This window comes from Pristiophorus japonicus, chromosome 4 (genome assembly GCF_044704955.1).
Source record: "Pristiophorus japonicus isolate sPriJap1 chromosome 4, sPriJap1.hap1, whole genome shotgun sequence".
Classification (NCBI taxonomy): Eukaryota; Metazoa; Chordata; class Chondrichthyes; family Pristiophoridae; genus Pristiophorus; species Pristiophorus japonicus.
The window spans coordinates 236,290,479-236,434,657 of record NC_091980.1 but is presented as its reverse complement, the minus strand read 5'-3'; the positions used below and the strand labels follow the sequence as shown (position 1 = coordinate 236,434,657).

The 144,179-nt window shown below is 44.0% G+C and overlaps 2 protein-coding genes across 4 annotated transcripts in view; one reads left to right on the top strand and one right to left on the bottom strand.

Moving 5' to 3' along the window:
- The first annotated feature begins 43,906 nt into the window (after window positions 1–43,906).
- Window positions 43,907–107,318, top strand: fbxo34 (F-box protein 34). 3 transcript variants are annotated; one of them, XM_070879169.1, is made up of 5 exons: window positions 43,907–44,194; window positions 44,331–44,431; window positions 87,360–87,535; window positions 93,843–93,934; window positions 102,300–107,318. In XM_070879169.1, the coding sequence occupies exon 5, from the start codon at window positions 102,310–102,312 to the stop codon at window positions 104,542–104,544; it is 2,235 nt and encodes a 744-aa protein (XP_070735270.1). In that variant the 5' UTR covers window positions 43,907–44,194; window positions 44,331–44,431; window positions 87,360–87,535; window positions 93,843–93,934; window positions 102,300–102,309; the 3' UTR covers window positions 104,545–107,318. The 3 variants fall into 3 exon arrangements, with proteins under 3 accessions (XP_070735270.1, XP_070735269.1, XP_070735271.1); XM_070879168.1 differs by lacking the exon at window positions 44,331–44,431; XM_070879170.1 differs by lacking the exons at window positions 43,907–44,194; window positions 44,331–44,431 and adding an exon at window positions 86,712–86,773.
- A 30,152-nt stretch (window positions 107,319–137,470) lies between these two features.
- The window catches only part of atg14 (autophagy related 14), a 56,076-nt gene continuing 49,367 nt past the window's right edge, over window positions 137,471–144,179 (bottom strand). The window contains exon 10 of the mRNA XM_070879171.1: window positions 137,471–144,179. This exon is cut by the window's right edge and continues 842 nt beyond it. The gene's annotated coding sequence lies outside the window, so the exon portion shown is untranslated.

Sequence of the window (144,179 nt, the reverse complement as noted above, 5' to 3'; positions counted from 1 at the left end):
CAACGAATCTAAACTACTGACCACGATCACCACGCACAAGGGACTGTTCGTTTATAACAAGTGCCCGTTTGGCATTCGATCAGCGGCCGCGATTTTTCAACGAAACATGGAAAGCCTGCTTAAATCCATTCCTGGAACGATCGTATTCCAGGACGACATCCTCATCACAGGTCGAGACACCGAGGAACACCTCCACAACCTGGAGGAGGTGCTACGCTGACTGGACCGGGTAGGACTGCGACTCAAGAAGTCTAAATGTGTGTTCTCAGTTCCTGAGGTTGGGTTTCTGGGCAGGAGGGTTGCTGCAGATGGGATTCGGCCCACCAAATCCAAAACAGAGGCGATTTGACAAGCGCCCAGGCCCTGCAACACATCGGAGCTGCGTTCATTCCTGGGACTGTTGAACTATTTCAGGAACTTTCTGCTGAACTTGAGCACGTTGTTGGAGCCGCTACACGTGCTCCTGCGTAAGGGTTGCGATTGTTTTGGGGGGACTGTCAGGAACGGGCTTTTGATCGGGCGCGAAACCTACTTTGTTCAAACAAGATGTTGACCCTGTACGACCCCTGTAAAAAATTGGTTCTGACATGTGAAGCATCGTCCTATGGGGTTGGGTGCGTGTTGCAGCAGGGCAATGCTGAGGGTCAACTACAACCTGTGGTTTATGCCTCCAGGTCGCTCTCTCAAGCAGAACGGGGATATGCGATGGTCGAGAAGGAAGCGCTTGCATGTGTCAATGGTGTAAAAAAAATGCATCAGTGCCTCTTTGGTAGGAAGTTTGAATTAGAGACGGACCACAAGCCATTAACATCCCTGTTGTCAGACAGCAAGGCTGTCAATGCCAACGCATCAGCTCGCATACAGTGATGGGCTCTCACGCTGGCTACTTATGACTACTCCATCCGGCACCGGCCAGGCACTGAAAATTGCGCTGATGCGCTCAGCAGGCTTCCACTGGCCACCACTGAGGGGGCAGCGGAGCAAAACGCCGAGATGATCATGGCTGTCGATGCCTTTGACAGTGCAGGCTCCCCCATCACAGCCCGCCAGATCAAAATCTGGACAAACAGAGATCCCCTCCTATCCCTGATTAAGAAATGTATCCTGACTGGGGATTGGGCGCCCGCACACGGAGCAAGCCCTGAGGAGGTCAGACCGTTCCACAGACGGATGGATGAGCTCTCCATCCAAGCCGACTGCCTACTATGGGGCAGCCGGGTAGTTATGCCCCAGAAGGGCAGGGAGGCATTCATCAGGGAACTCCACAGCGAGCACCCAGGCATTGTGCTGATGAAGGCCATTGCCCGGTCACACGTTTGGTGGCCTGGAATTGATTCAGACCTGGAACACTGTGTTCACAGGTACACGACGTGTGGCCAGCTGGGTAATGCCCCCAGGGAGGTCCCACTCAGCCCGAGGCCCTGGCCCACCAGGCCATGGTCACGCATTCATGTTGACTGCGCGGGCCCGTTCATGGGTAAGATGTTCCTTATTGTGGTAGATATGTACTCGAAATGGATCAAGTGCATCATTCTGAATTCATGCATGTCATCCACTACCGTGGAAAGCCTACATGCGATCTTTGCAACCCATGGCTTGCCGGACATCCTGGTTAGTGATAATGGCCCATGTTTCACAAGCTACGAATTCCGAGAGTTTATGTCGGGGAATGGCATCAACCACGTCAGGACTGCGCCGTTCAAGCCGGCCTCCAATGGCCAGGCGGAACGTGTGGTCCAAATCATTAAGCAAATGATGCTCAGGATTCAAGGACCCTCCCTACAATGTCGCCTGTCGCGTCTCCTGCTAGCCTATAGATCCCGACCGCACTCGCTCACAGGGGTCCCGCCCGCAGAGCTACTAATGAAATGGACACTCAAAACTCGGTTGTCCCTCATTCACCTAGTCCTGACCGACATAGTTGAGGGCAAGCGCAAGTCACAAAACGAGTACCATGACCGTAATTCGAGGGGGAGATGTATAGAAATAAATGATCCTGTATTCGTCCTCAATCACGCCATGGGGCTCAAATGGCTTGAGGGCACTGTAATTGACAAAGAGGGGAATAGGGTCATCGTGGTAAAACTCAACAATGGTCAGATATGCCATAAGCACCTGGACCAAGTAAAAAGAAGATTCAGCATCGACACGGAGGAACCTGAAGAAGACCATGAGATGGAGCTCACAACACCGCCAGTGAACGAGCAACAAGAGCAATCAGAAGAATGCACAGTCCCTGCGGTCAGCCCGGACAGGCTGGAATCACCACAGGTGACAGACACTCACGTTAGTGTCCAACAACCAGAGCCCTAACTGCAGCGTTCCACAAGGGAGCGTAGACCACCTGAAAGACTAAACCTATGATCCCAATAAGACTTTGGGGGGGGGGGGGGGGTGTCATGTATGTAACCACAATGTAACACCACTTGTCCCCAGAATGTGCCTCGTGTGGTTTCATCCTGTAGAGTAAGGACTTTACATATGTAATAAAAATTCAAACTGAGTACTGTTTAACTAAGCAAGGCACAACCTTGGCTCTGCTTTATTTAGGCCCAAAGTGCCAGACTCTCAAAATGGCTGGCCTTTTATACCTGAGCAGCATCATGTGCTGCTCAGTGGACTCCAACAATGACGCCATCTGGTGGCTACAAACAGAATGTACATACATGACAATACCCCCCCTCTGAGATCTTATTACAGTCTTCCACAGGTTGAGACAGTCCGGTGCATTGTGCTCCCGGGTTGACCGTCTCAGTTCGATTCCGGCCTTGGGTGAGTGTGCAGGGTCTGTTGAGGCTGATGGCTGGATGACTGACTTGTTGGGGGTGGCAGTGGCCATGTCAGGAATTGTAAGTCCATTTTTATTGAACACGTCCGTGATGGAAATTCCGGGTTCGCTGATGACCCTTGAGTCCTCTGAAGACTGCTGGTAGGTTGGTTGGTCTTCGATGATTTCTTCGTCCGACTGTTCTGGCTCATCAGTGTGCCTCAGCTTTGTCTGATCCATGTGTTTCCTGCAAGTTTGCCCATTTTTGAGCTTAATAATGAATACTCTGTTGCCCTCCTTGGTCATGACCGTACCAGTGATCCATTTGGGACCCTGACCATAGTTTAACACATATACAGGATCATTAATAGAAATCTTGCATGACACAGTTGCGCGATCATGGTACCTTTGTTGACTTTGTCTTCTGTATTCAACATGATTATTTAAATCTGGATGTACCAGAGATAGCTTGGTCTTAAGATCTCTTTTCATCATGAGTTCAGCAGGTGAGACCCCATGAGTGTGTGTGATCTTGTCCTGTAACTCAGCAGTATGCAAGACAAGCGGGTCTGCAGTGACCCTTGGGTTACTCTCCTCATGCTTTGCTTGATAATTTGTACTGCACGTTCAGCTTGCCCATTGGATGCAGGCTTGAACGGTGCTGACCTTACATGTTTTATGCCATTAAGTTTCACAAGCTCCTGAAACTCCTGACTGGTGAAGCATGACCCATTGTCGCTCACCACGATGTTAGGCAGACCATGTGTCACAAACATGACATTGAGATTCTCTATGATTGCCGTGGACGTGCTGGATGACATGATTATGCATTCTATCCACTTCGAATAAGCGTCCACCACCACTAAAAACATCTTGTCCTGGAAAGGACCCGCAAAATCTACATGGATCCTGGACCAAGGTTTGGATGGCCAGCGACCACAGACTCAGCGGCGATTCCGCTGGTGCTTTGCTGAGCTGCATGCAAGTGTTGCACTGATGCACGCATGCTTCCAGCTCAGAATCAATTCCTGGTCACCGTACATGGAACCTGGCGATGGCCTTCATCATCACTATAGCAGGATGTGTGCTGTGTAACTCACGCATGAACTTCTCTCTCCCTTTCTTGAGCATTACAACGCGATTGCCCCACAATATGCAATCTGCTTGAATAGACAGTTCGTCCTTGCGACGAATGTACGGTTTGGCCTCCTCGCACATTTGCTTAGGTATAGCAGACCAATCCCCTTTGAGGATGCAACCTTATACCACCGATAAAATTGGGTCCTGGCTGGTCCAGATCTTAACTTGTTGAGCCGTGACAGGGGTTCCTTCACTCTCAAAAGCATCCATGATTAACATTAGATCCGTCGGTTGTGGCGTTTCCACCTCCAGTGTGGGGAACGGCAACCGGCTCAAAGCATCGGCACAATTTTCTGTGCCAGGTCTGTGGCGAATGACATAATCATAGGCAGATAATGTCAGTGCCCACCTTTGGATGCGGGATGAAGCGTTGGTATTGATACCTTTGCTCTCGGAAAACAATTAAATGAGCGGCTTGTGATCAGTCTCTAATTCGAACCTCAGACTAAACATGTATTGATGCATCTTTTTAACACCGTACACACATGCTAAAGCTTCTTTTTCTACCATGCTGTAGGCTCTATCTGTTTTAGACAAAATTTTGGATGCATACGCGACAGGTTGAAGTTTCCCCAACTCATTGGCTTGTTGGAATACGCAACCAATTCCATATGACGATGCGTCACAGGCCAAAACTAAACGTTTACATGGGTCATAATGTACCAGCAGCTTGTTCGAGCAAAGCAGATTGGTGGCTTTCTCGAAAGCTCTGTCTTGCGATGCGCCCCACACCCAGTTGTCATCTTTTCTCAATAGCATGTGCGGTGGTTCTAGTAAAGTGCTCAATTTAGGTAGGAAGTTACCAAAGTAGTTGAGTAGACCCAGGAACGAACGCAACTCCGTCACATTCTGTGGCTTGGGTGCATTCTTGATAGCCTTGGTTTTCACATCAGTAGGTTTGATGCCATCAGCGGTGATTTTCCTCCCAAGGAATTCAACCTCTGGTGCCAAGAAGACGCACTTCGAGCGTTTCAGTCTGAGTCCCACTCTATCCAAACGCAGTAGAACCTCTTCCAGGTTGTTCAGATGTTCCTTGGAGTCACGACCTTGGTGATCAGGATGTCATCTTGGAACACAATGGTTCTGAAAATGGACTTCAGTAGACTCTCCATATTCCTCTGGAATATTGCTGCAGCCGAGCAAATTCCAAAAGGACACCTGTGGTAATGCGTGTTAATGCATGCAAGTCTCTTTGACGTCTCGACCAACTCCTGTGTCATATTGGCCGACGTCATGTTCAGTTTTGTGAATGACTTCCCTCCGGCTAGGGTCGCAAACAAGTCATCAGCCTTCGGTAATGGGTATTGATCTTGTTTCGAAATCCTGTTGATCGTAGCCTTGTAGTCTCCACAGAATCTGACTGTGCCATCACTTTTCAGCAAAGGAACAATCATTAAATTCTACTGGTGATATGATCCCTTCACGCTGGAGTCTGTCCAGTTCAATTTTGACCTTCTCCCTCATCATATACGGCACTGCCTGAGCTTTATGATGGACGGGTCTTGCATCTGAGTCCACATAGAAACATAGAAACATAGAAAAAAGGTGCAGGAGTAGGCCATTTGGCCCTTCGAGCCTGTACTGCCATTCAATGAGTTCATGGCTGAACATGCAACTTCAGTACCCCATTCCTGCTTTCTCGCCATACCCCTTGATCCCCCTAGTAGTAAGGACTTCATCTAACTCCTTTTTGAATATATTTAGTGAATTGGCCTCAACAACTTTCTGTGATAGAGAATTCCACAGGTTCACCACTCTCTGGGTGAAGAAGTTCCTCCTCATCTCGGTCCTAAATGGCTTACCCCTTATCCTTAGACTGTGTCCCCTGGTTCTGGACTTCCCCAACATTGGGAACATTCTTCCTGCATCTAACCTGTCTAACCCCGTCAGAATTTTAAACGTTTCTATGAGGTCCCCTCTCATTCTTCTGAACTCCAGTGAATACAAGCCCAGTTGATCCAGTCTTTCTTCATAGGTCAGTCCCGCCATCCCGGGAATCAGTCTGGTGAACCTTCGCTGCACTCCCTCAATAGCAAGAATGTCCTTCCTCTGGTTAGGAGACCAAAACTGTACACAATACTCCAGGTGTGGCCTCACCAAGGTCCTGTACAACTGTAGCAACACCTCCCTGCCCCTGTACTCAAATCCCCTCGCTATGAAGACCAACATGCCATTTGCTTTCTTAACCGCCTGCTTAACCTGCATGCCAACCTTCAATGACTGATGTACCATGACACCCAGGTCTCTTTGCACCTTCCCTTTTCCTAATCTGTCATCATTCAGATAATAGTCTGTCTCTCTGTTTTTACCACCAAAGTGGATAACCTCACATTTATCCACATTACACTTCATCTGCCCTGCATTTGCCCATTCACTTAACCTATCCAAGTCGCTCTGCAGCCTCATAGCATCCTCCTCGCAGCTCACACTGCCACCCAACTTAGTGTCATCCGCAAATTTGGAGATACTACATTTAATCCCCTCATCTAAATCAATAATGTACAGTGTAAACAGCTGGGGCCCCAGCACAGAACCTTGCGGTACCCCACTAGTCACTGCTTGCCATTCTGAAAAGTCCCCATTTACTCCTACTCTTTGCTTCCTGTCTGACAACCAGTTCTCAATCCATGTCAGCACACTGCTCCCAATCCCATGTGCTTTAACTTTGCACATTAATCTCTTGTGTGGGACCTTGTCGAAAGTCTTCTGAAAGTCCAAATATACCACATCAACTGGTTCTCCCTTGTCCACTCTACTGGAAACATCCTCAAAAAATTCCTGAAGATTTGTCAAGCATGAATTCTCTTTCACAAATCCATGCTGACTTGGACTTATCATGTCACCTCTTTCCAAATGCACTGCTATGACATCCTTAATAATTGATTCCATCATTTTACACACTACCGATGTCAGGCTGACCGGTCTATAATTCCCTGTTTTCTCTCTCCCTCCCTTTTTAAAAAGTGGGGTTACATTGGCTACCCTCCACTCCATAGGAACTGATCCAGAGTCAATGGAATGTTGGAAAATGACTGTTAATGCATCCACTATTTCCAAGGCCACCTCCTTAAGTACTCTGGGATGCAGTCCATCAGGCCCTGGGGATTTATCGGCCTTCAATCCCATCAATTTCCCCAACACAATTTCCTGACTAATAAGGATTTCCCTCAGTTGCACCTCCTACTAGACACTCCGACCCCTTTTATATCCGGAAGGTTGTTTGTGTCCTCCTTAGTGAATACCGAACCAAAGTACTTGTTCAATTGGTCCGCCATTTCTTTGTTCCCCGTTATGACTTCCCCTGATTCTGACTGCAGGGGACCTACGTTTGTCTTTACTAACCTTTTTCTCTTTAGATATCTATAGAAACTTTTGCAATCCGTCGAGGAACCAACTAGGGGGGAGGCCATCTTAGACTGGGTGTTGTGTAATGAGAGAGGATTAATTAGCAATCCCGTTGTGCAAGGCCCCTTGGGGAAGAGTGACCATAATATGGTGGAATTCTACATTAGGATGGAGAATGAAACAGTTAATTCAAGACCATGGTCCAGAACTTAAAGAAGGGTAACTTTGAAGGTATGAGGCATGAATTGGCTAGGATAGATTGGCGAATGATACTTAAGGAGTTGACTGTGGATTTGCAATGGCAGATATTTAGAGACCGCATGGATGAACTACAACAATTGTACATTCCTGTCTGGCGTAAAAATAAAATGGGGAAGGTGGCTCAACCGTGGCTATCAAGGGAAATCAGGGATAGTATTAAAGCCAAGGAAGTGGCATACAAATTGGCCAGAAATAGCAGTGAACCCGGGCACTGGGAGAAATTTAGAACTCAGCAGAGGAGGACAAAGGGTTTGATTAGGGCAGGGAAAATGTAGTATGAGCAGAAGCTTGCAGGGAACATTAAGACGGATTGCAAAAGTTTCTATAGATATGTAAAGAGAAAAAGGTTAGTAAAGACAAACGTAGGTCCCCTGCAGTCAGAATCAGGGGAAGTCATAACGGGGAACAAAGAAATTGCGGACCAATTGAACAAGTACTTTGGTTCGGTATTCACTGAGGACACAAACAACCTTCCGGATATAAAAGGGGTCGGAGGGTCTAGTAAGGAGGGGGAACTGAGGGAAATTCTTATCAGTCGGGAAATTGTGTTGGGGAAATTGATGGGATTGAAGGCCGATAAATCCCCAGGGCCTGATGGACTGCATCCCAGAGTACTTAAGGAGGTGGCCTTGGAAATAGTGGATGCATTGACAGTCATTTTCCAACATTCCATTGACTCTGGATCAGTTCCTATGGAGTGGAGGGTAGCCAATGTAACCCCACTTTTTAAAAAAGGAGGGAGAGAGAAAACAGGGAATTATAGACCGGTCAGCCTGACATCGGTAGTGGGTAAAATGATGGAATCAATTATTAAGGATGTCATAGCAGTGCATTTGGAAAGAGGTAATATGATAGGTCCAAGTCAGCATGGATTTGTGAAAGAGAAATCATGCTTGACAAATCTTCTGGAATTTTTTGAGGATGTTTCCAGTAGAGTGGACAAGGGAGAACCAGTTGATGTGGTATATTTGGACTTTCAGAAGACTTTCGACAAGGTCCCACACAAGAGATTAATGTGCAAAGTTAAAGCACATGGGATTGGGGGTAGTGTGCTGACATGGATTGAGAACTGGTTGTCAGACAGGAAGCAAAGAGTAGGAGTAAATGGGGACTTTTCAGAATGGCAGGCAGTGACTAGTGGGGTACCGCAAGGTTCTGTGCTGGGGCCCCAGCTGTTTACACTGTACATTAATGATTTAGACGAGGGGATTAAATGTAGTATCTCCAAATTTGCGGATGACACTAAGTTGGGTGGCAGTGTGAGCTGCGAGGAGGATGCTATGAGGCTGCAGAGCGACTTGGATAGATTAGGTGAGTGGGCAAATGCATGGCAGATGAAGTATAATGTGGATAAATGTGAGGTTATCCACTTTGGTGGTAAAAACAGAGAGACAGACTATTATCTGAATGGTGACAGATTAGGAAAAGGGGAGGTGCAAAGAGACCTGGGTGTCATGGTATATCAGTCATTGAAGGTTGGCATGCAGGTACAGCAGGCGGTTAAGAAAGCAAATGGCATGTTGGCCTTCATAGCGAGGGGATTTGAGTACAGGGGCAGGGAGGTGTGGCTACAATTGTACAGGGCCTTGTTGAGGCCACACCTGGAGTATTGTGTACAGTTTTGGTCTCCTAACCTGAGGAAGGACATTCTTGCTATTGAGTGAGTGCAGCGAAGGTTCACCAGACTGATTCCCAGGATGGCGGGACTGACCTATCAAGAAAGACTGGATCAACTGGGCTTGTATTCACTGGAGTTCAGAAGAATGAGAGGGGACCTCATAGAAACGTTTAAAATTCTGACGGGGTTAGACAGGTTAGATGCAGGAAGAATGTTCCCAATGTTGGGGAAGTCCAGAACCAGGGGACACAGTTTAAGGATAAGGGGGAAGCCATTTAGGACTGAGATGAGGAGGAATTTCTTCACCCAGAGAGTGGTGAACCTGTGGAATTCTCTATCACAGAAAGTTGTTGAGGCCAATTCACTAAATATATTCAAAAAGGAGTTAGATGAAGTCCTTACTACTAGGGGAATCAAGGGGTATGGTGAGAAAGCAGGAATGGGGTACTGAAGTTGCATGTTCAGCCATGAACTCATTGAATGGCGGTGCAGGCTAGAAGGGCCTAATGGCCTACTCCTGCACCTATTTTCTATGTTTCTATGTTTCTATGACAACTGGCTGAACTCCCTCCCTTTTTAGAATGTCCTGCACCCGCTCCGAGACATCCTTGACACTTGCACCAGGGAGGCAACATACCATCCTGGAGTCTCGGTTGCAGCCGCAGAAACGCCTATCTATTCCCCTTACAATCGAATCCCCTATCACTATCGCTCTCCCACTCTTTTTCGTGCCCTCCTGTGCAACAGAGTCAGCCACGGTGCCATGAACTTGGCTGCTGCTGCCCTCCCCTGATGAGTCATCCCCCTCAACAGTACCCAAAGCGGTGTATCTGTTTTGCAGGGGGATGACCACAGGGGACCCCTGCACTACCTTCCTTGCACTGCTCTTCCTGTTGGTCTTCCATTCCCTATCTGGCTGTGGACCCTTTCCCTGCGGTACGACCAACTCGCTACACGTGCTACTCACGTCATTCTCAGCATCGTGGATGCTCCAGAGTGAATCCACCCTCAGCTCCAACTCCGCAACGCGGTCCGTCAGGAGCTGGAGGAGGATACACTTCCCGCACACGTTGTCGTCAGGAACACTGGTGTCGTCCCTGAGTTCCCACATTGTACAGGAGGAGCATAACACGTGACCGAGCTGTCCTGCCATGACTTAACCCTTAGATAGGCAACAACAATGCTAAAGTTTACTCACTGTTATAGAAGAGAAAAAAGAAAAACTACTCACCAATCACCAGCCAATCACTTACCCCCTTGGCTGTGACGTCACCTTTTGATTTCTTTCTACTTCTTTTTTGCCTTCTCTCCCCGCTGCAGCTGCACAAGTACGTCTCTCACTGCCGCTGGGCCTTTATAGGCCTCACCAACCACGCACTCCCGCCTCTCGGACTGCCGCCGCCTCTCACTGCCGCTGGGCCTTTTATAGGCCTCACCAACCACGCACTCCCACCTCTCGGATCTGCACCTTGGCTCCCGTGAAGTTGCCGATACCCGGTTCGAACAGCGAGGGGAACTTGCTCAATGCTTGGGCACATGTATCTTCCTCCGATGACAACGCCTTTATGTCGTTCCAATCACATCTGATTTTCTCCAACCAGCTCCTGCCGAGCAGCGTTGGGCCATTGCCTGGAACAATCCACAGCAGTAACTCGTGAACCGCACCGTTAAATCACACATTAATTTGTGCACTGCCAATCACCTTTATCAGTTCTTTGTTGTACGTGCGCAGCTTGGCGTTAACAGGGCTCAGCCTGGGCCTCACAGTCTTAGCATCCCACAGCTTATTAAATGTCCTCTCGTTCATGATCGATTGACTTGCCCCCGTATCTAGTTCCATCGATACCGGTATCCCGTTAAACTTCACATTAATCAAAATTGGTTTACTCTTGGTTATGAAGGAGTACAGTCCATACACTTCCTCCTCTGGCATCTCGGGTTGCGTATCTGGATCTGCGCTAGTCTGACTCTCATCCTCCACGTGGTGTGTCGCAACTCGCTTGCTCATCTGCGGACGCTTGCGCTGGAGATGCCCCACTCTCAGACAGCCTTTGCAAATATATTGCTTAAATCGCCACTGCTGGTGCCGATGATCTCCCCCACAACTCCAACACGGAGAAGTCGGATATATTCCTGCTGGCAGACTTTGAGCAGCCATAGGTTTCACGAACGCAGCCAGATAGGCAGGCCCTGCCATGTGCCGTTCTGCCGAATGCCGAATCAATCGCATTTACAGTACTTGCCGAGGTTCGGTTCTTCACCGCTATTTGCTTTAGACACCGTCATCATACATGATTGAGCGATCTGGATGGCCCTTTTTAAATCCAACTCCTCCACCGCCAGAAGTTTGCGCAGGATCACCTCGTGGTTGATACCGATAACAAAGAAGTCCCGCAGCATGTCTGCCAACACCGTCCCAAACTTGCACAGTCCAGCTAGACGTCTCAGGCCGGCAACAAATTCTGCTATGCTCTGTCCCTCCGATCGAACGTGTGTATAAAACTTGTATCTCGAGATGATGACGCCGTCGTCTGGCTTGAGGTGCTCCCCTACCAATGTACACAACTCCTCGTACGTTTTCTCTGTTGGATCACTAGGCATGAGTAGATTCTTTATCAGACCGTAGATCTTTGAACCGCACACAGTGAGGAACACGGCCCGGCGCCGATCTGCATCATCGACCCCCTTCATTTTGTTGGCCACGAAGTACTGGTTCAAACGGCTCACAAAGTCTGCCCAATCTTCTCCCTCCACGAATCGCTCTAAAAATCCAATCGTGCTCATTTTGCAAACAAAGGTTCTTGTATTCTCGTCGCCAAATGTTATGTATACAATAAAGGTACAAACTGAGTACTGTTTAACTAAGCAAGGTACAACCTTGGCTCTGCTTTATTTCGGCCCAAAGTGCCCGACTTTCAAAATGGCTGGCCTTTTATACCTGAGCAGCACCATGTGCATGCTGCTCAGTGGCCCCCAACAATGACGCCATCTGGTTGCTACAAACAGAATGTACATACATGGCATTCCGGATTCCCCGGGGCCAGTCGGAACTCTCTGCCTGAGCTGGCATGAAGCAGCAGCCAGTGACACGCTCCTTGGAAAAGGCTGGGAAATGATTCTGATTAAAATTAACATGGTTTAACCTCGTTTCGATTCCTGACCGCAGGCTAACAGTTATTATACATTTACAGCACCCCACATCAGCGTCTGTTGTTCGAATGGGCAGTCCGGGATGGCAAATTTAAATCGCTGATCTTTTGGGCTGCTGGGACAAGCACAATTAAAATCTCCCGGATTGCTTTCAATAGTCACCGGGAGATCTATGCCGATTCCAGTAGACTCCCGGTCAATCCGGGAGGGTTGGCAACTCTACTGAGCGGGATGCGCACCAATCACTTTAGTAATGCTCAGTGTGTGGGAAGGAGTGGTTGGCTCCAAACACTTAGGTAGTGCTCAGTTTGTGGGGCGGGAGGTAATTACAATATTTCAGCTCAGTGTGCAGGAGAGCTCAAATGCGAATCGGGAGCTTCCTTACACATATCACTACCACATAGAATAGTTGAGGCAAATAGCATCGATGCATTTAAGGGGAAGCTAGATAAGTACATGAGGGAGAAAGGAATAGCAGGATGGCTGTGTTTGTATGCACCACAACTGGGTCAGACCACATTTCTGATTGGTCCCCTTGTAGAACAAGACAAACCCAACAGCTTGTCTGGAATCTGAGATTTGATTTTACCTGCTGGAGAGTAATTCAAAGTTTCTGGAAAAGTTTCACAAACCTTCCCTGTGATCACAAACCTTCCCTTTTGTTCTTTCCTCCCCTCCCCCTTTCACTTCCCTTGAACTTCCTTAAGAATCTGTTACATCTCGAACTTTTCCAGTTCTGATGAAGGGTCACAGACCCGAAAAGTTAACTCTGTCTCTCCACAGATTCTGCCTGACCTTCTGAGATTTCCAGCATTTTCTGTTTTTATTTCAGATTCCAGCCTCCGCAGTATTTTGCTTTTGAATTCAACGTCTCTGCAATGTGTAATTTGATCCAGTCATTGTCACAGGCAGGTCCCCCGATCCAGTGCAACCATGACAGTGGGATCTACCTGTTAATATGGAGGGTCACCTAGAAAAGCAAGGTAACTCTCACACGGCCACATATGGCCTACCCTATCGACCTCCATCCAATTATCAGTTGAGTGATGTAACATAAAATGCTCGAAATGCTCAGCAAGTCAGGCAGCATCATGGAGAGAGAAGCTGAGATAACGTTTCAGATCTATGACCTTTCATCAGAACGTGAAACGTTAACTCTGTTTCTCTTTCCATAAATGCTGCCTGATTTACCGAGTGAAATCTACAGCAGTGATTTGAGCTGCAAGGTTTGTTTAGTGAGGCACATTTCATTCAAAGAGAACAGGTGAGAGTGACATCATTGCAAGTGACATCACTAGCAGAACTGTAGACTTTTGGCATGCGCTGAGAATAACATCATCAAGTAGCCTGGCTCATGTGCAGGATGACAACACGGGTCAACCGAAAACCAGTAGTACCCACACCGTCGCTGATCACTCCATCAAACTAAACACTCGGTGAGAGCTGCGGTGACTGATGGGGCATTGTGTGTGAGTCAGATTTTAAACATGTTTTTTTTTATTTGTTCACGGGATGTGGGCGTCGCTGTCAAGGCCAGCATTTATTGCCCATCCCTAATTGCCCTTGAGAAGGTGGTAGTGAGCCATCTTCTTGAACCGCTGCAGTCCTTGTGGTGAAGGTACTCCCACAGTGCTGTTAGGGAGGGAGTTCCAGGATTGTGACCCAGTGACGATGAAGAAACGGCAGTATATTTCTAAATCAGGATGGTGTGTGACTTGGAGAGGAACGTGGAGGTGGTGGTGTGCCCTTGTGCTTGCTGCCCTAGTCCTTCTAGGTGGTAGAGGTCGTGGGTTTGGGAGGTGCTGCCGAAGAAGCCTGGATGCGTTGCTGCAGTGCATCTTGTAGCTGGTACACACTGCAGCCACAGTGTGGGATTTGGCAATGGTAATACCATTGAATGTTAAGGGGCGATGGTTAGACCCTCGCTTGTTGGAGATAGTCATTGCCTGGCACTTATGTGGCGCGAATGTTACTTGCCACTTATCAGCCCAAACCTGAATGTTGTCTAGGTCTTGCTGTATGCGGTACATGGACTGCTCCATTATCTGAGGAGTTGCGAATGGAACTAAACACTGTGCAATCATCACCGAACATCCCCACTTCTGACCTTATGATGGAGGGAAGGTCATTGATGAAGCAACTGAAGATGGTTGGGCCTAGAACAATGCCCTGAGGAACTCCTGCAGCAATGTCCTGGGGCTGAGGTGATTGGCCTCCAACCACCACAACCATCTTCCTTTGTGCTAGGTATGACTCCAGCCAGTGACGAATTTTCCCCCTGATTCCCATTGACTTCAATTTTACTAGGGCTCCTTGGTGCCACACTCAGTCAAATACTGCCTTGATGTTAAGGGCAGTCACTCTCATCTCACCTCTGGAATTCAGCTCTTTTGTCCATGTTGGACCAAGGCTGTAATGAGGTCTGGAGCTGAGTGGTCCTGGCGGAACCCAAACTGGGCATTGGTGAGCAGGTTATTGGTAAGTGCCGCTTGATAGCACTGTCGACGACACCTTCCATCACTTTGCTGATGATTGAGAGTAGACTGGTGGGGCAGTAATTGGCTGGATTGGATTTGTCCTGCTTTTTGTGGACAGGACAAACCTGGGCAGTTTTCCACATTGTCGGGTGGATGCCAGTGTTGTAGCTGTACTGGAACAGCTTGGTTAGAGGCGCGGCTAGTTCTGGAGCATAAGTCTTCAGCACGACAGCCGGATGTTGTCGGAGCCCATAGCCTTTGCTGTTTATTGGGTACAATGTGAACAGTGACAGTGTCATGACTTCTGGATTTCGTCCAATCCAATGATATCACCTGCTGCACGTGCTTTCTGAGAAATCAACTCACTGCCATTCACGGTCGAGAGCGTGGGGGAGGAGAGTGAGAACGTGCTGTGGGTGTAAAGGGAGTGGGGGTGGGGTTAGAAGAACCTGATCCACATCTAACAGAGGGGGGAGAATGAGATCCGTTTTTCAATCGTGATCACGTTCTCGTTCTCATCCCCCCACCACAGTAGTCCTGGATCATGTTCTTCCTCCACCCTCACAGTTCTCTCCATGCTCACTCTCCACCACCTCCCCCCCCCCCACGAGCTCCTGACCTTCTACCCCTCTCCCCAAGTTCCTGATCTTTCCCTCGCCCCGAGTTCCTGATCTACCTCCCCGCCCAATTTCCTGCACTTCTCTCCCCCCATGTTCCTGACCTTCTCTCCCCCATGTTCCTGACCTTCTCTCCCCCCTGGGTTCCTGACCTTCTCTCCCCCATGTTCCTGACCTTCTCTCCCCCCTGGGTTTCTGACCTTCTCTCCCCCCCCCTGTTCCTGCACTTCTCTCCCCCATGTTCCTGACCTTCTCTCCCCCCTGGGTTTCTGACCTTCTCTCCCCCCCTGTTCCTGACCTTCTCTCCCCCCCATGTTCCTGACCTTCTCTCCCCCCCTGTTCCTGACCTTCTCTCCCCCCATGTTCCTGACCTTCTCTTCCCCCCTGTTCCTGACCTTCTCTCTCTCCATGTTCCTGACCTTCTCTCCCCCCATGTTCCTGACCTTCTCTCCCCCATGTTCCTGACCTTCTCTCCCCCATGTTCCTGACCTTCTCTCCCCGCATGTTCCTGACCTTCTCTCCCCGGGTTCCTGACCTTCTCTCCCCCCATGTTCCTGACCTTCTCTCCCTCCATGTTCCTGACCTTCTCTCCCCCCCTGTTCCTGACCTTCTCTCCCCCCATGTTCCTGACCTTCTCTCCCCGGGTTCCTGACCTTCTCGCCCCCCATGTTCCTGACCTTCTCTCCCCCCTGTTCCTGACCTTCTCTCCCCCCATGTTCCTGACCTTCTCGCCCCTCATGTTTCTGACCTCCTCTCCCCCCCGTTCCTGACCTTCTCTCCCCCCATGATCCTGACCTTCTCTCCCTCCATATTCCTGACCTTCTCTCCCCGGGTTCCTGACCTTCTCTCCCCCCATGTTCCTGACCTTCTCTCCCCCCTGGGTTCCTGACCTTCTCTCCCCCCTCCAATTCCCTGTCCTCTCCCCCTTCCCTCTCCCGTCCTCAGATCCCCTGTCCTCTCCCATCCACTCTCTCCCCCTCCTTTCTCTCTCCCCCCCCCTGATACCTCCTCCTCTCCCCTTCCGTTCTGTCCTCTCCCTCTCCTATCTCTCTCCACCCTCCGATCCACTTTTTTCTCCCATCTCCGAACCTCTCTCCTCTTCCCTCCTCTGATCCCTTCTCCTCTCCCTCCCTCCGATCCCATCCTCTGCACCCCCCCCCCCCGCCACCCCAATCCCCTCTCCGAAACCACCCCTGTCCTGCAACAGCATTCTAATTCCTCCCTTCCAGTATGAGGAGCAGTATTACCATTCCTAACCCTTCACGAATAGTGAGGGCCCCGTGAGGAAAGTTCAGCATGTTAGCGATAGAAATCCTGCCTGCCACTCATCATCTTCATCATAGGCAGCCCCTCGGAATCAAGGAAGTCTTGCTTCCACTCTTAGAATGAGTCCTTAGGTGGCTGAACAGTCCAATATGAGACCACAGACCCTGCCACAGGTGGGACAGACAGTAGCTGAGAGTAAGGGAGGGTGGGACAGGTTTGCCGCATGTTCTTTCCGCTGCCCACGCTTGTTTTCTGCAGGAACTCAGCGATGGAACTCGAGGTGCTCAGCGCCCTCCTGGATGCACTTCCTCCACTTAGGGCGGTCTTTGGCCAGGAACTCCCAAGTGTCAGTGGGGATGTTGCACTTTATCAGGGAGGCTTTGAGGGTATCCTTGTAACATTTCTTCTGTCCACCTTTGGCTCGTTTGCCATGAAGGAGTTCCGAGTAGAGCGCTTGCTTTGGAAGTCTCGTGTCTGGCATGTGGACAATGTGGCCTGCCCAGTGGAGTTGATCAAGTGTGGTCAGTGCTTCAATGCTGGGGATGTTGGCCTGGACACTAATGTTGGTGCATCTGTCCTCCCAGGGGATTTGTAGGATCTTACGGAGGCATTGTTGGTGGTATTTCTCCAGCAACTTGAGGTGTCTACTGTACATGGTCCATGTCTCTGAGCCATACAGGAGGGCGGGTATTACTACAGCCCTGTAGACCATGAGCTTGGTGGTAGATTTGAGGGCCTGGTCTTCGAACACTCTTTTCCTCAGGCAGCCGAAGGCGGTGTTGAATCTCCTCATCAATGTCTGCTTTTGTTGATAAAAGACTCCCGAGGTATGGGAAATGGTCCACGTTGTCCAGGGCCGCGCCGTGGATCTTGATGACTGGGGGGCAGTGCTGTGCGGCGAGGACAGGCTGGTGGAGGACCTTTGTCTTACGGATGTTTAGCGTAAGGCCCATGCTTTCGTACGCCTCAGTAAATACATCGACTATGTCCTGGAGTTCAACCTCTGAATGTGTGCAGACGCAGGCGTCGTCCGCGTACTGTAGCTCGACGACAGAGGTTGGGGTGGTCTTGGACCTGGCCTGGACATGGCAAAGGTTAAACAGCTTCCCACTAGTTCTGTAGTTTAGTACCACTCCAGCGGGGAGCTTGTTGACTGTGAGGTGGAGCATGGCAGCGAGGAAGATTGAGAAGAGGGTTGGGGCAATGACGCAGCCCTGTTTGACCCCGGTCCGGATGTGGATTGGGTCTTTAATGGATCCGTTGGTAAAGATCACGGCTTGCATGTCGTCGTGGAGCAGGCAGAGGATGCCTACCACTAAATTGCCAATGAGAGAAGAATTTAGCCTTATTTGTCAGAGTACAGTGCTGGCTGTGGGTTTGGGCTGTGTAGTAAAGTCTCTATTTTTGGTGCTGCTTTGGTTTTTTTTCATCTTTTCAGGTGAGGTTTTACCTTTATTTTCTGTTTTAACTTCACAGAGCTGACCTGTGGGCTTTTGTGTTTTCAATTTTTCCCCATTTTCTCACCTTTTTTTCTTTGGTGCGCCTCTCATTGCCTTAACTATTCACACATACTTTTGTTTCTTTAACACTCCTTTCTATTATCTAGCTGAAATGATCTCATATCATCTAACAATTTGCTTTTCTTTTAAGCAGACTACTCATTGTTGAACCAATACTGTGCTTGGAGAAAGCCTTGTTTGTTTTTTCCCCTCCCTTCTTTTCTGATTCCATTAAAATCCTTGCTCATCTATCACTTTTTGGTTCTGAAGAAGAACCGTGTCTGAACTGTTGACCAGTCTGTGTTCTTCATGATTGGTGACTGTCCTTCTTTGTGTGTGTAGCATTATCTGTTTTTGTTACAGATTTCCTATTTTTTTACTTTTTAATCTCAATTCTCTGTTGTATTTGGAATAATGTGTGTTCGACCTAACAATTAACCCTGAATGGTAAATTACTTACTGGAAAAAATGTAGGATGCCCATCGTGTTCTCCTAGCACCTCGCTTGGCAGAAAAGATCAAAATACCAGATTCCTTCAGCCAGGCTCATCGCTACTTTATAGTTTTATTTGTAAGTAAAATTATACACAGAAATAAAAGGGGCTGAGCAAGATATTATAAAGTATAGTAATTAAACTTACGTTGCGTACAAAACAGGTTGTTTTAGAACAATGTGTCTGTATTTCTTACAGATTCCCTTGGCAAGCTCTTAAACAGACACAACAGTTCCCATTGTGGAGCTTTTCCCATGGGAAGCATATATTCAGGATCTGTAAATGTGCTGCTGATGAGTTTCATACCCAAATTCCTAACAAACAAAACTTAAAATTACCCCGAGGCTTTGATGATATATAAAAAGATTATGAACTCAAGTTGTTGTTGTTATTACAGTCTCTAGTCATATATAAGGACTGGGTATGATTGTTCTTCTTACAAGGTTCTTTCCATCCCCAATTTGTGGTAGAGGTACAATGAATAGAAAACTTGAAAACACTAAAGGATATTTCTTACTTTAAAGTTCAAACTTTATATTTGCAACAATCAGGCAAACAAAGAGTTAACAGTTTTAACACCTTAGTAAAGATTGAAAGAATGGCCACTTTGTCTTGACACTAAATGACATTTTCTGTCAGGCGACATAAGTTAGCATTTAAACATGCTATTCTTCATCTATAAAAGGAAAGACTTGCATTTTCGTGCCGTTCACAACCTCAGGATGTCCCAAAGTGCTTTACAACCAATGAAGTACTTTGAAGTGTAGGCACTGCTTCTATATCCTTTATATAATATGGCCACCAGAACTGTATGCAGTAGTTCAAATGTGGTCTAACCAAGGTTTGATACAGGTTTAGCATAACTTCCCTACATTTCAATTCTATACCACCAGAAATAAACCCTAGTACTTGGTTTGCTTTTTTATGGCCTTGCCAACCTGTGTCGCAACTTTTAGTGATTTGTGTATTTGTATTCTGAGATCCCTTTGTTCCTCTACCACACCTAGACTAAGTAATATGTGACCTCCATATGCTTCCTACCAAAATGTAACACCTCACATTTATCTGTGTTGAACTTCATTTGCCAATTAAATGCCCGGCCTGCGAGCACCATCGGAGCAGGCCGGGAAGCGGAAGGAGCAGCGTGGCGGCCTGGCCCAGCAGTCTGCGCGGCCCTCGGCCTGCGAGCACCATCGGAGCAGGCCGGGGAGCGGAAGGAGCAGCGTGGCGACATACCACTCCAGAGAGCAGCACGTGCTGGAGCAGGGGAGCAACGGCAGTGAAAAGGGACATCATTAAGGTCCAGGTCGGTGATTGGAGCGTAGGCAGGTACAGCAGGAGCGGCGAGATCGAGGCGAAGGAACGGCAAGAGATTGTAGAGGGTTGTGATCGGGGCCAAGGAGAGGTGTGAGTTCAGGGCCCAGAAGAGGCAAGGGCCCAGGGGCAGCACGGGCCAGCCCACACTGCGATGTGTGTGCACACTAGGTCCGTGCAGCAGAGCTGATCTTCAATCATCTTGGTTAATCCTTGCTGCTGGACCAAGACCTAGCTCTGTCAAGCCCGTGTGGTGGCTGGTGTGCAACGGTCACCACACGTTAAAAAAAATCCAAGCACAGGCATCTTCCACCCTTCAAGATTTAGTTTGGACCTGAAATTTTAGGTCCTTCATTGAAACACCTGTGAACTTTTTGACGTGGAAGCAAGTCATCCTCGATTCGAGGGATGGCCTATGATGATGATTTGTACATGGTATGTGGGCATCGCTGGCAGGGCCAGCATTTATTGCCCATCGCTAATTGCCCTTGAGAAGCTGGTAGTGAGCCGCTGCCTTGAATTGTTGCAGTCCTCAGGGTGAAGGTACTCCCTGTGTTGTTCGGGAGAGAGTTCCAGGATTTTGACCCAGCGACAATGAATGAATGGAAATATATTTCCAAGTCAGGATGGTGTGTGACTTAGAGGAGAACTTGCAGGTGATGGTGTTCCCATGCGCCTGCTGCCCTTGTCCTTCTAGGTGGCAGAAGTCACGGATTTGGGAGGCGCTGTCGAAGAAGCCTTGGCGAGTTGCTGCAGTGCATCTTGCAGATGGTACACACTGCAGTCACAGTGGGCTGGTGGTGGAGGGAGTGAATGTTTAAGGTAGTGGATGGGGTGCCAATCAAGTGGGCTGCTTTGTCTTAGATGGTGTCTTGAGTGTTGTTGGTGTTGTGTATCTGTAAAGCATGCACTCCCATGTACCGCCACCAGGGAGCACATCCCCTGAAGTCCCAAGGGATCCCAGCATTCCTTGGGAGCACTGTATATAAGCCGGCCCCTAAGGCCTGTTACTCACTCTGGTGTGTCTTAATAAAGATTGAGGTCACTGTTACTTTAACCTCCCTGTGTGCAGTCTCATCTGTGTTAGGAACACAACAACTGGCGATGAGTACACAAATCCAACGCAAAGATGCAGCAAACTGTGGGCATCTTGGAGAAGTTCTCGGAGGGTGAGGACTGGGAAGCCTATGTCGAACGGTTAGACCAGTACTTTGTAGCCAACGAGCTGGACGGAGAAGGAAGCACTGCAAAAAGGAGAGCGGTCCTCCTCACGGTCTCATGAAGAATCTTCTGGCTCCGGTGAAACCCACAGATAAGTCATATGAGGAGCTGTGTACACTGGTTCTGGAGCATCTTAACCCGAGGGAGAGCGTGCTGATGGCGAGGTATCAGTTCTATACGTACCAGCGATCTGAAGGTCACGAAGTGGCGAGCTACGTCGCCGAGCTAAGGCGACTTGCAGGACAATGTGAGTTTGATGGCTACCTGGAGCAAATGCTCAGAGACTTTTTAGTACTGGGCATTGGCCACGAGACCATCCTACGAAAACTTTTGACTGTAGAGACACCGACCCTCAGTAAGGCCATTGCGATAGCACAGGCTTTTATGTCCACTAGTGATAACACCAAACAAATCTCTCAGCACACAAGTGCTAGCAATGTTCATAAATTAACTGGAACTGTGTTTGTGAGCAGAAATGTACAGGGCAGAAACCTCGAGTCTGCAACTGCTAGCAGGCCTCACGTGACCTAGATGACTCAGAGTCCACAACAAAGGATAAATGCAAGACCTTGTTGGCGTTGTGGAGGCTTCCATTCAGCCTATTCATGCTGCTTCAAAGGGTATATTTGCAAGAGCTGTGAAACAATGGGGCAGCTCCAACGAGCTTGCAAATGAGCTGCAAGCTCTGCAAAACCTGCTAACCACCACGTGACAGAGGAAGATCGGTCCATGGTGGATCAAAGCAATTTCGAGCGTCAGAGAGAGGAGGCAGATGCTGAAGTACATGGGGTGCACACATTTTCGATGAAATGTCCACCTATAATGCTAAACGTAAAATTGAATGGCTTACCCGTAGCCATGGAACTGGACATTGGTGCTAGCCAATCCATCATGAGTAAAAAGATGTTTTGAGAAACTGTGGTGCAACAAGCACTCAGACCAGCCCTGAGCCCCATCCACACGAAACTGAGAACGTACATCAAAGAGCTTATCACTGTCCTGGGCAGCGCCATGGTCAAGGTCATCTACGAGGGCACGGTGCACGAACTGCCATTCTGGATTGACCCGGGCAATGGCCCCACACTGCTTGGAAGGAGCTGGCTGGGCTAAATCCGCTGGAACTAGGATGACATCCGAGCGCTATCACATGTCAATGAGGCCTCATGTACCCAGGTTCTTAACAAATTTCCTTCCCTTTTTGAGCCAGGCATTGGAAACTTTTCCAGGGCGAAGGTGCGGATCCACTTGGTCCCAGAGGCACGACCCATTCACCACAAGGTGCGAACGGTACCTCACATGATGAGGGAGAGAGTGGAAATCGAGCTGGACAGGCTGCAACGTGAGGGCATCATCTCCCCAGTGGAATTCAGTGAGTGGGCCAGTCCTATTGTTCCAGTACACAAAAGTGATGGCACGGTCAGCATTTGCAGCGATTATAAAGTAACTATTAATCATTTCTCTCTACAGGACCAATACCCGTAACCTAAGGCAGACAACCTATTGCGACGCTGGCAGGAGGCAAGATGTTCACCAAGCTCAACCTGACTTCGGCCTACATGACGCAGGAGCTGGAGGAGTCTTCGAAGGGTCTCACCTGCATCAACACGCACAAGGGACTGTTCATCTACAACAGATGCCCGTTTGGAATTCGGTCGGCTGCAGCGATCTTCCAGAGAAACATGGAGAACCTAATCAAGTTGGTACCACGCACGGTGGTTTTTCAGGACGACATATTGGTCACGGGTCGGGACACCGTTGAGCACCTACAAAACCTGGAGGAGGTCCTCCAGCGACTGGATCACGTAGGGCTGCGGCTGAAGAGGTCGAAATGCGTCTTTATGGCAACGGAAGTGGAGTTTTTGGGGAGAAAGATCGCGGCGGACGGCATTCGGCCCACAGACGCCAAGACAGAGGCTATCAGGAACGCACCCAGGCCACAGAACGTCACGGAGCTGCGGTCGTTCCTGGGACTCCTCTACTATTTTGGTAACTTCCTACCGAGGTTAAGCACCCTCTTAGAGCCCCTAATATGTGTTATTGCGTAAAGGTGAGAACTGGGTATGGGGAAAAAAACAAGTAATTACTTTTGAGAAAGCCAGAAACATTTTATGCTCCAACAAGCTGCTTGTATTGTATAACCCGTGTGAAAGACTTGTGCTAGCATGTTACGCGTCGTCATTATGGAGTTGGGTGTGTATTAAAACAAGCTAACATTGCGGGGAAGTTGCAACCTGTCGCCTATGCCTCCAGGAGCTTGTCTAAGGCCGAGAGGGCCTACAGCATGATTGTGAAAGAGGCATTAGCGTGTGTGTTCGGGGTAAAGAAAATGCATCAGTACATGTTTGACCTCATATTTGAGCTGGAAACCGACCACAAGCCCCTCATATCCCTGTTCGCTGAAAACAAGGGGATAAATACTAATGCCTCAGCCCGCATACAAAGGTGGGCACTCGCGCTATCAGCGTATAATTATACCATCATCCGCCACAGGCCAGGCACCGAGAACTGTGCGGATGTTCTCAGTCGGCTACCATTTCCCACCATGGGGGTGAAAATGGCGCAGCCTGCAAACTTGTTGATGGTGGCGCAGCCCGCAGACTTGTTGATGGTCATGGAAGCATTTGAAAATGATAAATCACCTGTCACGGCCTGCCAGATTAGGACTTGGACCAGCCAAGATCCTCTGCTGTCCCTAGTAAAAAAACTGTGTAATGCATGGGAGCTGGGCCAGCATCCCCGTTGAAATGCAAGAGCTAATCAAGCCGTTCCAGCGGCGAAAGGACGAGCTGTCCATTCAGGCAGACTGTCTGTTGTGGGATAACCGCGTAGTGCTACCCAAAAAGGTCAGAGAGACGTTCATCTCGGATCTCCACAGCACACACCCGGGTATAGTAATGATGAAAGCGATAGACAGATTCCACATGTGGTGGCCCGGTATCGACTCTGACTTAGAGTCCTGTGTATGGCAATGCAGCGTGTGTGCTCAGTTGAGCAACGCGCCCAGAGAGGCACCAATAAGTTTGTGGTCCTGGCCCTCCAGACCATGTTCGAGGATCCATGTAGACTATGTGGGCCCGTTTCTCGGTAAAATGTTCCTGGTGGTGATGGATGCTTTTTCAAAATAGATTGAATGTGAAATAATGTCAGGAAGCACTGCCACTGCCACCATCGAAAACCTCAGGGCCATGTTTGCCACCCATGGACTGCCTGACAGTCTGGTCAGTGACAACGGGCCATGTTTCACCAGTGCCGAATTTAAAGAATTCATGACTCGCAATGGGATCAAACATGTCACCTCGGCCCTGTTTAAACCAGCCTCCAATAGGCAGGCAGAGCGGGCAGTAAAAACAATCAAACAGAGCCTCAAACGAGTCACAAAAGGCTCACTCCAAACCCGCCTGTCCTGAGTACTGCTCAGCTCCCGCACGAGACCCCACTCGCTCACAGGGATGTCCCCGGCTGAGCTACTCATGAAAAGGACACTTAAAACCAGACTCTCGCTGGTTCACCCCAACCTGCATGATCAGGTAGAGAGCAGGCGGCAGCAACAAAATGTAAACGATGGTCGCGCCACTGTATCATGGGAAATTGATCTGAATGACCCTGTGTACGTGCTAAACTATGGACATGGTCCCAAGTGGATCGCGGGCACGGTGATAGCTAAAGAAGGGAGTAGGGTGTTTGTAGTCAAACTAGACAATGGACAAATTTGCAGAAAGCACCTGGACCAAATGAGGCTGCGGTTCACAGACTGCCCTGAACAACCCACAGCAGACACCACCTTTTTCAAGCCCACAACACACACCCAAAGGATCATCGACACCACGCCGCACCAGGAAATCGAACCCATCACGGCAACAGCCCAGCAAGGCCAGGCTCACATAGCAGCCCTGCAGGGCCAACAACACGCCAGCCCAGTGAGGGCACAGCCAACACACCAGAGCAGACATTCGTACCGAGGCGGTCCACCAGGGAAAGAAAGGCTCCCGACCGCCTCACCTTGTAAGTAGTTTTCACTTTGACTTTGATAGGGGAATGATGTTGTGTATCTATAAAGCATGCACTCCCATGTACCGCCACCAGGGAGCACATCCCCTGAAGTCCCAAGGGATCCCAGCATCCCTTGGGAGCACTGTATATAAGCCGGCCCCTAAGACCTGTTACTCACTCTGGAGTGTCTTAATAAAGACTGAGGTCACTGTTACTTTAACCTCCCTGTGTGCAGTCTCATTTGTGTTAGGAACACAACAGTTGGATCTGCACTCATCCAGGCAATCATAGAAATTTACAGCATGGAAGGAGGCCATTTCGGCCGATCATGTCCGCGTCTGCCGACAAAGCGCTTTCCGGCCTAATCCCACTTTCCAGCTCTTGGTCCGTAACCTTGTAGGTTACGGCACTTCAAGTGCACATCCAAGTATTTTTTTAAAGTGATGAAGGTTTCTGCCTCTACCACTATTTCAGGCAGTGAGTTCCATACATACCCCCACCACGTTCTGGGTGAAATAATTTCCGATCAAATTACTTCTAAACCTCTTACCAATTACTTTAAATCTATGCCCCCTGGTTGTTGGCCCCTCTGTAAGGGAAATAGGTCCTTCCTATCCATTCTCCCTAGGCCCTACATAATTTTATACGCCTTAATAAGGTCTCCCCTCAGCCTCCTCTGTTGTAAAGAAATCAAACCTAACCAATCTTTCTTTAACCTCCCTGCTCTTGTATTCTATCCCTCAGCTAATAAAGCCAAGTATTCCGTATGCCTTCTTAACCAGCTTTTCAACCTGGCCTATTATCTTCAGGGATCTGTGGATATGCACTCCAAGGTCCCTTTGTTGCTCTACACTCTACAGTATCCTACCATTTAATGTGTATTCCCTTGCCTTGGTAACCCTTCCCAAATGCATTACCTCACACTTCTCTCGATTGAATTCAATTTGCCACTGTTCTATCCACCTGACCAGTTCATTGATATCTTCCTGCAGTCTACAGCTTTCTTCTTCATTGTCAACCACACAGCCAATTTTTGTATCATCTACAAACTTCTTAATCATACCCCTTACATTCAAGTCTAAATCATTGCTAGATACTACAAAAAGCAAGGGACCTAATACTGAGCCCTGTGGAACTCCACTGGAAAAATCCTTCCAGTCACAAAAACACCCATCAACCATTACCCTTTGCTTCCTGCCGCTGAGCCAATTTTGGATCCATCATGACACTTTGCCTTGGATCCCATGGGCTTTTATTTCCATGACCAGTCTGATATGTGGGAGCTAATCAAAAGCCTTGCTAAAATCCACATGCACTATGTCAAATGCACTACCCTCATCGACTCTACTTGTTACCTCCTCAGAAAATTCAATCAAGTTAGTCAGACAAATCCACGCTGACTGTCCTTGATTAATCCGTATCTTTCTAATTGAAGATTTATCCTGTCCCTCAGAATTTTCTCCAGTAATTTTCCCACCACCGAGGTTAGGCTGACTGGTCTGTATTTACTCAGTCTATCCCTTTCTCCCTTTTTAAACAAAGGTACAACATTATTAGTCCTCCAGTCCTCTGGTACCACACCTGTAGCCAGAGAGGATTGGAAAATGATGGTCAGAGCCTCTGCTATTTCCTCTTTTGCTTCTCTTAACAGCCTGGGCTACATTTCATCTGGGCCTGGGTATTTATCCACTTTCAAAGCTGCTAAACCCCTTAATACTTCCTCTCACTATGTTTATTTCATCTAATATTTCACACTCCTCCTCCCTGATTGCAATGTCTGCATCGCCCCTCTCTGTTAGAACATAAGAAATAGGAGCAGGAGTAGGCCACCATGTCCCTCGAGCCTGCTCCGCCAGTTAATAAGATCATGGTTGATCTGATCATGGACTCAGCTCCACTTCCCTGCCTGCACCCTGTTGTGTATGCATACCTGTTTACTATTATGCCACATTGAATGTACCCTTATACTGTACACACCTCACCGGTACACCAGAGGGTGCTGCTGCTGCTGGAGACCTAGGGGTTGCCTGCACATGGCAGATAACCCAGTATAAAAGGGAACTCACAGCTTGTTGTTGTCACTCAGGAGCTGCAAATAAAGGACTACAGGTCTACACAGTTTAAGTATCATACCCTGCCTCATGGAGTCATTACTAAAGGTGCCTACATACACCATAACTGGCGACGGGAATACGAGGCCACGAAATACACGCTCAACAAGTCTAACCTCAGCAACTTTCAGCAATTTACAGAGGGAGAAGATTGGGATGCTTTTGTGGAAAGATTGGAACACTTCTTTATAGCCAACGACCTGGATGGGAACACACCGGCCATACTACCGAACAAACGCAGGGCCATCTTGCTTAGCAGTTGTGGGTCCACCATCTACGGTCTCGTCAGGGACTTACTAGCCCCGGAGAAGACAATCACCAAGAGCTATGAGCAACTTGTAACAATCATACAGGAACAACTAAAACCGAAAGAAAGCATCCTCACAGCCAGGCACCGGTTCTACACTTACCAGCGACCTGAGGGCCAAGAAATTGCCAAGTATGCTGCACACTTAAGAAGACTAGCTGCACCGTGTGATTTTGGTGACCACCTTAATGAAGCACTAAGGGACATATTTGTCATAGGAATCGGCCACGAAGGCCTCTTACACAAATTGCTCTCGGCTGACATCACGGTTACCCTGCAGAAAGCAATTCAAGTGAGCCAGGTCTACATGGTTTCGGCCAATGACTCCAGGCGAATACTGACCCAGGACTCTAAACCGGCGAGCGCAGTGCACCGCATGGGTATTTCTAAAGGCAGAAATGCTGCCCCGAGTCCCGCAACCCTGAGTCCGCCACATGGCGCAAAGCAGATGGCCCCGTGCTGGCACTGTGGAGGAAACCACAGGGCCCACCAGTGCCGCTACAAAGACTATGCATGCAAAGGCTGCAAAGAGAAAGGGCACCTTCAGAGAATGTGCAGAAAAGGCTGTACTCACTGTGTCTCTGATGAGTTGGCTGATTACCGGGGCTCCGACACAGATGAAGATGAAGCTGTTCAAACCCTGGAAGAAGAGTATGGAATCTTTACCTGCTCCACCGGAAGTTCTCCGTGGATGATGGAAGTGGACACCGATGGGGTCCCAGTCTCCATGGAGATCGATACAGGGGCGAGCCAGTCTGTGATGAGCCAAATGACCTTTGAAAAAATTTGAATGAATCCTGCCACTCAACTAAAACTGTCTCCTGTCCAGGCAAAGCTGCTCACCTATATCAAAGGTAAAATCCAAATCGTTGGCAGTGTAGACGTCCAGGTCTCCCAAGGTGGCGTGTTGAACAAACTCCCCCTGTGGATTGTAGCCGGCGACGGTCCCACGCTGCTGGCCAGGAATTGGATGAACCGGGTCCACATCAGGCGAAGTGGCCCTGTGGAAGAAAAGACCACCACAGCCCTCCTGCAGGAAAACCAGGAAATGGCCGCCGCCATGCTACTAGTGAGCATGGAGGAGCATCACATGACACTAAGCGGCCAATCGGATTTAAAAGCTCCGTTAAAGGAGACCGGTAACCAAAGAAATTTAAAGAGGAAGTTTCAACTATTTGAGTACACGGACTTTAAAGCTAAAGATGCGATTAAAGGGTGCAAGTATGAAAATGTATGCAATGTAACAATGAATTGTGATGCTGGTTTAACTAATGTGACTACTGATATGAATGCAGGTGTCAGTAAGGTTAAGAACAAGTTTATTATGCTTAACAGTAATGATAGAGATTGTGAAATGCCTAACGTAACCATGTCTGTTGAAACCAGGACACCCAAAAGTGATGCAAATGCTAGAATGTATAATGCAGGCTCGACTATGTGTGATCAGAGCCAAGGTGTCATGTATACCGGTAGGACACTGCCAAAGGACATTGGGTCCTACAGGGACCATGCTGATGCCAATGGAATCCCCCTGTGGGAGACCCCCAGGTCTAGCAGGCTACCTGACCATGTAGCCTGGACCTTTGGAACGAATGTGATGCCCCTTGCAGGACACACACACAGGCAGTGGGAGCAGACCCACTACAGGGACAGTGGTCAATGGGCAGCCCAGCCACCACCAATGGCAACCTGCACCAGACCAGCCCTACAGCCCCTGGCCACCAGGGCCAACACCAGGAGCATGAGGCCAATACTCTCCAGCTTCCCTGGCAAACCCTGGGATGACTTGACCTTCATCCCAATTGGTGGACAAGGAGCCCACGCAGTCTTGGGGCCCTGCCCACCACCCCACAACTACCCACATCAGTGTATGCACACCACCCACTGCTGCCGTGGCTACCTCCCCGAGGGATCCCACAACAGTGACACCCACTTGGTTTGTGTGTGAGGGAGGGGAAACGTGCGAGGCCAGCCTCAAGCATAGAAACATAAAAAATAGGTGCAGGAGTAGGCCATTCGGCCCTTCGAGCCTGCACCGTCATTCAATGAGTTCATGGCTGAACATGCAACTTCAGTACCCCATTCCTGCTTTTTGGCAATCCCCCTGATCCCCCTAGTAGTAAGGACTACATCTAACTCCTTTTTGAATATATTTAGTGAATTGGCCTCAACAACTTTCTATGGTAGAGAATTCCACAGGTTCACCACTCTCTGGGTGAAGAAGTTTCTCCTCATCTCGGTCCTAAATGGCTTACCCCTGATCCTTAGACTGTGACCCCCTGGTTCTGGACTTCCCCAACACAAGGGTCACACCTGGCAACCACACAACCCTCACCACATCCTCCCATAGCCCACCACTGATCACCTCCCCTGGTCATGACAATGAGGATATGAAAAATGCTCAGGGGGGAGTATTGTTGTGTATGCATGCCTGTTTACTGTGTGATGTCTGTAACACTGTTATGCCACATTGAATGTACCCTTATAATGTACACACCTTGCCGGTACACCAGAGGGTGCTGCTGCTGGAGACCTAGGGGTTGCCTGTACACGGCAGGTAACCCAGTATAAAAGGGAACTCACAGCTTGTTGTCGTCACTCAGGAGCTGCAAATAAAGGACTACAGGTCTACACAGTTTATAAGTATCATGCCATCTCATGGAGTCATTACTAAAGGTGCCTACATACACCATACTCCCCATAACCCTTTATTCCCTTATCGCTTAAAAATCTGTCTAACTCCACCTTAAATATATACAATGACCCAGCCTCCACAACTCTCTGGGGCAGAGATTCCATAGATTTACAACCCTCTGAGAGAAGAAATTCCTCCTCATTTCAGTTTTAAATGGGCGGCCCCTTATTCTGAGACCATGTCCCCTAGTTTTAGTTTCCCCTATAACTGGAAATATCCTCTCTGCATCCACCTTGTCAAGCCCACTCATTATCTTATATGTTTCAATAAGATCACCTCTCATTCTTCTGAACTCCAATGAGTATAGGCCAACCTACTCAACCTATCTTCATAAGTCAACCCCCTCATCTCCGGAATTAACCTAGTGAACCTTCTTTTGTGAAAGCAGACGCAAAGTCTTCATAATGAACCATACACACTTCTTCCGCCTCCACCCAGAGATTACCTTTAAGGTCTCTAATAGGCCCTACTCTATCTTTAGTTATCCTCTTGCTCCTAATGTAGTTATAAAACATCTTTGCGTTTTCCTTGATTTTACTTGCCAAAATTCTTTCATGCTCTCTTTTTCATACACTCTATGCAAGTGAAGAGTATTCCATCACACTCCTGACTTGTGCCTTGTAGATGGTGGAAAGGCTTTGGAGAGTCTGGAGGTAAGTCACTCGCCTCAGAATACCCAGCCTCTGACCTGCTCTTGTAGCCACAGGATTTATGTGGCTGGTTCAGTTAATGTTCTGGTCAATGATGACCCCCAGGATGTTGTTAGTGAGGAATACGACAATGATAATGCCGGTGAATGTTAAGGGGTAGTGATTAGATGCTCTATTGTTGGAGATACCATTGCCTGGAGTGGATGAACTGGTAATGTGTAGTGTGATTGTTAAACCTTTGTTAATAAACCAACTAGTTCTTAATAACAATGTGTTACTATGAATTCTTAAGCAAAGAACCCATGAAGCAAATACATTACACCTGGCACTTGTGTGGCGTGAATGTTACTTGCCACTTATCAGCCCAGGCCTGAATGCCATCCAGGTCTTGCTGCATGTGGGCACAGACTGCTTCATTATCTGAGGAGTTGCAAATGGAACCAAACACTGTGCAATTATCACCGAATCTCACCACTTCTGACCTTATGATGGAGGGAAGGTCATTGATGAAGCAGCTGAAGATGGTCGGGCCTAGGACACAGCCTTGAGGACCTCCTGCAGTGATGTCCTGGAGCTGAGATGATTGGCCTCCAACAACCACAACCATCTGCCGGCGGTCCAGTTCTTTGTGCGGCATTTAATTTAAAGTGCGTAGGAGTGTAGGGACTTGCACATGGCCACGCAGCTTAGAGGGAACAGTTGTTGTGAGCAGTGAGCTTGACACCTCTGGTGAGGTCATTAAACTTATTTTGGCATTGTAGCCATGCCCTGGGAGCTAAGCTCCTGACATTGACCTCAGGAGCCACCTCTTTCCATTGTCAGTATGTGTTGCCTCGAGGGCTTTCTGCCTCCAGTGGGAAAAGGGTCTCCCTCCTCCTGTTGACTGCATGCACAAGGGACTCTAATGCTGTATCTGAGAATCAGGCACACATAGTGCATCACCCCTTTAATAGGTGCAGGTTACCTTCAAGTGGCACCAGTGGTGCCCGATTTCCCGCTCCCCTAAACAGACGTGCATACCCTAAACAGTGCAGGTTGTGTTTGCTTCATACCTGTCTCATGATAACAAACTGCCAGCACAAATTTCCCAAGTGTCAACTGTGGCTCAGTGGGTAGCACCCTCGCCTGAGTCAGAAGGTTTTGGGTTTGTAGACCTACTCCAGAGACTTGAGCACTAAAATCTTGGCTGACACTGCAGTGCAGTACTGAGTGAGTGCTGCTTTGTCAGAGTGCTGTCGTTCGGATGAGATGTTAAACCAAGGTCCCGACTGCTCTCTCAACTGGACGTAAAAGATCCCATGGCACAATTTTGAAGAAGAGCGGAGGACTTATCCCCTGTGTCCTGACCAATATTTATCTCTCAATGAACATAACAAAAACAGATTATCTGGTCATTGTCACATTGCCGTTTCCTACATTACAATAGTCACTACACTTCAAAAAGTACTTCATTGGTTGTAAAGCACTTTTAAACATCCAGAAGTGAAAGGCGCTATATAAATCCAAGTCTTTCTTTATGGTCCCTATGACTACGTGAATGGGCAAGTGCAATTCCCTGCTTACATTCTGTACCAGGTAAAATCTTTCTGGCTTCAGAAAGTTCTGTTGCCCTAAAGGCCCATTTTGTCAGGTTTATATAAACCTTTGCTCACCCAAGATTTTAAAGCATGACATAAAACTGCAGCCCTCTGGGAAAAACATATAAATATTTTTATTTTGAATGCCAGATGAGTTTTTTTATAGTCTCTTGAACACTTAATTCAACTTAACTCTATTTATTTGGGAGATCTCAGACAGCCATGTGGAGCTTAAGATGACATTCCTTCACAGACCCTCTCAATACAGCTCCCTATATGTCCTAGCTAGAGGGCGCTATACATTATATCAATACCTCCTAGCTAGAGGGCGCTATACATTATATCAATACCTCCTAGCTAGAGGGCGCTAAACATTATCTCGTTACACCTTTCCTTTCATAAGAAACAAAAAGAATTAAAGTTAGCTTCAATATAAACGAGTAGTTAACTTTTTATGAATACATGTATTAAACAATTACAAGTTTAACAAACAACAACAAAACTCTTGTCTTATTAATTCTTTATCCAAGTGTCCAGTGTCCATTTCTTATTTCTGTACATAGTGTTTCAGGTATTTTGGTATTGTGCAGATTCTGTTGCTTCGTCTCAAACTGGTTGTTTCAGTGGTGTACTGTGCACTGATCGCTTTAGTCCCAAATCAGTGTTCTGAGGGAAAATATCAGGCAACATATACCTGTTTTCATATGTTGTCGTTGAAGTGCTGTTTCGCATGTTAGTTGGCTGTGTAGTCAGCGGATCGTCTGTGGGTGTCACTGAGATCTCTGGAGTTTCGATGAATGTCTCAGCGCTCTTTCTCAGATTTTTCATATTTCTGCGATACTCATGGCTATCTTCTGTAATGACCTGATATGATCGAATGCCGACTTGTTTCTGAACCTGAGCTTTTTGCCACTCTTTGCTTTCTCGCGTTTGTTTGAGTCTCACTGTTTCTCCTTCCTGCAGTATAGGAAGTGCTGTTGAGCAGTGCATGAGCCAATCAATGATCACAAAGGGCACAAAGTACTTTTGCTTACTCTTTTTGTATTTTCAAGAGGCACATTACAAGTTCCTACCACTGGGATGGTTGCATGGTTGTCATATAATGACAGTGTTGTCTTAGATTCTTTTACCTTTAAGCCTTTAGGTAAGTATCTAAGAGGTAGCACATTGCATGTGGTCCCACAATCTATTTGCATTTTTACCATTTGACCTTTAATGGAGAAGTTAGCCATAATCTTGTTAGGATACTTTCTGTCAGCTTTGTCCTTTATTGTGTGATCAACTTTACCAAGTATCTTTACAGTCATGACTTCAAAATCTGAATCATAACTCTCTTCATATAGTGTATGAAATTTTGAATTACCCTTATATTTAGGGTTATGTGTAGACTTCTGCCTCGATCCACTCTGCAGTTTAGAGAAAAGTGATTTAGTTTGCCGCACTTTGTGTAGGTCTTCCCATATGCTGGGCATTTAGTTTTTGACAGCTCATGTCTTTTGCCACAATATCGGCAATTGTTCGTGAACTCTTTGTCGGTGAATTCTTTCTTTGTGAGTCGAGGTTTCTGACTGACTGCTTTGACATCTTCAGAGTCTGTTTTAGTGAGCTTCATGGATTTCATTTGTGCAACTGTGGCCTCTGTAGCTTTATAGAGCATCACACATTTATCGAGTGTTAGGCTTGATTCTTGCAACAGCCTCTTACGCAGAGTGTTATCAGATATTCCGCAGACTATGCGGTCTCTGATGAAATCATTCCTCAAGTTGTTGAAATTACACGACAATGCTAACTTTCTCACTTTCACAAGATATCTGTCAAACCGCTCGTCCGCTTGTACAGTTGTTAAACTAGTACCATTCATTGATGATGTTGGTTTTACCTTTACAGTGTTCTTCCCAGAGCTTCAAAATAATCTCAATCTCCTGCTTTTCTTCCACTGATTTGTAGGGAAGATTATTGTGGATATCGAGTGGCATTGCTACCAATGGCAGTGATAAACGTTGTGACCCTAACTCTATCTGGCTTTTCCACAATATTCATGATAATTTCATAGCTGTCCCACAGCTTTTTGAATTTTTTCCAGTTGGCTTTCAAATCGCCAGTCACCTGCAATGGAGGTGGGAGAGGAATGTGCACGGGAGTTGGCACCGCAGTGGTAATGATAGCTCGCTACAGTTTATCACATACATGTATACAATTCAAATACCCATAGGACTAGAACAAGTCTAATAGTAAAATATCTTGGCCAGGTATTTGTAGAAATACTTTTTCAATTGAGGCTCTACTCTGATCCTGTGTAACGAGACAGGAAAAATAAACGATCTCCTTGTAAAAGATCCTCTCGGAATGAGTGATCACAATATGGTTGAATTTGTAATACAGATTGAGGATGAGGAAGTTGTGTCAGAAACGAGAGTACTATGCTTAAACAAAGGGGACTACAGTGGGATGAGGGCAGAGTTGGCTAAAGTAGACTGGAAACAAGGACTAAACGGTGGCACAATTGAGGAACAGTGAAGGACTTTTAAGGAGCTCTTTCATAATGCGCAACAAAAATATATTCCAGTGAAAAAGAAGGGCAGCAGGAGAAGAGATAACCAGCCGTGGATAACCAAGGAAATAAAGGAAAGTGTCAAATCAAAGACCAATGCGTATAAGGTGGCCACGGTTAGTGGGAAACTAGAGGATTGGGAAGATTTTAAGCAACAGCAAAGAATGACTAAAAAAGCAATAAAGAAAGGGAAGATAGATTACGAAGGTAAACTTGCGCAAAACATAAAAACAGATAGTAAAAGCTTTTACAGATATATAAAACGGAAAAGAATGACTAAAGTAAATGTTGGTCCCTTAGAAGATGAAAAGGGGGATTTAATAATAATGGGAAATGTGGAAATGGCTGAGACCTTAAACAATTATTTTGCTTCCGTCTTCACAGTGGAAGACACAAAAACCATGCCAAAAATTGCTGGTCATAGGAATGTGGGAAGGGAGGACCTTGAGATGATCACTATCACTAGGGAGGTAGTGCTGGACAGACTAATGGGACTAAAGGTAGACAAGTCCCCAGGTCCTGATGAAATGCATCCCAGGATATTAAAAGAGATGGCGGAAGTTATAGCAGATGCATTTGTTATAATCTACCAAAATTCTCTGGACTTTGGGGAGGTACCAGCGGATTGGAGAGCAGCTAATGTAACGCCTGTTTAAAAAAGGGGGCAGGCAAAAGGCAGGTAACTATAGGCCAGTTAGTTTAACATCTGTAGTGGGGAAAATGCTTGAAACTATCATTAAGGAAGAAATAGCGGGACATCTGGATAGGAATAGTGCAATCAAGCAGACGCAGCATGGATTCATGAAAGGGAAATCATGTTTAACTAACTTACTGGAATTCTTTGAGGATATAACGAGCATGGTGGATAGAGGTGTACCGATGGATGTGGTGTATTTAGATTTCCAAAAGGCATTCGATAAGGTGCCACACAAAAGGTTACTGCAGAAGATAAAGGTACGCGGAGTCAGAGGAAATGTATTAGCATGGATAGAGAATTGACTGGCGAACAGAAAGCAGAGAGTCGGGATAAATGGGTTCTTTTCCGGTTGGAAGTCAGTGGTTAGTGGTGTGCCACAGGGATCAGTGCTGGGACCACAACTGTTTTCAATATACATAGATGACCTAGAGGAGGGGACAGAGTGTAGTGCAACAAAATTTGCAGATGACACTAAGATTCGTGGGAAAGCGGGTTGTGTAGAGGATTCAGAGAGGCTACAAGGAGATTTGGATAGGTTAAGCGAATGGGCTAGGGTTTGGCAGATGGAATACAATGTCGGAAAGTGTGAGGTCATCCACCTTGGGAAAAAAAACAGTAAAAGGGAATATTATTTGAATGGGGAGAAATTACAACATGCTGTGGTGCAGAGGGACCTGGGGGTCCTTGTGCATGAAACTCTTTTGAGTTATCAAGGAATCCTTGTGCATGAAACTCTTTTAGAGTCTACCTGCAAAACATAAACATTAAACTGTGCCACCCGACCTGGGTGACACACCAGACATTTACAAGGCCCTTTTTTCCTTTTTTTTGGTTTTTTTTTTTGTGTTTTTTTTTTGTTTGTTTTTTTTTTTGGGCACTAAAATCACAATTTCTCCGGTGCCCCCTATAAAAGGGAAGGGGACACTAAAAGCACCGGCAATTAAAACAAATTAAACTTTAAAATGTAAAATCAAATTAAAATTTGGTTGCCGGGCGTGATGATGCACTCCAGTCCCTCCGGTGCCCACCTCTCGCGGAAGGCCGCGAGCGTACCGGTGGACACCGCGTGCTCCATCTCCAAGGACACCCTGGACCAGATGTAAGAGCGGAAGAGAGGCAGGCAGTCAGGTTGAACGACCCCCTCGACCGCCCGCTGCCTGGACCGGCTGATGGCACCCTTGGCCGTGCCCAGGAGCAGTCCTACGAGGAGGCCTTCGGACCTACCCGCTCCCCTCCGCACAGGGTGCCCAAAGATCAGGAGAGTGGGACTGAAGTGCAGCCAGAATTTCAGGAGCAGCCCCTTCAAATAGTGGAACAGGGGCTGCAACCTCGTGCATTCAATAAAAACATGGAACACGGACTCCTCCAGACCGCAGAAATTGCAGGCGGCCTGGGAGTCCGTGAACCGGCTTAAAAATTTGTTGCACGGCACTGCTCCGTGCACCACCCTCCAGGCCAAGTCCCCGATGAATAGTGGGAGGACCCCTGCGTAGAGTGCCCTCCATCGGGGACCCCCGCCTCCTCCGGACGGCAAGATGGTACGCCATGGCGTGTCCGGACGGCCGGCGAGGATGGCAAAGTTGAGGGTGTGCAGGAGCAGCCCGTACAGGAAACCCCTCCGCGCGGAACTGAAAGGCACGGAGGGGATTTCCCGGAGGCGGCTCAAGTTGTGAGGCGCCGGCCCCCGAGGGAGGTTCCGGGGTTTGGCGCCGATGAGGAATTCCGTCCGGACGGGGGTCAGTTCGGACGGGATCTCCCCACGTGCTTGAGCCTCCTCGATGCACCTAACGGAGTCAGGGCCCAGAGCTGTTTTTAGCGACTCGATGGCATCGGCCGCGTGGCGGACGTTGGCAGAATTTAGGCGCCGCGCCAGCGTGTCTGGCGCCATCCAGCCCGCTCCTCCGCCATCGAGCAGGTCCCTGACCCTGGTCACCTCACCAGCCACAGCCCTCTCTTCCGACCGCCACATAAAGCCTCGGCCGTGGAGGTACGGATTCCCGAGCAGCGGCTCCTGCAGGACGGCCGCCACTCCAGCCGGCGGAGAGCTGCGCTTGGTGGAGACTTTGTTCCAGACCCTGATGAGTTCCCTGTAAAAGACAGGCAGCTCCCGGAGGGCGGTCCTGGCACCCCCCAAGTTCACAAACAGGAGCTGCATGTCATAATTGAGGTCGAGCTGCTGGCGGTCCTTGTGCATGAATCCCAAAAGGTTAGTTTCCAGGTGCAGCAGGTAATCAGGAAGGCAAATGGAATGTTGGCCTTCATTGCGAAAGGGATGGAGTACAAAAGCAGGGAGGTGTTGCTGCAACTGTATAAGGTATTGGTAAGGCCGCACCTGGAGTACTGCGTGCAGTTTTGGTCACCTTACTTAAGGAAGGATATACTCGCTTTGGAAGGGGTACAGAGACGATTCACTAGGCTGATTCCAGAAATGAGGGGGTTAACTTATGATGATAGATTGAGTAGACTGGGTCTTTACTCCTTGGAGTTCAGAAGGATGAGGGGTGATCTTATAGAAACATTTAAAATCATGAAAGGGATAGATAAGATAGAGGCAGAGAGGTTGGTTCCATTGGTAGGGGAGACTAGAACTAGGGGGCACAGCCTCAAAATACGGAGGAGCCAATTTAAAACCGAGTTGAGAAAAAATTTCTTCTCCCAGAGGGTTGTGAATCTGTGGAATTCTCTGCCCAAGGAAGCAGTTGAGGCTGGCTCATTGAATGTTTTCAAGTCAAAGATAGATAGATTTTTAAGCAATAAGGGAATTAAGGGTTACGGGGAGAGGGCAGGTAAGTGGAGCTGAGTCCACGACCAGATCAGCCATGATCTTGTTGGATGGTGGAGCAGGCTCGAGGGGCTAGATGGCCTGCTCCTGTTCCTAATTCTTATGTTCTTAATAACTTATGCCACTTTAAGCTTACTTTACTAATGCCTCTAGATTATTTTACAAGCTTATGACTATCTATCACCCTTCACGGATCCACGCGCGATGTGTACGAAGCATGCTCTGCACTGCACTGCTTAACGCCGATTTTGATCAGCTCGAAAAAGTCTTACAGTTCCAATATTTCGGTCGTAGATGCGTTCAAAGAAAGATCGGAAGTCTCCACTTCTGACACCATGTTTTTTTATAGTCTCTTGAACACTCTTAGTTCAATTTAACTCTGTTTATTTGGGAGATCTCACAGCCATGTGGAGCTTAAGATGGCGTTCCTTCACAGACCCTCTCTCTCAATACAGCTCCCTATACCTCCTGGCTGGAGGGCGCTATACATTATAGCGATACCTCCTAGCTAGAGGGCACTATACATTATCTCGTTACAAGATGGACTCACATTTGCAGAAACATATCTAGAACACTAGCAAAAGCAAACAGTCATTTCAGAACCATATTCAAGGATCAATCACTAGCTTTAGAAGAGGAGAGAAAAAGTGGGAAGGAAGTTAAAAAAAAGCTCCATCATTTTAAGATAGGGTTAGATAAATCAAACCTAATGTATAAATCACTTTCTAAATCAATATACAAAAATGACTTCCACCTTTAGAAATGGTTCATTAGAATGAACGAAAATATTGGGCACCCATCATGTCATTACTAGAATGAGAACTGGCTACTTTTTGATGGATCATTGTGTACTAAGCATGACAAAGTAACAGCTGCTGGTGTAATAGAGATATGTTTATTTCATCTGGGCAAAACTTTCCCCTTATATAGGGTTAATGATAATCTTGGTGGAAATACAATGCAAATTACATTTTACCTCTTAACATTGTCAAATTGGAAGTGTGTGCTTTTTTATTTTAAAATGTAAAGACCACCTATTTCCACCTCCGTAACATCGCCCACCTCTGCCCCTGCCTCAGTGTATCTGCTGCTGAAACCCACATCCATGCTTTTGTTACCTTTAGACTCGACTATTCCAATGCTTTCCTGGGCGGCCTCCCATCTTGCACCCTTTGTAAACTTGAGCTCATCCAAAACTCTGCTGCCCGTATCCTAATTCGCACCAAGTCCCATTCGGCCATCACCTCTGACCTACATTGGCTCCAGTCTGACAACGCCTTGATTTTAAAATTTGCATCCACTTTCAAATATATCCATGGCCTTACCCCTCCCTATTTCTATAACCTCCTCCGACACAACCTCCCGAGATCTCTGCACTCCTTCAGTTCTGGCCTAATGCACATCCCCAATTTTCATCGCTCCACCATTGGAGCCATGCCTTCAGCTGGCAAGGCCCTAAAGTCTGGAATTCCCTCCCTAAACCTCTCCGCCTCTCTACCTCTCTTTCCTCCTTTAGGATGCTCCTTAAAAACTATTCCTTTTTCCTAATATCTCCTTATGTGGCTTGGTGTCAAAAGTTTGTTAGATAACACTCCTATGAAGCGCCTTGCAATGTTTTACACCGTTAAAGGTGCTATATAAATGCAAGTTGTTATTATTTTAATTACAATTACCTGTACTTGACAGGATATATTAGAATAGAGAGATGGCTGTGGTAACTCTTGTGAGAGAAACTTGACAAATTTGCAAAATCTGAAAATATAGTGGATTAATACCCTCGACAATGGGAAATCATGTTTGACAAATTTGCTGGAGTTCTTTGAGCATGTAACGAGCAAGGTGGATAAAGGGGAACCAGCAGATGTCGTGTATTTGGATTTCCAGAAGGCATTTGATAAGTTGCCACATAAAAGGTTACTGCACAAGATAAGAGCTCACGGGGTTGGGGGTAATATATTAGCATGGATAGAAAATTGGCTAACAGAAAACAAAGAGTCAGGATAAATGGGTCATTTTCGGGTTGGCAAACTGTAACTAGTGGGGTGCCACAGGGATCAGTGCTGGACCCTCAACTATTTACAATCTATATTAATGCCTTGGATGAAGGGATCGAGTATAATGTAGCCAAATTTGCTGATGATAGGTGAGAAAGCAAATTGTGAGGATGCAAAGAATCTGCAAATGGATATAGACTAAGTGAGTGGGCAAAAATTTGGCAGATGGAGTATAATGTGGGAAAATGTAATGTTATCCACTTTGGTAGGAAAAATAAAAAAGCAAACTATTATTTAAATGGGAGTGATTACAAAATACTAAGGTACAGAGGGATCTGGGTATCCTTGTACATGAAATACAAAGTTAGCATGCAGGTACAGCAAGTAATTAGGAAGGCATATGCAATGTTGGCCTTTATTGCAAGGGGGATGGAATATAAAAGTAGGGAAGTCCTGCTACAACTGTATAGGGCATTGGTGAGACCATACCTGGAGAACTGCATACAGTTTTGGTCTCCTTATTTAAGGAGGGATATACTTGCATTGGAGGCAGTTCAGAGAAGGTTCACGAGGTTGATTCCTGAGATGAAGGGGTTATCTTATGAAGAAATGTTGAGCAAGTTGGGCCTATACTCATTGGAGTTTAGAAGAATGAGCAGATCTTATTGAAACATACAAGATTCTGAAGGGGCTTGACAGGGTAGATGCAGAAAGGATGTTTCCCCTCGTGGGGGAAAATCTAGAACTAGGGGGCATAGTTTCAGAATAAGGGGTCACCCATTTAAAACGGAAATGAGGAGGAATTTCTTCTCTCAGAGGGTTGTGATCCTTTGGAATTCTCTACCCCAGAGAACTGTGAAGGCTGGGTCATTGAATATATTTAAGGTGGAGAGAGACAGATTTTTGAATGATAAGGGAGTCAAGGGTTATGGGGACTGGGCAGGGAAGTGGCGTTGAGGCCAAGATCAGATCAGCCATGATCTTATTGAATGGCGGAGCAGGCTCGAGGGGCCAAATGGCCTACTACTGCTCCTATTTCTTATGTTCTTATGAATAACTATTAGATGAATGAAGTAGTCTTTCTGTTTTAATTGTCTCTTTCTTGATATCGGGACCCAGAAAATATTCCGAATGATGCTAATTTTTGTGAAAAAGTTCCTGCTTACAGTGTAGTCAGTATATAGGCTTCAGTATCCTTTGTTTTCCATGTCCACCCGGGGTGGTGTAGTCAGGTAACGTCTTGCATTCCCACGTATGGAGTACGTAAGGAGCCATGACCTTACTAGGTTGGCTTTGTAATGATTGTAAAACTGCGAACTAGAAACAAATGGTATCATTTACTTAATCCTCCAGTGAGTGTATCATTAATTTATTCTCAAACAAAATCATTGATAATTTCCACAATAAATATTTATAGATTTACTGGTGTAGGAAATTACTTGACACAAAATCTCCATGACATAAGCATACACAATGCATCAACACCATGGCTGCAAGTGCTTGGCTCACCTCCTGACTCCTCAAAGCCTCTCCTTCATTTACAAGGCTCAAGTCAAGAGAGTAATGGGATACTTACCAGTACCACTGCCCTGAATGGGTACAGCTGCAACAACACTTGAGGAGCTTAACACCATCCAGGACAGAGCAGGCCACTTAATCAGTGCCCTCGCCATTGAATTCAATATACACCCTGTCCACCATCAACACACTGTGGCAATAGTATTTATGATCTACGGGATGCATTGCAGCAACTTCCTTCCTGCGACATCTACCGTTGAAGAGGAATACCATCACCTCTAAGTTCCCCTCCAAGTCACACACCATTCTGACTTGGACATATATTGGCGTCCCTTCGTCGTTGCTGGGCCAATATTCTGGAATTCCTTACATAATGCCATTGTGGGAGCACCATCAGCATTAGGACTGCAGTGATTCAAGGGAGAGGACCACCACAATCTTCTCATGGCTACTAGGATGGGCAATAAATGCAGACTTGCCAGCATTGCCTACATCCCAGAACATTTGTTTTTAAATTAACGGTCATAAAATGAATTAACCATATTCATATGGCAGATTTTACAATTATGGGATGCTATCCAAATATTTCATGGTTTTTCACATCATGAAAGTTTCTGACAAAATATATGACGGGAGAGTGTGCTTTCCTTTAGTATGTCCCCTCCTCATTTTTTTCCCCACTTCTCGGTTTTTCATGCTGTGTGCGCACAATTTTCTAACCAAGAAGGCAGGCCGGTAATGTGCTCCTAATCCTCTGATAATGTTGTTTTAAGGATGCATGAGAGTGCCATGTGACAAGTATCATAATATAGTAGACTTTATTGCTGCAGAAACACGCGCTTTTGTATCTTTACTGAACTTTAAATAAAATATATATATAGTAATTTGTGATGTCCAGATCCACATATGGTTCTAACGAAAGGTCATCGACCTGAAAGTTTAACTGTTTCTCTTTCCACATATGTTGCCTGACCTGCTGGGTATTTCCCGCATTTTCCGTTGTTTTAATAAGGTGAAGGTATTTTGCATGGTACCTTTTCAAGATGACATACCTTCTCAGAAACAAATACAGAACATGCAGGGAACACACAACAGATCAACGTCTGTGGAGGGAAGACAGGTTAACTTTTCAGGTGTAATACTTAAAACAGAACTCGAAAAAAATTATACGAATAGCATTTAAAAATAAAAATTAAGCGATGGGGAGGAAAAAAAATTCACGTAGGAGTTGGAGCAGTCTGTACCCGAGGTGTTGGCGGTGTTTTATTTAATTATGTTACTTCCTATTATTTCCTTCCTATCATATTAATATCGCCAGCTATTTAATTATGTCTGTTTTCTTTTAAATCAGTTTACAAATCAATCCACTTTCTCTTTTCGATGTGTGTGTGCAGGTTTTTCCCTCCCCTGATATTCAAATGTAATTTTCTCTTCACAGATGCTGACTGACTTGATGAGTGTTTCCAGCATTTTCTGTTTGGGATTTAGTCCAATATCTTTGGATGTATGCTCAATGGAGAGAGAAGCAACTTGTCATATGTCGGTCCCATTTTAAAATCACGCAGCCAGCTCCTCGGTCCAGTTTATTGGAAGAGCCCTAATTTACATCCCTCGGCCATTATAATGCCTTTAGTTTCACGACAACCGCGTGGAGAGGAGGGAACTGGGCTGGGCGAGGCGTCGGACTGAAGTCGCTCGGAAGGTCGCTTCACTTGGGCGGGCGGGACTGCGCAGCTATGGCACTCCCGCATTCCAACCTTGCGGCGGCATTGGCGTCTCGCGGCAGTGGCCGTGGCCTCGGCAGCTTCAGCGCGCAGCACCCTGGGATACTGGCTGTCTGGTGGCCCCGAGTACCGGAGGAGCGGCCGTGGCCTCGGCAGCCTCAGCGCGCAGCACCCTGGGATACTGGCGGTCTGGTGGCCCCGAATACAGGAGGAACAGTGGTGGTGGCGGAGGCGGCGGGATCGGCAGTGGTAACATTAGCAGCATCAGCGCTGTGTGTGTTGGTGTGTGACTGTGAGTGAAGCGAGAAAGCGCCCTCCGGGTGTGAAGCCCAGGCACGGCCCAGCGAGTCCCGGTCCCTCCTGTGAATCCTAACTCCGATTCCGAGGGACCGGTACCGGTACCACACGGAAATCGATATCCCGAATCCAGGTGAGTTTTATTTTTACGCCACGTCCCGGGTGTGAGCAGCCCAGGGGCGGGCTGCGGCGGGCCTATGATTTTTTAAAAAAATTTTGCGGTTGAGACGGGTTTAATTGGTGTTTTTCTTTAATCGGATGTCTTTCAGCGCCGCGTAGGAAACACAGAAACACCGAGAGATAGGCCGCAGCCTCGGGCTCTGCTGACAACAGTATCTCACATGCCGGGACTTGTACTGTACCGAGGATGGTGGGTTTGGGCAGTCGGCGTGTTTTCCCTCCCTCCCTGGCTAGACCCGGGTCGGTAACAGTGTCATTGGCTGTTGCACTGCGGGAAAAACTGAGTCCCCCAAACACCGTGAGGTCAATAATAGAAAATCTTCGAGACAAACATTTACTGCCTTGATTATTGATTTTATGTAGCTTATTACATTTTTATTCCGTTTTCTCTTTCATTCGACCTATATTTAGTACCCAATTTGAGTACCGTTCAAGATCCGATTCTGTAATGAAAAATACCTCAATTGCTGCTAGTGCTGATGTAGGCTTTATTGTTGCTATTTTGATAACATTGCACCTCTATTTTGTTGAACTGGATGTTCTCAACTTGAGTTTTGGTGAAGGAAACTGTAAAATCCTTCGTTATCAACCTTCATTTGACAACATGTCCATTTTATCCCATTTCTTGAAGTCAGTTTTTCATGTGTTACCAGAACTAAATGTGCCTGGTCGTCTTATAGGATTGCAAACATCTGTACAAATGTTGTTATGCAATTTTATAATGGTGCAGTTGTTTGTAAGCTTCATAACAGTACTCTATCGCTCTTCCTTGGTTTTAATTTCCTCCCCTCTTCCTGATGGCAGTGTTCAGATAAGTGGATGTGTGTTATGTGTTCAGATGAGTGGACATAAGTGGATGTAAAAGATCGGCACTATTTCGAAGAAGGATCAGGGGAGTTATCCCTGGTGTCCTGGCCAATATTTATTACTCAATCAACATAACAAACAGATTAACTGGTCATTATCATATTGCTGTTTGTGGGAACTAGCTTGTGCACAAATTGGCTGCCGCGTTTCTTACATTACAACAGTGACTACGCTCCAAAAGTACTTTGGCTGTAAAACCCTTTGAGATATTCAGTGACTGTGAAAGGTGCTATATAAATCCAAGTCTTTGTTTCTCTGATATTTTGCCCAAGTAGCCACTTCTATTGTGTGTTTGTATTCTTGCCTCTGGTTTAGAAGTTTGAGAGTTCAATTCTCACCAGGGTATGAACATGTAACCTAGGTTGACATTCGAGTGCAGCACTGAGGCAGATCTTTGTAGTTGGAGAGATCCTTCAGATGGGATGTTTAACAAAAGATGTTAGAAGACTGTTTGGCACCATTCAGAAAAACAACGTTTGTACAGTGTCCTGGCCAACATTCCTTCCTTAACTAACTGGTCATTCATTCATCTTGCTACTTATTGGATTTTGCTGGTGAAACATGGCAGTTGCATTTGCCTACATTAGTCACTGAACGTAATTCATTGTGTGATGGTCTTTGAAATATATTGTAATAAAGTGTCACATCAGTGTAAATATTTATTTGTATGAGTCTTGACAGTGAATGATGATATTCTATCATGGAGGGGCATCGCAGCCAAGTCCAAGTTCCACCTTCGCCCGATGTCCACACTCACATTTTCTATCTGGGGCCCTTGGATAGAGGTGAGGAGTAGGATCTCTTGACCATTCCCCATTTTAGCTCAGGGACATAGAGGCCAGTATAGTGTCCAAATGTTGCCTCTGTGAGATCACCGTTTTGATAAACCGGTAGTTTCATTCAGGACCTGAGATGCCTGATGTAGGGAATCAAAACAGTCACACTGGTGCAGTTGAGGTGCTGTTCTGATGTTGGGCCTGATACTGCATTTGTATTGGTGCAGCAGCGAACAACAATTTCAGCGGTTGTAATCTAAATGGTGAGGCACTAATCCCTTCAGTGCCATCGAGACTCTCCTCAAAAGATATCTTTTTTCCAGTTCATGAAGGCACAATGCCTCTGACAGCAAATGTGAAGCAGTGTTGGACCGCATGGCTGTCCGGAAGGTGCCTGTTGTTTGCTATTCTGTCTGCAACAGTTTTTGCATTGCTGGCCTGGTGTGCAACGACCACCACATGTTTTTTTTAAAAAAACACACACGGGCATCTTCCACCTTTCAACATGTAGTTCAGGACCTGGAATATTAGGTCCTTCATTGAAACACCTGTGAACTCATCCCTTTTTGGCGTGGAAGCAAGTCATCCTTGATACGAGGGACTGCCTATGATGACACCTGTAAACACCAACTCCTGAGCTGTATGTAGGGTGTCCAACCTGTAATTTCTGAATCCTGGCTTTCGGCCTTTTTAAGCTCAGGCAACTTCATGCTTTTTGTTCTTATTTCTCTGCTAGCTTGTTCTATTTGAATTTTGTGGCCTGGAAGGTTTGGAAAGGGCTGTTTTTAAAGGTGTTGCTTCACTGGTGGATAAACCCAAAATCAGGATACCAAGATCTGTTGGTATTGGCAATTTTTGATGTATGTGAATTAATAGGATCCTAAATTTAAACTTTATATGTGACATTTATAGCCATAAAATCAAGAGCTTGGTTAAACCTGTCCTAGTGTTACGTGGCTCAAAATGCTTTCTCCAGACAGAACCTAATTTGCAAGGACCAAATCTATGATCATAATTTTTCACAGTTCAAATGATTCAAGAATGAAAATTTCAAATTTGCCATTACAATTTAATATTATAGTGACAACACTGCATGAATACACAGATTTGTTTAAAATATGTTGATTCCAATCATGATGGCATATATTTTTTTGAAATTGATGCCACATGCCCTACTTTCCTCTTGGTTCCTCAGAGGGAACAAACAAACGTTTTTAAAACTTGAACATATGAACAAGTGTGAAATAGAATGCGATGGGGAGTTGTGTGTGCAGTGGAAGTGCATTAAAACTATTTCTATTTCGGGTTTTATATGATCATAATAGGCTGAAGCTTTGTTAAAGTGCATCATAACATTTGGATCACTTGATGGAATTACTGTATTTTTACAGTTCACTTCTGTATTCTACATGTTATTTTAATGTTTATTTCCCAAGCCTGGGTGCAGGGTTGTTGGTAATATTTTTGCAGAATTTGGTTGTGTTGGTGTATAGTCAGTAGCGTGTGTTCTGTCAGGTTTAAAATTGGAGATCAAGACTTTTCAGTAAATATCTTAGAAACCTTTTGAGTAACCTGAGCAATTATGTAATCTTGGTGACATTTATGGGAAAAACATCAATTTTAACCCTTTTATAATTTTCTTTGTGGCTCCTTTAACAATATTGGGGGGGAAAAGCACCGTGTAGATGTGTTTAAGGGTAGCATGACTTAATGAATGATCAAAAAATGAGTGGCTTTATGTAACTGGTGCCATTGGATTTTATAATAGATTATTGGGAAACAAAATGTAGAGTATGTTTGATAATTCTCAAACGCCACAGCCTACTTCAGTCTATTAATGGAATTACTTGTTTCAACGTACCTTGCCTATACAGTATCCTCTGTGTTTATGCAATCTCATCAAATGGAGCCCTGTCAGCTTGGCAGTACAGTAATTATACATGTAAAATGTCAACAAGCAGGTAAATGTATCATTTCCAAGCTGATGAATTAAAAGCTTTACATAATTCATTCTTACCTGTACATTTAGTTAACAGCTTATTATTATAGTAGCACCATTGTATTTGAATTTATGTCTGTCATTGAATGGTACTGCCTGGAAAAGGGGGTTAGGCTGCCTGTGGGTAGGAATATGCAAGAGCATTTTTCTGTATCTCGGAACTTGTGCTCCATCGGGAGAGCCTGCATTTAAATTTTTGAATAATTCTTCCTGTAAAACCACGAAGATGGTGAGTACATTGTCAATGTTGGCAGTTTAAATTGCATTATTTAAAACTGTCTTGGTTGTAATAGGACAGGGCATATTTGCAAATAATAAATGTACTTAAACTCCGAAAATTATAACTTTTTTATTTTACTGCAATATTTTATCCTTGCTCCATCTCCTGAAGTTGATGACTTATCCTTGGACACTAGCCAATTCTTTAGCACCTAAACCCAATTGCCATTTTTCATCCATGATTCTGGACAGTGTTGGTCATTGGGCTGTTTGATTGTGGATGTTATATAGCTGAAGCTTAATGCATGGTAGCCACATGTGCATAGTTAACAGAAACTTGACTGATGTCTTCAATTTTATTTCACTCCTCTGCTTAGCATGGGACAGTGAGACCTTCTTTGTGTCCTCGCTGCTATCCTGGCTGCTATTGGGTAACTCAGCAAAGATCAGTAATGATACTTGGGACATTACTGTTCTGTAAGGTTCAGTATATTTACCTACTGATCCATTGGGGCAATGTATAGTAATTGGAACACAGTGAAGTTAGTCACATAATTTATTGCATTAAAAAAAAAAGTTCTTGTGATGTGGGTGATGCTGGCAAAGCCACATTTTATTGCCCATCCCTAGTTGCCCTGAAAATGGTGGTGGTGGACTGCTGCCTTTATGAACTGATGCAGTCTTTGTGGTGATGGTGCTAGTAAGAAATTCCAAGATTTTTACCCAGTGATAGTGAAGGGCTGGATCATTGCGGATAGGTCCATCCTATATTTTACTTATTGTTTTTACAACTGAGTGATTTGCTAGGGCATTTCATGAGGCATTGTGTTAACTACCTCATGTGATGTCTGAAGTTGTGTGTAGGCCAGAGCATGTAAGTGTGGTGGGATCCCTTCCCAGAAGGATATTGGTGAACAGTTGGATTTTTATGACAATCTGACAACTTTCATAGTCATTTGTTTTTCTGGTCCAGCCATCAAATTAACAGATTCTTTCAAATTATTTCACAATTTGGCATGGCGGTATTTCACTTTACAACCTCTGGGTTTCTAGTCCAGTACCGTAACCACAACACAACTTACTTCTGCCAATGATGCTTGCAAGTTTCTTGGTTCCACTTGCTTGCAGAATATAATGAGATGCATGTTGAATGGCTAAAGATATCCTATCAAAAATATTAATTAAGAGCCAATTTATGAAAATTTTACAAGGCGGCTATACCCTATATAACATTATTCTCAGTAAACAGGTTGTGCCTTTTTTCTTCCTTGTGGGTTATGGGGAAATACAGTTGTAATTTTTTGCAAACTAGTTCCTTGGACACTTTTTCTACTACTTTGACCGAGAATAGTTATTAACCATTGGATTATATTTAAATTGGTATTTTTCTGATTACTCCTTTTGTGAAGTGCCTTGAGACCTTTTTCTGTGTTAAAGGTGCTATATAAGTGCATGTTGGTTTGCTTTTAAATTGCCTTACAGAAGTATTCATCTCTCGCAGGTGTCAGCCATGGCTCATTTGGTAGCACTCTTGCCTCTGAGTCAGAAGGTTGTAGGTTCAAGTCCCACTCGAGAAACCTGGGCACAAAAATCTAGGCTAAGACTCCAATGTAGTACTGAGGAAGTGCTGCACTGTTGGAGGTGTGTCTTTTGGATGAGACGTTAAACCGAGGTCCCCTCTGCCCCCTCAGGTGGACGTAAAAGATCCTATGGCACTATTTCGAAGAAGATGGTGGGAATTTTCCCCTGTGCCCTGGCCAATATTTATCCCTCACTCAACATCACTAAAACAAATTATCTAGTCAGTATTACATTGCTGTTTGTGGGAACTTGCTGTGCTCAAATTGGCTGCCGCCTTTCCTACATTACAACAGTGACTACACTTCAAAAAGTACTTCATTGGTTGTAAAGTGCTTTGGCACATCTGTTGGTCATGAAAGGCGCTATATAAATGTAACTTATTTCTTTCTTGCACATGTAGGCTCTGAATTTGTACTTGATTGTATTTCCGTCCTTTTAGTTTTGCGTATTGAAGTATTTACCACATTAAATAGGCCTGCAATCCATTGCCAAAAATATCTGTATTCTGCTATGTAGTTCTTCGCATACATTTTAAATAGTTATCTGCCAGCTGATGGGCTGTTTTATATTTTAAAAATTGTTATAAATTTTATGCTGGAAGTGGGAGACATCAGTACTAGTAGTGTCAGCTACAAGTATTCCCAAAACAGGTATAGCACAGTTAGATGCATAGTTAAGTTTCCTCTACACTGCCTCAACATATGGATGGGAAGCTCAGAAGTGCTTTTTCATTATCCTAAATGTAGCATCATGTGCATTCTCTGTGAGATTACCGGTTTAGTGCCGAATTAAGGTCAGTTTTGTGCTGTTGGGCCCCATACACAATATAAATTCGCTTGAGATAGCCCAAACTCTTTCTTCACTTAAGATCTTCGCAACCAGCAGAAAGTGCAGACTTTCATCCCATAACATTGATCTGGTGAAGTCAAGTGTTTAGCCCACTGTAAAATCCTATGCATTTAATGGCTTGCTTTTAACAGTGATTTAAATTAAAATTGCACTAAAACCTCATTTTGTACAAATTAGTACAGGTCCGACCTCCCAAATCCGGAGTTCCAAAATCCGTAAAAATGTTCTGAAATCCGGACATTTTTTCACAACAGTAAATAATGCCCTACTTTTCCCCCCCCCCCCGCCCCCCCACCCCACACACGCATACACACACACACACACACACACACACACACACACACACACACCAAAAAATAAATTGCAAAAAATAAAAAAATCACAAGATTCTTAACTATCGCATCGCTGCAAAAAATTAAAAAATAAAAACTTTTAACTTGTCTTTTATACAGGTCTTCATATTTACCGCTGATCCAAGGGCTGCAACACAGGTTTTTCCCGGGCGTTTTTTTCTTGTTAACTACAGGTCACTGCTGAGCCAAATATGTTTCTGGATTCGGGACGTCAGAAATACGTTCTGAAACCCGGAAATGCCCGAAATCCGGAATGGCCTCGGTCCAGAGGTTTCCGGATTCGGGAGGTCGAACCTACCTGGAGTGAGCTGCAAGATCAAGGGGCTTAAATTATTTTTAATAACTGTCCCAAGTAATATCACCAGAAAAAGTTGATGAAGTACTGTATGGAACTGCAGCAAAGATTTGTCCAACTGCTCACTGCAACACCACTGAAAATCTGTTTTTATCAATGGTAGTTCTAAGTTGATATTTGAGGAGAGGAGCTGTTTTAGAAGAGTAGTAATCAAAATATTAGTACACTTTGGTGAATGAGAAGCCATTAGTAAATGTTTGTGGATTTTCAAAAGATATTTGATAAGCTGTCACATAAGAAACTAGTTGATTAAAATTAAGCACATGATCTTTAAAGGGAGTGTGGCAGCATAGATAGAGCTGGTTAATGGGCAGAAAACAGAGAATAATGGTTAATGTTTTTTTGATTACAGGAATGCAAATTACGGTGTACTCCAGAGGCCAGTGTTCAAATCATTGCTTGTCTTAATATGTATAAATGATCTGGACATGGCTATGGAGACACAATATTGACATTTGAAGGTAGTAAGAAATGGGGAGATGAAGGGTTTATATCTGAAATGTTAACTCATCTAATCTCTCAACAGTGCTGAATGTTTCCAGCATCTGCTGTTTGTTTTGTTTACAAAAATAGGTAGTTTCAATAATTATGAAAAACACTCATGACTCCAGGTAGACAGATTGAGCAAATAGATACAAGATGAAATTTAATTTAGAGAAATACGAGATGATCCATTTTGGGAGGAAGAATAGGAGAAGACATGCACTAAATGATAACTCTAAAAGGTTAGAAAAGCAGAGACACTTGGATTCAGATACACAAGTCTTGAAAAGTGAGAGGACAAGTTAACACATTTGCTTTAAAAAACATATATGAGATCCTAAGTTTTATAAATAGGAGTATAGAGTAGAAAAGCAAAGATGTAATACTAAATCTATATACGTCATCAGTTAGGACACGGTGTCTAGTGTTGCACAGCCTGCTTCAGGAAGACTGTCCAGACCATGGAGAGAGTACTGAGAGATTTACTGTGATGATACCAGGGATGAAAGGCTTTAATTATGAAAAGCGACTAGAGAAACTGGGGCTCTTTTCATTTAGAACAGAGACGGTTAAGACGATACTGATATAGGTGTTCAAAATTATGAAATGTTTTGATAAGGTGGCTGGGTAGCTAGAGGGCACAAATCATCACCAAAGAACAAGGGAGAAGTCAGGAGAATATTTTTAAATACAAAGTATTATTAGGACATGGAATGTCCTACGAGAAACAGTGGTGAAAGCAGAATACATAGTTTTTAAAAATGGATAAATATTTGAAAAAGGGCGAAAAGTATTGGAAAAGAGCAGGGGAATGAGACTAATTAGATAGCTCTTTCAGAAAGATGGCACAGGCTGAATGACTGCCTTCTGTGCTTTAAAATTCTATGATTCTAGTAGCTTAGTTGTATGTTTTCAACGATTCTCTTAATATGGATTTGGCCAATACATTAAGCATTTCATTTTGCATCATCCTGTGCTGTATCAATTAATTTGTAGGATGCAGACCTATCCTGCTGGAATTTCTTGCTGAACCAGTTAGGAGTAATTTGTAGAAGAAAATGTTGTCACGTTTTGTGAACTGAGCCCAGATTTATTATTCCAGTCAAGGGACTTGACTGCAAATACTAAATAACTTGGTGTTGCATATTAATGTATTCAATAATTTGACAGGCTCCTAAACCTTAGATGCAAATGCACTAAATCATTATCATAGGCAGTCCCTTGAAATCGAGGAAGACTTGCTTCCACTCCAAAAGTGAGTTCTCGGGTGACTGAACAGTCCAATATGGCAATTGCAGTCTTTGACAGGTGGGACAGACAGTTGTTGGAGGAAAGGGTGGGTGGGGAGTCTGGTTCGCTGAACGCTCCTTCTGCTGCCTGCGCTTGTTTTCTGCATGCTCTCGGCGACGAGACTCGAGGTGCTCAGCACCCTCTCGGATGCTCTTCCTCCACTTAGGGTGGTCTTTGGCCAGGGACTCCCAGATGTCGATGGGGATGTTGCACTTAATCAAGGAGGCTTGAGGGTGTCCTTGAAACGTTTCCTCTGCCCACCTGGGGCTCGCTTGCCATGTAGGAGTTCTGAATAGAGCGCTTGCTTTGGGAGTCTTGTGTCAGACATGTGAACAGTGTGGCCTGCCCAACGGAGCTGGCCGAATGTGGTCAGTGCTTCGATGCTTAGAATGTTGGCCTGATCGAGAACATTGACGTTGGTGCGTCTGTCCTCCCAGGGGATTTGCAGGATCTTGCGGAGGCATCGCTGATGGTGTTTCTCCAGCAATTTGAGGTGTCTACCGTATATGATCCACGATTCTGAGCCATATAGGAGGGTAGGTATCAGTGCAGCCCTGTAGACCATAAGCTTGGTGCCAGATTTGAAGGCCTGATCTTCGAACACTCTCTCTTCCTCAGGTGGCCGAAGGCTGCGTTGGCGCACTGTAGACTATGTTGAACCTCGTCGTCTATGTCTGCCCTTGCTGATAATAGGCCCCCCGAGGTATGGAAAGTGGTCCAAGTTGTCCAGGGCCGCGCTATGGATCTTGATGATTAGGGGGGCAGTGCTGTGTGGCGGGGTCAGGTTGGTGGTGGATCTTTCTTACGGATGTTTGGTGTAAGGCCCATGCTTTCGTACGCCTTGGTGAAGAAATTGACGATGACTTGGAATTCAGTCTCTGAATGTGCAGTGCAAGCGTCGTCCATGTACTGTAGTTTGACGACAGAGGATGGAACGGTCTTGGATCTGGCCTGGAGGCGACGAAGGTTGAACAGGTTCCCCCTGGTTCTATAGTTTAGTTCCACTCCAGCGGGGTCCTTGTTGAGTATGAGGTGGAGCATTGCAGCGAGGAAGATCGAGAAGAGGGTTGGTGCGATGACTCAGCCCTGCTTGACCCCGGTCCGGACGTTGATTGGGTCCGTGGTGGGATCCGTTGGTCAGGATCATGGCTTGCATGTCGTCGTGGAGCAGGCGGAGGATGTCAACAAACTTTTGGGGGCAGCCGAAACGGAGGAGGGATGCTCCATAGTCCCTCGCGGTTAACAGTGTCAATGGCCTTTGTGAGATCAAAGAAGGCCATGTACAAGAGTTGGTGTTGTTCCCTGCATTTCTCTTGCAGTTGTTGCGCCGTAAAGATCATGTCCGTTGATCTGTATAAGAGTACACTATACAGCCAGCACCTCACTGCTAACCTGGCGACCCTTGACCCCGAGACGCAGAGTGCCCACAGCGCTTGGTCTGCCCTCCAGGCCACCATAGCCAGTGCCTGCGAAGAGACGCTCAGTCACTCAACCAGGAAACACCAGGACTGGTTTGATGAGAATGACCAGGAGATCCAAGAGCTAATAAATCGCAAGCGCAGGGCATTTCTGAACCTAAAACAACTCCACTCGAGAGCAGCAAAGCAGCTTTACAGACTGCTTAAGGCCGAGGTCCAACAAAAAACCCGTAACCTAAAGAATAGATGGTGGGTAGAGAAAGCACAGGAGATTCAGCAGCTGGCCGACAGCCACGATGTGTGAGGATTCTTCACCGCAGTCAACTCCACCTACAGCCCAAGCACCCAAGGCCCCACTTCACTGCTGGCCAAGAACAGGGAGACACTCATCAAGGACACCGAGGCAGTCGGGACCCACTTAGAAGATCTCCTTAATCGAGATACTGCCTTTGACACGAGTGTCCTCGACTCCATCCTGCAACAAGCTACCTGCCACCATCTCAACAAAACCCCAGTCCTGCACGAGGTAGAAAAGGCCACCCATCATCTCAAGAACAACAAGGCATCGGGAGCAGCTGGTATCCCCGCTGAGGCACTAAAGTCTGGCGGAGAGGCACTATTGGCACGAATGCATGACCTCATCTCTCTCATCTGAAAGGAGGAGAGCATGTCGGGATATCTCCGATGCAGTAATCATGACCATCTTTAAAAAAGGGGACAAATCCGACTGCGGCAACCACAGAGGAATCTCCCTGTTGTCAGCAACTGGGAAAGTCATCGCTAGAATCCTCCTCAACCGTCTTCTCCCTGTGGCTGAGGAGCTCCTCCCGGAGTCACCGTGCGGATTCTGTCCACTACAGGGTACAACGGCCATGATCTTTACAGCGCGACAACTGCAAGAGAAATGCAGGGAACAGCACCAACCCTTGCATTAAATGCAGTAGGTATAGGGGCTGGCATGATAGTTTTTTAAGACTAGAAATGAGGATTCTAATCAGCATAACCATTGATGTGATTTGAATCTTGACCAGAGAACTACATAACTTTATTTCCTTTCCATCATTTTCATCCAAAGTGAGAACTTCGGGCTAGAATTTCCTAACAACCCACCAACACCTAATTGCCGCCGGCGAAAACTTCCCCCAAAAAGAGAAAAATCCACCCAGCGAAAAAAAAATGGGCATTGTACCCCGATTCTCGGTGAAAAAGTGAAATTTAGGGTCGATTGGGCGGTTCCTAAAGAAATTGGGCGATAAATAAAAAATTCACACAAAATTTACCCCGAGGCTGCGCATTGGGCCTAGGAGGAGAAAATCACTCACAATATTTTTTCAAAGCATACAAGATAAAAAAAATCATACAAACATTCTCAAGACCCTTTTAACCTAAATCACTAACAGAATTTTAAAATAATGAGTTTTTAAAAAAAACAATTACTAACCTTTTTCTTGCAGAGCTACCCACCTACTGCCCAGCTCCGCTGATTCTTGTGGGTGTTTTTTTCATTCTTACCTACGAGTCACCGCTGAAGCAAATATCACTCCAGGGCGATCGGAGAACGGTGCACACCGGCGGTCCGCTCCCCAGTGGTACATAGAAACATAGAAAATAGGTGCAAGAGCAGGCCATTCGGCCCTTCAAGCCTGCACCGCCATTTAATATGATCATGGCTGATCATTCAACCTCCGTATCCCACCCCAGCCTTCTCTCCATAATCCCTGATCCCTTTAGCTGTAAGGACCACATCTAACTCCCTTTAGAATATGTCCAACGAACTGGACTCAACAACTTTGTGGCAGAGAATTCCACAGGTTCACAACTCTCTGGTGAAAAAGTTTCTCCTCATCTCGGTCCTATATAGCTTACCCCTTATCCTTAAACTGTGTCCCCTGGTTCTGGACTTCCCCCAACATCGGAAACATTCTTCCTACATCTAACCTGTTCAGTCCCGTCAGAATTTTATACGTTTCTATGAGATTCCCTCTCATTCTCCTAAATTCCAGTGAGTATAAGCCTAGCCGATCCAGTCTTTCCTCATATGTCAGTCCTGCCATCCCGGGAATCAGTCTGGTGAACCTTCGCTGCGCTCCCTCAATAGCAAGCACGTCCTTCCTCAGATTAGGAGACCAAAACTGCACACAATACTCAAGGTGTGGTCTCACCAAGGCCCTGTACAACTGCAGCAAGACCTCCCTGCTCCTATACTCAAATCCCCTCGCTATGAAGGCCAGCATATCATTTGCTTTCTTTGCCTGTTGTACCTGCATACCTACCTTCAATGACTGATGTACCATGACACCCAGGTCTCGTTGCACCTCCCCTTTTCCTAATCTGTCACCAATCAGATAATAGTATGTCTCTCTTACAACCAAAGTGGATAACCTCACATTTATCCACATTATACTGCATCTGCCGTGCATTTGCCCATTCACCTAACCTGTCCAAGTCTCCCTGCAACCTCTTTGCATAATCCTCGCAGCTCGCACTGCCATCCACCGTCATGTCATCTGCAAACTTGGAGATATTACATTCAATTCCTTCGTCTAAATCATTGATGTATATTGTAAATAGCTGGGGTCCCAGCACTGAACCCTGCGGCACCCCACTAGTCACTGCTTGCCATTCTGAAAAGGACCCGCTTATTCACACTCTTTGCTTCCTGTCTGCCAACCATTTCTCTATCCATGTCAATACATCACCCCCAATACCATGTGCCTTAATTTTGCACACTAATCTCTTGTGTGGGACCTTGTCAAAAGCCTTTTGAAAGTCCAAATACACCACATCTACTGGTTCTCCCTTATCCACTCAACCAGTTACATCCTCAAAAAATTCTAGAAGATTTGTCAAGCATGATTTCCCTTTCATAAATCCATGCTGACTTGGACCGATCCTGTCACTGCTTTCCAAATGCGCTGCTATTGCATCTTTAATAATTGACTCCAGCATTTTCCCCACCACCGATGTCAAGCTACCTGGTCTATAATTTCCTGTTTTCTCTCTCTCCCTCCTTTTTTAAAAAGTGGGGTTACATTAGCTACCCTCCAATCCATAGGAACTGATCCAGAGTCCATGGAATATTGGAAAATGACCACCAATGCATCTACTATTTCTAGGGCCACTTCCTTAAGTGCTCTGGGATGCACACTATCAGGCCGTGGGGATTTATCGACCTTCAGTCCCTTCAATTTCCCTAACACCATTTCCTGACTAACAAGGATTTTGCTCAGTTCCCCCTTTTCGCAAGACCCTAGGTCCTAGTATTTTCGGGAGGTTATTCGTGTCTTCGTGTCTGCCGGCATAATTCAGCTGGGCAATTTCTCACCGACCTGGTTATCGCCCAGAAACCGGGCGGTAAGCCATTGCAATTTCTAGCCCTCTGTGTTTGTCAAGTGTTATCTAGAGTCCTGTCTGAACCACAAAGCTTGGTCTAAATCTGGCATGAGTTCAATGCTGAAATGAACTTCACATTCTAAATCCTTGCATCCATGGCATATTATTACAGCATAAATCTCACTTTTGATGCTGGGTTTAATGCTTGTGTTGTGCAACAAGGTAAATGATGACCTAGGGTAAATGTAGCTTTGGAGCCCACTTTTTACATAATGCAAGAAACGTTGGAATACGGTATGCTTATCATCTGGCAACTCAAGTGTTGACTTGAGATAATATGATGCCATTTTTACTAATATTGCTCAATTTGTGATTCTCGAAGCTTAGTTTTTTTATTCACAGTCTGTGGGCGCTCTGGCAAAACCAGCATTTATTGCCCATCCCTTATTGCCCCTGATAGTGGTGAGCTGCCTTTTTGAACCACCGCAATCCTTGTGCAGGAACTCCCACAGAGCAGTTGGGAAAGGAATTCCAGGATTTTCACCCAGCTATGAAGAAGGAACGGCAATATATTTCCAAGTTAGGAAGGTGTACGATGTGGATGTGGTGTGTTTCCATGCGCATGCTGACCTTGTCCTAGGTAGTGGAGGTTGCGGGTTTGGGAGGTGTTGTCGAAGAAGCCTTGGTGAGTTGCTGCAGTGCATCTTGTGATGGTACGCACTGTATGCCGGTGGTGGAGGGAGTGAATATTTAAGGTGGGGCATCGGGTGCCAAACAAACGGGCTGTTTTGTCCTGGATGGTTGAGCTTCGTGAGTGTTGAAGCAAGAGGCTCGTACCTTTCCAGATGGTGAGTCACTCAGTTAAGTTTCTGGTCAATGGTGACCCCCCCCCCCCCCAATGTGTGGATGGTGGGGGATTCAATGATGGTAATGCCATTGAATGTCGAAGGGAGGTGGTTAGAGTCTTGCTTATTGGAGATAATCATTGCCTGGCACTTATGTGGCGCGAATGTTACTTGCACTTACCAATCCAAGCCTGGATGTTGTCCAGGTCTTGCTGCATGTGGGCATGGACTGCTCCATTATCTGAGGAGTTGCGAGTGGAATTGAACACCGCAATCATAGAAACATAGAAAATAGGTACAGGAGTAGGCCATTCGGCCCTTCGATCCTGCACCACCATTCAATATGATCATGTCTGATCATCAGTGAACATCCCCACATCTGACCTTATGATGGAGGGAAGGTCATTGATGAAGCAGTTGAATATGGTTGGGCTGAGGATACAACTGTAGTGACGTTCTGGGGCTGAGATGATTGGTCTCCAACAATCACAACCATCTTCCTTTGTGCTAGGTATGATTGCAGCCAGTGGAGAGTTTTCCCCTTGATTCCCATTGACTTAAATTTTACCAGGGCTCCTTGATGACGCACTCGGTCAAATGCTGCCTTGATGTCAAGGGCAGTCACTTACCTCACCTGGATTTCAGCTCCTTTGTCCATGTTTGGACCAAGGCTGTAATGAGATCTGGAGCGGAGTGGTCTTGGCAGAACCCAAACTGAGCATCAGTGAGCAGGTTATTGGTGAGTAAGTGCTGCTTGATAGCACTATCGATGACACCTTCCATCACTTTTCTGATTGAGAATAGGCTGATAGGGTAGTAGTTGTCTGGATTGTTTTGTCCTGCTTTTTGTGGAGAGGATGTAATATAAGTATTCATTGATTTTGTTGCCATTCTTCTGTTGAATACATCATGATTAATTTATGATTTCAGTCTTGAAAGGAGGCAACAGAAAACTGATGATATAGAGGTGTAAATATTAGTAGAAAAGGTGGGCGATGGGGGTCACTGCCAGATTTTGGTTCATCTGCATTATGTCTACCTACTGTAGATTCTGGTTTTGCTTGGTTTCTGGCAGATCTGAGAGAGACTACATGTATTACCTATAAAGGATGCATTAATTTCAACTTGGATTTGAAGTGAATTGGTTGAGTGCACTTCTAATTTGGATCACAAAACCCCAGCCTGCAGATCAGCTGTGTTGAATCTATCAGTATTTTGCAAGCTGAGTGGTTCCTGCTTAACTTGGGCGTTGTCATTTATTTTAAGGAGCACTGTATACATAAATAAAATGTAGAAACTCTGAGTGGATAAAGTGTAAATGCATCAAAGCAATTTGCCTGAAATTCAAATCCATGTTCAAGTCAGTGCACGCTTTGTGGAACAGAAATATTTCAGATCTGCCCAGAAGAATGAAAATTGGAGGAAGATGTGTCAAATCATGGAATGTGTGATAAAGTTACCTCCTTAGCAACAGTGGATGTCATGGATTACCAAGAAATAACAATTTTCTACAATGATTCTGTATTTAGTTTACATCTCATGTCTCTGCTCATTTTTCACTCAGGAATTCTGAGCGCTACCACTTAAGTGACCTGGGGGGAGGGGGAGGGGGAGGGGAGGCAGATAACTACAAAACAAATATATAACGTAGCTTTGTAGTACTGCAGTATGTTTTTAATACTAGCGCAGAGGTAACTTAATATAAAGATGCTCAAGTAGATTGGTTAAATGGAACTTTAATAAGTTAATAAGGACAAAACTTGAGTGTAACTAGCTGGTATTTAGCTTTGTAACACTTCAAGAAAAGTGCAAATCTTAGAAGTGGAGGCCACATAACTCTGAACAATATACTGTACTTGTGAAGAATTTCTCCAGTACCCTGGAGGAGATTTGTGATCTTGGGCAACCAGCCACAATTATTGTAGTAAAATTAGCTGTCTATTTGACTGTTGCTTGCAATTGAATTTGATGACAATCAAAAGAGTTCACTAAATTCTAATAACAGTTATCAGACTACTTATTATTGAATGTGATATTTCCTCTCCGTTGTGTCTCAGCACGGGAACTACTCCCAGGCCTCCACCATTACTACACTACTCTGAAGCAAGATGCTTAGGGTTCAATTTTGCCCAGAAACATTTTTTGGCGTATTGCCAGAGTTACGCTTGTTTTTCTAGGCCGGAACTACTCCAAAAATAAATGTGGCAAGTTTCCCCGCTGTATTTTTCAAAATTGGCGCCCGCAGCCTGTCTAGTAGCTTCGGGGGTATGGGGGGGAAGCCTACTGTCTGCGCCAAAAAAATGATGCCGCCCCTTCTGCGCATGTGCGGGGCGGGGGGAAAGGACGTTTTTGACGTGATTCCTTTGGGCGCACATGTGCAGTACAGCCTCCAATCTGCAATTGGCTATTTTTAAAGAGCCAGTTGTGTGTGAGAACTGTAATTATCATTCGAAAAATCGGAGCTACAATACAAGATGCAATGCGGCGCCAGGTCCAAGAATTTCTTACAGGATGAAGTGGAGGCACCAGTTACTGTGATTGAGGGCAGATGGCAGGAGCTGGACACCAGCAGAGGTCACACAAAAGTTCCACCCAAAGAAATGAAGAAACGCTGGAACCAACTTACACAAAATTACTGTGCAATGGTGACCACCCTGAGGTCTGGAGGCCAGTGCAAAAAGAAGTAGTAGAACCTTGGTCAAGTAGAAAATAATATTTTCAATGGAATTGCAATTGTAAATGTGACCATCTGTATATGTCCCACACAGCAGAAAGACACCCTCTCTAAAAAGTTATTTTCATCTTTGTAGAGGAAAGTGGTACACAACAAACGAGAAAGAGTCCTGGCAAATCTGTAGCCATTGACACCCTTGGAAGAGAGGGTCGCTGCTTTGATGGGTCCTGCCTGGAGAAAAGCAACCACCACTGCATAAGCTGGTCCCACACTCGAGGGAGAGGGTAAGTCCTGCAAATTTCACAGTCTGGTTTTGCTAAATGTTAAGTACTGCGCAGACTAACCATGCCTCGGTTCATGGGCATGTCTCCGTCAGCTACGCTTGGGTTGATGCAATGTGCTATTATTCATCGCTTCAAATCGGCCTGCTGTGTGCGCCTACTCATGCCACCTGCCCCCTACTCCGCTGCTAACCATTTGTCTGTTATATTTTGTAGAACTCGAGGCCAACCCTGACGATGCAGAAGAAGATTCAGACGAGGACGAGCCTGAAGAGGAGAACATCTTCCAATTCCACCTTCCAGATCAAGAGCATAGGGGGGAGGGGGAGCAGATGGATGAAGCCCCCACTGTTTTATTGACTTTGGAGGAGGTGCAGGTGCCGCCCATTGAGGCACCAGCCTCTTCCCTGACTAGTGATTTGAGTGTTGGTGGGACATTCCATCGTTTCCCACCGACCGAGGCTGGGGATTTCAGTGGGGTGCAATGAGGCACACCCAGGGTGAGGAGGGGAAGGAGAGCTTGACCGTGCTCTCCTGAGGTGCAGGATCTAACGGATGTGGTTCACATGATGGCAAATTGGTGGGGAGAGCATTGACCTTGCGCGATCACTCATAGACACCATTAGTGGGGTGGGTGATGAGTTATCGGGACTGTCGGGAGAAGTAACAACACTCTCGAGAAATGGAAATACTGTCCAGGAACACGAGGGAGGGAATATCGCAGGCAGCTGATACACTGTCGGTGAACATGAGGGAGGGAATGTTTGAGGTAGTTGAGACACTGTCAGGGCACATGAGGGAGGGAATTTTGGAGTTAGTTGCTGCCATAAGGGAACACGCCCAAACACCGCGTCCATTTACAGAATTAACTGCCACTCCCACTCCAATCCCCAGACTAGCCTCTGAAGAGGCCCAAGCCTGGCCCTCCACATTGACGCCTGCCCTCCACCCACCACCCCCCCCCCCCCCCCCCCCCACCAAATCAGCAGGTGCGCATTACCCGAGATGTTAGAAAGAACAAACTTGGTACCAACCCAAGAAACACTGCGCCAACCACCTGCGGGAGGGGTGGTGGAGTCACCAAGCACGGCGGGCGGTCTTAGAATAAAGTGGAGGAGAGATGGGTGCAGCCTTTGCTGCTGCTGTTGTTATTATTGTTGTTACTGTTGTACCTGTTCTCAAATTAAAAAATTTTTGTAAGTTATGTAAATTTACAAGTTTAAAAGTTAGTAAGTGATAAGTGAAAACTTTAAAGTTTGATACAAGAATATGTTTATTTAAGTTAAGTACAAACAACTATTTGTTAAACTTTTGAATAAAATATATTTTAAATTACAACAATCATTTACATTATTTGTTCCATTATTAACACACCTTTTGAAGCAAACAAGAATTATTTCCATCATTTGTTCCATTTACACAACACAACATTACGGAACGGGTCCAAACAGTAAACATGGTCCATGTGGAATAGTTGCCGCTGAACCATCAGGCAGCGAAGCGTTTACGGATGAGCTGCTGGCGCAAGACTCGAGTAATCGTTAAAGGGGCATGATGACCCGCCCTCCTCCTCCGCCATCGTGCTCTGGGTTCAGGTAGTTGCATGGCGTCCTCGTCGTCATCCTCATCATCTGTATCTTTCTCATTATTATCAGCTACTCTCACCTCAGGTGGGTCTTCTACGATTAGGTGCTGCTGCCTCATGATGGCTAAGTTATGCAGGATGCAGCACACAAAAGTGAACTGACTGACAATCTCAGGGGAGTACAGCAAGTAGCCTCCGGAATGATCCAGGCATCTGAAACGCTCTATTCTGCGCATTGCAATGCGCGACATGTATTCCCGGTCAGCTTCCATCCGGGTTACGCGTAGGGGCGTCGTAAGCCAGGTGGCGAGGCCGTACTCTTTGTCTCCCGATTCTGCCGGCCGACGCTCCGACCTTCGAGCCCTGTTTACAGACGTTTGGTGGTGGCGTGTCAGTTGAAAGAATATGAAAAGTTACAGAATTTCATCAAACTTCCATTTACTGCGTTATAAGGTTAAAAAAAAATCTTTATGTATAATTAAGTCTTCATGATTCCCTCCAAAACTTTGCTGAAAAACAATAGCGTCTTTCTGCGTCGATTTTTCAATGTGCGCTGCTTTTTCTTAACTCGCCAGAAAGTTTTTCAGTAGTGGTCAGATACGCCGACTTAGGAGAAAATAATTTTGCGCGCACTATCATAATTGACAAAAACTGGCGCAGACATCAGGTTACACTCCCGATGACGCAAAAAAACGTAACCTAAAAGAATCTTAACTAACTGAGTTACACTGGCGCAGAGTCCTTGCGGAAACTTAAATTTTTAAACTTCTGCCAAAAAAAGCAACGCGCGCCAAAAAAACGGTGCAAATCACTGAGGAAAATTGAGCCCTTAAAATTGCAGTAGCAGCCATAATTACTCTTTTTTTTCCCCCTCTATCTTTCCCCCAACTACAGGGTTGTAAGCTCTTGACCTCAGTTCTCTACATTCCCACAACAATACTGTTAAGATTCAAGACTTTTTGGGTTTGGTGAACCATTGTCACACTATGTCACAGAACAGTACATTATTGCATATTGCAATTCAGCATGTTGTGCTACTGCATGCTGCCTAGAACTTAATAATGATTCAAAATGGTGTTTCATGTTGTTCGAGATAGATTTTCTTGTTAACAGCATTGGACAGGGCTATTTAACGCACAGGTATTATCAAAATCATAAACTGCTTGATTATGGAAGGCTGTGGATGCTGCGTCAATTTAAATTTTCGAGCCTGAGCTCAATAAATCTTAAAGTGTCAAGGGATATGGATCAAAGCCGAGTAAATGGAATTGAGGTACAGATCAGCCATGATCTAATTGAAAATAAGTTGTTAAAACCATAAAATGTGGAGGATAGCGATGCTTTATTTAGATGCTATGATACAAGTTAGTACAGGTAGAATTGTTGATTTTGGTGTCTGCTTAAGAGCGGAGCATATGGCCACAACTGAGTAAGATCAAACAGCCCAGGTCTTGCCTCCCCCAACAACTAGCTCAGGAGTGCCATTGGCCCAACAGTATGGGACGCATGCCTACCATTTCTCCTTCAGAGCTGTGTATGGTATAGAGACATCTTAAAAATTTGAAAACGCTATCGTTACGCCATTGCTAAAATTGGATGCAAATTCTGTAATTGATAAAGCCTTGGTGAAGGGAAGGAAGTTGGTGAGAAAAGCAGGGAGAAGATTTTCAATAGAAGTACCTTTTGAAGGAATACATTTAAGAAATGCAAAATTCCACTCCCTGCATCTTGTCTTGCATTATAAGCCTCTCTTACACATCACGCCAGCCCTCAACAACCGCACTAGTTTCCCATCCCCTCAAAATCCTCACCCAGATCCCTTTATGGCCTTGTACATCCAACATCCCTTAACCTCCCTTTCCCCCCGCCACCGCGCGCATTCCATCATCCATGACGGACCTTTTAGCTGCCTTGGCCCTACCTTTTTGGAACGCTCTCCCTAAGTCCCCTGCCTTGTTTCCCTTTGCCTACCTTTAAATACATTCAAAACCTATCTATTTAACCATGCCTTTGGTGTTTCGTACAACTACCAGGATGGTAGAAGGCCAACTAGATGGACCTTGATCTTTTTACATCTAGCAGTTCCTATGTTCATCTCCTGACTCGCCCACTTGATGGATGTCTTTTTTTTGCTTTGCGAAATCCCTTGGATCATTTTTCTACCTTAAAGGCATTTTATAAATGTAAGTTTGTTATTGCTTGTGACTGAAATATTAGTTTGTTGTTTGGCTGAAATTGACCCATGAGCATACGTTTCAAAAATTGCATTTTTATCCCCCCCCTCCCCCCTGTCCTTCCCACTGTTTGCTTTGGGATATGATTTCACAGGTGCTGACAGCTCTCCAGTACTTGGTCCAGATTGTCATTTTTCATGTATGTAGCTGATAGTCTATATGGTGTGTTATAGCCAAGCTTGTTCCTGTCCCCACCTGTTGCCTACTTTCCAGCAGGTGTTACTGAGCTATAGTCAGGAAAGGAAATCCTGGCAGATTTTCCACTCATCCCCTTCCCTATTTTAAGGGCGCAAGCTATTTGCATTACCCCGCGACTACCCACGATAAGATCAACTAACTCAGCACAAATTGAGGGTTAGTGTGGTTTGATACCGCACCAAGTTAGTATATTTACCCACCAAGCCACAGGGGAGAGCCAAAAATGGAATTTTTTAATGTATAGATGTCAACATAAAATAATTCTTTCTATTGTATAATAATTAAGTTCATACTTTTCTAATTTTATAATAAAATGTGAACTTTTTTAGCCATGTCAGCTGTCGCTCAGATGGTAGCACCCTCGCCTCTGAGTCAGAAGGTTGTGTGTTAAAATCTCGCCCCAGAAACTTGAGCACAAAGATCTAGGCTGAGATTCCAGTGCAGTACTGAGGGATGAGATGTTAAACTGAGGGATCATTTGCTCCCTCAGGTGGACGAAAAAGATCCCATGGCACTATTATGAAGAATAGAGCAGGGGATCTACCCCTATGTCCTGGCCAAAAATGTATCCCTCAATCAACATCACCTAAAACATTATGTGGTAATTATCATATTGCTGTTTGTGGGAGCTTGCTGTGCGCAAATTGGCCGCGTTACTTACATTACAACAGTGACTATACTTCAAAAAGTACTTAATTGACTGTAAAGCAATTTGGGACCTCTGGTGGTCATGAAAGGTGCTATATAAATGCAAGTCTTGTCTTTTTTCTTTTTCTGACCAAACAATTTCTCTTAGGAATGCATTATATATTGCAGGAGGCCAGCCAGTCATTGTGCTGTAGCATTAAAATATTTTTTGTCTTATTTTGCCAATGGACTAGAACCCACTCCATTTTTAAGAGAACGTCATTACCTAGCGTTTTGTGCGCACATTTTCTGCCTTATTGTATTCAATTTTGTAATGTTTTTCTATGAATATTTTCTCATTCCAACATTAATGTTCAAGAAATTGAAGAATCAGTTCTTGGTAAAAGCTCAGATAAGACTTTAAAATTACATAGAATATACAGCACCGAAACTGGCCATTTGGCCCAAACAGTTTATACTTTACTTGAGCTACCTCCCGTCTTTCCTCATCTAACTCTATCAGCATAACCCTCTCTTCCTTTCTCCCTCATATGCTTACCTAGCCTCCCCTTAAATGAATCTATACTATTTACCTCAACCACTCCCTGTGGTAACGAGTTCCATATTCTCACCACTCTTTAGGTAAAGAAGTTTCTTCTAAGTTCCCTATTTGATTTCTTGGTGGTCGTCTTATATTGATGGCCTCTAGATTTGCTCTTCCCCACAAGAGGAAAGACTCCCTCTGTCTCTACTCTATCAAAACCTTTCATAATTTTAAAGGCCTCTGTTAGGTCACCCCTCAGCCTTCTCTTTTCAAGAGAAAAGAGACCCAGTGTGTTCATCATTTTTTGATAGTTATAACCTCGCATTTCTGATGGTATCCTTGTTAATCTTCTATATCCTTTTTATAATGGCCCTGAAATTCCGTTTTGGCCTTCCCGCGGGCATTTTAGAGAAAATATACGCACCTACCGTAAGCTGTTGCCTACGTTCGACTTTCCGATGCTGAGGCCTCTCCTGACTGCCAGTCGCAGTACGTGCACGTTAACGCGTGCACAGACCTACAGCTGGAGTCACATGGCTCTCGGCAGCCATATCAGGTAAAGTATCATAGTAATAGGAGTTTCGCAGGGTCCTAAACTCCGATTACTATGATTGTGATGGAGCCCGAAACACCAAAAAACACAGCCCCAAACACCCAAAACACTAATAAAAAAAAAAAAATAGAAAATAATTACACTACATTCATTTAAATTGCGCGCTGGAAACCAGCATTTCCATGCCTTCCCGGGTCCGTAAACATAGAAAATAGGTACAGGAGTAGGCCAATCGGCCCTTCGAGCCTGCACCGCCATTCAATGAGTTCATGGCTGAACATGCAACTTCCGTACCCCATTCCTGCTTTCTTGCCATACCCCTTGATCCCCCTAGTAGTAAGGACTACACCAAACTCCTTTTGGAATATATTTAGTGAATTGGCCTCAACAACTTTCTGTGGTAGAGAATTCTACAGATTCACCACTCTCTGGGTGAAGAAGTTTCTCCTCCAGGCTTACCCCTTATCCTTAGACTGTGACCCCTGGTTCTGGACTTTCCCAACATTGGGAACATTCTTCCTGCATCTAACCTGTCTAAACCCGTCAGAATTTTAAACGTTTCTATGAGATCCCCTCTCATTCTTCTGAACTCCAGTGAATACAAGCCCAGTTGATCCAGTCTTTCTTGATATGTCAGTCCCGCCATCCTGGGAATCAGTCTGGTGAACCTTCGCTGCACTCAATAGCAAGAATGTCCTTCCTCAAGTTAGGAGACCAAAACTGTACACAATACTCCAGGTGTGGCCTCACCAAGGACCTGTGCAACTGTAGTAACACCTCCCTGCCCCTGTACTCAAATTCCCTCGCTATGAAGGGCAACATGCCATTTGCTTTCTTAACCGCCTGCTGTACCTGCATGCCAACCTTCAATGACTGATGCACCATGAGACCCAGGTCTTGTTGCACCTCCCCTTTTCCCAATCTGTCACCATTCAGATAATAGTCTGTCTCTGTTTTTACCACCAAAGTGGATAACCTCACATTTATCCACATTATACTTCATCTGCCATGCATTTGCCCACTCACCGAACCTATCCAAGTCACTCTGCAGCTTCATAGCATCCTCCTCGCAGCTCACACTGCCACCCAACTTAGTGTCATCCGCAAATTTGGAGATACTACATTTAATCCCCTCGTCTAAATCATTAATGTACAATGTAAACAGCTGGGACCCCAGCACAGAGCCTTGTGGTACTCCACTAGTCACTGCCTGCCATTCTGAAAAGTACCCATTTACTCCTATTCTTTACTTCCTGTCTGCCAACCAGTTCTCAATCCACGTCAGCACACTACCCTCAATCCTATGTGCTATAACTTTGCACATTAATCTCTTGTGTGGGATCTTGTCGAAAGCCTTCTGAAAGTCCAAATACACCACATCAACTGGTTCTCCCTTGTCCACTCTACTGGAAACATCCTCAAAAAATTCCAGACGATTTGTCAAGCATGATTTCTTTTTCACAAATCCATGCTGACTTGGTTGGACCTATCGTGTCACCTCTTTCCAAATGCGCTGCTATGACATCCTTAATAATTGATTCCATCATTTTACCCACTACCGATGTCAGGCTGTTTTCTCTCCCTCCTTTTTTAAAAAGTGGGGTTACATTGGCTACCCTCCACCCCATAGGAACTGATCCAGAGTCTATGGAATGTTGGAAAATGACTGTCAATGCATCCGCTATTTCCAAGGCCACCTCCTTAAGTACTCTGGGATGCAGTCCATCAGGCCCTGGGGATTTATCGGCCTTCAATCCCATCAATTTCCCCAACACAATTTCCTGACTAATAAGGATTTCCCTCAGTTCCTCCTTGTTATTAGACCCTCTGACCCCTTTTATATCCGGAAGGTAGTTTGTGTCCTCCTTAGTGAATACCGAACCAAAGCACTTGTTCAATTATAAGAACATAAGTATTAGGAACAGGAGTAGGCCATCTAGCCCCTCGAGCCTGCTCCGCCATTCAACAAGATCATGGCTGATCTGGCCGTGGACTCAGCTCCACTTAGCCGCCCGCTCCCCATAACCCTTAATTCCCTTATTGGTTAAAAATCTATCTATCTGTGATTTGAATATATTCAATGAGCTAGCCTCAACTGCTTCCTTGGGCAGAGAATTCCACAGATTCACAACCCTCTGGGAGAAGAAATTCCTTCTCAACTCTGTTTTAAATTGAGGCTGTGCGCCCTAGTTCTAGTTTCCCCGACCAGTGAAAACAATCTCTCTGCCTCTATCTTGTCTATCCCTTTCATTATTTTAAATGTTTTTTTCAGATCATCCCTCATCCTTCTGAACCCCAACGAGTAAAGACCCAGTCTACTCAATCTATCATTATAAGGTAACCCCCTCATCTCCGGAATCAGCCTAGTGAATCGTCTATGTACCCCCTCCAAAGCTTGTATATCCTTCCTTAAGTAAGGTGACCAAAACTGCACGCAGTACTTCAGGTGAGGCCTCACCAATACCCTATACAGTTGCAGCGGGACCTCCCTGCTTTTGGACTCCATCCCTCTCGCAATGAAGGCCAACATTCCATTCGCCTTCCTGATTACCTGCTGCACCTGCAAACTAACTTTTTGGGATTAAGAGTTTCATGCACAAGGACCCCCAGGTCCCTCTGCACCGCAGCATGTTGTAATTTCTCCCCATTCAAAAAATAATCCCTTTTTTACTGTTTTTTTCCCCCAAAGTGGATGACCTCACATTTTCCGACATTGTATTTCATCTGCCAAACCTTAGCCCATTCGCTTAACCTATCTAAATCTCTTTGCAGCCTCTCTGTGTCCTCTGCACAACCCGCTTTCCCACTAATCTTTGTGTCATCTGCAAATTTTGTTACACTACACTCTGTCCCCTGTTCCAGGTCATCTATGTATATTGTAAACAGTTGTGGTCCCAGCTCCGATCCCTGTGGCACACCACTAACCACCGATTGCCAACCTGAAAAGGACCCATTTATCCCGACTCTCTGCTTTCTGTTAGTTAGCCAATTCTCTATCCATGCTAATACATTTCCTCTGACTCCGCGTAACTTTATCTTCTGCAGTAACTTTTTGTGTGGCACCTTATCGAAAATAATTGTTTAAGGTCTCAGCCATTTCCACATTTCCAATTATTAAATCCCCCTTCTCATCTTGTAAGGGACCAACATTTACTTTAGTCACTCTTTTCCATTTTATATATCGGTAAAAGCTTTTACTATCTGTTTTTATGTTTTGTGCAAGTTTACTTTCGTAATCTATCTTTCCTTTATTGCTTTCTTAGTCATTCTTTGCTGTCGTTAAAATTTTCCCAATCTTCTAGTTTCCCACTAACCTTGGCCACCTTATACTCATTGGTTTTTAATTTGATACTCTCCTTTATTTCCTTGATTATCCATGGCTGGTTATCCCTTCTCTTACCGCCCTATTTTTTTGTTGGAATATATTTTTGTTGAGCACTATGAAAAAGCTCCTTAAAAGTCCTCCACTGTTCCTCAATTGTGCCACCGTTTAGTCTGTGTTCCCAGTCTACTTTAGCCAAATCTGCCCTCATCCCACTGTAGTCCCCTTTGTTTAAGCATAGTACGCTCGTTTGAGACACTACTTCCTCACCCTCAATCTGTATTACAAATTCAACCATACTGTGATCACTCATTCCGAGAGGATCTTTTACTAGGAGATCGTTTATTATTCCTGTCTCATTACACAGGACCAGATCTAAGATAGCTTGCTCCCTTGTAGGTTCTGTAACATACTGTTCTGAGAAACAATCCCGTATGCATTCTATGAATTCCTCCTCAAGGCTACCCCATGCGATTTGATTTGACCAATCGATATGTAGGTTAAAATCCCCCATGATTACTGCTGTTCCTTTTTCACATACCTCCATTATTTTCTTGATTATTGTTCGCCCCACCGTGAAGTTATTATTTGGGGGCCTATATTATTTGGTCTGCCATTTCTTTGTTCCCCGTTATGACTTCCCCTGATTCTGACTGCAGGGGACCTACGTTTGTTTTTACTGACCTTTTTCTCTTTACATATCTATAGAAGCTTTTGCAGTCCGTCTTAATGTTCCCTGCAAGCTTCCTCTCGTACTCTATTTTCCCTGCCCTAATCAAACCCTTTGTCCTCCTCTGCTGAGTTCTAAATTTCTCCCAGTCCCCGGGTTCACTGCTATTTCTGGCCAATTTGTATGCCACTTCCTTGGCTTTAATACTATCCCTGATTTCCTTTGATAGCCACAGTTGAGCCACCTTCCCTTTTTTTATTTTTACGCCAGACAGGGATGTACAATTGTTGTAGTTCATCCATGCGGTCTCCAAATGTCTGCCATTGCCCATCCACAGTCAACCCCTTAAGTATCATTCGCCAATCTATCCTAGCCAATTCACGCCTCATACCTTCAAAGTTACCCTTCGTTAAGTTCTGGACCATGGTCTCTGAATTAACTGTTTCATTCTCCATCCTAATGTAGAATTCCACCATATTATGGTCACTCTTCCCCAAGGGGCCTCGCACAACGAGATTGTTAATTAATCCTCTCTCATTACACAACACCCAGTCTAAGATAGCCTCCCCCCTAGTTGGTTCCTCGACATATTGGTCAAGAAAACCATCCCTTATGCACTCCAGGAAATCATCCTCCACCGTATTGCTTCCAGTTTGGTTAGCCCAATCTATATGCATATTAAAGTCACCCATGATAACTGCTGCACCTTTATTGCATGCACCCCTAATTTCCTGTTTGATGCCTTCCCCAACATCCCTATTACTGTTTGGAGGTCTGTACACAACTCCCACTAACAATTTTTGCTCTTTGGTGTTCTGCAGCTCTACCCAGGTAGATTCCACATTATCCAAGCTAATGTCCTTCCTAACTATTGCATTAATCTCCTCTTTAACCAGCAATGCTACCCCACCTCCTTTTCCTTTTATTCTATCCTTCCTGAATGTTGAATACCCTTGGATGTGGAGTTCCCAGCCCTGATCATCCTGGAGCCACGTCTCTGTAATCCCAATCACATCATATCTGTTAACATCTATTTGCAGTGTTAATTCATCCACCTTATTACGGATACTCCTTGCAGTAAGAACTCTGTACGGACGCGGGGAGGCCGGAATTGTTGGCCCATTATGACTAGCACAATTGTACACAGTACTTCAAGTCTGACCACGGTTTGATACTTAAAGCAGTTTTATATCTTGGATGCCATTGCTCACAAACTAAATTGAAAGATTAAGTACATAAATAGTATGCTCTTAAACCACCATGAATAGATTAAAATAAATAAATTAATTCATCTTGCATAGTACAGTTGCACTAATGAATAAATCTGTGCACATAGTTTGCTATCATCTAATTTGTGTCTGTCATCCCAGTTACTGGGAAAATACACTATCACATTACATATAAATAGAATATAGGTTATAATATGTAACATTTGAAATATATGTAGTTTTATAAAATATATGCAATACTATACATTAGTCTGTAAATGTATCTGATTTCATAAAATATATCAAGTTATTAATTATAAAAAGAGTAAAAATTGTACATATCTGCAATGCATTTATTGGCCAATAAGAGACAACCACATAGTTTGGGACTGGAGTCGTATGTAGGCCAGTCCAGCTAGATATATAAGGTTCCCTGCCCTGAAGGTGCTATATCTACTCCCTCACCAGGTACCAGATTAACAATCTGAAGGCTTTCAGGATTATTTGTTCTGCTATTTACCAGATTCTTTGAATTCAGTTTCACAACTTGCCTTGGTTGGATTTCAACTTTCAACTGTCTGACAGTTATTTGTCTGAACAACTTTGCTTTCTCTTGGGTCACAAATATTGTCAGGTTGATGTAAGTTTCAGTGATTTACATTTCCCACTTTATAACAATGACCACACTCCAAAAAGTAAATAATTGGCTGTAAAACACCTTGAGACGTCCGGTGGTCATGAAAGGTGCTATATAAATACAAGTCTTTTAGTTGTAGTCATCAAGATGTGATAACCTACCTAAACCTATTGTAATATGATAAAACTCTGGTGTCTTGCCTAGTTTTCACATGGGAAGATTTGATTTGTACAATTTATGGAGGGTGTTTATTGCATTCTAAATTAATACTGAAATGTATAATTTGTGAATATTTGCTGTACGGATTTAAAGTATATTCTGAAAGTTTATCCATGGAATATCTGAGCCATTTGGACCAGAAAGATCCTAGGTTCTTTGCTAAGTTAGCTGATGTTAGTCAGGCTAACTGTAGGGGGTTCTGCAGATGCCATCAGTAGTCCTGGGTTAAGCAAAAGGGGATAGTTTTCTGAATAGCCTATGTTGGAAATCCATATGAATGGATGCAAGGTGAGGACAGCAACAAAGTTTGTTGTGTTCTGGTCAGAATAACTTCACAAGACTGTATACTGTAAGCTCAAACTGTTGTGACCTTGGTCTCTTTAATGTAACTCCAGAGTGAGGAAGCAGCATGGTAGACTGCCTTTTATACCTGCTTGCCCGGGGTGTGCAGGTGACCCTTGGGTCTCCAACAGATGCGCTTCCTGGTGGCAAGTCTTACACACTAATAAAGTTTACATACATAACATTACGTGTGCAAGGGCTGTGGAACAATGGGGAACTTCCAGCGAATGTGCAAACGTACTGCGACTCACCACGTGGCAGAGTCGGCAGAAGATGACCGATCCGGTGCGGATCACGCTGAACAAGTAAGAGAGGCAACTCAACCTGAGGCTGAAGAGGAAGTGTATGGGGTACACATCTTCACCACCAAAAGCCCTCCATTAATGTTGAAAGTCAAATTAAACGGCATTCCAGTTTCCATGGAATTTGACACTGGAGCGAGTCAGTCAATTATGAGCCAGAAGGCTTTTGAGAAACTGTGGGGCAACAAGGCACAAAGGCCAAAACTAAGCCCGATCCACACCAAGCTGTACACCAAAGAGCTCATACCAATCATTGGCAGTGAAGGTATCGTACGATGGAGCTGTGCATGATTTATCACTGTGGATTGTACCAGGCGATGGCCCAATGCTGTTCGGCAGAAGCTGGCTAGGAAAGATCCAATGGAACTGGGACGATATCAAAGCACTGTCTTCGGTGGATGACGCCTCGTGCGCCCAAATGCTAAACAAATTCCCGTCATCGGCAACTTCACAGGCGCCAAAGTGCAGATCCATCTAATCCCTGATGCACGGCCCGTTCATCACAAAGTCCGAGCGGTTCCATATATGATACGAGAGAAAGTCGAGATCGAGCTAGACAGACTTCAATGAGAGGAAATCATGTCGCCAGTCGAGTTCAACGAGTGGGACAGTCCAATTGTTCCGGAGTTGAAAAGCGATGTGATGGTCAGAATCTGCGGGGACTACAAAGTAACGATCAGCCGAGTCTCGTTACAGTACCAGTACCCACTACCCAAAGCGGATGACCCGTTCGCAATGCTAGCAGGGGGAAAGTCGTTCACCGAGTTGGATCTAACCTCTGCTTACATGACACAGGAACTGGCTGAAACTTCGAAAAAATTGACGTGCATCAACACGCATAAAGGACTGTTCATATACCACAGGTGCCCTTTTGGGATTCGCTCGGCTGCGGCCATCTTCCAGAGGAACATGGAGAATCTGCTGAAATTGGTTCCGCGCACCATGGTGTTTCAAGACGACATCCTGATTACTGGTCGTGACACCACCGAACACTTGCACAACCTAGAAGAGGTTCTAAAGCGACTGGACAAAGTGGGACTCAGGCTGAAATGCTCCAAGTGTGTTTCCCTGGTGCCAGAGGTCGAATTTTTGCGGAGAAAGATCGCAGTGGACGGCATCAGACCCACAGACTCCCAAGACGGAGGCTATCAAGAATGCACCCAGACTACAGAATGTGATGGAACTGCGTTCATTCCTGGGACGACTCAACTATTTTGGTAACTTTCTACCGGGGTTGAGCACTTTGCTGGAACCTTTGCATTTATTGCTATGCAAGGGTGACGACTGGGTTTGGGGTAAAGCTCAAGAGACAGCCTTTAAGGCCAGAAACCTGCTATGTTCTCACAAGTTACTTGTATTGTATGACCCGTGTAAATGTTTATAAAGTACTAGCTTGTGATGTATCTTCGTACAAGGTCGGTTGTGTGTTACAGCAAGCCAGTGGGTCAGGCAAACTGCAACCGGTTGCATATGCGTCCAGAAGTTTATCTAAAGCTGAAAGGGCCTACAGTATGGTTGAGAAAGAATCATTAGCACGCGTATACGGGGTTAAGAAAATGCACCAATACCTATTTGGACTCCGGTTCGAGCTCGAAACCGAACACAAATCGCTCATTTCGCTGTTCTCAGAAAGCAAAGCTATTAACACCAATGCTTCGTCCTGCATCCAAAGATTGGCACTAACATTATCTGCGTATGACTATGTAATCCGCCAAAGACCAGACACTGAGAACTGTGCTGATGCCCTCAGTCGGCTACCATTGCCCACCACCGGGGTGGAAATGACGCAACCCACAGACTTGCTTCTTGTAATGGATGTTTTTGAGAGCGAGGGGTCACCCATCACGGCTCGCCAAATCAGGACCTGGACTAGCCAGGACCCTGTGTTATCACTAGTAAAAAGCTGCGTCCTTAATGGGAGCTGGTCGGCTGTTCCCAGGGAAATGCAAGACGAAATTAAGCCGTTTTACCGACGTAAGGATGAAATGTCCATCCATTCGGATTGTCTCCTATGGGGGAATCGTGTGGTTTTGCCAAAAAAAGACAGGGAAACGTTTATACGCGATCTACACAGTATCCACCCAGGCATAGTCATGATGACGGCTATCGCCAGGTTGCCTCCACCTTCAAACTCCTTTCTTCCTCCTCTTCCCCCTCTTACCGCCTGTTCTCCTTTCCACTCATTTTCCCTTCTCCCCACTTCTTCTCCTACTCCTTCCCATATTTGCACACTCCCTTCTTCCTCCCCAATCTCTCCTCTACCTCCTCCTCCTCTCCCACCTTTAATGAAGGCATTAAAGAAGAATTATTGGGTAAATTTAATCAAGTTACTATGAAATATATAACTAAACCCTTATTTTGGATATAAATTTCACTTAAGAAAATGCTGGCCGAAAAAAAAATTCAGAAAGCATTTTCAGTGATTTATGGGAACTTGGTGGTTAAATTGCACGATATGAGCAATGTACTATAAAACCACAACCATTATGTGTCATAAAATGAGACACCTTTAAAATGCCTACAACAGCCACCTACAGCAGTAACAGATACTGCACGTTTGAGTTTTCAAACACTTACGAGTTTTCAAATAATGTGTCCCATACCAAATTCAATATATAATACAGATTGTGGTATGTCAAATTGATTCAGATTTCTTTCTGATTGGAGTGGAAAATGGCTGAGCCATGCTAATTATAAAATGCAGAAAACAGTAGACTCATTTCAGGCTGAAAAACTGGCGTGACATTTCTCTTTAAAATATCTCCTCTAGAAATATCCTTCGGGCTCATAAAAATGAACAGTAATACAACTTTAAGTAATTTGATAGCCAAAAGTATTTAACTCTTTCCATGGTTTAATTGGACTTTTTAAATTATTTTGCATTCAAGCTATAGAATTTTACATTGTGATTAAAGTATTTTTTAACAAGCTTTTAGGTAGTGAATATAATAATTGTAATAAAAATGGAGTAACTTTGCATCGTTGAAATATTTGTGTTAAACTCTAACTGTACACCAGATAAAAAAATACATTAATCACATGGGAACAGTGCATAAAGTACAATACTGTAAGCAATCATTATTGAATCTTTTTCAAAGTAGTTACATGAATAAATATTTTGAAACAATTTTGACATATTAAATTTATCTGATTAACTTCTTGGTGTTGAATTGCAGCCATGCCTTTATGATGCCGTGATACGTTTTCTAGTGTGGTATGTTTACTGACTTGCTGCAGAATATTTCCAGTTTTCAAGCGATTACGTAAATGTACAGTGATAGTTTTTCTTGGTCAGTATGGAAAGACTGGACCCAAATCCCATTTTTGTTTTGCACACTCCATTAATCAAATGTTGGTATGTAAGTAGTAAGTATGTCAAGAAATGCTGGCTGTACAGATAGTTTCTATTGTAACTTTGAATAGTGATCATCAGATGGCTCATAAATTATGGAAGACACCATTTGGCAGATGAAATGACACCTTTGAGAGGGAGTACATTTTGTTTTACAAGCATGTACTGATTGAACAGTTGGTCCATTTTATAATCCTAAAGGACTTTTCAGAACGATTACAGTATAGAATACGGATTGCTATGCACATCACTTTATTTAAAAAAAAGGTTTTTCCTTAAATTAAGAAACTTGGGTGAAAGGGTAAGATCTATAGTTCAGGACATCACTAATGTTGAAAAGAATAGGAGAGATGATGAAGCAAAAGTCGAGATGAAGTGGCATCAAGCTTGGATTGCAAAAGCATGTTGATTGCAGGGAGAAAGGACGTAAGGAATTCTATTTTTGACATCCCGAGAAAGGAGGAGTTATGTGGAAGGGATTACAGTGAGTCTTAATAAATAAGGATTCATGAAAAAGAACCTGCAGGATGGCATTGAAACTTAGCCTGGAACAGAGCATTGGCTTTGGATGTCCAGAACATCAAGGTGGCTGGCGTGTCTCAAGTTGTCCTATTTACATTCTTTGCCCAAATTGAAAGCAGCTGTCGGTTAGCTGATGCAGTACATGAGACAATAGCTACAACAGCAACAACTAATGTAATAAAACATCCCAAGGCACTTCACAGGAGTATTATTAAAAAAAAGCTGTTAGAAGCTGCAACCTGGAGAACGTGCTCGTATGCCCATTATTCAGTATCAGCCATGATTGGGTTGCAGTGAGGCGCAAGCAATTGTTGCTGAAGCTTTGCACCACCATTGAGTTGAACTGTTGTTCTATGGGGTAGAGTGTATAACCATACTGTGGTCAAGAGGATGGCTGCAGTGCACTTCCATGTTTTATGATGAAATGTGCTGCTCACCATGCTGCTATTTGTCTCGCCAGAACACAAACCTATATTTGTCAGCAATCTAATGACCAATCAGTGATTATTCTGTTTGTTGGAGGTAGAAAGGTAAATGGAGTCTTTGTGGTCAATTTGGTTCAAAGGTGACCTATTCAGCAATGGAAGCTGAGTTTAGTCTTCAGTGGTACACTTGGGTAATTTCAAAATTCTTTGTGCTAATACTGAGCAATTGACTCCCCCTGAGTGGTTTGGTGTGGCCCCATAGCAGTGTACCCAAGGTTGATAACCCAGTGGGAAGGAGAGTGAGTGGGAGGAGCTCAGGTCAAGTTCCACATTGTGTGGCTCTAGGGGTTTGTTGCTCCAATGCACCATTTCAGTCTTGAGCATTGTTTTTAAGTCTGATGTAACAGTAGTGGGGAAAATGTTGGAATCAATTATTAAGGATGAAATAGCAGCGCATTCGGAAAGCAGTGACAGGATCGGTCCAAGTCAACATGGATTTATGAAGGGGAAATCATGCTTGACAAATCTTCTGGAATTTTTTGAGGATGTAACTAGTAGAGTGGACAAGGGAGAACCAGTGGATGTGGTGTATTTGGACTTTCAAAAGGCTTTTGACAAGGTCCCACACAAGAGATTGGTGTGCAAATCAAAGCACATGGTATTGGGGGTAATTTACTGACGTGGATAGGGAACTGGTTGGCAGACAGGAAGCAGAGAGTCGGGATAAATGGGTCCTTTTCAGAATGGCAGGCAGTGACTCGTGGAGTGCCGCAGGGCTCAGTGCTGGGACCCCAGCTCTTTACAATATACATCAATGATTTAGATGAAGGAATTGAGTGTAATATCTCCAAGTTTGCAGATGACACTAAACTGGATGGCAGTGTGAGCTGTGAGGAGGACGCTAAGAGGCTGCAGGGTGACTTGGACAGGGTAGGTGAGTGGGCAAATGCATGGCAGATGCAGTATAATGTGGATAAATGTGAGGTTATCCACTTTGGTGGCAAAAACACAAAGGCAGAATATTATCTGAATGGCGGCAGATTAGGAAAAGGGGAGGTGCAACAAGACCTGGGTGTCATGGTACATCAGTCATTGAAAGTTGGCATGCAGGTACAGCAGGCGGTGAAGAAGGCAAATGGTATGTTGGCCTTCATAGCTAGGGGATTTGAGTATAGGAGCAGGGAGGTCTTGCTGCAGTTGTACAGGGCCTTGGTGAGGCCTCACCTGGAATATTGTGCTCAGTTTTGGTCTCCTAATCTGAGGAAGGACATTCTTACAATTGAGGGAGTGCAGCGAAGGTTCAGCAGACTGATTCCCGGGATAGCTGGACTGACATATGAGGAGAGATTGGATCAACTGGGCCTTTATACATTGGAGTTTAGAAGGATGAGAGGGGATCTCATAGCAACATGCAAGATTCTGACAGGACGGGACAGGTTAGATGCAAGTAGAATGTTCCCGATGTTGGGGAAGTCCAGAACCAGGGGACACATTCTTAGGATAAGGGGTAGGCAATTTAGGACTGAGATGAGGAGAAACTTCTTCACTCAGAGTCGTTAACCTGTGGAATTCCCTGCCGCAGAGAGTTGTTGATGCCAGTTCATTGGATATATTCAAGAGGGAGTTAGATATGGCCCTTACGGCTAAGGGGATCAAGGGATATGGAGAGAAAGCAACAAAGGGGTACTGAGGGAATGATCAGCCATGATCTTATTGAATGGTGGTGCAGGTTCAAAGGGCCGAATGGCCTACTCCCGCATCTATTTTATGTGTTTCTATGTTTCTAATTATTGTTCAGTTATTGTTAATGATGTGTAGTGACATCAATAATTCATGACCCTTCTATTCATTTTGATTGTGCCTTTTTATATTATGCACCTCTCTAAGAAAGCAAACTTGTCTCAATACAACAGGCTCAATTTTCCTCAGTGATTTGTGCCGTTTTTTTTGAGCAGGCTGCTTTTTTGGGCCTAAGTTTAAAAAAAAACATTTCCTCAATCAATTTGCACTCCGTTAGTTAACAATTTCTTTTGGTAAGCTTTTTTTGCCAGCCAAAGAGGGTGTAACCTGCCACCTATGCCAATTCTGACCATTTAGACAAATTTGGCCAGCTGAGAGTTACTACACTTCTGTTTAGGCCAGCGTATGTGGCCTCTGCAGAAAAACCTTCTGGAGAGTTAAAGAAATCGGCGCAGGTAAGTGCAACAGATTCCCGGACAGCAGCAGCAGGAAAGGTGAGAGAGAGAGAGAGGTTGGGGGGGTGCCTTTCAGGTGTAGTTAAGTCGGGGACCGAGAGAAAGGAGGCCATTCGGCCTGGGCTAGGGGGCGGGGGAGCGGACCGGGAGGCCACTTGGCCTGGGTGTGGGAGCAGACCGGGAGGCCACTCAGCCTGGGCTAGGGGCGGGGAAGTGGACCAGGAAGGCAAGGTACTCGCGGCCAGGGTCGGGCAGGGGAGCGGACCGGCAAGCCCTTCACCCAGGGCAAGGAACGGAGGGCCAGGACTAGCAAGGCACTTGGCACTTGGGGCTGGGGGGAGCGGGACCGGCAAGACACTTGGGGCTGGGGGGGGGGGCGGGGGGACAGGAAGAGAGCGGGATCGGCAAGGCACTCGGGGCTGGGGGGAAGGAGGAGAGCAAGGCACTCTGGGTTGGGGGGTGAGATGGGGGAGCTGGAGCTGGACCGGCAAGGGGCTTGGGGTGGGCTAGGCAAGCAGACTGGCAAAGCCTTCGGCCAGAGCGGGAGGAGTGGGACTGGCCTTAATAATTGGAGGTAAATTGCTGCAATATATTTTAATGTGTTTTTAAATTGATGCAATGTTTTATTTTGTTTTTAAATTGATGCAATGTGTTTTTGTGTTGGGAGCTGGCTGTATGTTTCACTTTCCAGCCTCAGCTCGCATTGTGTCCCTGGTTACCGTGGCAATCTGATCTTTTTGGCGCAGATCAAGGCTCCACCCCCAAAACTAAAGCTCAGGTTAGGCCACGCCAAAATGAAGAAATCCAACGGGGAAACTTAGAACATTTTTTTTTGGTGTACTTGGGCCCCCAAAAAACGGGCGTAATAAAATTGAGATTGAATTACATTACACTGAATTTTCACCTGTGTTTTTGAAATAAAATCCAGTGAACACATGTCTTATGCCGATAATGCAACTGTATTATAATCGAGCCCTGTGAAGAATTAACTTGCTGGCAGGAACTGAGTTTGAACATATATGAGGCTTGTAGTAGTCAATTAGTATTTTCTACAAATCAAGGAGTTGAGTACAGGTAGATTTTCACATTGAGTGGGACCTGATCATTGAGATGTACCTTTTTATAAGAAAAAGAAAAATTCCACGTATTCTATTAGACCTCTTGTAGCTTTGAAAAAATGCCAGATGTTTTACATTTTGCCGCAAATTGATTAAAATTTGGTTGATCTGGCATAATTCACTGGTTGGGTAAAAAGCTGACATTTGTTACACTTCAGTGTCTTTCATATTGCCATCAAGCAGCAGCATGTTTCTAAAATTAAAACACCTTGTAAGCATGTTGGCTAAACTCCCTTTATAGGTGAGCCTGCTTTTGGGAATTTAGGGCTAGAAATTCAATTTTTGGTCATAGCAGTATTTTAACGCCAAAAGTACCGTTACGACTCCGCTACCGCTACGAGGCCTAACATTCAGTTTAAAAAAACACGCCCAGCCGTAAAAATCGGCGTTGCACAAGGATTCGTGGCGCAAACCACATATTTTCTGCAACTTTTCTCCGAGGCCAATGCCAATGAGAGTTGGGCCTAGGGAGGGGGGGAATCACAAAACATTCACAAGACCCTTTTCTATCGAATCGAATCGCTGCAAAACAATTTAAAAAAATAAAAACTTTAACTTACCTTTTTTGCAAGTCTTCCTACCTACTGCCGTTCCAAGGTTTTTCCTGGGTGTTTTTTTTCCCGTTCTATCCACGGGTGCGCTGCGAGCCAAATTTTGGCGAAAGCGCCTTTTCCAGTCTTGCATGCCGGTGGTCCGCTCCCCAGCGGTATTTTAAAAACTGTCGGCGCAAGACTTCAGGGAGTTTCCCGCCACACCATTTTCCGCCAAAAACGGCGGAATATCGCCGAAAAACCCAGCGCAATTTTGGAGAATTTCTAGCCTGTAATGTTTTTTAATGTAAAGCAACCAGAGACTCTTCATTTAGTAAAGTGTGAATTAAGATGTTGAATTGTGACTGACTTTTGTGGAAGATTGGGGGAGAATGCTGATTTTTACGGTGTTTTGGAGCTGATGTATTTACCATTCGCAGCTATTGTACCTTGTATGTCTTTCTGTGTGAGGTACGTGGAAGGAGTGTGAAAGATTTTTGTCACAGTTTCCTTGACATGTTATAAAGGGTATATATATTGTTTGAGGAGGAGGAGTTTCAAACCAATGCAGCTGCATAGTATTTTTGTGGAATTGTCCCAATTCACTCTTTGCACTAATATACCTGTTGGGGTGTTTCTCATATTTTTATTACTGAGACTTAATTTTCAAAATGCATAGTTGAAAGTGAACATCTACAAACCTTTTAAAAATGATTCTAGCTGATTGTCTCTGTTTTCTTTCCTCTTTGACTTCTTACTGGGTATTGTTTTGTCTCTGGTACTCCATTGTTCATTTGTATGCTTTGACAGTCAGTAGTAGTCTGTTTGACCATGGCGATATCACAACAGAGCCTGATTGCGTCCTTAGCCGACATCCACAGGTGCACGCTTTCAGCAAAAAACTGGAACCTTATGTTGATGATTTCCCCCCCCAACCCTTTGTGTTACCCAGCAATGTTGAGGCCATTGGTAATGTTGCAACCACCACCCCAGCAGTTAACTCAAGGTAGTGTTGAAAGAAACTGCATGTATTGCAATGCGCAGGCTGTGGGAAATAAACTGGGGCAATTGTAAGCAATTATTTTACAGGAAGATCGAGACTTAATACCATTAGCAGAAATCTAACTGAAAACTGGACAGGAATGGGGAGGGGGTAAACTATTGGTATATGCTGTATTTAGGAGGGATAGAAAAGATGATAATGGAGTAGCAATATTGGTAAAAGAGAGAATACATGCTGCAGAGAGCATTGATGTCGGCAAGAAATGGATACAGATAGTCAATATGGTTGGAGCTCAAAGGTAAGAAAGGACTAGTTACATTAGTAGGGGTATATTAGAAACTTTCAGATTGTGGGAAAGAAATTAGAGAAAATTTGCAGTTAGATTCAAGAAATGAATAGGCATAACAATTGTTGTGAGAGATTTTAATTATCCACTTATCAATTGGGACAGAGAGGGAGTAAATGGAAAAAAGGCATGGAATTCCTAAAATGTGCCTACAAGGGCAGATGGGCTAATACATCTGGTTGTGTAATGAAATAGATCAGGTAGATGAACTAAATGTGGGTGAGCAACTTGGGAGTAAAGACCACAATCTGAAATGGTTTAAGAGCCAATTTGAAAGGGGAACAAATTAGTATAAAAACTGGAACACCAGATTGGACTAGGGCAGATTTTAGAAAGGTGAGGAGTGTGCGAGCGAGGGGAAATTGGCACACAGGACTGTCAAACAACATTGTGATTTTTTTTTTAAAGTCATTGCAAAGGTCCAAAATAACTATTTTGGATTTAAAATGAAGGAAACTTCTAGAATTTCAATAAGCCTTGGATAAATAAAGATGGTCGAACCCAGTTAAAATTGAAGAGCGCCTACGAGGGCTATAATAATGACAAAACTGAATAATATGAGAAAATAAGAAAAGTTATAAGGGAATTTTTTTTTAAATGAAAAGGAACATTAAAGTTTTATATAAATATAACAGTAAAAGAGAACTGTTAATAGTGAATTGAGACCCTGAAAGGAGAGAATTGTCAGTTTGTGGATGATCAAAAAATGGTGACGGCGTTTAATAAGTACTTTGCGTCAGTCTTGACAAAAGAGAAGGATACTGGAAAGTAGGTGAATCTTGAAGAGGTTGCTAGCTAGATGAGTAATATAATGGATAAAAGGAACAGTTTAGCTGTTGGTTAAGTTAAAGGAAGATATGGAATCAGGGAATGATGGGATGCATTTTAGGATCGTGAGGGAAGAAATTGTCATGGTATTATATTTTAGAGCTCTATTGATTGTGGGTATATGTTGGAGGACTGGAAAGCGGCCAATGTAGTATCCATTTTTAAAAGTGGGGACAGAACTAATCTGTAATTTCAGGCTAGTTATCTTAACATCTGTAGTAGGGACAATGTTAGAGTTGTTAATTGAGGATGAAATTACTATGTATCTCGATGAAGAAAAAATGGGATTAGCCAGTACAGAGTTCCAAAGGGACGATCATACTTGACAAACCTCTCAGAATTCTTTGTGGTAACAATAGACATGGTAGATAGAGTAAATGCAGTGGATGTAATGTACATGGGCTATTTGGGCCATTTTGGGCTGTTTGGGCCAAATGGCCTGTTTCCATGTTGTAACTTCCATATAATATGGGGTGTTTTGATTAATGTGGTTAATGTGAAGGGAATCCTTGCATATATGGTTTTTCAGGTAAGTTCCATGACTAAGCAGTTCGACAGAACTAAAGCAAGAAAAGCCTGTTTTAGTATATAGTGGCTGGTGCTGAATTTAACAATAGATGTCACAGTAATTATCTGGTAATAAGTATGAATACAGCTTCTAGAATTTGAATCTTGTTTAGAGAACTTTCAACATTGTGATCAGGGAGTTGGCATGCAGTATAGTAAGCAATTAGGAAGGCAAATAGCATGTTGACGTTTATTGCAAGGGATTGGGAGTGTAAGATTAAGGAAGTCTTGCTACAATTGTACAGAGCTTTGGTGAGACCATACCTGGAGTACTGTGCACAGTTTTGGTCTCCTTATCCGAGGAAATATGTATTTGCCTTAGAGGCGGCCTAACGAAGGTTCATTAGATTGATTCCTGGGATGAGAGGGTTGTCCTATGAGGAGGGATTGAGCCTATACTCTCTGGAATTTAGAAGAATGAGTGGTGATCTCATTGAAACATTTAAGATTTTGAGGGGGATTGACAGGATAGAAGTTGAGAGGTTATTTCCCCTGGCTGGAGAGTCTAGAACTAGGGGGCATAGTCTCAGGTCAGCCATTTAAGACTGAGATGAGGAGGAATTTCTTCACTTGGAGGGTTGTGGATCTTTGAATTCTCTACCCCAAAGGATTGTGGATGTTAAGTTGTTGAATATATTCAAGGCTGAGATAGATAGATTTTTGGACTCTAGGAGAATCAAGGGATATGGGAATCAGGCGTGAAAGAGGAGTTGAGATCGAAGATCAGCCATGATCTTGCATAAGTTGGCAGTGTTAAAATGCTTTTGTTGTAATCCCCATTTAAAACTGAGTAGTACACTTTTATTTCCCCAGGTGAGTAAATGTTGTTATGCTGAGCCGTACAGCCAGGAAGGTCCTAGGTTCGGTCTGTACTCTACATTGAGTTAGCTGCACAGACTTTGGGATAGTGCTGTAGTTTGATTTTCAACATCTCCAGGCTGGAAATGAGAAAATTACTCTTCCTGATAGCTATCTGTTGTTGGAAGTGTACATGCATTAATTAATGTCTTATAAGGACAGAATTGAGCTCAGCTGTGATGCTATTGTCCCTTCCCATCTATGGTTAGATACACTGCAGGCACTTGCTTTTCGATCTTCATAAATTAGCAATTGCTCCGATGGATGAGGTATCTGAGGGTTGCTGGTGTGCATGGAATTGTACTGCATTGTGAATTCTGCCTTTAGGAGAGGAGGGAGGAAAAAAGACCGATAAACTAAATTAAATCAAAATTATACTTGTGCTAATTTTTTATTGAGATATACTCAAAGCAGCTATGAACACTTACTACTTTTGTATTTGTCTCAGTCCTTCACAGAATATATAAGATCATCAGCAGGAAATGTTTGCTAGTTCTCTATCTGATTTAATAGTTCACAGTTCTTTGGTAAATTGGCTGGATGAGTAAGCAGTTAATGGTGTCCCGCTATGTGACAGAGCAATTGATCTTTGTCTACAGCTCAGGGTTACGCCTAAAACAAAGCCATTAGCCAACAATTTGCAGGTTTGGGCCTTCATTTATCAGTTTGCTGCTGCTAAGAAATTCCAGGCCCAAGAAGGCTTGCCTATTTTGTTGAGTTGTGGGTGGAGTAATAAGAATGTAATCAGCTTGCTGGGAGGCACTTTGTGCAGCAAATTTAAGTACTGACCAGCTGAGCCGAATATAGATGTGTGGTGCGCTATTGGATACTTTTAGGCATGTGCCTGCCGATCTTACCCAAGTTTGTCTGAAGATACGTTTTTAAGGTGAGTTGCGCAGTAAGTTTTTGCATTGCTGTACTACAGAAATGTGATTGTAGCTAGTAATGAAAACCAGTCGATACGTATTTCTTGGATAGAGAAATTGCACTTGATAAATCAAGACTAGATGTCTTGAATAATATGGTGTGACATTCCTTTGCTCTAGTTGTGAAATGCTGTCTTGTTCCTCCCAAGTCTCCAGAGAGTGTAACATAAACCAATCTGCTGGCAGCCTGTACTTCAGTAATCAAACCCTTCTCACTGAGCTCATGCTTTACACTGCTGCCATTGCTGCTTTCTTGTGCTGCATGTATATATTTATTTCATTAGCTAGAAGCAGTTGGTTGTGAGAAGGGGTGGCGAATGCTGGTCAGTTATTTGAAGATTAATTTTGAATTCTAGTTATTTTTAACCATTAAACAATTAATGCAGTACTATTTGGTACCCTGAGTAGTTGAATTTATATGTTATAGCTGTGAACTAATTTCCAAATTACACTTGTAACTTTCCATGGGACTGAAAATGTAGCATCTTGTTTCCTTCTAGTATAAATAAATTAATAGTGGTAATAATTGATGTCTTGGCAATCTTTATTACCTGCCTGTAGATTTTATATATATAGTCGATAGACAAAGGTATGAGAGAACTGACATTCGTGTGCAACAAATTGAATTGCTTTTTTTAATTTCTATATGCATAATGTAACATTATTTCCTGTTTTCTATTTCAGTTTGTTTCTAAAGATGCTGTGGTAAGACCTTAAGAAGTCATGCCAGGTCTCAGGATGTAGGAAACAGTGAAGGAAGTGACGGCGTGCCTTACTTTGGAATTGCCTCTGACAAGCATATTAGTAAATGCCAGCATATACAAGAGCAGAAAAAAGTGTGTGCTTCATTAAGTCAAACAGTACGTAACTACATTTTATGTTCATGTGACCACAACATTGGAAACTGTGCATAACTCAACAGCAATTGTAAAAGGCTTTTATGTGTTGTACCAGGATATGACATTAATGGATTCCCACATGTCCTGTGCATTTGTGATTAAAGTGCTTACCTGATCTCTTTCCTCCTTTTAAGATGCTGCTTACAACCTACCATCTGTCCTAATATCTCCTAATGTGGCTCGGTGACAAATTTTGTTTTATAACGCAGCTAATGAAGCACCTTGGGACCGTTTACTATTTTAAAGGTGCTGTATAAATGCAAGTTGTTGTTGTTGAGCATTTTTCACTCTTCCTGCCCATTGTGCTTCTGTGTCCTTTGTCATGTGTCTCCTTTTTAAAATATCCCTCCTTCTATTAAGTATTCTGACGAAGGGTCATCGACCCGAAATGTTAACTCTGCTTCCTCTCCACAGATGCTGCTTGACCTGCTGAGATTGCCAGCATTTTCTGTTTTTATTCCAGATTCCAGTATCAGCAGTATTTTGCTTTTGTGTTTCCCTTCTTCTGTTCTTGTTATAGTAAGTATACCAAGAATTGAGAAGAAATTATTATCTCAGCTTATTCCAGCCCCACTTAGCTCACTTGCCAGCAGCAGTGATGTTTAATACAGAGATGCATTGTTTTCTTCAGCTTCTACACTGTCGTGATGTTTATCTTGCGTGACTTCAACCTGCACCTAAATTCACCTTTCTCCATCCGCAACCCCCAGCCTTTGCCCACCTGTCCTCATTCAACTGCACTATGCATACAAGCTCTTCTATTTACCAGTTCAGAAGAACATAAGAAATATGAGCAGAAGTAGGCCATATAACATAGGAAATAGGAGCAGGGGTACTGAGGTGAATGATCAGGCATGATCTTATTGAATGGTGGTGCAGGCTCGAAGGGCCGAATGGCCTACTCCTGCACCTATTTTCTATGTTTTTATATGGCCCCTCGAGCCTGCTTCGCATTCAATAAGATCATGGCTGATCATTGACCTCAACTCCACTTTCCTGCCCGATCTCCATATCCCTTGATTCCACTAGACTCCAAAAATCTATCTATTTCAGCCTTGAATATATTCAGAGACTCAACATCCACAGCCCTCTGGGGCAGATAATTCCAAAGATTCACAACCCTCTGAGTTAAGAAATTCCTCGTCGACTCTGTCTTAAATGGCCCACCCTTTAACCTGAGAATGTGCCCCCTAGTTCGAGACACTCCAGCCAGGGGAAACAATCTCTCGGCATCTACCCTATCAATCCCCTTCAGAGTCTTGTATGTTTCATTGAGATCACCTCTCGTTTTTCTAAAGTCCAGAGAGTAAAGGCCTATTCTACACAGTCTCTCGTCATAAGACAGCCCCTCCCAGGAATCAATCTCATGAACCTCCGTTGCACCGCCTCCAAAGCAAGTTCATCATTCTTTGGATAAGGAGACCAAAACTGTGCACAGTACTCGAAGTATGATCTCACCAAGGCCCTATACAATTATAGCAAGACTTCCTTCCTGTTATACTCCAATCCCCTTGCAATAAAGGACAACATGCCATTTGCCTTCCTTATTGCTTGCTGTACCTGCATGATAGCTTTCTGTGTTTCTTCCACAGGGACACCCAAATCTCTCAACAACAACATTTAAAAGTTTCTCACCATTTAAAAAAATATTTTGTTTTTCTATTCTTCCAACCGAAGTGAATAACCTTACATTTCCCTAAATTATACTCCATCTGCCACCTTCCTGCCCACTCTCTTAGTTTATCTATATCCCTTTGCAGAAGCTTTGTGTTCTCACAGCTTACTGTCCCACCTAGATTTGTATTGTCAGCAAACTTGGATGTTTTACACTCGGTCTCTTCATCTACGTCATTAATAAAGATTGTAAATAGTTGAGGCCCCAGCACTGATCCTTGAGCACCCCACTAGTTACAGCTTGCCATCCTAAAAAAAGACCCGTTTATTCCTACTCTCTGTTTTCTGTCGGTAAACCAAACCTCTATCCATGCTAATACATTACCTCCAATCTCATGATCCCTTATCTTGTGTAATAAGCTTTTATGTGGCACCTTATCGAATGCTTTTTGGAAATCCAAATATACATCATCCACCGGTTCCCTTTTATCTACCCTACTAGTTACATCCTCAAAGAACTCCAGCAAATTTATCAAACACTATTTCTCTTTCATAAAACCATGCTGACTCCTCTTGACTGCATTATGATTTTCTAAATGTTCTACTACTACTTCTTTAATAATGGACTCCAGCATTTTCCCAATGTCTGACGTCAGGCTAACTGGCCTGTAGTTCCCTGTTTTCTCTCTTCCCCGCCCCCCCCCCCCCCCCCTTCTTTAATAACGGTGTTACATTTGCTACCTTCCAATCCACTGGGACCATTCTAAAATCTTGTGAATTTTGAAAGATCAAAATCAATGCATCCACTATCTCTGCAGCCACCTCTTTTAGAACCCTAGGATGTTGGCTGTCGGGTCCAGGGGATTTGTCAGCTTTTAGTATCATTAGTTTCTCGAGTACTTTTTCTCTACTTATATTAATGACATTAAGTTCCTCACCCTCATTAGACCCTTGGTTCCCTACCATTTTAGGTATGCTTTTTGCACCTTCTACTGTGAAGACAGATACAAAATATTTGTAACATTTCTGCCATTTCCTTATTCCCCATAATAATTTCTCCTGTCTCAGCCTCTAAAGGTCCAATGTTTACTTTTGTTACTTTCTTCCTTTATACATACTTGTAGAAGCTCTTACAATCTGTTTTTATATTTCTTGCTAGTTTTCTCTGTCTTATTTTTTCCTTTTTATCAATTTTTTGGTCATCCTTTGCTGGTTTCTGAAACTCTCCCAATCCTCAGGCTTACTACTATTCTTCGCAACATTATAAGCTTCTTTCAATCTAAGCTATCCTTAACTTCTTTACTTAGCCACGGATGGATCACATTTCCTTTTGTAGTTTTTGTTTCTCAATGGAATGTATTTTTGTTGAGAATTATGAAATATTTATTTAAATTTTAGCTACTGCTTATCTACTGCCATACCTTTTAATCTATTTTTCTAATCTACCTTAGCCAACTTAGCTTTATTTAAGTTTAAGACTCTAGTTTCGGACTTGGGCAAGTTACACTCAAACGTAATGTGAAATTCTATTGTATTATGATCACTCTGCCCCAGAGGACCCTTTACTATGAGATTGTTAATTAACCCTGTCTCATTACACAATACAAGATCTAAAATAGCTTGTTCCCTGGTTGGTTCCATGACGTATTGTTCTAGGAAACTGTCCCCAATGCATTCCATGAACTCATCCTCCAGACTACCTTTGCCAATTTGATTTGTCCAGTCTATATGAAGATTAACATCCCCCATGATTATTGTATTACCTTTGTTACAAGCTTCTATTTCTTGATAATCTGTCCAACGGTATAGCTACTGTTAGGGGACCCATATACTATTCCCACCAGTGTTTTCTGCCCCTTGTTACTTTTTATCTCCACCCTTACTGATTCTACTTCTTGATCTTCCAAGCCAAGATCCTTTCTCTCTCCTATCCTTTTGTCATCCTTTATTATCAGGGCTACCCCCACCCCCTCCTTTACCATTCTGCCTGTTTTTTCAAAACGTCAAGTACCCTGGAACATTTAGTTCCCAATATAGAAAATAGGTGCAGGAGCAGGCCATTCAGCCCTTCGAGTCTGCACCACCATTCAATATGATCATACACTTCAGTACCCCATTCCTGCTTTCTCTCCGTATCCCTTGATCCCTTTAGCCATAAGGGCCACATCTAACTCCCTTGCCACCTTGCAACCACGTCTCTGTAATGGCCATTAGATCAAACCCATTGATCTCTATTTGTGCCACTGGTTCATCTATCTTGTTACGAATGCTCCGTGCATTCGGATAAAGAGCCTTTAATTTAATTTAATTTAAACTTTTTTATTATTATCCCCTGCTTTGACCTTATTCTCTGCTGCACTGCTACCATCAAACGCTCTGTCCCTCCCTGTCACACTCTGCTTATTTTTACCCAAATCGCTATACTGCTCTATTAAAGCCCGATCTACAGTCCTAGTTTAATCAATTTGCAAGGACGCTGCTCCCAGCCCAGTTTAAGTGGAGACCGTCCCGACGGAACAGCTTCCTCTTTCCCCAATACCCCTGCCAGTGCCCCATGAATTGAAACCCCTTCTTCCCACACCACTCTTTGAGCCACGCATTTAATTCTCTGATCTGCTTGACCCTCTGCCAATTTGTGCATGGCTCAGGCAGTAATCCAGATATTATTACCCTTGAGGTCCTGCTTATTGTCGCGGCTGCAGAGAACAGTATCTATCCCCTGACTCTACTGTCCACTACCACATTTCTTCCTTCTCTCCTCACTTGGATGGCCCCCTGTACCACGGTGCCATGGCCAGTTGGACAGGGTCAAGAGCTGAAGCTCCTCCATCACTGCATCCTGGGTCCCCATACCTTCCTGACTCAGTCACATCATCCTGTCCCTGACCATTGATTGGGCCCCAAGTTTCGGGCCGGGCCTAGAACGGCGCAGCCCCGACCTGGACACCCGTTTTTCGCGCTAGAAAGTGCGCCTAAAAAAATACTTACCAATTCTCCGGCTCCATGCAGGTCCTCTGGAGCTGGGCGCGGCGCAGCACGAGCTGTAGGGGGCGGAGCCAGGTCCCAGCACTGAAAACAGTGCCGGGACCTCTGCACAGGCGCGCTACAGTGGGCGCGCATGTGCAGTAGCTCCAGGTGCCCAAAACTGTGTGGGAGGGGCCCGAAGCACGCAGCCCCTAGCCCTGGCCGAATGGCCTCACTGGGGCTGCGTGGATCAGGCTGCACCTCCCACGCCCAGCTCCTGCTTCCTCCTGACCCGACTCCCACCCTGGACCCCCGCCCCCCCCAGGACCCGACCCGACCCCCGGCCACCTACCTTTAAATCCGGTGCTGGGGGCTGGGCCCGGCCAGCCTCTCTCCCCTCCCTCCCTCCCTCCCTCCCTCCCTCCCTTCTCCCCCTCCTTTCCCTCTCCCCCTCCCTCCCTCTCTCCCTCTCCCTCTCCCTCTCTCTCCCTCTCTCCCTCCCTAACTGACTAGAACTGGAGCAAACTAAATGCCGAGAATTGCAATTTCTAAGATACTCCATTCTAAACCAGTTGCTCCAAAAAAACAGGAGTAACTCAGGCCGAAACTTGGCCCCATAATTTCTAAAGTACTATTGAACCTTAAGGGTGTGACTGCCTCCTAGAGCAGTGTCCAGGTAAACTCTCCCTCCCTGATGCATCGCAATGTCTGCACTTGTCTTCAGCTCAACAATTCTAAGCCGAAGTTCCTTGAGTTGCAGACACTTACTGCAGATGTGGTTGCTCAGGATCGTAATGTTTTCCGCCAACATGCTGCAGTTACGCCACACCAGCTGCCCTACCATCTCTAACTTTGTTTCCTTTATTAATGAATTAGTTAAATCTTTGATTCAATCAATATTTTAGTTTAGTTTAATAATTTTATGTTTTAAGTTATTAATTTAATAAGTACTAGCAAATTACAGTTTCTCAGCTCTTAATTAACCCCCTTCCGTAACTTAGAAAGCAAAGAAAAGCTGTAATACTCACCAACCAATCACCTACCTGCTCTCCTGTTTGATTTTGTTTTTAGATCGGCGCCTCTATTTATGGTGCTTTGCTCCCGCTCCTTCCGGTCTTGGGCCTCCAGTCTCTTTTTATGCCGCTCCACTCTGCTCCCGCTTCTTCCGGTCATGATTGGTCTCCACCTTTCCTCCTGTAAAAACATCTTGTGATGTTTTGTTATGTGAAAGGCTGTTACATAAATTTAAGTTTTTGTATGGTATCTGAACCACAAGCTTCCAAAAATCATTTTTTCCTTTAACTTTTATGTTTTTTTTCTCTCCTCATTATCTTTATCCTTTCGAGTAACTACTGTTCCATACAAACAGGCACCATAGATCACTTTCCATGATCTCGTACAAGGACTTTTCTAATTGGGAGGGGTGGAGGTTGAAGATATTGAATATTCTGCTGAAGTTAATAAAAGTTGAGCTGTAACACTTAAAATCATTAGATTGACACAGTGTCGATGGGCTCTGTTGGCATCTTTTTTGACACTTTTCTTGTACAGACCTTGTATGTTATTCGAATGTAAACTAGTGTCGGTGCATCTTCTAACTACCTATTTCCCCCCCGCTCCCAATCCTTTGTCTTACCAATTTTAAAAAAATTGCAACTTTTTTTGCTTAATGACTTTCCCCTCTCTTCAGGTAAACTCTTGTTCCCTTGTGCAAGTTGGTTTTGATACGTTTATGACTCCAAACAAGTCATGAAGGTGTGATGTAAAAGACCAGATTTTACGGTATGTAGCAACAGCAAAAAGAAATGTACCCTGCAAATTTGATCAGCCTGTTGCCGATTGTTTACAGTTCGTCCCAGTTTGGTATCATCTGCAAACTTGGAGAGTTTTGTTTCTGTTCCCACTCCATCATTTTAAGTACATTATAAACAGTAGCAGCTTCAGCACAGATCCCCAAGGCACCTCACTAGTTATATTGGGCCCAAGTTTCGAGCCGCGCCTAGAACGGCACAGTCCCGACCTGGACGCTCGTTTTTCGCGCCACAAAGTGCGCTTAAAAAAACCCTCCAGATTCTCCATCTACCTGCAGGTCCTCTGGCCCTCGGCGCAGCGCAGCAGGAGCTGTAGGGGGCGGAGCCAGGTCCCTGCGCCGAAAACAGTGCCGGGACCTCTGCACATGCGCGCGACAGTGGGCACGCAAGTGCAGTAGCTCCAGGCGCCCGAAACTGTGTGGGAGGGGCCCGAAGCACGCAGCCCCTAGCCCTGGCCGAATGGCCTCACTGGGGCTGCGTGAATAAGACTCCTCCCACAGCCAGCTCCTGCTTCCTCCCGACCCGACTCGACTCCCGCTTCCCGCCTCCGGACCAGACCGGACCCGACACCCGCCCCCGGACCGGACCCGACACCCGCTCCTCCCCGCCCGCCACTGGACCGGACCCGACACCCGCTCTCCTCCCCCGCCCCCGGACTGGACCCGAGACCCGCTCCCCCCGCCCCCGGACCGGACCCGACGCCCACCCCCGGACCGGAACCGACACCCGCTCCCCCCTGCCCCCGGACCGGACCAGACACCCGCTCCCCCCACTCCCGGACCGGACCCGACACCTGCTCCCCACCCCCACCCCCGCCCCCGATCCGACCTGACCTTCCTCCCCCCGACCTGACCTCCCTCTCCCTCCCCCCCGACCCGAACCGACCTCCCTCCCACCCCCCCCCCCCCCCCCCGACCCCATGCCACCTACCTGTAAATCTGGTGCTGGGGACGGGCCCTGCCCCAAGTCTCGGGCCCGGCCCGTTCAACTTCCCCCCCCCCCCCCAATCTCCTTCCCCCTCCCCCACATCTCTCTCCCCCTCCAATCTCCTCCCCCCCCCCCCCCCAATTTCCTTCCCCCCGAATCTCCTTCCCCCTCCCCCTCCGGATCTCCTTCCCCCCTCCCCTCCGGATCTCCTTCCCCCTTCCCCTCCGGATCTCCTTCCCCCTTCCCCCCCGGATCTCCTTCCCCCCTCCCCCCCCGAATCTCCTCCCCCCCCCCCCCAACTCCCCCTTCCCTCTCTCTGCTCCCCCCCTCTCTCCCTCTCCTCCCCCTCCCCTCGCTGTCAGAAACACAGACACTTGAGAGACAGAGAGAGATAGAGACACTGACAGAGACACACTGAGGGGGGCATCCCAGCACGAAGTTGGAGGGCTCCCGGTGCTGCAGTCGGTAAGTAGAAAATGTTTTATTTATTGATTTTTTTTCTTAAATTATTTCTTATTAATTTTTTTTGATTGATTTATTGGTTGATTTATTGATGTATTTATCATTTATTATTGATGGTGGCTCTTTATTTGTAAAGCTGAAGTGTTTAATGTTTGTAAACTTCCCTTTAAACACCCCCCCCTCACCATTCCCTACGCCTTATTTTCTAAAGTGGAGACAAGGTTTTTTCCAGCGTACAAAAATCTTCACTTACTCCATTCTAAGTTAGTTTGGAGTAAGTTTTCACTCACGAAACTTTGAAATCAGGCGTAAGTGGCCGGACACGCCCCCTTTTGAAAAAAAAATTCTGTTCCAAAGTGAAACTGTTCTAACTGACTAGAACTGGAGCAAACTAAATGACGAGAATTCCGATTTCTAAGATACTCCGTTCTACACCAGTTGCTCCTAAAAATCAGGAGCAAATCATGTGGAAACTTGGGGCCATTGTTCCATGCCAGTCCAGCTCCACAAACCTTTTGCTTCCTCTGCTTCATATATACTCCACCATGCATTCTAACTTTGTGGACTAATCTCCTATATAGCACTATATTAAAAGCTGCACTAAAATCTAAATAAACAACATTCACAAAGTCTTCCTGTCTGTAAAGTTTATCTCAAAGAACTCTGGTAGTCAGGCTATTCTATTGGACGTGAACTTTTGCTTCCTTCAATGGGTTCATCCTGTTCTTCACCTCATGTTGCATTTGATTTTCTTAGGATCTTAGCAACTTGCAATTCTTTGGTCACTTGATATAGCATCCTCTTTGAAATCCTTCAGGTGTCCCACTTTGCCTGTTTGCTATGAATATATTGAAGAAATCCTTTTACAATGTCCTGAATTTTGTGGTAAGAATAATGGTGAGGCTAACAGCGCTCACTGTTGTTATGGAGTAATTCAGACAGCAACTTCCGGTGCTCTCACGTGCAGATAAACGTGGAATTCAGGAAGTTGCTGTCAGTGTTGTCCTGCTCCTACACAAGCTTCGATGCATCGTTACCTCACACAGCGATTCGACATTGAAACACATGAAGGGCATGAAATTGTGGTACTCCACTAACAGACTTAGACTATGTGCCTCAGTAAGGACTTTTCAGTCTGATTGTTTGAGAAGACGTGCTGTTGCTTGCCCTGTTTACACAGGTCCCAGATCCCCTGTAGAGCGCGCTACGCTATATCAGACTCCTGATGACTGTAAATTGCCACGCAAAAGTCCACAGAAAGTCTGTGGGCAGCTGTAAGCCTATGAACGGCAAGCACCGTTTGTTCACCGCTGACCATTATGTTTTATATTCCTCGCAATGCTATTCTTATCTATTTTTGATCTCTTGATCAGTTCTTAGCCCTCATAACCTTAATTTTTGTAATTCCTGTCTACTTGAAGAAATAATTTTTTTGTCCTTACTCCCTGCTTTTCACTTTTCACTCTTTTTCTCTACTGTATGTCTTCCCTGGTTATTACACAGTATTGAGTTTAAAGTTAGCATCTGCTATGCATTAACAAGTGTGTATTCTTGAAATTGTTCTACATTTTCCTCTACTTCTCCATTCTAAATTAATAGTTCGGTGTCTTGCTCTCAGCTTGCTCTTCATTCCCTTACAAACTATTTTCTAATAATTGTGTGTTGTACTCCTCTCTTTGTCTAACATAAAATAGACACTAAAATCCATCATGTTCTGGTGACTATTTTCAAGGTGCGCTCTCACTGTAAAATACGTCTGCATCACCTGGTTATTTCACACCATGTTGCGTTTAATTTCACCTCCTGCGTTGTAGCTTGTTTAATCATTTGGGTCATGTTAACCGTTCATTATCACATCCAGAAGCATGTTTTTCTCAATTACTCCTATTATAATCCTAATTTATATCTGATAAATTGAAATAGAACTATTATATTTTATTTCCCCTTATTTGAGTATCAAGTTTCAGACCTTAATGTGTCTTCTTGATCTGGTGACCTATATCATTCCAATCATTAGTTTCTTTACCTTGATGTCATTTAAATTCACAATGCTTCCGTCTCATCTGTACCCAATTCCAATCAGCCAAGATGTTTTATCAGTATGCCCTGATTAACATAAAGAGCCACTTTCCTAGCTGTCCTACCTAGCTTTTTCTTTCTATCCTTGCAGTGCATTCTATATCCCTATAAATTTATTCCTAACATTATTTAGCTAAATCTCTGTGACGCCCTTAATGTCAGAAGCTCTTTTGTTAGCACAAACTTTGATATCTCCCATTTTAGTTTTGAGACTCATGGGATTTGCATGTGGAAAGTTGAGGGCTCCGTTACCTCTAATATTGAGGTTGCTATGTCTTTTTGTGCTAGCATCCCTTTTTAGAGTCATAACCCTACTCTGTACTCTGCTGTTCGTTATCATTTTGTATACACTTGTACTGTCCTTCACTGTTCTTTAGTCTCTGCTGTGACTTCTGTACTCTCTGTTGTTTCTATTTCCAATATACACTGTTCTATTCTCTCGTTTCAATATCTACTGTTCTGTCCAGGATAAAGCCTTTAATTGTCCTTCCCCTGCCATACTCGTTTAAATCCTCCTAGATTACTCTATTTACCACCCCCCCTCTCAGTAGGAAGTTTGGTACCCTCCTATATGGCTTCCTTGTTCCCCAAAAATAGTCCTAAGGTCCAAGCAATCTGAAACCTCTTCCCTATACACCATCCTTTAAACTACACTTTCATGTGCCTTAGCTATCTCTCTTTGATGCAGCAGATGGAACCAGAAGCAATCCTGAGATTACTGTCCTGGAGGTTTTGAACCTTAATCTATTCCAGCTCTTGAAAAATGGCCTTGTAATATCTTGACCCTGCCCTTTCCAATGTGAACCCCATGGCTCTTGAATCTTACTCATCCGCTTCATGTCCTATGCTCCTGCACTTGAGTCGTGACTACAGAAAACACGATCAATCTCCTAATTATAGAGTGTCTTACAACAGCTATCTTCCTGTTCAGTCAACGCCCTCCTTTCTGCAGATAGCCCTTTGTTCCATGGTGCAACGCATTGCTCTTGGCTATCCCCATTGTCACCATTTTTGACTGCTTTAATGGGTTTTTCAAGGACTACATTTTGAAAAGCGCTGTAGTGTTTGCAATTTTACCTTCTGTCTCCTTTGTCCCCCTATGTGGGCAGTCAGCCACTTCCTCATCTTGCTTCACGATCAAACTTTGACTCTCAATTTGTGTAGTAGCCATTATTTGAAGTATGTGTTTTAGGATAAACACTTGTCTTGTATGTAAACAATTGTTCCTTGAGCTTGGCAATGTTATGTTTGTCGGTCACAATCCACTCACATTTCACGCAAGTGCATTCCTTCTGCGTACCTTGTGGATCAAGGACAGTTCATAGTATGCATGTTGCACACATGCTGTCCATGTGATCCTGATATCTTCTTGTGCTGGTCCCATCATCATCACCATCATAGGCAGTCCCTCAGAATTGAGGAGGACTTGCTTCCACTCCCAAAGTGAGTTCTTTGATGGCTGAACAGTCCGATACGAGAGCCACAGACCCTGTTACAGGTGGGACAGACATTTGTCGAGGGAAGGGGTCAGTGGGACTGGTTTGCCGCATGCTCCTTCCGCTGCCTGCGCTTGGCCTCTTCATGCTCTTTGCGTTGAGACTCGGAAGAGCTCAACACCCTCCCGGATGGACTTTCTCCACCTCGGGCGGTTTTCGGCCAGGGTCTCCCAGGTGTCAGTGTGATGTTACACTTTACCAGGGAGGTTTTGAGGGTATCCTTATAACGTTTCTGCTGTCCTCCTTTGGCTCGTTTGCCGTGAAGGAGCTCCACATAAAGCTTAGGGAGTCTTGTATCTGGCATGCGAACTATGTGGCCTACCCAGCGAAGCTGATCGTGCGTGGTCAGTGCTTCAATACTTGGGATTTTAGTCTGGTCAAGGACACTGATGTTGGTGTGCCTGTCCTCCCAGGGGATTTGCAGGATCTTACGGCGACATCGTTGGTGATATGTCTCCAGCGACTTGAGGTGCATTCTATACATTGTCCATGCCTCAGATCCATACAGGAGGGCGGGTATTACTACAGCCCTGTAGACCATGAGCTTGGTGGTAGATTTGAGGGTCTGGTCCTCAAACACTCTTTTCCTCAGACAGCCGAAGGCTGCACTGGTGCACTGGAAGCGATGCTGAATCTCCACATCAATGTCTGCCTTTATTGATAAGAGGCTCCCGAGATATGGGAAATGGTCCACGTTGTCCAGGGCCGTGCCGTGGATCTTGATGATTGGAGGGCAGTGCTGTGCAGCGGGGACAGGCTGGTGGAGGACCTTTGTCTTACGGATATTAAGCGTAAGGCCCATGCTTTCATATGCCTGCCTCAGTGAATACATTGACTATATCCTGGAATTCAGCCTCTGAATGTGCACAAACGCAGGCGTCGTCCGCATACTGCACCTCAACGACAGGGGTTAGGATGATCTTGGACCTGGCCTGGAGGCGGCATAGGTTAAACAGCTTCCTACTAGTTCTGTAGTTTAGTTCCAGTCCAGCGGGGGGAGCTTGTTGATTGTGAGGTGGAACATGGCGGCGAGGAAGATTGAGAAGAGGGTTGGGGCAATGATGCAGCCCTGTTTGACCCCGGTCTGGACATGGATTGTCCCATCTAAATGTGACAAAACTCCCTCTTATCACAGTGAGTTGGAGCTTCCTTTTAGCACCAATCTCCCATAAACATAGACATAGAAAACATAGAAAATAAGTGCAGGAGTAGGCCATTTGGCCCTTCAAGCCTGCACCACCATTCAATGAGTTCATGGCTGAACATGCAACTTCAGTACCCCATTCCTGCTTTCTCCCTTGATCCCCCTAGTAGTAAGGACTACATCTAACTCCTATTTGAATATATTTAGTGAATTGGCCTCAACAACTTTCTATGGTAGAGAATTCCACAGGTTCACCACTCTCTGGGTGAAGAAGTTTCTCCTCATCTCGGTCCTAAATGGCTTACCCCTTATCCTTAGACTGTGACCCCTGGTTCTGGACTCCCCTAATATTGGGAACATTCTTCCTGCATCTAACCTGTCTAAACCCGTCAGAATTTTAAACATTTCGATGAGATCCCCTCTCATTCTTCTGAACTCCAGTGAATACAAGCCCAGTTGATCCAGTCTTTCTTGATATGTCAGTCCCGCCATCCCAAGAATCAGTCTGGTAAAAACCAGAAACTCTTAATCTCACAACTTCTGATTATTTCTGCAGACTCTCTGGTATGCTGTCTTTATATGCTTGTTGGAACTGTTTCCGCTGCACCAGTCAGCACAGCTGTGCAATCACCAGTTAGCATCTAGCTGCTTGTGTTTGAACTAGCATCCAGCAACCACTTAGATAGTTGCAGCTGTATAAACAGCTAGAAAATATAAAACTTGGGCAATAAATTGTTAAGCAACATACTTATCTTAAACTCACTACTGAACTTCCTTAAGAACCAAAACTCATCTGTTGCGTCTCCCGAGCTCACCATACACCTACCAAGATGCCTACTGTCTGCTGAGAACCGGTCCACCTGGGGATTAAGAGTGCTATTTTCAGTCTCTTTCCAAGATTGTGGGCTGAATTTTCGCCACCATTCCGCACCGTTTTTTTGGAGCAGACTAAAATCTGCAAGTTTCACCAAAGTTTCTGCTCCATCCTAAACTCCTTATTGGAGATTTTTAATTTTTTTTTAGTTGCTGATTTTTTGACATCACTGAGGGTGCTGGCTGCGCCATTTCTGGCCAGTTAAGCGAGTTTGGCCAAGTAGGATTTTTTCAAAAACGGCGCAGTGCACAGTTCTTAAAAAACCTTAGCTGCACTTAAAATCGGCGCAGCGAAGGCACTATTGTTTTAGTGGAGCTGAAGACACGGCACCAGGGGCAGGGGAGGCCTTTCGTCCCGGGATAGAAGCGGTACCGGGGGCGGGAGGCCATCACTCAAGAGACAAATCAATTTTTAAAAGTTGGGTTCTTGGAATGTTATGAAAATAGAAGTTCTAGGGTAGAGAAAAATCAGCAATGACGCTACAGGATAAATTCAGTGTCCCTCGTTACCCTGGCAACCTCAGTTTTTCGGCGCAGACCTTAAACTCCACCCACAGAGCTTAAGGACAATCTGCACCGCTCCAAAATGAAAGTTTATTCCGGCAAAACTTCCAACTTTTTTTTTGCGCATCCGGCCACTAAAAAATCAGATATACCTCTGCAACTGTGCCAAAATTCAGCCATGTGGAAAATTGGTCCCCATACGTGTAGGGGCCGGTGGAGTTGAAACTAAGTGAGACGAATGTTTAAGTGGGGAATGTGGGGGAATTCACATTACAGGTATTGTGATATACACTCCTATTTCATCTGCTGTCACCATAAAGTGGCTGCCCTCTCAGGGTTATGGTGGTCTCCAGAGTTAAGTGGCCACTGTTTACCCAACCAGACCCTATTGGGTTCAGTATGCTCTAAAGGGTTGAGTTGGATCTGCTGCACAAATCCTCGAGATAAAATAGGATTTTCTTTCTGACGATACAAACTGTTGACATTTGGGAAATGTTTGATTTCAACTAATACAGGAGTTGGCCTGCTGTGTCATGTGCATAAGGGTGCAGTTATGCTTGGTGCTGTGGTTTGCCAAGGATGTTGTCCACTGATGAAGATTTGTGGAGGTTGTTTGTAGAGCTCCCAGGTATAGAACCACAGAAGGAGACTCCACAGGCTCTGGTCTCCAGAACTTCTACAAAAATTAGTATTGTGTAGTAAGCTGATATAATTGCTATGACGCAAGACGAATTTAAATATTTTTTGGTAGGTACTGATCACAATATGTAAAATAATGCAGTATCTCTTCCTTAGTGTTTCTATAAATAAAAATTGTCAGCTATACGGTGACCATTTCCCTCTATTTGCAGGTTGGCCACTATGCACCTTAAGCCGTATCCAAAGCTTCAAAAGAAAGATGCATCTCTTGAATCAAGCCAAGGGGCACTTGGAGGGCTTTGCTCAAGCCAGCATGCGACTGTAAGAGTTGAAAGATGCCAATCCACCTGCAACAAGCAGTCATGCTGTAAATCCATCACAGTTAGTACTGTGGCATCTCACATCAGCTTGTGGTGTCCAAGACCTTTTGGTTTCATTTCTCAAAATAAAATGTGCAATATGAGGAATCCAGCCGATAATGTTACCTTTAAGGGAAGAAAGAAACACATGTCTGAAAATATTCTGCCTCCTTCGATTCATCAGGAAGAAGGGGAGGCACCACTGGATATCTGGGCAGTCATAAAACCTGGTAATACAAAGGAGAAAATAGCCTTCTTTGCAGCACATCAGTGCAATAACAGGACGGGCTCCATGAAAATAAAAAGCAGCTGGGATACTGAGGTTACAACTGCTAAACGCAGACGTAAATCTGTTGATCTAGAGAAAGTAAAAATTCAACCAATGAGAATAAAAGATAGTGTGAAGGATGTTGACAGACGGTGTTTACATGCTGACCCCCCAACAACGAGTAGCAATGAGGAAAGTTCATCTGTAAATAATGATAAACAAAATGGTGATGGACTGTGTCATAGTAGCTCCCTTTCTGTAGCAGAAATGGTGGCTCTTCTAGAACAAAGGGCAAATTCTCTACTCCCAGACTGTAGCAAAACGTTTACAAATGCCAGTGCTAACCTGCCAGGTATTGCGCATTCAAAGGGAGGGTCCCCTTCACCAGAAGCCATTTCTGCAACAGGACCTGAGTTTGGTTTAAGCCACAAAAAGTCAACTGAAAATAATAAACTACAGGGTGAATATGTTCGAGTTATAGAAGTTATAGCTAAGCTTGAATCTGAGTGTTTGAAAAATCAGCACGACAGAAATGGGGAGAGTTTGTCTAGGAATAATAGCTTTCGGAGAGGGGTGGGGAGGGTTTTGCTGACGAGTCCGCACCAATCAGAGCAAAGCACCAAGAATACGGACGTCGTTAGATTATCCACTGGGATAGCCAGAGCAGGTGATAATATTGGGGAAAGCAACGAACAATACAGCCACATAAGCACAAGCTGTCCTAAACCTTGCACTGAATCACAGGACGATGCTACACATGTTCCATCGCTCGCTGTTAACATTTCGGGTGTTGTATTGGATCTCTCTAACAAAGAGACTTCATTAACCTGCAAAGAAGAAACATCATTGCCAAACAGTACCAGAGAAGTTTTCAGCAGTGATGTTGGGATGTCAGTGGAGTCATGTAATACCCCATCCCTGTGTTGGGAAACGGACAATAAGTTTGTATCAAACTTTACTTTACCAGGGACTGGTATGGGTGAGTATGCAAATGATGTTATTGTCGATGAGGAGCTGGTATCTTGTGTGGTGGATGGGAATCTGATTAGTAGGGTGAATGGAGCAACAGAATGTACATCAGTAACTAGATCTAATCGGGAAGAGACTAATCCTTGTGAGGAACCACTTCCTGGAGAATTATTTTTCACACTTGAACAATCCCATATGGAAAACTTGGATTCTAATGAAAATACTACTGAGAAAATCCAGGATGTTGCACAATGCAGGGATGACTTTCTGATGGCTAAAAGTGGAACATTTGACACAAGCTTAGAAGCATATCAGGGCAATTCTCTTCTATCGTTTGGAACCATATGCCCTTCATTAACTGAGCCCTTTCCTCTAAGAAGGCAAGTATCTCATGAGTTCTTAGAAACACGCTTCAAAATCCAACAGCTTCTTGAGCCTCAGCAGTACATGGCCTTTTTACCACACCACATCATGGTGAAGATTTTCATGTTTCTCCCTACCAAAACCCTGGCAGCTCTTAAATGCACATGCCTTTATTTCAAGTTCATTATAGAAAACTATGACATTAGAGCAACTGATTCACGCTGGGTCCGTGACCCACGATACAAAGATGATCCATGCAAGCAGTGCAAAAAGCATTACTCAAAAGGGGATGTGTCACCATGTCGGTGGCACTCAAAACCCTATTACAAAGTTTTACCCTATGGGCGCTCATACTGGATGTGCTGTTGGCAGACGGAAAAAGATTCACCGGGCTGCAAAATTGGGCTTCATGATAATAACTGGGTGCAGTCTTGCAATCACATCCAACAAATATGTGAGAAAGTAAAGAAGAAGAATGGAGAAGGAATGTCACTTTAAAAAAAAAAAATAGGTGGATTTGGTTTAACCTGACTGCGGGTTTAAGAAAATTCCTGTTGGATCGTCTGCTTCCTGTAGAAATTGGAATATTTTATCAGTCCTGCACTGTTTACATTGTACAGTATGATCATATTGGCTTATATGAATCTGCATGTACAGAACTGCAGCAGCCATTAGCTGTGAGAAGTGCAGTATTTGCTCTATCATGTGTTTGATCAATGATAGTATTGTACTGTTAATGTAGCTGGCACAGCAACAAACCACTACAATGCAGCTATGTCAGTGTTGCAGTTAGTCTGTTTTAAATATTGGTCTTTCTTTTGAATAGTTTGTATATTCTACCTAAATTACATTTAAGTGAAAATGCAAAATATTGGCGTGGGAATGAACTCAAAATACATCTTAACAAAATTGGCCACCTAAGACAGCTTTAGAATTACGATAGTCAAGTGTTGCTATACGGTGTTAGGGCAAGTACATGAAAAAAATGTTATATTGACATTGCAAAATTACAGGTTATGCAAAATGTGAAACTGCTTGAAATTTTTCAGTAACATTGCTTGGATCTTCAGTTTCAATTTCCGCTATCAATGTACAGCAATGCTTGCTTTGGATTGATGAGTCGCACTGTTTTTTGGGAGCCTTTTTTCTCGTCTTAAAGGAAATTAAGTGGAAGTGTAGTTTCTTCGCTCTGCGTTTTCATAAATCTCATTCCGGTAACAGATGGTTAGAAAATGTAAGGGTGTTCACTAAGTGCTTTCAACAAGTAGAGAAAGATATTTTGCACAGTGCAAAATATGATTTTCATTCCTACTTGGTATGTACATCTTTTGGTTTCTGAAAACACTTCTGTACGTATTTTGCTATTTACTCAACAAATGAACACATCCCTTTGATACTCAGTTAAGGTCAAAAGTCTTGGTGCCGTAAGTGGAGAGTTATATAAACCCTTGTTATATAAAGCAGCCATTTTAGTGAGATGGATGTTTTAAAAGATTAACCAGTTTTTGTGTTGAAATAAGATAAAACTCAACTTTATATCAAAAATAAAATTCATTACACCATGGCAAACAGTTTTGATGCAATTGATCTAAATTTATCATAATTTAAATCTTGTTTGCTGATGAGAAATATAAATCTATTTTAAACAAAGCTCTCCACAAAAAAAAAGCCGTAACTCGCAAAATTGCGTCGTGGCATTATATAGTGTGGGAAAAATCAGGCCTCATCCCCAAAAGTATTAACAGGCCATGTTTAAATCCAAGCAACATTTTAATTTACCATGGTTTACTATAACTACTTCAGCTACAAGACTGGGGTAAGATTCCAACACCCCTGTGGTTTTATGTTTTGAGTTCCAGTCAAAAGCTTTATTCCAGCTTGACTTTAAAAAGATTCATTTTAATTTTCCTCCTCCTTTTTCTCCTCATCTCAAAAAAAAATGAAAGTAGCCACAAAAGCATCCTCTCATCTCCTTGATGGCATGTTCTGAATCAGGGTTGACATTTTTTTTTAGGTGTGTGTGTGTGTGTGTGTATATATATATTTTTAAAATCTGACTCCTGGGAGTTTCCTTTCAAAGGGAACAACTAACAAAATCCATCTCAATTCATGTTCCGGTACGAGTAGTTTGTTTTCTCAAGTCTGGGGATAAATAGTATTTTAATTTCAAGAATATTGTACTTTTCTCAAACTGCAATATTAAAAATGTTCAACATCATGAAACAGTTGGTGAACTTTAAGGCTAAGACAGGAAATGCTGGAAACATTCAGCAGGTCAGACAGAATCTGTGGAGAGAGGAAGGTAGCGTTCTGATGGAAGGTCATTGACCTGAAAAACAAAGCCTATATTCTTTTCTCTGGATGCTTGCTGCCTGATCTGCTGTGTATTTGCAGCATTTTCTGTTGTTTTTTTTTCAGATTTCCAGCATCTGCAGTATTTTGCATTTTGGTTAAAGCGAAGACATTGTGCCTAGTTACCCTATAACAAGAATTATGCCTCTTTTTAAAAGTCACTATGTCTATAACACTCCCAAGACTAGATTGTAAGAGTACTGTTGTTGTATTCATTTTGCTAAATAAATCTTTAAGACTGCCTTTGCAAGCTTGGGATACATGACTTGATTACATATTCATACATATGTTCCTGATTGTAGTCAGAGCTAGGATTTTATTTTTGCATTGATACTGTCCTGTAAACATGTGCATTACTTTGAATTTCATAAATTATAGTAAAGTATCCCATCAAATGCAATAAATCTGTGACACAAGCATGTGTTTTTTTTAGTTTTTGATCACCAATGCACTTAACATTTTTCAGATGGTGCCTAAAAATGTTCACCTGTTAGCTACTGACTCCTTAATTCTGCATAACCTGTAACGCTGCATATGGCTTTGCTTCAGAATGTATTTTGCCCTTCACCAAACTTTTTTGCTGCTTGCTCCAAAACACACTCACTTTTTGAGTGCTCGACGTTGCAAGCATCTCTATTTACATTTCAGCAGTTAGGATACACAATTGTATAGCTGCTGTTTTTGTGTGTCATGTACATTAACTTACAATTTTCTATAAGCTTAAAACAAATTGTAAAATGAATAAAATGGGACATTAATAAAAAAAAAATATTACTGGTTGTAAATGTTTGGTACCTAATATAGAAATTCATTATATCCCCTTTTCTGGATTAGATCTTTTAAAGTAGCCTTTCTTTACAGTAAACGTTTATCAATATTATGTTGGAAGCTGTATCAGACTCCAAATATTCCATTTGTTAATAAAGCCAAATTTTGGGTTGATTACAACGCAATCAACTTTTCACCATAGAAGTGGCTTGATCTTGGTTTTTGGCTACAGTGTTTACAATTGCACAAATACACAAGCCTCATTGTTCAGAATTCTGTTCTGAAATTAGCTCTTGGGTCATAATCTTGAGTCTTCTATTACATGTTTTATCATAATTCTATCTGTTTGTGTATTGTTACCAGTAGTTAGGTTATTTATACTTGTCCTACGCCTACATTGTTGCCTTACTTTTTGTTTTTTTAATGTGCAAATACTCGCTGAATTGTATGTGATGTACTTAATAATTATGAGCAACTCTCCTGTTGAGTTGGTGTGCAACAGCACCACTTGGTGTGGTATTGGGCCATATGGACCAGGAAGGTCACTATAGTTGGCTTTGAGTTTGTAAGTTGGAGACCGGAGTGAGGTTAACCAGGTGAACCCTGCTATAAGTTGGGGGTGAGGGCGGGGGTCTGCTATAAACTGCATGTATGGGGATGGGGGGGGTGAAGAAAGGGAAATTATTAGTATGTGTAATTAAGGATGGAGTGACAGAACACCTTGATAATTTTCTCTGAGAGAGTCAGCATGGATTTGTAAGGTAGGTCATGATTTTAGTGACCAAAAAACCCCACAAAAATCACCCAAAAAAAAGGGCCTTGTGAAATGTTTTAGTGTCCCCCAGATTGGGGGGGGGGGGGCACTTGATCTAATGATTGTTTTGTTTACTCAAAAGAGTTGTAAGGTCTGATGAACTAGATTGAATTTTTTGAAAAGGAGACCAAAGTAGTGGACCAGGGAATGTCTATGGATGTTATTTATATGGACTTCCAGAAAGTGTTTAATAAAATCCCTCAGCAGAGACTTACCTAAAATTGAAGCTCATGGAATTGAAGGCAAATTATTGACCTGGTTAGGAAATTGGCTGAGTGACAGGAGACAGTGAGTTGGGATAATGAGTAAGTACCCTAATTGGCATGATGCAGCTAGTGGCGTCCCACAGGGATCTGTGTTGGGGCCTCAACTATTCACTATTTATTAACTACTTAGACAATGGGATAGAGAGCCACATATCCAAGTTTGCCAATGACACAAAGATAGGCGGCATTGTAAGCAGTATAAATGGAAACATAAAATTACAAAAAGAGATATTAATAGATTAAATGGGCAAAACTGCCAAATGGACTTCAACATATGCAAGTGTGAGGTTATCCACTTTGGAACTAAAATGGATAGATCAGAGTACTTTCTAAATGGTGAAAAGCTAGAAACAGTGGAGGACCAGAGAGACTTGGGGGTCCATGTATGAAGATTGTTAAAATATCATGAACATAATCAAAAAGGCTAATGGGATGCTGGCCTTCATATCTACACGACTAGAATACAATGGGTTAGAAGTTATGCTATATTTATACAAAGCACTAATTAGACCATACCTGGAGTACTGTGAGCAGTTCTGGGCACCACATGTTAGGAAGAATATATTGGCCTTGGAGGGAGTGCAGTGTAGATTTACCAGAATGATACCTGGATTACAAAGGGTTAAGTTATGAGGAGAGATTACACAAACTAGGGTTGTATTCTGTAACAGAGATATTAATGGATTAACTGAATGGGGAAAACTGATGTGGTTTTCAATATAGGCAAGTGAGCTTATCCACTTACGTGATTTGATCGAAGTTTGCACGATATTAACGGGAACTGATAGGGTAGATGGCGAGAAACTATTTCTGCTGGTTGGGGAGTTCAGTACTAGGGGACATAGCCTAAAACATGGAGTCCGACTTTTCAGGAGTGAAGTTGGGAAAATTCTACATGCAAAGGGTGATAGAAGTTTGGAACTCTTCTGCAAATGGTAGTTCAATTAATTTTAAATCTGTGATTGATAGATTTTTGTTGAGGGATAGGGGGCAAAAGTGGGTATAAAGAGTTAGGTCACAGGCCAGCCATGATCTTACTGAATGGCGGAACAGACTTGAGGGGCTAAATGGCTTACTCCTGTTCGTATGTTCCTATAATTGGATCAGTGCTGGGAGAGGACTGCATCACTGGAGGCCAGAAAGGGCGGCGGGGGTGGGGTGGGGGGCAGGATTAGTGGCTATGGAGGTGTGAAGGGCACAGTATAGAATCATAGACATTTACAGCACGGAAGGAGGCCATTTTGGCCCATCGTGTCTGCGCCGGCCAACAAAGAGCTATCCAGCCTACTCCCACTTTCCAGCTCTTGGTCCATAGCACTTCAAGTGCCAATCCAAGTACCCTTTAACTGTGGTGAGGGTTTCTGCCTCTACTACCCTTTCACGCAGTGAGTTCCAGACCCCCATCACCCTCTGGGTGAAGAAATTTCCTTTCAAATCCCCTCTAAACCTTCTACTAATTACTTTAAATCTATGTCCCCTGATTATTGACTTCTCTGCTAAGGGAAATAGGTCCTTCCTATCCACTCTATCTAAGCCCCTCATAATTTTATACACCTCAAGGTCTCCCCTCAGCCTCCTCCGTTCCAAAGAAAACAATCCCAGCCTATCCAATCTTTCATCGTAGCTAAAATTCTCCAGTCCAGGCAATATCCTCGTATATCCCCTCTGTACCCTCTTTAGTGCAATCACATCTTTCCTGTAATGTGGTGACCAGAACTGCACGCAGTACTCTAGCTGTGGCCTAACTAGTGTTTTATACTGTTCAAGCATAACCTCCCTGAACTTGTATTCTATGCCTCAGCTAATATAGGCAAGTATTTCGTATGCCTTCTTAACCACCTTATCTACCAGGCCTGTTGCCTTCAGGGATTTGTGGACCTGCATTCCAAGGTCCCTTTGTTCCTCTACACTTCTCAGTAGAACATAGAGGCTAGAGAAGAGTTGTGTTGGGGAGGCGGGGAATTACTTTTGTGCTGTTGGGAACAATAGTTTTTAATCATTGATTGTAGTCTCTTGATAGTCCAAGGCATCAACAGGTTTAAGGAGGGCCAAGTGCAGCGGCAGACTTGGGCCTCGAATGTAGCAGCTGATGACTGCACTCGTCCCAAATAGGTTAAGGTGGAAGTGGGATGGGGGTGTAAAAGAGAAAGTGTTAGGGTGGAGCTAAGGGGAGAGGAAAGAGAAGGGATAGTAAGGGTAAAAGGAGGATGGGGAAAACAGTGGGGGATAATGGAGAGATAGACTGCAAGGGAGAGATGTAAGAAGGGGAGTGGGGGGTGATGAGAGGTTGGGAACATTAACATGACTGGTAAATAAAGCTCTTATAAAATTGATGCCTATTGACAGCAAATACCAGGTAAAATACTGTTCGGGTGAAGGAAACCTGTAAGGGAACATAGATTTAAATCCGGATGTGAAAGCTCCTTCCTGCTTAATTACTTCTACCAACATGGCCGATGGAAGCTCAGAAATGTGAGCTGCTCTGCAGTGACACCCAATGGACAGAGACAGCACCCGTACGTAGATTCATATATAGGCGAGATTTTCGGTTTTCGAAAACGGTAGTTTTACGTCAAAATTATTGTTTTCACTGCGCTACCGTTTTTAGGCCGAACTTTCGGCATTTACATCTGGGTAAAGGAGGCGTTGCATGATTATTCACGGCGCAAACTTTTGGCAACTTTAGTCTGGGGCCGGGAGCACTGCGAGGGAGGCCTTGGGGGGGGGGGGGGGTGGGGTGACACATTCCAAAAACATTTACAAGATGCTTATGGAAAAAAACCTTTACCGTACCTTTTTTGCAGGTTTTCATACTTACCGCTGCTGGCAGGACCTGTCTCTATTCTGGGTGCGGTGTACGGGTCGGGAGAGAGCCGAAAGTATGATGCAATTGCAATCGGCGTCGTACATCGGCGCACCTCTCCCCGGTGGTACTTGAAAGCACGTCACAAACAGGTACCCGAGGATCCCGCCAACTGGGTTTTCACTGCGGAGGGTCAAATCGCGACGAAAACCCGGTCGCAAACCTACCAAAAATCCGGCCCTATAAACTGCATAAACCAAGAGCCGGGTTCTGCGGTAGAACTAATGTTGAGGCCAATAACGCTCATCGTTTTTTACGCGGAAATTGGACAGCAACCTTACGTGTAGTTGAACACGGAAATCATAAAGTTGCTGTCTGAGATGCCCTACTCCAAAAGCTGAACGATAGCGGTATCTTGCCAAGAGACTCACTCTTCAAATATGGTGTGAAGTTTCTGTACTTAACCTGATTGATGTATACCCACTAAATTCGCCAGAAAAAGCTGGGGCTTGTCCATTCTAGTGTAAGTATCCTTTTAGATAAATCTTCATTACTGCCAAACAACCTCTCTGGCACTGAAAATTAATTTATTTTTACTTTCTGTCTCTTATCTCTCTCCCTTAATCCAGTCTTTCCCTCTATTTTGCTTTCTGTACCTGATTTGACATTGAATTCCATATTCTTCCTAATATTTCCAGGTTCAGATTCTGCACTAATTAACATTTTTTCAACCTGATTGGTTAAGGAGATAGACAGTTGCTTGTTCTGTTCATCCGAGGTCTCACATGCTCTGTAGAGGGTGCTGGATCATTTGGCTCTCTAATTTAAAGTAATTTCCATTGCAAAACCACATAGAAAGTCTATGGACAAATGCAAGTGTAACAAACTGTTGGCACCGTTCATTTCCCACTGACTGCAAAATCCGGACTATGCGTAAGCAGGTTGAGGACTTGCTAGATAGGCGTCACTATGGTTAGCTTACATGTAACATTGGAAAAGCACCATTGCCGTGGTTACAGGTGTAAAAGATATTCTGTTCCAGTAATATACATGAAAATTATTTTAAAATCTATTCATAATTGCAATTGAATGGAAGTGGTACATTTAAATTGTGCATTATGATTTAAGACTGCTCTAAATTAAAACCCTCAGTTCTTCAAAAGAAGGGATATGGGGATAGGGTGGGAAATTGGAGTTGCAGTAGTAGATCACTGAAGATCTTATTGAATGGCAGGTATTGCAGGTAATTTAAAGTTTAAAAAAAAATGTATCAGTTGATCTAGAGTTTCTCAAGGCATTTTGAAGTGGAATCTTGTGACCCAGCCACTATTTTGAATATATGTTAGATTGGAACATTATATTTCAGGTGGATGTAAATGACCCTATGGCGCTATTTTAAGAAAAGCAGGGGAGTTTTGGTATGCTGGACAACATTCATGCTTCAACCAACACCACCAAAATAGATTGATCACTTATCCTGTTGCCGTTCGTGGGATATTGCAGTGTGAAAATTGGCTGTTGCATTTGCCTTTGTACCGACCATGACTACACTTCAATAACTGATTGCGAAGTGCTGTGAGAGATCCCGAGAATGTGAAAGGCTCTTTTACACTAAGCCCTATCTCAGTTACTACTGCATTAGATCCCGTCTCTGATTATTATTAATAATAATTTTTATTTATATAGCGCCTTTAACGTAGTAAAACGTCCCAAGGCGCTTCACAGCAATGTTAACAAGACAAAACATAAATTTGACACCGAGCCACAAAAGAAGAAATTAAGGCAGTGTAATATATATAGCTCCACCCGGTGGACTACTGTGGCATTGCAGTCATTGCTGTTTACAAGAATAAACAGGTCTGGTCACCTGACTGGCTTCCTGAAGTTATCAGCCATCTTCAAGCCTGAGTGCTTCTGATATCGTACCGAAAACATACCATTGGTGACGGAGAATGGGATAATCAGATAATCTAGCTGAAATATTTGTTGGTGGATGATTCAGCCAACTGACTTTGAGAGCTTCTTTGTTTTGATTAACAGCTAAAAATCTAAAGTAAATTACAAGCACGCTTGACTGAACTGCCAGAGTCCAGATGGCCGTGCCTATGGGAATAATAGGGTGTTGGGGGAGTTTCAACACAACTGAAAGTTTGAGCGTATGTGGAGCGACTAGAAATGTTTTTCACTGCAAATAGTATCATCGAAGTCCCCGATGAAAACCAAAACCAGGTGGTGGAAAGAAAATGGGCTATTTTCTTAACTGAAGTAGGGCCCAAGGTGTATGAAACCCTGAAAAAATGTACTTGTGCCTGTCAAGTCAAAGGACACATCATTTAAGCAGATTCTAACTAAGTTAGAACAGCACTACAGCCCTGAGCCCCTGGAAATTGCTGAAAGTTATAATTTCAGAATACAAGATCAGTTAACCGATGAAAGCATCAGTGAGTATATTGTAGCGTTCACTGTAATTTCGGAAACCTTCGGGACCGAGCATTGCATGATCACTTTGTTTGTGGGATGAAAAATGATACGATCAGAAGAAAGTTATTGACAACTCCTAACTTGACTTTTGATTTAGCTTATCAGACAGCTATGTCAATGGACATGGCCAACCAATATTCCCGAGAATTTCATACCATTTCCAGTCGTCTGACAACTGAGGTGAATCGCCTGCAGGTTAAAAGTAAAAGGCAGTTGGGCCCCAAGGTTTCAGTAACTGGCAATGGTAACAAAGTATTGAAGTCGTGCTATCGGTGCGTGGGATAACACATTGCTCAAAGTTGTCCATATGTGAAGGCAGAGTGTTTCTTCTACAGGAAAACTGAACATCTTGCGAAGGCATGCTATAAGTAGAAATCCCCAGAGACGACATAGCATAGAAGAAAAACAACAGAACGAGGAGGTTTGAAAGCTACACATCAGGAGCACAAGGGTAACTAACAGCAATTTGAAAAGTATCATCATCCAAGTAGATGTTGCAGTAACCAAGATACCCATGGAAATCGACACTGGTGCATCCGTGAGTGTAGTACTGGAATCGCTACACCTCGACAAATTGTATGATTTCCCATTGGAGAAATCCAAGATAGAGCTGTGAGGCATCGTATCACCATACCGCTGAAATACAAGGATCAATTTCAGAGCTTGCCTCTCTTCAAAGATAGTCATCTCTGGATTACTCCCAGTGCCACGAGCTAGTGAGTACAGAAATAGGAGGATAGAGCTATAAAGAAAAGATGATATCTAATTAAAAACAAGGGCATACAAAGTGGCCAAAACTAGTGGGAGGACAGACGATAGGGAAGCTTTTAAAAGCCAGCAAAGAATGACTAAAAAAATGATTAAGAAAGGGAAGATAGACTATGAAAGTAAACTAGCATGAAATATAAAAACAGATAGCAAGAGTTTCTATAGCCACTCTTTTCCTTTTTATATACCTAAAGTAAATGTTGGTCCCTTAGAGGACGAAACCGGGGAATTAGTGATGGGGAACATGGAGATGGCAGAAACTCTGAACACACATCCCAACAGTGGATAATCAAGGGGCTATAGTGGGGGAGGAACTTATCACAATCACTAACGACGTGGTACTCAGTAAGATAATGGGACTAAAGGCGGATAAATCCCCTGAACCTGATGGCTTGCATCCTAGGGTATTAAGAGAAGTAGCGGCAGGGATAGTGGATGCATTGGTTGTAATTTACCAAAATTCCCTGGATTCTGGGAAAGTCCCAGCAGATTGGAAAACCGCAAATCCAACGCCTCTATTTAAAAAAGGAGGCAGACAAAAAGCAGGAAACTATAGACTAGTTAGCCTAACATCTGTGGTTGGGAAAATGGAGTCCATTATTGAAGAAGCAGTAACAGGACATATGGAAAAGCAAAATTTGGTCAGGCAGAGTCAGCATGGATTTATGAAGGGGAAGTCATATTTGACAAAGTTGCTGGAATTCTTTGAGGATGTAACACAGGATGGATAAAGGGGAACCAGTGAATGTGGTGTATTTGGACTTGCAGAAGACATTTGACAAGGTGCCACATAAAAGGTTACTGCACAAGATAAAAGTTCACAGGGTTGGGGATAATGTATTAGCATGGATTGGCTAACAGCAGAAAATAGAGAGTCGGGATAAATGGTTCATTCTCGGGTTGGCAACCAGTAACTAGTAGGGTGTGCAGGGATCAGTGCTGGGACCCCAATTATTCACAATCTATATTAACGACTTGGAAGAAGGGACTGAGTGTAACATAGCCAAGCTTGCTGACGATACAAAGATGGGAGGAAAAGCAATGTATGAGGAGGACACAAAAAATCTGCAAAAGGACATAGACAAGCTAAGTGAGTGGGCAAAAATTTGGCAGATGGCGTATAATGTTGGAAAGTGTGAGGTCATGTACGTTGGCAGAAAAAATCAAAGAGCAAGTTATTATTTAATGGAGAAAGATTGCAAAGTACTGCAGTACAGCGGTACCTGGGGGTACTTGTGCATGAAACATAACAGGATAGTATGCAGGTATAGCAAGTGATCAGGAAGGCCAATGGAATTTTGGTCTTTATTGCAAAGGGGATGGAGTATAAAGGCAGGGATGTCTTGCTACAGCTATACAGGGTATTGGTGAGGCCACAGCTGGAATACTGCTTACTTGGTTTCTATATTTAAGAAAGGATATACTTGCTTTGGAGGCAGTTCAGAAAAGGTTCACAAGCTTGATTCTGGAGATGAGGGGGTTGACTTATGAAGAAAGGTTGAGCAGGTTGGGCCTGTACTCATTGGAATTCAGAAGAATGAGAGGTGATCTTATCAAAACGTATAAGATTATGAGGGGGCTTGACAAGGTGGATGCAGAGAGGATGTTTCCACTGATAGGGGAGACTAGAAACATAGAAAATAGGTGCAGGAGCAGGCCATTCAGCCCTTCTAGCCTTCACCGCCATTCAATGAGTTCATGGCTGAACATAAAACTTCAGTACCCCCTTCCTGCTTTCTCACCATAACCCTTGATCCCCCGAGTAGTAAGGACTTCATCTAACTCCCTTTTGAATATATTTAGTGAATTGGCCTCAACTACTTTCTGTGGTAGAGAATTCCACAGGTTCACCACTCTCTGGGTGAAGAAGTTTCTCCTCATCTCGGTCCTAAATGGCTTACCCCTTATCCTCAGACTGTGACCCCTGGTTCTGGACTTCCCCAACATTGGGAACATTCTTTCTGCATCTAACCTGTCTAAACCCGTCAGAATTTTAAACGTTTCTATGAGGTCCCCTCTCATTCTTCTGAACTCCAGTGAATACAAGCCCAGTTGATCCAATCTTTCTTGATAGGTCAGTCCCGCCATCCCGGGAATCAGTCTGGTGAACCTTCGCTGCACTCCCTCAATAGCAAGAATGTCCTTCCTCAAGTTAGGAGACCAAAACTGTACACAATACTCCAGGTGTGGCCTCACCAAGGCCCTGTACAACTGTAGCAACACCTCCCTGCCCCTGTATTCAAATCCCCTCGCTATGAAGGCCAACATGCCATTTGCTTTCTTAACCGCCTGCTGTACCTGCATGCTAACCTTCAATGACTGATGTACCATGACACCCAGGTCTCGTTGCACCTTCCCTTTTCCTAATCTGTCACCATTCAGATAATAGTCTGTCTCTCTGTTTTTACCACCAAAGTGGATAACCTCACATTTATCCACATTATACTTCATCTGCCATGCATTTGCCCACTCACCTAACCTATCCAAGTCACTCTGCAGCCTAATAGCATCCTCCTCGCAGCTCACACTGCCACCCAACTTAGTATCATCCGCAAATTTGGAGATACTGCATTTAATCCCCTCGTCTAAATCATTAATGTACAATGTAAACAGCTGGGGCCCCAGCACAGAACCTTGCGGCACTCCACTAGTCACTGCCTGCCATTCTGAAAAGTACCCGTTTACTCCTACTCTTTGCTTCCTGTCTGACAACCAGTTCTCAATCCACGTCAGCACACTACCCCCAATCCCATGTGCTTTAACTTTGCACATTAATCTCTTGTGTGGGACCTTGTCGAAAGCCTTCTGAAAGTCCAAATATACCACATCAACTGGTTCTCCTTTGTCCACTTTACTGGAAACATCCTCACAAAATTCCAGAAGATTTGTCAAGCATGATTTCCCTTTCACAAATCCATGCTGACTTGGACCTATCATGTCACCATTTTCCAGATGCACTGCTATGACATCCTTAATAATTGATTCCATCATTTTACCCACGACTGAGGTCAGGCTGACCGGTCTATAATTCCCTGTTTTCTCTCTCCCTCCTTTTTTAAAAAGTGGGGTTACATTGGCTACCCTCCACTCCATAGGAACTGATCCAGAGTCAATGGAATGTTGGAAAATGACTGTCAATGCATCCGTTATTTCCAAGGCCACCTCCTTAAGTACTCTAGGATGCAGTCCATCAGGCCCTGGGGATTTATCGGCCTTCAATCCCATCAATTTCCCCAACACAATTTCCCGACTAATAAAGATTTCCCTCAGTTCCCCCTCCTTACTAGACCCTCTGACCCCTTTTATATCCGGAAGGTTGTTTGTATCCTCCTTAGTGAATACCGAACCAAAGTATTTGTTCAATTGGTCTGCCATTTCTTTGTTCCCCGTTATGACTTCCCCTGATTCTGACTGCAGGGGGCCTACGTTTGTCTTCACCAACCTTTTTCTCTTTACATACCTATAGAAACTTTTGCAATCCGCCTTAATGTTCCCTGCAAGCTTCTTCTCGTACTCCATTTTCCCTGCCCTAATCAAACCCTTTGTCCTCCTCTGCTGAGTTCTAAATTTCTCCCAGTCCCCAGGTTCGCTGCTATTTCTGGCCAATTTGTATGCCACTTCCTTGGCTTTAATACTATCCCTGATTTCCCTAGATAGCCACGGTTGAGTCACCTTCCCTTTTTTATTTTTACGCCAGACAGGAATGTACAATTGTTGTAATTCATCCATGCGGTCTCTAAATGTCTGCCATTGCCCATCCACAGTCAACCCCCTAAGTATCATTCGCCAATCTATCCTAGCCAATTCACGCCTCATACCTTCAAAGTTACCCTTCTTTAAGTTCTGGACCATGGTCTCTGAAATTACTGTTTCATTCTCCATCCTAATGCAGAATTCCACCATATTATGGTCACTCTTCCCCAAGGGGCCTCGCACAATGAGATTGCTAATTAATCCTCTCTCATTACACAACACCCAGTTTAAGATGGCCTCCCCCCTAGTTGGTTCCTCAACATATTGGTCTAGAAAACCATCCCTTATGCACTCCAGGAAATCCTCCTCCACCGTATTGCTTCCAGTTTGGCTAGCCCAATCTATGTGCATATTAAAGTCACCCATTATAACTGCTACACCTTTATTGCATGCACCCCTAATTTCCTGTTTGATGCCCTCCCCAACATCCCTATTACTGTTTGGAGGTCTGTACACAACTCCTACTAACGTTTTTTGCCCTTTGGTGTTCTGCAGCTCTACCCATATAGATTCCACATCATCCAAGCTAATGTCTTTCCTAACTATTGCATTAATCTCCTCTTTAACCAGCAATGCTACCCCACCTCCTTTTCCTTTTATTCTATCCTTCCTGAATGTTGAATACCCCTGAATGTTGAGTTCCCAGCCCTGATCATCCTGGAGCCACGTCTCCGTAATCCCAATCACATCATATTTGTTAACATCTATTTGCACAATTAATTCATCCACCTTATTGCGGATACTCCTTGCATTAAGACACAAAGCCTTCAGGCTTGTTTTATTAACTAGAACTAGAGGGCATAATCTTAGAATAAGGGGCCGCCCATTTAAATGTGAGATGAGGAGGAATTTCTTCTGAGGGTTGTAAATCTGTGGAATTTGCTGCCTCAGAGAGCTGTGGAAGCTGGGACATTGAATAAATTTAGGACATAGACAGACAGTTTCTTAACTGATAAGGGAATAGGCGGTTATGGGGAGCGGGCAGGGAAGTGGACCTGAGTCCATGATTGGATCAGCCATGATTGTGTTAAATGGCAGAGCAGGCTCAAGGGGCTGTATGGCCTACTACTGCTCCTATTTCTTATGTTCTTAGTGCCAGGAGATAAGCCTGCCTTATTAGGAAGAAATTGGTTGGGATCACTGAAGCTGGATTGGAGTGAGATTTTTCGTGTTGAAACGAGATTTACATCAACGGATGATGTCTTCAAGAAGTATCCTGTTTCTATTTCATATGTTCTTCTGTAGGCTGGGGTTGTTTTCTTTGGAACAGAGAAGGCTGAGGGAAGATCTCGGCCTTCTCTGTTCCAAAGAAAACAACCCCAGCCTACATAAAATTATGAGGTGTATAAAATTATGAGGGGCCTAGATAGAGTGGATAGGAAGAACATATTACCCTTAGTAGTGGGGTCAACAACCATGGGGCATAGATTTAAAGTAATTGGTAGGAGGATTAGAGGGGACTTAAGGGGAATTGGTGAGGGTCTGAAACTCACTGCTTGAAAGGGTGGTAGAGGCAGAAACCCACACCACATTTAAAAAGTACTTGGATAAGCACTTGAAGTGCCATAACCTGCAAGGCTATGGACCAAGAGCTGGAAAGTGGGGTTAGGCTGGATAGCTCTTTGACAGCCGGCGTGGATACAATGGGCTGAATGGCTTCCTTCCGTGCTGTAAATATCTATGATTCTCAGTTATTACTGCACTAGACCCTGTCTCTGTTTATATTACACTTGATCCTGTCACAGTTTGTTTCACTTGACCCTGTCTTTGTTCATATTACACTGGACCATGCCTCTGTTTATATTACACTAGACCCGCCATTGTTTATATTATACTAGGACCTGTCTCAGTTTATATTATACAAGACCCTGTCTCTGTTCATATTGCACTAGACCCTGTCTGTTATTATTGCACTAGATCCCATCTCCATTTATATTACACTGGACCCTGTCTCAGTTATTACTGCACTATACATGTATCTGTTTATATTACACTCGGCCCTGTCACAGTTATTACTGCACTAACGCTCTTCTCGATCTTCCTTGCTGCAATGCTCTCTTTCACTTTCAACAAGCTCCCCGCTGGAGTGGAACTAAACTATAGAACCAATGGGAGCCTGTTCAACCTTCATCGCCTCCAGGCTAGATCCAAGGTCATCCCATCCCATCATTGAACTGCAGCTTGCGTCTGCGCATATTCAGAGGCCGAACTCCAAGCTATCGTCAACATCTTCGCCAAGGCATACGAAAGCATAGGCCTTACACTAAACATTCGTTAGACAAAGGTCCTCCACCAACCTGACCCCGCCACACAGCACTGCCCCCCGGTCATCAAAATCCTTGGACAACATGAACCATTTTCCATACCTCGGGAGCCAACTATCAGCAAGGGCAACCATCGATGACAAGGTCCAATACCGCCACCAGTGTGCCAGTGCAGCCTTCGGTCGCCTGAGGAAGAGAGTATTTGAAGACCAGGACCTCAAATCTGGCACCAAACTTTTGGTCTACAGAGCTGTAGTGATACCCGCCATCCTATATGGCTCAGAGATGTGGACTATATACAGTAGACACCTCAAAGCGCTGAAGTAGTACCACCAGTGCTGCCTCCGCAAAATCCTGCAAATGGGAGGATAGACACACCAATGTCAGTATTCTCGTTCAGGCCAACAGCCCCAGCATCGAAGCACTGCCCACGTCCGCATGCCTGACACGAGACTTCCAAAGCAAGCACTCTACTCGGAACTCCTACACGGCAAGCGAGCCCCAGGTGGGCAGAGAAAATGTGTCAAGGGCACCCTCAAAGCCGCCTTGATAAAGTGCAACATCTCCACCGACACCTGGGAATCCCTGGCCCAAGACTGCCCAAAGTGGAGGAAGAGCATCCGGGAGGGCGCTGAGCACCTCGAGTCTCGTCGCCAAGAGCATGCAGAAATCAAGCGCAGGCAGTGGAAGGAGCGTGCGGAAAATCAGTCCCACTCACCCTTTCATTCAACGACTATCTGTCCCACCTGTGACAGAGACTGTAATTCCTGTATTGGACTGTACAGCCACCGAAGAACTCACTTTAAGTGGAAGCAAGCCTTTGTCGATTTCGAGGGACTGTCTATGATGATGAGACCATGTCTTTGTTTAGATTACACCAGACACTGTCTCAGTTACTACTGCACTATACCCTGTCCCTATTTATATTACATTGGACCCTGTCTCAGTTACTACTGCACTACACTCTGTCTCTGTTTATATTACACTAGGACCACTGCTTTTCTTGATATTTATTAATGACTTGGATGTGGGTGTACAGGGCACAATTTCAAAATTTGCAGATGACATAAAACTTGGAAGTATTATGAACAGTGAGGAGGATAGTGATAGACTTCAAGAGGACATGGACAGGCTGGTGGAATGAGTGGACATGTGGCAGATGAAATTTCATGCAGAAAAGTGCTTAGTGATACATTTTGGTAGGAAGAATGAGGAGAGGAATATAAACTAAAGAGTACAATCCTAAAGGGGGTGCATGAAGAGAGAGAGAGAGCTCAGGGTATATGTGCACAAGTCACTTGCACAAAGGTTGAGAAAGCAGTTAAAAAAGCTTACGGGATCTTGGGCCTCATGAATAGAGGCATAGAGTACAAAAGCGAGGATATTATGATGAATCTGTACAAAACTATTTCGGCCTGAACTGGAGTATTGTGTCCAATTCTGGGCACCGCACTTTAGGAAGGATGTGAAGGCCTTAGGGAGGGTACAGAAAAGATTTACGAGAATGATTTCAGGGATGAAGGACTTCAGTTACGTGGATAGACTGGAGAAGCTGGGGTTTTCTCCTTGGAGCAGAGACAATTAAGAGGAGATTTGATAGGGGTGTTCAAAATCATGAGGGGTCTGGACAGGGTAGATAGAGAGAAACTGTTCCCATTGGCAGAAGGGTTGAGAACCAGAGGACACAGATTAAGGTGATTGACAAAAGAACTAATGGCAACATAAGAAAAAAAAATGTACGCGGTGAGTGGTTAGGATCTGGAATGCACTGCCTGAAAGGGTGGTGGAGGCAGACTCCATCTTAGCTATCAAAGGGGAGTTGGATAAGTACCTGAAAGAAAAACACTTGCAGGGCTATGTGCTATGGGGAAAGGGTGGGGGAGTAGGACTAGCTGAGATGCTCTTGCAGAGAGCCAGCACGATCTCGCTGGGCCGAATGGCCGTCTTCCGTATTGTAACCATTCTATGATGCTATGAATTTGTCTGATAAATTTAAAGTTTTAGTCATTTGGCCTACGAGAGTGTGCTTAAGTTAAAGATATGATCAGACACATTATTTTGATTGCTAGCATTAGAACAGTTCCTTTTGAATGGCTGGGGATTTAAATTTAGCAGTCTTAAATCGTAATGAACAATTTAAACATAGTGTAAAACTATCGTAAATTTTGGATTCATTTGGAATAATGAATAGATGTTTAAATGATTTTCATGTACGTTACTGGAACAGAAATAAAAGAAGAAATAACTTGCATTTATATAGCGCCTTTCACAAAGCATTTCATAGCCAATGAAGTAGTAAATGGAAACTTAGTTTTTTTGGCAATACTTCAAATAATTCCTATATAAATTAAGACTCAATCACTGCTTTCAAAAGGAAGTTGGATAAGTGCCTGAAAGAAAAACATTAGCAGGGCTACGGGGGAAAGAGCGGGTAGATGGGACTAGCTGAGGTGCTCTTGCAGAGGGCCGACATTTACATGCCACTTTTTAATCTCCAAATCTTAACTTACCATTTTTTTTAAACTAATGAAAAAAGATAACTTTTTTTTCTGCATTTCGACATCTCTCACACACCTTAAGAACAGATTGAATCCTACTTTGATTCTGGGGAATCACTTTATTTTTTGTCCTGATGCCATGAGCACTGTCCTCCTCCATATGACATCCTGCTGGTGCCCTGTATAAAACCCCAGGATGTGTACAACACCTTAGCTATCCTCTACTTCCCCTACACCCCACACTTTTAAGAAGGTTCCCAAGTTTCCACAATTGCTTTTATTTGACTTCCAGAAGTGGTTCCTGCAGTTTCAGTGAGATTTAGGAGAAATATTTACAGGTTTTAACCCTTTCAAATATTTTAGTTATTAGACTTTTATCTGTCTTGTCTGTTTCACTTCCAGTTGATTTCTGATGTGCAAGCTTGGTGAGTGCAGACTCCTGCTTGCTAAAACTCCAGGAAATTAGGGTTCTATTTTTAAGGACATTTTGCCAAATTAGTTGTTTCGGGTACAAAGTGCACTGTTATCAAAGTCCTTGTTAGAGTGCTTTCAACACCTTCATACCTTTAACAAGGAATCTGAGATTCCTGCGTAATCCAGTAGCATTTTTATTGCACCAGGTGATAGCTCCAAAATATAGCTTCTCTCAGAAGAAAAGCATCAAGGAGTGGGTGCTACCTGCCCCGCACAATAGAATTTGGTACCTTAGCTCTTGGATCTAATCTCAGTGATTATATAGAATGTAGAGCTCAATATCTTGAGAACCAAGTTTTGTGTGAGGACAGGATATAATTAGACCAATGGATATCCGATGCATGCTTTCATCCCAACTGCTGCTGTGCCCAAGATATTTGTGTAGTGTGAAAATTAGCACTACATGTTATTCAAACTGAGACCCATTGAGTAATGTATTCTATAGTTGCTGAAACAGAAGCTTCCTTAGTCTACTGATCGCTTTGTAGGAGGGTATAACCAAATTGTCTACCGCCCTTCCCAAGCCTCGTTCTGAGTTTCTCCGAGATAATCATTCCTCCTTTCCTCCCTCAGCCTCTGCACTGAGCAGCGACTCATTATCAGTGGTTTCAATCTCCATCTCGACTCACCTTTCCCTCCTCTGATTTCACACCCCCCATCTCCCACCAACCCCACTTCCGTCTGTGTGTTCGCCTTCCATTGGCAACAATAATTCTGCTGCTGTCGATATGCTCAACCACTTACTCACCTTCTCTTTTGATTCCCTTGTCCCTCAGTAAAACCTTTATCCTCTCCCATCACGGCCACTTCCTACAGTATAGTTACCATCTGTGCTCCCTCAACTTCAAGGGGTGCAGACGTGAGCATATCTGACACACAACTGGTTTAGCCATCCATCACCAGATCTGGTTGGACCGCATCAAACACTTATAGGCCCTCACTCTCATCTGCCAAAACCATCCGTTACTCTAGAATTATTCTTGAGCAAAAACAATCCCTAGCTTCTTTTCTCCACTACCATCTCCTTAAACTCCTCCACCCTCACCTCCAACAACAAATGCAAGGAGCTCATGGGCATCTTTGTCACAAACATTGAGACCATCTGTTCAGCTCCCTCTGCTACCCCCCCACCCACCCCATTGCAAAGTCAAATCCCCCCTAGTCTCTCCACACCTTAACACAGATCCCATTTTCTTCAATAGTTTTTCTCATATTTCCTATCATTCCCTCTCCAAGCTCTCATTTTGTCCATGAGACTCAGCTTCTGCTCCCTTGACCCTATTCCTGCTAAATGTATGACCATCTATCTTCCCTTCCTGACCCCCACATTAGCTGACAATGTAAAGGGTTCCCTCTTATCAGATACTGTCACCCTGCCTTTCAAAACAGCTGTTGTAACCTCCATCCTAATAATAAAACTCCTGTCCTTGCAATCTACCACTCCATTTCCAACCTCCCTTCTCCATATCGTTGAACATGTTGTCACTTCCCAAATCTATGCCTATCCTTCCCATAACTCCATAATTGAATCTCTCCAATTAGGTTTCAGCTCTTCCTGCAGCACTGAAAGGACCCTAATCAAAGTCACAAATGACATCCTCTGTGATTGTGGTGCATTTTTCCCCCTCGATTTGTCTGCAGCCTTTGACGGAGGTTGATCTTAAATGCCTCTCTTCTGTTGTCCAGCTCTGTAGAATTGCCCTCTCTTGGTTTCACTCTTACCCATCAAGTCATAGCCAGTGCCACTTCAACAATGGTTTCTCTTCTCACCCTGCAACAATACCTCTGGAGATCCCAAAGATCCATTCTTGGTCCCTTCCTCATCTACATGCTGCTCCTTGGTAATATTATTAGAAGACATTGGGTCAGCTTCCACATGTATGCTGACAACACCCAGCTCAATGTCTCCACCACCTCTTGACGCCTCCATTGCCTTGACTGCTTGTCTGACATCCAGTCTTAGAAGAGTGCAACTTCCTCCAGTTAAATTGTGTGGTATTCTGGGATTTTTATCACTGAATGTAATGGAAGATGTTGGGCAACATGTAGCAGATTAAAGGTTGGTTTACGAAGATCAACAACTATTGAAGTTGGGGTGCCGCCCTATCCTCGTGTCCCTTGATACCCAAAAATCTATTGATCTGTCTTGAATATATTCAACGACTGAGCATCCACAGTCCTCTGAGTAAAGAATTACAAAGATTCACAACCCTTTGAGTGAAGACATTTCTCCTCATCTCAGTTCTATAGTAGTACTGTGGACTGGGGCCTAGCATTGGGGAGTGTTGGAAGTGATATGGCCAGTCAGGACTGGGAACAGAGAAGGTCTTTGGTTGTGGTGGCACTGTGATGATTGACAGGGGCCTGTGGAAGGGATTCTGCAGTGTTCGCATTGGGGTGGTGAATCAGAGAACTGTGTCCCTGGTCTGGGATCAGTCGGGGATTGGATCAAAGGTCTGAGAGAATGAGTAGGCAGTCCCAGGGTCTGATAATCAAACATGAAACAGCCCCAATTTGCCCCATGCTGATTTCCAGCCACCAGGTGTTCCCAAGCCCATTCCTAGCTACTAGGCAGTTCCAGTTTGTCACAGGCTAATTCCATCTGTCGGGTTTTGCTGGTTTGTCAGACATGTTTGCAACTTGAAGCTAGTTTCAGTGCTACATGCATTTTAATACTGTGTTTACCAGTTATTCTTATTAGATATTAAAATGCATGTAACACCAGGACTGCCCCAACAGACTGGAATGTACCAAGAGATAACTGGGAATTGATCAAGGTGGCCAAGAACATGCCAGACAGGATTGGCAGCAGCAGGGTACAAAGCATTTTTTTTAATGGGTTTTCTCAGGCCACACCAGGAGCACAGATTACAGCCTCTGAGCCAAATTTGAGCCCCAAGCTACTGAGATTAGGCCTCAGGGCAAAATATAATAGATGCATGCACAACAGGAGTTGGGCAATGTTATGGGCAAGTTAAAATTTATTTTGCAAAATGTTTGTTTTTGCATGTTATTTGTATTGCCTGTGTGTAGTTGACTGGTCAATGGGGAACTGACAGATATTTTGCAAAAGTAGTTTGAGTGACTGACTATGCTTTTGTACATCAAAAAGGTGCGAGTAATTTCAATTAAGATGAGGAAAGTTTGAATATGAGCCAATGAACTAAGTGTGGCAGAAAATTCCCTAGGATGTTTGCCTATGATTAAGTGTGGCTGAAATTGTACTTTGACTTGAAATGCAAACTAGCTGCACAACAACTTGTATTTATATAGGGGTCGAAATTGCCCCTTCCGAAAATGGCGGCCACGGGGTGGCGCAGATTGGCCATTGACTCTCCGTGGAGGGGCTGGCATTTTGTAAATTTCCCTTCGTGAGTTTTGGAAGGGAGAGACGCTGTGACGCGCCAGCGCAATGATGACATCAGCGCAGCACTGATGACGGACAGCCTTGGCTACTCTGCCCCGCCTCCACTTCTGCCCCGATATTGACGGCCACTCCAGCACATCCCCACTTCCGCCCCCATGATGATGACACCTTTGGCTCGATCGGAAAAAAATCCCCGAAGTGCTGAATTTCGACGGTTAGGCCGCCCCAATGCCAGAACACATCGAAACCGGTAGGTGTGCCTCGTTTCCAGCAGTGGGCGCCCCATAGCATTTTTAATGTAGAAAAATATGCCGAGGTGTTTCATAGAGGCAGGAGAAAATAAACCATTTTTATAATAGCAAATCTCCTGTGGTGCTGTTCATGGTAAGTAAGTGGATGTAATGTTTTATAAGGACAGGAGTATTACAAAGTTACAAGGTGTTTGCAGCACAGAAACGGGCCATTCAGCTCAACAGGTCCATGCCAGTGTTTATACTCCACACGAGCAGCCTCCCCTTTCATCTAACCCCATGGTGCATGAACTGGTAATGTGTAGTGTGATTGTTAAACCTTTTGCTGATAAACCAAGTAGTTCTTAATAGCAAAACTTTGCTATGATTTCTTGAGTAAAGAACCATTGAAGCAAATACATTACACCCATCACCATATCCTTCCTCTCCACAGATGCTGCCTGACCTGCTGAGATTCCCAACATTTTCTGTTTTATTCCAGATTCCAGCAGCCGCAGTATTTTGCTTTTGTATCATATCCTTCTCCTTCATGCTTATCTAGTTTCCTCTCGTATGCATCTATACTACTCGGCCAACTACACCTTGTGGTAGCGAGTTCCACATTCGAACCACTCTCTGGGTAAAGAAGTATCTCCTGAATTTCTTATTGGATTTATTAGTGATTGTTATATTTATGGCCCCTAATTTTGGTCTCGCCCGCAAGTGGAAACATCTTCTCTACATCTTTCCTATCAAATCCTTTCATAATTGTAAAGACCACTATTCGGTCACCCCCTTCTCTTTTCCAGAGAAAAGAACCCCATTCAGTTCAATCTTTCATAGTAGGTATACCTCTCAGTTCTGGTTTCATTCTAGAAAATCTTTTTTGCACCTTCTCCAGCCCCTCTATATCCTTTTTATAATATGGACCAGAAATGTTTACATTACTCTGTGTGGTCTAACCAAGGTCTACACCAGGTTAGCATAACTTCTCTGCTTTTCAATTGTAGTACAGCATAGGAGGTGGCTATTCAGCCTATTGAGGCTGCGCTTTGAGAACAATCCATTAATTCCCACTCCCTTCCTCTTTTCCCATATCCCTGCAATTTTTTTCTCCTTTCAAGTATTTATTCAATTTCCTTTTGAAGTCTACTATTGAATCTGTAACTGCTGCCCTATCAGGCAAATCTTAACCACTTGTTGCACAAAAAAAGTTTCTTATGTCGCTGCTGGTTCTATTGCCAATCACCTAAAATCTGTGACCTCATTATCGACCCTTCAGCCATTGGAAACAGTTTCTCTTTATTTACTCTATCTAAACCTTTCATGATATTAAACACCTCTATCAAATCTCCTCTTAGCCTTCTCTGCTCCAAGGAGAACAACCCCAGCTTCTCCAGTCTATCCACATAAACTATAATCCCTCATCCCTGGAATCATTTAGTAAATATCTTCTGTCACTGAGTGGCTGCAGGGTATTCTGGGGGGAGAGGGTGAACAGTCAGAGGTCGTGGTCCACATTGGCACTAATGGCATAGGTAGGAAGAGAGATGAGGTCCTACAGGCAGAGTTTAGGGAGCTAGGAGAGAGATTAAAAAGGACCTCAAAGGTAGTCTCCGGATTATCCCAGTGCCACGAGCTAGTCAGTACAGAAATAGGATAGAGCAGATGAATTTGTGGCTGGAGAGATGGTGCAGGTTGGAGGGCTTTAGTTTCCTGAGGCATTGGGACTGCTTCTGGGGGAGGTAGGACCTGTACAAGCCGGACGGGTTGCATCTCAACAGAGCCGGGACCAATATCCTCGCTGGGGTGGGGTGGGGGTTTGCTAGTGCTGTTGGGGAGGGTTTAAACTAGCTTGGGGGGGGCGGGGGAGAATGGGAACCTGAAAATAGATTCAGTAGGGAGGGGAGTAAAGCTGGAATTAGAAAGCAAAAATAAAGAAAGTGAGTTTGAAGGAGAAAGGGTAAAAAAAAAAATTTAAAGGCACTTTGTCTAAATGCACATAGCATTTGTAACAAAATAGATGAGTTGACGGCACAAATTGGTATGATCTGATAGCCATTACAGAGATGTGGTTGCAAGATGACCAAGACTGGGAATTAAATATTCAGAGGTACTTGACAATCCGGAAGGACAGACGGAAAGGAAAAGAAGGTGGTGTAGCTCTATTGATAAAGGATGGAATCACTGCAATAGTAAGAAACGATATTGGCTCAAATGATTAGGATGTTGAAACAGTTTGAGTGGAGATAAGGAATAATAAGGGGAAAAAGTCACTGGTGGGCGTAGTCTATAGGCCCCCTAACAGTAGCAACTCTGTTGGTCGGAGCATAAACCAGGAAATAGTGGGGGCTTGTAAAAAGGGAACAGCAATAATCATGGGTGATTCTAACCTCCATATTGATTGGGCAAATCAAATTGGTCAGGGTAGCCTTGAGGAAGAGTTCATAGAGTGCATAAGGGATGGGTTGCTTGAGCAGTATGTTACGGCACCAACCTGGGGGCAGGCGATCTTCGATCTGGTCCTGTGTAATGAGACAGGAATAATAAACAATCTCCTAGTAAAGGATCCCCTTAGAATGAGTGATCTTAGCATGATTGAATTTCAAATTCAGATGGAGACAGTTGGATCTCTAACCAGTGTACTAAGCTTAAATAAAGGAGACATGAAGGAATGAGGGCTAAGTTGGCTAACGTGGACTGGGAAAATAAAGTGTAGGACGACGGTTAATGAACAGTGGTGTACATTTAAGGAGATATTTCACAACTCTCAAGAAAAATATATTCCAGTGAAGAGGAAAGGGCATAAGAGAAAAGATAGCCATCCGTGGCTAACTAAAGAAATAAAGGACGGTATCCAATTAAAAACAAGGGCAAACAATATGGCCAAAACTAGAAAGAGGACAGAAGATTGGGAAGCGTTTAAAAGCCAACAAAGAATGACAAAAAATGATTAAGGGAAGATTGACTATGAAAGTAAACTAGCATGAAATATAAAAACCGATAGCAAGAGTTTCTATAGGTATATAAAAAGGAAAAGAGTGGCTAAAGTAAATGTTGGTCCCTTAGAGGACGAGACCAGGGAATTAGTAATGGGGAATATGGAGATGGCAGAAACTCTGAACAAATATTTTGTATCAGTCTTTACGGTGGAGGACACTAACAATATTCCAACTGTGGATAGTCAAGGGGCTATAGGGGGGAAGGAACAATCATTAAGGAGGTGGTACTCAGTAAGATAATGGGATAAAGGCTGATAAATCCCTTGGACCTGATGGCTTGCATCCTAGGGTCTTAAAAGAAGTAGCGGCAGGTATAGTGGATACATTGGTTGTAATTTACCAAAATTCTCTGGATTCTGGGGAAGTCCCAGCAGATTGGAAAACTGCAAATGTAATGCCCCTATTTAAAAACGGAGGCAGACAAAAAGCAGGAAACTATAGACCAGTTAGCCTAACATCTGTGGTTGGGAAAATGTTGGAGTCCATTATTAAAGAAGCAGTAGCAGGATATTTGGAAAAGCAAAATTTAGTCAGGCAGAGTCAGCATGGATTTATGAAGGGGAAGTCATGTTTGACAAATTTGCTAGAATTCTTTCAGGATTAACAAACAGAGTGGATAAAGGGGAAACCAGTGGATGTGGTATATTTGGACTTCCAGAAGGCATTTGACAAGGTGCCACATAAAAGGTTACTGCACAAGATAAAAGTTCACGGGGTTGGAGGTAATATATTAGCATTGGTAGAGGATTGGCTAATGAACAGAAAACAGAGAGTAGGGATAAATGGTTCATTCTTGGGTTGGCAATCAGTAACTAGTGGGGTGCCGCAGGGATCAGTGCTGGGACCCCAACTATTTACAATCTATATTAACGGCTTGGAGTGTAACGTAGCCAAGTTTGCTGATGATACAAAGATGGGAGGGAAAGCAATGTGTGAGGAGGAAACACAAAATCTGCAAAAGGACATAGACAGGCTAAGTGAGTGGGCAAAAATTTGGCAGATGGAGTATAATGTTGGAAAGTGTGAGGTCATGCTCTTTGGCAGAAAGAAAATCAAAGAGTAAGTTATTATTTAAATGGAGAAAGATTGCAAAGTGCTGCAGTAGAGCAGGACCTGGGGATACTTATGTATGAAACACAAAAGGTTAGTATGCAGATACAGCAAGTGATCAGGAAGGCCAATGGAATCTTGGCCTTTATTGTAAAAGGGATGGAGTATAAAAGCAGGGAAGTCTTGCTACAGTTGTACAGGGTATGGTAAGGCCACACCTGGAATACTGCATGCAGTTTTGGTTTCCATATTTACGAAAGGATATACTTGCTTTGGAGGCAGTTCAGAGAAGGTTCACAAGGTTGATCCGAAGATGAGGGGGTTGACTTATGAAGAAAGGTTGAGTAGATTGGGCTTCTACTCATTGGAATTCAGAAGAATGAGAGGTGATCTTATCGAAACGTATAAGATTATAAGGGGGCTTGACAAGGTGGATGCAGAGAGGATGTTTCCACTGATAGGGGAGACTAGAACTAGAGGGCATAATCTTAGAATAAGAGGCCGCCCATTTAAAACTGAGATGAGGAGAAATTTCTTCTCTGAGGGTTGTGGATCTGTGGAATTCACTGCCTCAGAGAGCTGTGGAAGCTGGCACATTGAATAAATTTAAGACAGAAATAGACCGTTTCTTAAACGATAAGGGAATAAAGGGTTATGGAGAGCGGCCAGGGAAGTGGACCGGAGTCCATGATCAGATCAGGCATGATCGTATTAAATGGTGGAGCAGGGTCGAGGGGCAATATGGCTTTCTCCTGCTGCTATTTCTTATGTTATCATAGGCAGTCCCTAGAAGTCAAGGAAGACTGGTTTCCACTCTAAAAGTGAGTTCTCAGGTGACTGTAAAGTCCAATTCGGGAATTACAGTTTCTTTCACAGGTGGGACAGTCGTTGAAGGAAAGGGTGGGTGGGGAGTCTGGTTTGCCGCACGCTCCTTCTGCTGCCTGTGTTCGTTTTCTGCATGCTCTCGGCGACGAGACTCAAGGTACTCCGCGCCCTTCCGGATGCTCTTCCTCCACTTAGGGTGGTCTTTGGCCAGATTCCCAGGTGCCGGTGGGGATGTTGCACTTTATCAAGGAGGCTTTGAGAGTGTCCTTGAAATGTTTCCTCTGCCCATCTGGGGCTCGCTTGCCGTGTAGGAGTTCAGAGTAGAGCGCTTGCTTTGGGAGTCTTGTGTCGGACATGCGGACAATGTGGCCCACCCAACGGAGTTGGTTGAATGTGGTCAGGTCAGTGCTTCGATGCTGGGGATGTTGGCCTGATCAAGAACACGGACGTTGGTGCGTCTATCCTCCCAGGGGATTTGCAGGATCTTGTGGAGACATCGTTGGTGGTATTTTTCCAGCGATTTGAGATGTCTGCTGCATAAGGTCCACGTCTGAGCCATACAGGAGGGCGGGTATCACTACAGCCCTGTAGACCATAAGCTTGGTGCCAGATTTGAGGGCCTGATCCTCGAACACTCTCTTCCTCAGGCGACCGAAGGCTGCGTTGGCACACTGGAGGCGGTTTTGGACCTCATCATCGATGTCTGCCCTCGCTGATAATAGGCTCCTGAGGTATGGAAAGTGGTCCACACTGTCTAAGTCCACACCGTGGATTTTGATGAGCGGGGGGAGGGAGCGAAGTGCTGTGTGGCAGGATTAGGTTGGTTTGTCTTATGGATGTTTAGTGTAAGGCCTATGCCTTCGTACACTCTCCTAAGCCTTCATATCCTTCCTCAAGTGTGGTGCCCAGAATTAGACACAATACTCCAGCTGGGCTGAACTAATGTTTTATATAGGTTTAGCATACTTCCTAGTTATTGTACTCTATGCCTCTATTTATAAAGCCCAAGATCCCACGTGCTTTCTGAATTGCTTTGTTAACCTGTCCTACCACCTTCAAAGATTTGTGCACAAAAAAACCCCCAGATCTCTGTTCTTGCAGCTCCTTTAAAATTGTACCATTCAGTGTGTATGGTCTCTCCTCATTCTTCCTACCAAAATGTATCACCTGACACTTCTCTGTTGAATTTCATCTGTCATGTGTCTGCCCATTCCATCAGCCTGTCTATATCCTCTTGAAGTCTATGTCGATCTTACTCGCTGTTTACTACACTTCCAAGTTTTGTTATCTGCAAATTTCAAAATTGTGCCCTGTACCAATAGGTGGCTTAAAAAAATTAGTGAGATGAGGCCAGATAGGAATTGGTAAATGGATTTATTTTACACTTAGCAAATCAATGTAAATTACCAGTTATAATCAAAATTAATTTCACCTAACTTCAGAATCCTACACGTGAAAAGGAAAAAAATAATAAACCATGTCACATTATCCCATCTTAGTGAGCTAATGTAACATTTTCCCGGTCAGCTTTCAGGTTCTGACACCATAAGCTTATGAGTAATTTTTCCATTGTTAGGCCAGGCTCCATTCCCAAAATTAATTGGACTTACTGATTTTACATGACTTTTGGCTCTCTCCCATTCAGGAAATCGCCTATATGCTTGAGGTTAGGCAGATTGGTTGGAACATGGTTATTTACAATCATAGAATTCTGAAACTGTTTTGTCCCAAGGACTGTCTTTATGTTTTTGATGTTGAAGAACTGACAGGACATTAGTTTGTTTCTTAATATCAAACATTTCATCGGCATTCCAGACTGTTATGGAGTACCATACATGGACAGAACTCAGCTTTTTGCCCAAGTGCACCAAGTTGATGCTGCACTATGACTCAATGTTACTTAAGAATTAGCTTCAACTTTATAGTAGTTTTTATTGCAGCAGGCAGCTTTAAAATGCTAGCATTGTTTCATAAAATTAATGTGCAGGGATCTATGTTTGTGAATGTTTGGTACTTCAGCATCTAACACCACAGATCAAGTATAGCACCCAATAGACCAGAGTAAAGTTTCCACCATACTGAGTGGAAAGAGTTCATTATGTGATCGCAGTATAATAAACAGCATATTTTCTCTGATCACTATACCGAGCAAAATTGTAAACATATTCTTTTCGAATGTATTTTAGATTTTGCGAAAAATATGGGACATGTTGTGCGTTAATTTGAGTTTGTGAAAGGTAGTGGAGGGGAGTCCAGTGAGGAGGGTCTTCGAGCAGTTAATCATTAGGGTTTTGGCAGTGAGGAAGAGAGATGGAGGCATAAATGGGCAAAGTATTCCAGGCATCAGAATGCAGTCTTACCGGTTGCCCAGATGAAATATATGGGGGGGGAGAAATTGTAACCCCCCCAAAAAACAGATGGATTTGGGTTGGGTGGGAAGTTAAAATTCTCAACCCCCAACCCAACCCCCCCCCCCCCCCCCCCCCCCAAAGTCTCAACACCACCACCCCTGGTGCAACTCTTAGGTTCTCACCCCACACCTCCTGGTTCAGAGTGGCACTGTTGTGGGAGATGCCTCATTTCTCCACTCAGCATCTCATGAGGCCATCGAGTGGATAACCAAACTAGAAATCCCATTATAAGCCTTTCCCGTCAGGCGAAAGTAGGAGTTTCTGGGCCGGGCTGCCGCACGTTGCTCCCTCTAATGGCCCGGCGGGCCTGCAGAACAATCGTGTGGTGGCATGCCACTGCAGGGAGCAGCACGTGCTGCTGCAGGAGGCCACAGCTGTGAAGAGGACGACTGGATTTGACGTCACCCAAATCCAGGTCACTGATTGGAGTGCGGGCAAGTACAGCAGGAGCGTCGAGGTCAGGGCGGAGGAGCGGCGGGAGTTCAAAGAGGGACGTGATCGGGGCCCAGGAGAGGCGTGAGTTTTGGGGTCTAGAAGAGGCAAGGGCCCAGGGGCAGCACGGCCCAGCCCACACTGCGATATGTGTGCGCATATGTGTACTGCCTCCACCCTCCTCGAATGCAAGGCCCGAGAAACCATCTGAGATTCTCAAAATAAATGGGATCATCTTGACTTAATAACTGGATGAGTCAGTTAACTTTTAGTTGCTCCATTCAAAGTGGTATGTGAACATCTACATTCCACAAACTGGCCAGCCTAGCTTTAATATACCTCTTCAATGTCTGGCTAGTTAACAATAACTCTTCTTGGTAGCATTAGCTGCACATGACTATAAATAGGATTTTAAACACCACTCAAAATGTTACTCATTTCCAACTTCTTTTGTAGAAAAATTGTTCAAAAATATCAAAAACCTGCCAACTCACTGCCACCTATTCTTCCTGCCATTTTAGACATCACATACTGGTTGAATATACGGAAAAAAAAAGGAATTTGTAAAGAAACAAAAAGTTACTTTAAAAGGAGCACATAAATAATCAAAGCTACAATCAAATTTCTCACAATGGGTTCTGATCTCGTCGGAATTGTCAATTAGACTTCAGTCTTAAAGGGACATACATCTACACTTTCGCATGTTCTAACCTGCTCAGTATCCAATCAGTGCTTCAAATAGATTATTTCTGTAGTGATCACAAAGAATTCAGATAAAGATTGAGAAGGACATAAATAAGACAAAGACCAAAGTAGTAAGTTGGAAAAAAGCTGATTTTAAGCAAATGAGAATGGAACTAGGGAAAATAAATTCTCAAACAAATAGAACAGTAGTGGGAACATTTAAAATTGTGATCGAGAGTGTCCAGGTGAAATATATTCCCAAAAAAACAAGAACAAATTGGCCAGTGGATGAATAACGAAATAAGGTCAAAATTGAAACTAAAGAAAACACTAAGTACATAGACAACAAAGGAGAGGATGACAAAAAGGAATATGGAAAGGTTAGGAAAGAAGTGGGGGAACAAAAAAACAATTGGGAAGCTGAAGAGAAACTTCAAAATTAAATTATCAAGGAATATAAAAAGAAATGGTAAAGTAGCCTATAGACACAAAGAATAAAATAAAACTCAGGATAGGAATAGGGCCACTAAGGGATACATGTAATTACCTCACAGGTAATGACAGTGAAATGGCAGAAATAGTAAATAATTACTTTGCCTCGATATTTACCAGGGAAACTAACATGACATTAGAAAAGCAGACCAAAAAGGATATAAAGACACGCAATATAGAACGAGGCAAGATAACTGATAAACTAATCACAGCTTACATAGGGTAAAACCACTGGTCCAGATGAATTGCATTCACGCATATCAAAAGAAGTTGGGGAAGGGATAGCAGAAGCACTGTTGCATAATATATAATATATATATATATATATATATATATAAAAAAACATAATTAGAAAAGGGTATGGTGCCAGAGGACAGCTAATGTGATGCTTTTATTTAAAAAAGGAGGTTGAATAAGTCTCGTGAGTTACAGACCAATTAGCTTAACGTCGGTGGTAGGAAAGATAATTGAATCCTTACTCAAAGATGTAATAGAAAAACATCTAGGAACTGAAAATATAATAGGATAGTCAGTACGGATTCAAAAAGGGAATGTCCTGCTTGACCAACCTTATTGAATTCTGTGAAGTAGTAACAGAAAGGGTAGATAAGGATAATACAGTAGACTATTATATTTGAATTTTCAAAAAGTCTTCGAGAAGGTGCGACAAAATACAGGAAGACATTAATAAACTTGCAGAATGGCTTGTAGTTGGCCAATGAACTTCAATATAGATAAGTGCAAGGTAGTACATTTTGGTAGGAAGAATAAAGAGGCCACCTACTTCTTGGAAAGCAAATGTCTCAATGAGGTAGAGGAAGAGATATATCTTGGGGTACAGATACACAGATCACTAAAGGTAGTACAGGTTAATAAGCCCATTTTAAAAAAAAAAAGCAAAAAAAGCACTGGGCTCCTCCCAAAAAGGATAAACCTGGCAATTACAGGCCAATAAGTTTAAGGCCAATGATGGAGAAGCTTTTAGATACAATAATCCGGGAGAAAATTAACAGCCACTTGGACAAGCATGGACTAATAAAGGATAGCCAGCACAAATATGTTAGCAGCAAATTGTGTTTGACTAATTTGATTCGAGTTTTTGATGAGGCAATAGGGTGTATGAGGGCAGTGCAGTTGATGTTGTGTATTCCTTTCAAAAGGCATTTGATAAAGTACAACATATTAGGCTTGTTACCAAAATTGAAGCCCTTGGGATAAAAGGAGCAGTAGCAACATGGATAAAACATTGGCTAAGGGGGATAAAACATTGGCTAAGGGGGATAAAACATTGGCTAAGGGGGATAAAACAGAGTTAAGGTGAATGGCTGGTTTTTGGACTGAAGAGAGGTAAACAGTAGCATTCTCCAAGGTTCAGTAGTAGGAGCACTTCTGTTTTTGACATATATTAATGTATATAGTTCCATTACTCACATTGTCACAAATTGTTTTCTTTACTGTTCTTGGACAAACACATCCCATCGAGCTGAAGCTGAGGAAGGGAAAGTTACAATGTGACCCCCGTGTCAAAATGGCTTCAGCTTTGTAACTCTCGATCAGTATGAACTTACTGAAGATGAAGAGGATAGCTCTTGTTTCAAAAATTAAAGTAATTAACTAACTTTTCATAACTTAACACAATGATTTGTTTTTTTTAATTATAAATTCACTTAATTTATTTTCATACCACATATTAAATTATAAATATAGTAGGGTCTTTCCCTTAGCAGCGCATTACAACCGTCGCTATTAGTGGAAATGAGAAAACCATGTTCAAATCACACTTGTCTTTAAGTTTGCATACATTGTGGGATGAAATTTGCAAAATGAATTAAAATCACAAAGTAACTTTTTTTTTTAAAAAGTGCAAGATCAATTCTAAAGACCTGATCTTGCTAGTACTATTGCAAGTTTGATCGTTACTCCACTGTATTCTTTTCCTGCTGACTACTCTTTGGATCTTTATGTTGTGGCTAAGTAATCTGTACCTGATTTGAACACTTACTATTCATGCCAATCTGGAATATAGAATTTACAACCTTCCGAACAATTTTAATGTAAACACTTAGAAGTTTTCATATCAACCAGGTTAACCAAAAATAAAATTCTGAATAAAAACAAATGTCAACTGTGCCAAAAATCTGAAATACATAGGAACCAAGTAGACCATTTAGCCCCCTTATGACCTGCCATAGCTTAAAACAACCAAGTTCATTTTAGTTAATACAATACTAACTTTATTATTTTAGATAGTTGTGTGGCTATTTTATATTATGTGTGATTTATGCAGGTACTGGGACTATTTGCAGGATTGTTAAGTGGAGTTAACTGGATATGAAATTATGCTCTATCAAAACTCAAACGTTGCTATCTCCATGCCATCTGGTCACAAGATAGAGAAGATAATTCTAACTACATGATTTGGGAGTTATTGATGTTCATCAACCCCATTCTATTGCTTAAATTTAACTAGCAAATGTTTAAAAGAAACAAATTTATTACTCAATTGCCTTGATTTAATCATAATTTACTCAACACGTCTCCTTGGGGGAGTGTTTGCTAGTGCTGTTGGGGAGGAGTTAAACTAATATGGCAGGGGGATGGGAACCAATGCAGGGAGACAGAGGGAAACAAAATGAAGACCAAAGCAAAAGACAGAAAGGAGATGAGTAAAAGTGGAGGGCAGAGAAACCCAAGGCAAAAAACAAAAAGGGCCCTGTACAGCAAAATTCTAAAGGGTCAAAGTGTAATAAAAAGGCAAGCATGAAAGCTCGGTGCCTCAATGCGAGGAGTATTCAGAACCCAGGAGAGGGCTCTGAGCTAGTTAGAGTGGGTAAGAGCTCAGGTGAACAGGACCCCAAGAAAGAATGCAAAAGGCAGGAGGCAACAGAGCAGAGTAGCACTGGGGTAAGTGAAAACCACAAGGTGATAGGAAAGGACAATATGTATGAATATAAAGGGACTGCAGGAGGGATCAAAACTAAAAATTATGGTTTAAAAACTAGTATTAAAACTCTACCTAAATGCACGCAGCATTTGAAATAAAGTAAATGAGTTGACGGCACAAGTCATTACAAATGGGTATGATTTGGTGCCCATTACAGAAACGTGGTTGCAGGGTGGCCAAGACTGGGAATTAAACATACAGGGGTATCTGACAATTCGGAAAGATAGACAAGAAGGGAAAGGAGGTGGAGTAGCTCTGTTAATAAAGGATGATATCAGGGTAGTTGTGAGAGACGATATTGGCTCTAATGAACAAAATGTTGAATCATTGTGGGTGGAGATTAGAGATAGTAAGGGGAAAAAGTCACTGGTGGGCGTAGTTTATAGGCCCCCAAATAATAACTTCACGGTGGGGCGGACAATAATCAAGGGAATAATGGAGGCATGTGAAAAAGGAACGGCAGTAATCATGGGGGATTTTAACCTACATATCGATTGGTCAAATCAAATCGCACGGGGTAGCCTGGAGGAGGAATTCATAGAATGCATATGGGATTGTTTCTTAGAACAGTATGTTACAGAACCTACAATGGAGTAAGCTATCTTCGATCTGGTCCTGTGTAATGAGACAGGAATAATAAACGATCTAGTAAAAGATCCTCTCGGAATGAGTGATCATAGTATGGTTGAATTTGTAATACAGATTGAGGGTGAGGAAGTAGTGTCTCAAACGAGTGTACTATGCTTAAACAAAGGGGACTACAGTGGGATGAGGGCAGAGTTGGCTAAAGTAGACTGGAAACACAGACTAAACGGTGACACAATTGAGGAACAGTGGAGGACTTTTAAGGAGCTCTTTCATAGTGCTGAACAAAAATATATTCCAGTGAAAAAGAAGGGCGGTAAGAGAAGGGATAACCAGCCGTGGATAACCAAGGAAATAAAGGAGTGTCAAATTAAAAACCAATGCGTATAAGGTGGCCAAGGTTAGTGGGAAACTAGAAGATTGGGAAAATTTTAAACGACAGCAAAGAATGACTAAGAAAGCAATAAAGAAAGGAAAGATAGATTACGAAAGTAAACTTGCGCAAAACATAAAAAGAGATAGTAAAAGCTTTTACCGATATATAAAACGGAAAAGAGTGACTCAAGTAAATGTTGGTCCCTTAGAAGATGAGAAGGGGATTTAATAATGGGAAATGTGGAAATGGCTGAGACTTTAAACAATTATTTTGCTTCGGTCTTCACAGTGGAAGACACAAAAACCATGCCAAAAATTGCTGGTCACGGGAATGTGAGAAGGGAGGACCTTGAGATAATCACTATCACTAGGGGGGGTAGTGTTGGATAGGCTAATGGGACTCAAGGTAGACAAGTCCCCTGGTCCGGATGAAATGCATCCCAGGGTATTAAAAGAGATGGCAGAAGTTATAGCAGATGCATTCGTTATAATCTACCAAAATTCTCTGGATTCTGGGGAGATACCAGCGGATTGGAAAGCAGCTAATGTAACGCCTCTGTTTAAAAAAGGGGGCAGACAAAAGGCAGGTAACTATAGGCCGGTTAGTTTAACATCTGTAGTGGGGAAAATGCTTGAAGCTATCATTAAGGAAGAAATAGCGGGATATCTAGATAGGAATAGTGCAATCAAGCAGACGCAACATGGATTCATGAAGGGGAAATCATGTTTAACTAATTTACTAGAATTCTTTGAGGATATACGAGCATGGTGGATACAGGTGCACCGATGGATGTGGTGCATTTAGATTTCCAAAAGGCATTCGATAAGGTGCCACACAAAAGGTTACTGCAGAAGATAAAGGTACGCGGAGTCAGAGGAAATGTATTAGCATGGATAGAGAATTGGCTGGCGAACAGAATGCAGAGAGTCGGGATAAATGGGTCCTTTTCGGGTTGGAAATCGGTGGTTAGTGGTGTGCCACAGGGATCGGTGCTGGGACCACAACTGTTTACAATATACATAGATGACCTGGAAGAGGGGACAGAGTATAGTGTAACAAAATTTGCAATGACACAAAGATTAGTGGAAAGTGGGTTGTGTAGAGGACACAGAGAGGCTGCAAAGAAATTTAGATAGGTTAAGCGAATGGGCTAAGATTTGGCAGATGGAATACAATGTCGGAAAATGTGAGGTCATCCACCTTGGGAATAAAAACAATAAAAGGGATATTATTTGAATGGGGAGAAATTACAACATGCTGCGGTGCAGAGGGACCTGGGGGTCCTTGTGCATGAATCCCAAAAAGTTAGTTTGCAGGTGCAGCAGGTAATCAGGAAGGCGAATGGAATGTTGGCCTTCATTGCGAGAGGGATGGAGTACAAAAGCAGGGAGGTCCTGCTGCAACTGTACAGGGTATTGGTGAGGCCGCACCTGGAGTACTGTGTGCAGTTTTGGTCACCTTACTGAAGGAAGGATATACTAGCTTTGGAGGAGGTACATAGGCGATTCACTAGGCTGATTCCGGAGATGAGGGGGTTACCTTATGATGATAGATTGAGTAGACTGGGTCTTTACTCGTTGGAGTTCAGAAGGATGAGGGGTGATCTTATAGAAACATTTAAAATAATGAAAGGGATAGACAAGATAGAGGCAGAGAGATTGTTTCCACTGGTCGGGGAGACTAGAACTAGGGGGCACAGCCTCAAAATACGGGGGAGCCAATTTAAAACTGAGTTGAGAAGGAATTTCTTCTCCCAGAGGGTTGTGAATCTGTGGAATTCTCTGCCCAAGGAAGCAGTTGAGGCAAGCTCATTGAATGTATTCAAATCACAGATAGATTTTTAACCAATAAGGGAATTAATGGTTACAGGGAGTGGGCGGGTAAGTGGAGCTGAGTCCACGGCCAGATCAGCCATGATCTTGTTGAATGGCGGAGCAGGCTCGAGGGGCTACTCCTGTTCCTAATTCTTATGTTCTTATGTTGCCTACTACAGTCTAAATAAATTGACTCAGTAAAACAGACAGTAGTAAAATGTAACGACTCATCAGAATAGGACTATTCTGTAAAATCTACTACTGCATATAAATTCAGTTTTAAAGGAAAATACATAGAATTTCACATTTTGTTTGATTATTGAAAAGAGAAGGAAAGTGCAGGTGTAGTACTTTTTATGCAAAGTACTATTCCTTCAACTGGATGAAGCCTAATTGAAAATGGATCTGACCCAGGTGAATTGGAATCAAAGATTGGCAGGTAAAACAGTAAATGAGCAATGGGAGGCCTTCAAAGAGATATTTTGGGTACAGACAAGAGGGGGAAAGGAAGGGCATCCAAAACTAGAGCTTCCTGGATAACTGAAGATATAGAGATTAAAATGTAACTGAAAAAGGATGCTTATGTCGGGTTCATAATTCAGTAGAGAACCATGCTGAATACAAAAAGTACAAGGGAGAACTGAAAAAGGAAATAAGAGGGGTAAAGAGTGTGTATGAGTATAGACTAGCGTGTAACATAAAAGGGAGCCCAAAAGTAAAGTCAAAAGGTGGAGCTGATTAGAGACAAATGTTGACTGTAGTGATATTCAATGTCAACTGTGCCAAAAATTTAAAATACATAGGAACAGAAGTAGACCATTCAGCCCCTTATAACCTGCCATAGCTTAGAAACAACCATGTTCATTTTTGTTAATACAATACTACTAACTTTATTTAAAGGAGGAGGTAGTACAGAAATTGAATAGGATAAAAATAAAGAGGAGGTAGTTAAAAGGTTCGCATTAATCAAAGTAGAAAAGTTACCCGGGTCGGATGGGTTACATCCTAGGTTGCTGAGAGAAATAGGGGTGGAAATTGCAGAGGCTCTGGCCACAATCTCCAATCCTCCTTTGATATGGAAGTGGTGCCATAGGACTGGTGAATTGCAAAAGTTACACCCCTGTTCAAAAAAGGGGAGCAATTACAGGCCAATCAACCCAATGTCATTGGTTGGGATACTTTGAGACTTTAATCCGGGATCAAATTAATTGGGACTTGGAAAAATATATGTTAATAAATGAAAGCCAGCATAGATTGTGTTTGACTAATTTGGTTGATTTCTTTGAAGTAATGGAAAGGGTGGATTCGGATAGTGCAGTTGATGTTGTATATATGGACTATCAAAAGACGTTTGTTAAGGTACCACATAATGGACTTTAGAAAAATTGAAGCCCATGTGATTAAAGGGGCAGTGGCTGCATGGATACAAAATTGGCTAAGGGACAAGAGGCAGAGAGTCGTGGTGAAGTAGTTTTTCAGATTGGAGAGAAGGGTATAGTGTTGTCCACCAGGGATCTGTATTGGCACCACTGCTCTTTTTGATATAATGACCTGGACTTGAGTGCACGGCATAATTTCAAAGTTTGCAGATAACATGAAACTTGGAAATGTAGTAAACAATGAGGAGCTTAGTAACAAACTTCAGGAGGCCATACAGACTGCTGAAATGGGCAGGCACATGGCAGATGAAGTTTAATGCAGAGAAGTGTGAAGTGATTTATTTTGGTAGGAAGAATGAGGAGAGGCAATACAAACTAAATGGTACAATTTTAAAGGGGATGCAAGAACAGAAACCTGGGGGTGTACGTACACAAGTTTTTGAAGTTGGCAGGACAAGTTGAGAAGGTTGTTAAAAAGGTATATGGGATCCTTGGCTTTATAAATAGAAGCATAGAGTACAAAAGCAAGGAAGTTATACTAAACCTTTATAAAACACTGATTAGGCCCAAACTGTAGTATTGTGGCCAATTCTGGGCACCACACTTTATGAATGATATCAAGGCCTTAGTGTGTAGAGGAGATTTACGAGAATGGTACCAGGGATGGAAGACTTCAGTTATGTGGAGAGATTACAGAAACTGGGGTGGTTCTACTTAGAGCAGAGGTGGTTAAGGGGAGATTTGATGGGTGGTCAAAACTGTGAAGGTTTTGATAGAGTAAATAAGGAGAAACAGTTTCCAATGGCAGAAGGTTCAGTAACCAGAGGACACAGATTTAAGGCAATTGGCAAAAGAACCAGAGGTGGCAGGAGAGAAAAAAATATACACTGCGAGCTGCTATGATCTGGAATGCACTGCGTGAAAGGGTGGTGGAAGCAGATTCATTAATAACTTTCAAAAGGAATTGGATAAATACTTAAAGGAAAAATTTGCTGGAGTATGGGGCAAGAGCAAGGGAGTGGGGCTTTTTCTAAGAGCGGCACAGGCACGATGGTCCAAATGGCCTTCTTCTGTGCTGTGTGATTCTATGAATCTTTTGCATACAAGAAAATAATGGCCGCAGCACATATTTCTTCAGTTTTATTTATTAAAAAAGGTGAATTTGTATCACTGACCTGAAGCTTCAGATAGGACCCTAAAGTTGGTTGTTATGGCAATTACAAGGAGCATTCCAGGGTAGCTTTACTGAAAACTGGGGGTCAAGTACCAATGAAAACAGCCCAAGTGGTAATCTGGACCCA

Excerpts from the sequence above, each read along its gene's own strand:
- fbxo34 (XM_070879168.1), top strand. The coding sequence starts at position 102,310 with ATGCACCTTAAGCCGTATCCAAAGCTTCAAAAGAAAGATGCATCTCTT.